The 111,183-nt window shown below is 38.5% G+C and overlaps 1 protein-coding gene across 3 annotated transcripts; it reads left to right on the forward strand.

The window, feature by feature from the left end:
• Positions 1–2,601: 2,601 nt before the first annotated feature.
• Positions 2,602–91,375, forward strand: LOC121865478 (CCR4-NOT transcription complex subunit 7-like). 3 transcript variants are annotated; one of them, XM_042364952.1, is made up of 7 exons: positions 2,602–2,751; positions 4,860–5,119; positions 6,162–6,355; positions 18,644–18,805; positions 19,784–19,898; positions 51,595–51,735; positions 85,672–91,375. In XM_042364952.1, exons 2-7 carry the CDS (start codon positions 4,880–4,882, stop codon positions 85,810–85,812), a joined length of 993 nt encoding a protein of 330 aa, XP_042220886.1. In that variant the 5' UTR covers positions 2,602–2,751; positions 4,860–4,879; the 3' UTR covers positions 85,813–91,375. The 3 variants fall into 3 exon arrangements, with proteins under 3 accessions (XP_042220886.1, XP_042220884.1, XP_042220887.1); XM_042364950.1 differs by having other exon boundaries at positions 2,605–3,059; XM_042364953.1 differs by lacking the exon at positions 85,672–91,375 and adding an exon at positions 42,259–42,362 and having other exon boundaries at positions 2,605–3,059; positions 51,595–51,733.
• Positions 91,376–111,183: the final 19,808 nt, after the last annotated feature.

The raw sequence follows: 111,183 nt of genomic DNA on the forward strand, positions 1-111,183 counted from the left end.
AGTCCTCACCCTGGGAATTAGGCCCGAACTCCCTCGCGGTGTGTCTGACTACAACCGACCTTAACAGCGCTCTTCGTTTGTTGTGGTGACACCAGTATGACACCCTGGGGCACTCCTTACAGTTATATGGGCCAAAGTATCATAGCTGTATATGATTGGGGATAATTAGCAGAAATATAGTTATCCCAAGTTGAGTAGTGAACCCATAAATTTTGATAGTATCAGTAATAACGTGTTGTGGGTACATTATTCATATGTATTACCAACTGAGTGAAAAGTGCCATGCTGTTCATTCCGAAACAACATGATGTTATAAAAAATGTTAATTTGGGATATTGTCAAGTTTGTCATATAACCATCTGTATTGCCAGTGTAGTAATATAATGATTGTTTAACGTTGTAAGCAAGAATTGAAGATCTATTTTGCTACTTGTCAGAAATAATATAACAGTTGTTTAATGATGTAATAAGTAATTGAAGATCTATTTTATGAATTGTAAAGTAAGACCTAAGGCAGGGGTGGGCAATTATTTTTGATGGAGGGCCACTTCATGAATGGTGGCACACTTCGCGGGCCACCCACTTAATGTAGATGCAAATGTATTATATTAACACAAAGTTAAGGCTTGTATTTGTAAATACAAATGCAGTGGCGGGCCACAAAAATAATTTGGCGGGCCAAATGTGGCCCGCGGGCCGTACTTTGCCCACCCCTGACCTAAGGGGTCCTGTCTTGTCTGAGTGTACTTAATTAACATCCTGTTCACTCCTTATGTTAATAAATATTGAATTAGTAAACTACGGGTATCACCGCTCTATTCCTTCTACCAATTGATTCTCAGAAAATAACTTTTGTAACTCACGTGCCTAGAAGCTCACTAACACGCTACCTAACAGTTCAATATGTTCAATATGGGATATGTTATATTCTAATAAAAGTCTGGGTGGTGGCAGGCTACTGTTGTAAGTATAATAAGTGTTATAGTAAGAATGACATGGTTTCCCAGACAGTAGGGAGTCAACGTCTTCTTCTGTCAGGCAGAGGGCGATGAATGAATCCTTGGCTGGCTGGCGAATGTGTCTGTGTGTGTCTGTGAAAAGATGGTCTCCCTGGCCAGGCATGGCCGTATTTATACAATTTACGAGGATCAGGATTTGGGGTGAGCGTAGCGAGAGGGCCAATCACAGCGGCTTAAGCGTAAGGTGTGAAACGCTCTGATCCTGAGCTGGAGGTTGAAGGTCGAGACTAGGTCGGCGATCGTACCTCTACGTCCACTGCATAGACCTAGTCTCTCGGCGTAACTGGCTGTACGCTGATTGGCTGGTAGGCGCGCGGCCGGAGCTCAGTTGGAAGTTGTAGGGGAGAGGAGCCACTACAACCCCACAACAGGAAGGTCCAGGAGGGGCCTCAAGCGTTCCAGGTCAGGCTTGATTCTGTTCACTAATTGTGTAACCAAGCAAGTCAACAGACGTCAGATAGAAGTTGCATTTGTCATCATTCAACGTTAGGTTATACCTTTTGACCACATCTAAAAACCATTTGAGGTTGGCATCATGTTCTGCCTTGTCGCAACCACACACTGTCACGTTGTCGATGTAAACGAAAGTGTCATCTAGCTTCTCCTTTGTCACAATGTCATCAATTATGCGTTGGAAACTGGCAACACCGTTAGTAACACCAAAAGGTATTCTACAAAATTGGTAAAGACGTCCACCAGCCTCAAATGCAGTGTATGGTCTATCTTTCTGTTTGATAGCCACTTGATGATATGCACTGCATAGATCTAGCATACTAAAAACTGTATCTAGGTAATCCAGGAATTTCAGATTTAACTTCTCAACAAGGTCATTAGAAGTAAAACAATGATTCCAGTGCACATTCTCATTATATTTTGCTTGGTTATATTACTACTGGATATTTTGTTCACCAAAACATGGATATTCATGAAATATTCACTTACTACGTTAAGCCGCAATGGAAAAGTCCCTCTCGTACGAAAATCTTTTGAGTCAAGTTAGAAAAGACAAGTTTTGGACAGGCAAAGCAATTGGCAGAAGAGCGACTGAAGTCGCATGAAAGTCAGTCTTAATTTTGCCTTCCTTTAATCTTTAGCAGGATATCAGCCATTATAAATATATCTGAATGTAACGATATAATTATATTATGTAAAAATTATGTAATTTATGTAACCTAAGCGAAAATATATGTAGTTATCAGTTATCACGAACATTTCAGCAGCTGACCATAGATTGACTGAGATCATTTAACTTTCTCCGAGCAATGAATTAGTAATCATTAATTGCCTATTGAACATATAGTCCATATGATATTAGCTTATTTCAATATAAAACCCTTAATTAAATTAAAAAGCTTAAATTATACTGCATAATTAAAGTTAGAGTATCAAGTATAAGTCCTATGGAAGTTTACATTTCAACAATAACAGGGAGATTCATTCCCTTCCACACTATAAAATCTGCATTTACAGTAGTTTGCACATGGAATATTAAATCAACAAATAAACTTACACTAAAATATCTCTAAATATCCCCAAACATACAAAGCTTCCCTATCAGGTTTTTCGTAGTACAAAAATATTTCCCATTTTCTTATGTGGTAAATGACGTCACTGTCAGCTGTGCTTGTGGACACAGGAACCACTCGAATTTGTTTGAATGTTTACTACTCTCCATATATAAACTTCCGTTTTACTTTATATAGTCCACAAGCATCTTGAAATTCACCCCAAAGTAAGTGATGCGTCAGAAAGCCAACGGGATCCACCCATATGTTAAAACCCAGTGTAGTATTTTCATTTTGATGGACCGTGAATGGTGAAGATGCTGATAAGGCGGCTGTCGAATGCCCTTTTCTTTTTGTAACCTGTAGTTAACGTATGGCCCGCCCAGCTTAGTGATACTAAAGAGTGCTCTTATACGGTTTACTTCAAAAGAAAGTGGTTGTAGATATCTAAGTTGTGAGAAAGCTTGAAAATTACAGGTGAAATCAGTAAGGGTGGAGATTGTGCAGCCTGGCAATGTTTACATTTTAGAGTAAGGTAAGATGTGAACTATTATTGAATTTAGAATATAGAATCCCATTTACTATTGTTACTACAGTCAACGGTACCTCAGAGTATAACCTAGCCAATTCTTTTTAATTAAGATTTTGAAATATTTCCTATATGGATATGCAGTAACTTTAGTAGGAGCCGAAATCAGAACCATACTTTTGGGTTCCTGGCATTACTGTATTATTGTATTTTCACGTATTTTTTGTTGAAAGGTGCCCTGTGTGGCTTGTGAAATCATCTCTCAATCTTTATTAGCTAAAATATTGTTTTTAGTTGCAATAAATGAGTCAAAAGTCTTCACATTGTTGGTTACCACATGGGTGGTTGGGTTAGGTTATCCTGTGCAGCATACCATAACAGTAGCCTTCCTCTGTACTGTAGATATTTTGCCTTTAATCAAACTCGTTTAGGACAAATGCTAATGAAAATAAAGAACATTTGGATACATAGCAGGGCATGACATAAGGGTACTCATGTTCTTAGCAAGAGAAATCCAAATCTATAGTATTATTGTGAGTTTAAAACTGGAATGGAAAAAATTGTGTTAATGTATGATTAAAGCCCATTTTAGCAATTAAGAAATCAACCTTATGGAAAGACTGGGAAAAATACCATGCATTACCAAGTGCTTGAAATTTTGTGCACATGGATATTAACTAGCGTTGTTGTGGAATTATATATACGTTATAAAATACTGGGTTACTTTTACCAGGTCTGTTGCGCCAAGTTGGTCATCAAGTTAATTAAGATCAAGGCGGTTCTGATTCAGACAATCATCATCGAGTACTAAAAATTCTTTTCTCTAGCCTATTTCAGTTGTGTCTTGACTCTCCTGAAATATGGTTGTGTGTGGCAGTTGTAATTATTCATTCTTGGACCTTGTGAAATTAATACAACTCAAACAGAGATGATGTATAAAACAGACATTTTTCTGAAGGATGGCATTCTTAGGAAAATTTCAACCTGCGGACAGTGCGATAATCCTTGAATCACTAGGCAAGAGAGAGATAGTTATCATGTGGTAAGATATTTTAGGTTTGGTTAGGTTTAGTTTGGTTTGGTTACATTTTCATTTTTGAAAATGTAGAAATACTGTAAGGTTAGGTTAGATTATTTTTTGTAATTTCTGAAACATTTGCACAAGAAGTGAAGGTCAGAAATTAATAAAGCATGCAAAATTATATTAGAAAAAAAGAGTGATTAAACAAAAATAGCTGAAATGGGTTTTAATTATATATTTACAACAAAATTAGGTAAAGTTTTAGTTTCGGTCGTCTGGGGAATCTTAGGTATTTAATTACTGGAATCAGCAGTTTAGACAATTCTATGATGTTTCCCTTGCAAATGACCTGACCTAACCTTCTAACTGGGGGGGCTTTGCTTCCCCACCTCCTTAGCATATGTAAGTCGTTTGCGAGGGAAACGTCATAGAAGAAAGGTGTCTTAGAATTGTCTAAACTACTGATGCCAATAGTTAAATACCTAAGATTCCCCAGATGATTGAAACTAAAATGATACCAAAAATTACTATAAAAGGTTGAAAGAAAATGTTTGAGTGACAGAATCACATACCTGTACTGTATTTCATTCAGAATCACTGCATTATTATATGTTTATTTTCATGTACAGGTATAGTGTATGCTGTAATGGTCAGAAAGAATATTCTGTACTGTTTTCATATGTAAATGTAATTGTTATACAGTACTGTATACATGTAATTATGTATTTATTATTTAGCCAAACATGGCCCACGAATATCTAATTTTCTTATGGTACCCATTCCAGAGTTTTGTAACCGTTTTTGAATGGTTCAAAGTGTGATGCCGAGTATAACTGGGCCGTTCGTGTTGGGCGGTGGAAGTAGTGGGACAGGGGAGAGAGAGAACAGTGACGGTGGTGGTAATCGTGGGGGAGGGAGGAACAGTGGAGTGACACGGCCGATGTCCAATGAGGATTGTGGGATACGAGAAGTATGGGCACACAACATGGAAGAGGAGTTTCATCACATCCGCTGCATTGTGCACCAGTTCCCCTATGTTGCCATGGTATGTAATGGCAGTTATTTAGGTGTCTGTAAACAAATTTTGTTTGCAGTATTTTATTATAGTTATCAAATCCTCCTTTAATACGTCCCAGTATTATGTTCACGCCATTCTCCAATTAGTAACTATACAGTACTTTAGTTACCATATGTTTTGCAGATTTTAGAAGTTCCAAATTAAAACAATTTCTTAGCTGTTAAGCTGTTACAGTTACCATAATGAAATTTGTGCTTATTACCACTTTTGACCTTGCTTAACAAAAGAGAACCATATAAAACTATGTGTGAGTGTTTAATAAATACAGAGGAGCCTTGGTAAAGAATGTGTTTAAGTTCCATAAAATCTTGTTCTTGAATGAAATAGAGATATCTTCATGGACCCTAGAAGTTCATTGGTATCCCCTATATATAATAATTTTTTTTACAAGGAAATGAAAGCGATTAAAGATCATAAATGATTATTCTACGCTTTTACAATCCACACAAACTGTCTTTGACATTCTAAAACCCCCAGCATCAATCTTCATATTATTTTTATAGTGTTTCTTGTAGTGGTTAATAAAGCTGTTCTTTTGCTGCTTAGAAAAATATTATTTTCTTGGCTGACATTGTTCTACATCCATTACTTTCCCTTACATGCTTACTATTTTTCTTTGACCAGTGATTTTTCTATACAAACCCTTCACTACTGATTCAGATTATTGTTTAAACAGCAAATCTCCATCAGAACCCTTCATTGCACTCAAAATTATGGTCTAATTTAGTGGCTGACACACTTTATCACAGTGTTCTATATAAGGTTGTTATTTATTTATTTATTTATTGAGGGTCTTTTGTGTTTGCATTGTGTACACATGTACCTGTTACTAATTAAAGTTTTACTTATTAAGATTACATATACATACTGTACTATACTGTATTTTTAATTATCTAATACAGTACTTGCAAGTATATCCTCATTCTAAGTTGCGCTTCCTGAATTTATTTTGATTAACTACACTACTACTTTTCTTATTAACTGCACTCACTTTTTTTACACTCCCCAGGACACAGAGTTTCCTGGTGTGGTTGCACGACCAATTGGTGAGTTCCGAAGTAATGCAGATTACCAGTACCAGCTGCTAAGATGCAATGTGGACCTCCTCAAAATCATCCAGCTGGGTCTCACATTTCTTGATGAACATGGCAAGACACCTCAGGGGTTTAGTACTTGGCAGTTTAATTTCAAGTTTAATCTCACGTAAGTTTTGAAGTGGATGGATCTTACTATGATTTCTCAAAAATATTGAATTTGCAAGATGTCTGTCTAATATATATATATATATATATATATATATATATATATATATATATATATATATATATATATATATATATATATATATATATTATATTTATATATATATTTATGGGATATCTTTTATTTATATATATATATATTATATATATATATATATATATATATATATATATATATATATATATATATATATATATATATATATATATATATATATATATATATATATATATATATATATATATAAGAACAGCCCAGTCCCAACCATTGTAAAAATTATCAATAACTTGTAATAAACCATATTTACTCCCAGTAAATCCTACTTCTTGCACTGTCACTATGTTGAAATGCCCTGTAGTTTGAGCTTTCCTCCATCTAGTTATTATATATCTTATTTGTATCACATATGTTACTTGTATATTATTTGTAAATCGAAACCCATTCCCCAATGTAACTGTATATTTTCAGCCTTCTGGCTGCTATGCTCTTTCAATAAACCGTTAATTATTATTATTATTATTATTATTATTACATACATACATACACATGCATAAATACATACATACATACATACATGCATAAATACATACATACATACATACTGTACATACAGGTTGACAATCCCTTATCCGAAATCCTTGGGACCAGTTGCATTTCGGTTTTTGGATTTTTTCGGTTTTCAGAATGGTTAATTAGTTTTTTTTTTTGGGGGATCTAGCCCACCACAGGTCACTGACCCACATTGGGGCCTGGGGGCTAAAATATAATAATAATAATATTTATAATAATATTAATAATAACAATAATAATTCATAGGTCTAGGTCGTGTTTTGCACTTTTGATCTTTTTTCCATTCTTGTATTTCTTTATTATTATTATTATTATTATTATTATTATTATTATTATTATTATTATTATTACAGTATTATTGTTATTATTATTATTGTTATCATTCTTATTTTATTTTTGTGTATTATTTATAAAATTTTTTATTAACTATGAATAATTATTATTATTACTGTATTATCATTGTTATTATAATTATTATTACTATTACATTTTATTACATTTTAAAATTTTTTATTAACTATGAATAATTATTATTATTACTGTATTATCATTGTTATTATAATTATTATTATTATTACATTTTCACCCCAGGCCTGATGTGGGTCAGTGACCTGTGCCTGGTGGGCTAACTACAAAAAAAAAAAAAAAAAAAAAATTGCTCCACAAAAAAAACTCGGTTTCAGAGCCTTTTAGGTTTAGATTTAGGATAAGAGGTCAGTAACCTGTACATACATACATACATAAATAAATAAATACATACATACATACATACATACATACATACATACATACATACATACATACATACATACATACATACATACATACATACATACATACATACATACATACATACATACATACATACATACACACATACATACATACATACATACACATACATACATACACATACATACATACATACATACATATATATATATATATATATATATATATATATATATATATATATATATATATATATATATATATATATATATATATATATATATATATATATATTTCATTAGCCAGATTTGGTAAAACGTTACTCTGACCACCTACGTGATACGGGTAGTCCCCATTAGAGGTTCACGGCGCCATAAGCTCGTTGAACAGGCTTTGTGTGAAATATAACAAAGTCTAGGACTGCTTTTAGCATCCTGGTGGTCCAGCGGTTAGCGTTCCCCGGTCTCAGTCATGGGCCGTGGGTTCGAATCCTGGCGGGTTGAAGTGTTGATTGTGTGTGTGTATATATATATATATAATATATATATATATATATATATATATATATATATATATATATATATATATATATATATATATATATATATATATATATATATATATATATATATATATATACTGTATTTCAGTCTTCTTCTATGGTTTAAAAGCAAAAGGTACCCCGGTAATTATTTTTTAAGGAAAAAATTAATCCTGAAAACAAAACAAAAATCCTTCAAAGATATTGTTTCTATTCTCTAATTCAAAGAAGTTTGGGGAGTGTAGTACTGTACTGTAATGATGATAATAATAATAATAATAATACATTAATTTCTTTTTACTCTTATTTTTTTGCCCCTAGGGCCCATTGTGGTTGATGACCTGTGCCCAGGAGGCAGAGCATGCATTTTGGTATGGTACGATTGATTTATCATAATTTTACAAAAGGAAAAATACCATACCGTAATTTCATACCATACCTCAGATATACTTTCATACCGTATTAGTACTATAAAATATCATACCGTAATTCCATACCTGATTTCATATCCCCAAAACAAAATGTATCCCAATTTCAGGTGTAGCAAAACAAGAATTATTGTATTATTAACTTTAGTATTTTGTTCTTAACATAATAATAATTAATATTCTAACATATTAATGCTAAATTACACATTTTACTTAATTTTCTGTCCTTAACCCACAAAAACTACATATTATGTGTTGCAACGCAACATCATTATAGCATCAATAATGTCTGCCTTGAGTCCCAGCCGACGTTCTTGCAATATACTGTATATCACAAGGCGAAAAAGGTTCGTTCGACACTAGCTTGTGTGACTGGCAGCCCGATGAGAATATGTCATTATGTGTGTGTGTGTCAGCTGGCAGGTGCATCTTCCCTGGGACAATGTAATTTTGTGGGGCTCACTAAGTGTGGCCGGATCTGACCTGACTTGACCTGACCTCATGGCTTCACCTGACCTGACCTGAAGGCTGGAGCACACCTGCATTGCCCCAAGCTATTGTCTTGGCCAGTCAACATTTCAAGGAAGTGGCTTTGTTCGAAAAGGTGCAATAGAAGTACAAAAAATTAATTGTACTTTCATACCGTACCGAACTTTGGAAAAAATATCGAACCGTAATATCAAACCGAACTTTTATCACCCTCATGACCTTACCGTACCATACTGCATGCTCTGCCGAGAGGGCTATCCCCAAAAAAAAATCTATCAACTGAATAGTATGGGTCAAAGAGGCTTCCCTAAAGTGATTAATTGCATAAAGTTGATACTCTCACGAGCATCTGTCCAAGGAAAGCTTGTACCATAATATATGACACTGCTTTTGTCAGTTTGGTTATGCAGGCAGTCTCCCATTTACAAAAATCTGAAGTTACAAAAGAAATTTTCCCTCCTGTTCTTTCACCTATGTTTATACTACACTCTTTCTGTCAGTCTCTCACATTCAATTCTCTCAACATGTTCGTACCACCTGAGCAGATCCTGATCCACTCTGAGCCTGACACTTCTTTCACTTCCACATAAAGGAAAGACCCTGCTTACCTGATGAATTAAGCCACAGTGATGTCATTACTGAGATGGAATTTGCTATATGCAAGACATCCATATCAGCAGGGAGGCACAACTGTTCAAAACAACAGCCAACATATTACACTAAATCAGATTGGCTTACTTAAACTCATTATAGATTATAGTAAAATAATCATAGCTACTTGTGATAGTATAATTAAAGGAAATTTTTTTTAAGGAATAATTGATACAGTACGTATAGGTAAAGTTCTCGATTCTAGTTACTTTTTTTTTTTTTAGATTGTCCCGGAGGGGCTAGTTTATTGGGTACCCCCTTACGTCCTGTGCATGGTGAAGCGCAGAAGCTTTTACAGTGCCCATCTGGGAAGCATGCGGAGTTTATGCTTGCCTTTATGACTCATGCATTAAGGGCGTAAAAGCCTGAAGGGTCATGGGTTTTGTCAGCAAGTTACATAAAGTGACAGAATGATTTGTGTGGGGGGAAAATTTCCCGGTACAATTTATCTATTTATGGCAAAGCGTGGCTTGTCCCTAATAATGTCCAGTGCCAAGCCATAGCCATCGGCATTGACAATATTGAGGGACATAACTTTTAGTGTGATTGTGATGACGTGTACGTCGGTAGTGTCGTCTTCAAGGGGGATGTCGAGAGGTTGGTAGGGGACATCCTTCTTGGTGTAGATACGTAGTCCACTAGCATGTTCGCATGGTGGTCAATTGATGTGAAGAACTGGAGTGGATGGCCCCCAGGTGCTGGCATGCTGGTGGAGGACGGGGAGCCATGGGTGGTGTCCTTGGGACCATGAGCGTGTGGTGGGTGGACGGGGGCAGCCGGGCACGGGGCAGGCTTTGTGTGGACGCCAGCAGTGGTGCCAGGCAGCGGTGGAGTAGGCCGTGAGCATGAGGGGCACACTGGGGGGCTACCAGGTTGTGTCAAACCATAAGAGGGGGTGACTGGGTAGCTGCTGGAGGCAGGGGTAGTCTGTGTAGGTTGGAGATGGCGGTACAGAGTGTATCAAAGAGTCTTTCAATACGGTTGGTAAATTCGTGTAAGAGGGATATGATCTGTGTCGTGTCACCGGAGAGGGGTTGTGGGGGGGCACCGGTGGGGGCACAAGGTCTGACAGTGTCTGAGTGGAGACGGGGAGGAGGCCCAGTTGTAATTGAGTTAGGAGATGGCCGGGAATGCTGTGTTGCAGCCAGATGAGGCCAGGCAGGGGCTGGTGTTGTTAAAGAAGGCTCGGTAGGCTGGGGGAGAGGTTGAGATTGACGCAGCCTTCGGGGAGGCTTTTCTCCTGGGACAGACGGACGTTTGGGGCATTGTCGTGAGTCAGCATTGTGCCAGCCACCTTAATTACAACACCTGGGGTCAACAACATAGCCCACACAATCCCCATTGAGGTGGCCTTTGATTTTTTGGGCACAGACGGAGGAGTGATGGTTACGTGAACAGAGGCGACATCTGGGACGATCACTTCGACAGCAGGCAGTGAAGGTGTGACCCCAATGGGAGCAGATGACACAAAAAGCAGGCCTAGTTACTTTCAGAGGCATGTATGGCCTTGTGCAGTGTGATTTAAAGTGGTTGATGTGGATGTATACAGTACAGTCGGCCCTTAACATACGCGGGGGTTAGGTAACAGAGATACTCGTGAATGTTAAAAATCCGTGTACTTTTGCTGCCCCTCCCCCCCCCTAAATACCTAAAAAAAAACCTGGCCCCCCATGTCCTTATTTACCGTATATACCTGTGTGTAGCTCGAGTTTTTAAGACCAAATTATTTGGCAAAAAATTGGGGGTCGACCTCTAAACGGGCAATAGTTTCGTTAGGTTGAAAAATATTTACCAGTAACTACCAGTAAACAATGGAAACGACGCACCAACGCACTACCAGCTGTGAGTGTCGGTACAGTTGCCAGGGCAGATCTCTTGTGTCATCATAGCAAGCCCAAGGTAGCCAAATGCATGGTATGGTATGCACAGGACGATGTAAAACATAAAGTGTTCATTTTTTAAAGTTTATTTGTAGATACTGTACATAAAGTTTTGTTCATTACATTTGAAACATCAATCTTTGTTAATTAAATTTGAAACAAAAGAAAACTACAATACCATATTTCTAAATACCTGGTATTTTCATTAAAATATTACATCACAAGTATATTTTACCTTAACTGTGACTGAATGAATATATTCTCAGAAATAAGTATGGAAATGTAATATTTTTGCTGAAATGACTTACGTATTACAGTGGAAAGTGGGATAAAATCATGACGAAAACAATGACTTTCGCTTTCTTTCGTTGTTCAAAAGATTTTACCGTGGAACAAACCTGTACTGTACATGTACTAAATGATTACGGTACTTAAATTGTTATGTCTATTGCAAATATAGATTGTTTATACAGGTATTCAAATAAATCACTATCTTACAAGAATCCCAGCAATGTAAGTTATATTCACCCAGGTTGTTTTGGTGGCAAATTATGAGAAGAGCTTAGTCACTCTTAAGTAATGATAAATAAACACACAGGCCTTCAGCGCCAACTGTCAAATCTTATCTCAAATAAATAAACAAACAAACGCCAGACACACTGTCACCTCACCTCACCTCCCCCCCCCCTGTTCTCCCCCCTCATCCCACGCTCGGCTGGCTACCTCCCTCCTTGTGTTCCCAGACAAAAGATTGATGATTTCTTTATGTTTATTTTATATAATATCTCAGACTAAAGTTAGGATAATATAATTTGCATTGCTGAAATCCTTGCAAGACAGAGATAAATTTAAATACAGGCGTCATATATTTTGCTCAAGATATAAAAAATGTACTGTAGTACATTAGTGTACAATACTGTAGTACATTTTATAAAAAAATTTCCAACTGTATTTTTGGGTAGATTTACATTAATTTCTTCATTTATTTTCATCCATTTACATGCACACACCATACTAAAAGAAACGTAAAAGAGATAAATGACCTTAGTGCAAAGCTGGAGTGCACATGTACTAATTTGATTACGGTACTAAAATTGTTAGGTCTAGTGCGAATTACAGCATGTTTATATTCAAATAAATCAGTATCTTACAAGAATCCCAGCTATGTTAATTATATTCTCCTAGGTCATTTCACTGGCATTTTAAAATGAGAGAAGCTTAGTAGGACTGTTAAATAAACACACAGAGACCTTCGGCTCAAATTGTCAAATATATCACCTCAACCCCCCCACCCCTCGCTGGCTGGCTGGCTGGCTCCATCCCTCTCCCCCAGCCAGGGTTTTAGGCTTACAGTTTTTATCTTATATAATATCTCTGACTAAAGTTAGGAGATAATAATTTGCATTGCTGGAATCCTTGCAAGACAGCCAATATTTTGAATATAAAGTCATATATTTTGTTCAAGAGATAAAAATTGTTGCACATTAGTGTACAGTACTGGTTTTCAGTTAAAAAACTGTTGTATTACAATAATATTCCCTCCTAATTGACTAGAATAAATACTTGAATGGAAATATACAATATTTTTGTTGAAACTAACCGCGTTTCAGTGAAAAGTGTCGTAATAATAAATGGTAAACAATTTGCCTTCGGTACTCTGCGTTTCAGGCACGGCGAGCCTCAGTTTATAGGATGTAGAGCGTTTTTACTGAAGGTTTTGTTGTTCCAATACCCTCAAAAATTTGGGTGGACCTATAAACAAGGAATATCATAAATTAACGATTTTTTGGTAAAAAAATCAGGGTCGACCTACAATGCTGATGTCAACACGTGGTTACAGCGAGACTGACTGAGTGAGGGAGCGCAGGGTGGTGGCGGGCGGTGTGCGGTGCCGTGCACGATTTGAATGGCGCGTGATTTGAATGTATTTCAATTACTTCAATGTACAGAATATTCCTCCGGTGGGGCAATCCACGTATTTGCGAATCCATGTATGCTAAACCCGCGTATGTGAAGGGCTGACTGTACCTGTATACCATATAAAAGTAGAATGTCGATATAACACGAGATAGGTTCCAAGAGAGGTCGCTTTAAACCCAATTTGCACGAAATTGAAGTGTTGTTTCAATGGAATAATTTAGTTTGGTACTTGAGAGAAACACAAAATACTAAAAAGACAAAGTCTACCTAGATGCACCTCAGCCCCATCTCCTAAAATAAACAAAACATTGTTTTTTATTGTATTTTGTAGTATTATGTTAAAACAAACACTCATAAATCAACACAGCTAAAATTAAGGGATGTTTAAATGGTCTGTTTACTGGAGGGGGGGAGGTGAGGTGATATGTTTGACAGTTGATGCCAAGGTCTAGTGCTTATTTATTTATCTGTCCTTAAGAGTGACTAAGTTTTTCTCTTATATAATGTCACTGAACTGACATGGGAGAATATAATTAACATTGCTGGAATTCTTATAAGATAGTGATTAATTTGAATATAAACATGCAAAAGCTTGCATTAGACATACAAATTTTAGTTCTAATTCAAGAATTTTATTGTAGATAGCAAAATTTTTTATCTTTTGTGTAAAATATATGACGTTTATATTCAATTATTCGCTGTCTTGCAAGGTTTCCAGCAATACAAATTATATCCTCCTAACTTTAGTCTGTGATATTATTTAAGATAAAGACTTTAAGCCTAAAACACCAAACCCTGGCTGGGAAGATGGAGGGGGGGGGGGTTGACAGTGACATGTTTGACAGTTGGCGCCGAAGGTCTGGTGAAGTACAGTATTTATTTGTTTATTTGTGTCCTTTAGCTTGAGTTTATGTTTTTTGCCTATAAAATGACACAGAAGTAACTGGGGAGAATATAATTTACATTGCTGGAATTCTTATAAGACAGTGATTAATTTGAATATAAACATGCTTTAAACGCCTTGGGAATAAGGACGTTCAGGTGACGGGCAATTCAAAGGGAATGATTGAAACCCGCCTGTTGACGCATTCAATATTTATTGATGTGGTCAAAACCTGCAGAGAACAAGGTGTTCATTAGTATTACATGGTGATCTATCTGATACATAATTAGTTAGTCTCACACAATTTGTCTTAATTATAATTGATTATTGATCATAGTGACATGATACAAAGTTCATAACTCTATTAATCTTAGCTTTGCTTCATTCTGCATTGTCTTATTACTCCAAGTTAGGCAGAAACGAGTAGACGTAATTAGTCAACAATATTTCAGTACCGAGGGGTATGTCTTCACTTATGCTGTTCTTACAAGTGCAGGTCAATGCAGATCAGTATGGTGTTCCAAGAGACAACAGTACTGTGTAAATTGTCTCAGCACAAATTCTTGGACAGGATTGTGTGGTGTTTATCAGTGCGAGCAGGAGGCTGCTCATTACAGCATCACTCGAGGGCTGGTCCTCACAGCATCACTCGAGTAAGCGATCTCCTGAAGTCCAGGCAGCCACGCTACCCTTTTAAGCCATTCATTTAGCGGAATCAGGACCTCTTCTCCGTAAACACCGCCCACCCCCCAATCTTTGTTCGTGTAGGGCAGCAAACGCCAGCATTCACACGCCAATACTCACTCGTCAGTACTGACACCAGCGGTGATAACACTCCCGGTGTGCCAGGCGTCAACACTGCTTGGCGCATCTGGCGAGGTCACAGGTCGCTTGGGAGGGGGAGCATCACTTGAGAGGGCGATCTGTGTCATGAGAGCCACGCCACCCTTTACATTCAGCAGAATCAGGAACTCTTTATCCGCAAACACCGCCCCCCCCTCCCCCAGCCGCCACATCTCACGAGGCAACAGGCCGTGTGGGTGGTGGTGGGGGGTGAGAGATCCAATGATTGTTCGAGGTGGGCAGCGATCGTCAACAACTGACACCAGCATTTATAAGCCAGCGGCGATAACACATGCTATAGTTTACACGAGACAAAAATTTTAGTAATCATTTAGTACATTATTTTGAGTACATGTACAGTACAGCTTTGCCCTTAGGACAGTGTAGCGTGCCCAGAGAAACATTAGGCGCAAATTTTTAAATATGATGCGTCAGATTGACTCGCTCAAAATAGGAAAGATTCGCTTTAAATTAAAACATTGTCCTTAATTGTGGGTGTCGCTTTAAATCAATAATCTTAAATTGAATCGCTTTAAATCGACGTTCTACTGTAGTATAATTTCAGGAAATTCATTTTTTTAAGTTATAATTGTTGCAGGATAGGTTAAGTTCTTGATTCTAGTTACTTTCAGAGGCATGGATGGCCTTGTGCAGTGTGAATTAAAGTGGTTGATGTGAATGTATACAGTACCTGTATACCATATAAACTTGAGTACAATTCTAGTATTATGATCAAATTTTTATGCAAAAAATAAGGGGTCAAACTATACATTATACCCATATTATTTTGGGGGTTAAAATTAATTAATTTTCCTGTACTTGCGGTAAGCTCCTTCATCCTGGGGTTGCGTACCATACCCCTAGATTCTTTCTTTATGTTGATGCCTGAAGAGCAGAACTTCATTCACATTCTATGCTGCTTTAAATCTACAAATACCTGATACAAATGAAGATTGACAGATAATAATCTTTTCATTTGTGGCATTGTAGATATATGTAACTTTCTTCATCTTTTTTACTCAGTTATATGCACACACAATCCTACATACATATTGTGAAAAAAAAAATATAATTACCATAAAGTCAGAGACGTAAAGGGAATAAACATTTCTTTGCACATGTGAGCAGTGGACGGGGAGAAGGGAGCAGAGAAGGGGGTGGTACGCAGAAGCAGCGTCCATGCAAATGGCAGTTGTGTTAAACTTTCATTTAGGTTTTCCGAAATGGTTTTAGCTGTATTTTTTAGTCTAGATTGTATATAGATGTTGTTTGAAGTAGCACAATTGTTAATAACAGAATGGTTGGTGGTATGGTTTATAAATGCTGGAAAAGGAGGTAGAGAGAGAGTTGTGAGTTTGCTTCAGCCTTAATTTGACTTACTGTGTAGGCCGTTACTTTATGTTTGTGATAATATTTAAAAAAAATGTTGCTATAGGTTTACTTGTTTTTCAGTATTTTATATAAGTTTTGTGCAGTACTGTATTTGTAATACTAACACCAGACTAATCACTATAGCCATTTCCCCCCCTAGCACTCCAGGCCAAGCTGTCATATACTGTATGTTATAGTTATTTTTAAACTTGTAATTTTGGGTAGATATATTTAATTTTCTTCATATTTCACTGTTAAATGCACACAATATTACATACAGAATATGTAAAACAAATTAATTATCGTTAGGTCAAAAACATAAAAGGGAATAAACTTTTTTTGTGTGTTAAGAGTTCATGCTGTGCTGGGGAGTGGTGGATCTCAACTGTTCTGAGCTGCTCTTGTGTGTAGTGAAGGGAAAGACAAATTTCAATGTCCAGTAGCCAAGTGGCAATATTGTACAGTATTTTTTATTTATTGGTATAATTTTACCTGACATTCATTGGTTATTATTATTTTATCTCATTTCTCATAGAATTTGGTAACTGGAGGGAATTAGTCTCAGAGATGGTAACATGTTTGTAGTGTCGGCTGCTGTGGTGGTCACTGCTGAGAATCGTTGGTTTTGTCTTGCTACACATTATGTCTAGTATTATACAATACATAGTATTTATAAAAAGCTATGGTCGATTTATAGGTTTATATAACAATGAGTAAAAGGGAATAGGTTCCACTCCTTTTTTATTTTGTATTGTTGTATTGCGGGCTGGGCTGGCAGGACCATATAGTCCCAGCCCTATCGCTCCACAACAATAACAATGACCCACAAATTACCAAGATATGTTTATGGATTTTAAATAATATTCTCAAGATTTGTGTTGTTATTCGGACGTGTCATTACTCAGGTGTCCGGTACTCTGGGTGTTTACTGTATCTTCCATATTTCTGCATTTTGTTTTCTCTGCATCCCATCTAACTCACATTATGCCTCATTCTTATTCCTTTTTTTATCACTTTAATTTTTTCCTTTGAATTGCATTGAGTCTATGTTTCACACCCATGTATTAATGTGAACTCAGTTTTTATTTCTCCTGTACCTCTGTCTTAACCACCTTTGCTTTGGTTTTAACTGTCCATATATTTCTCAATCCTTAAATTACAGTACGGTACTTTCTTGCCTTCCCCTACTCAGTGATGTAATTCATCACTCATTGTTCCATTTGCTGACACATCCACTAAGAGATAGTTGAAACACCCATTTGCTCCACACTATCTCCAATCAAGATAATATTTCTTTCTCCATGTCCTTCACTTTTGTATTTATTTTTATAACTTTATTTTTGTTAATAGTCACTATCAACATACTTGTAGTATACAGAACACTATCTTCCAAGCTATTTAGTCATGCATGTAACTTTACTTTTGAAATGTTCACTAGTATATTGTCATTTGTAGACAGCATCTGGGACATGTTGAAATTACAAATTTTTTATGTAATCCTCCTTTGTTGGTACCCAGTTTGCCACTTCCTGACAAACTCATACACAAACTGATTGCTCCCCCAAAAAACTGAATACGTCAATCAGCAATTTTCCATATACTCCTTCAGTGTTTCCTCCAGGGGGGGGATAAGATGGTAATCAGTTTCCCCCTCCAAGTGACTGCAAAAGGATTGGAGACATGTCCTCCCTGCACACTTATGAGAGAGTTTTAAAAAATTATGCTTAGCATATTTTACCCAAAGAAAATGTTGAAACGAATTGCTTGACTAAATATCAAAATGTATGAGAGATTTTGCATGCACTACAGTGAGGAGGAAAAAGTAGACATCCCAGTTATAGATTAATTGTAAAGCAACATTGAATTAATTTTTTAACTATGATGATGCTTCAGATCTCTTATGCACAAGTTTTTCTTCAGGGAGGATATGTATGCACAAGACAGTATAGACCTACTGCAAAATTCTGGACTACAGTTCAAAAAACACGAAGAAGATGGAATAGAACCTGTTAACTTTGCTGAGCTTCTAATGACATCTGGCATTGTATTATTTGATAATATCAAGATGCTCTCCTTCCACAGGTAATTAGGTTTAATGAAAATATTACCTATGTAGCACAAGTTATCAAGAGCAACTTTCAGATGCCTATTAAATATGGAGTTGCACTTCCAAATTTTCTGGTCATCTCTAATTAACTTAAATTCTTTTAAAATTTATTTCAGAAATTTGTTTAATTATATTTTTGTTACCTGTTTTCACCTCTTTATGTAAAGAAATTAAGACAGATTAAACAATAGGTAGAGTTCTCTAATATACACAGTATATGCTACTGTACTAATTTTACATAAATATCTTACCAGAAGAGATGGGAGATATTTTTTTTCAATCAGTGTACTTTGGTAATAAATAATTTGTTATATTGAAATGGGAAAGTACTGTATATTAAGTTGGTAGAAATACAGTCAGACCCCATTTATTGAAGCCTCATCTGATGTATAACAGACATGGGAAGGTACTAATTTAATAAATTTACTGTACAGTAATAGTACAGTACTGTAATTGTCATTAGAAAGTAAAAAAATAAGAAAAATCCATCAAATGTAAAAGAACCAATTAATATTTTTGCTGCCATCTTTATTTATAGTATGGGCACCATGTTATACTGACTTCTTTTAACACTCCCTAAGAATGTATCTTGTTCATTATAAGAGGTCTGATTTTATATTGATTTACTGTATATGAGTGAATGTGTGCCAGTATGTAGGGCAAGTTTTTAAAACAGTTGAAATTAATGTCGATAGATGATAAGAGATGGTTATATTATTAATTGGTTGTTTGAATCAGGATTGGTCTATTATTTGAATAGGAGGGTTGTACTGTAACTTTAATTGGTTAATTGATTAGGTGATGTTCATAGTATACTATAATCTATATTTTACCTAAGGTAGTTTAAGCTTCATTGACTGTTGGAGAAGGGCTTCATATGGGACATGACTCTTAATAAAATGTTGTGGTAGAGAATACATGTTAATTTGGTTTGGTTTTCTTTTATTCTACAGTGGGTATGACTTCGGCTACCTGTTAAAATTGCTAACAGATCAGAACCTACCGCCAGAGGAAAGTGATTTTTTTGATCTTCTAAGACTCTACTTCCCTTCTATTTATGATGTAAAGGTAAGGAAAAAATAAAAAAAATTAATGCACTCTGTATTGTGTCAAGCTTTCAATTTTCTGATTATCAGCCTGTATTCTACTCACATTAAGGTGGGGGATGTAACAGTTACATTAAACATCATAAGAATGTGAAAATGATTAATTTACTGAAAAAAGGTTATAGAAATGTTAATGAACTTAAAAAAACCCATAAAACCATTTATCCTCAGCCCATGTTGGTACTGTATAACTTGAATGTTGAAAATAATTAATTGTACTTTGGACACTTCATATATTCCCCTATTTGTACTTTATTTCTGTTATTTAAAATCTCAGGTTGGTTTTGATACCAATACTGCACACTGTATACATGACACTGTTAGACTACAACAGCTTGGTTACTTATTCAGTCCATCTTTTGCACTGTCTCCCTCTTTATTTATATTACCATGGCCATACCATGTTGGAAACACCTCTTCTCCAATCAGCAAAGTTAAGCAATGTTGGGCCAGGGTAGTACATGGATGGGAGACCACTTGGGAACACCAGATGCTGTTGGTATGAGGACCCTATTGGAAATAAGCATCTCATGGCTTTGTTGGCTATCCTTGGTCAAATATACTAAATATCAGCTACTGTAATGTACATAATTATTATTATTATTAATATTAATATTATTAATATTAATATTATTAATATTAATATTATTAATATTAATATTATTAATATTATTATTAATTGTAAATCTCTTCTGTGAATTTACCTTTTATTATATGTAAACAATTTTATACCATCTAAATTTTCTGTATTTTCACCTATGCTTACTCCCCTGTAGGTTTTTTCACATCTTCATGTTTGTCAGTTCTGTTCATTTCATATTGCTGGATTGGCAAAGTTTATAATTTATTGAGATATCAGTATGCAGTATTATAGAAATTATGCAAATTGATGGGGTCAACAATGAATGCTGTGTAAGAGACATGTGTGGTTTCATGTGAAGAAGATCTTATAAAGATTTTTGTCATGGGTCTCCTCTATGCTGAATAGAATTGTCTGGCATTAGCCAAATAGAACGGTAAAAGTAACATCACCTGAGTGAATGAGATAAGGTGACATGGACATTTGGAAGACAGGATGGACAACTTGTAATTGGAGAAGGAATACAGTACAGGTATTCCCTGATTTACAAAAGGGTTCATTTCCTCCCCAAAAATTCATAAATTGATATTATGTACAGTATATTGGCTCACATTCTCCCACAGCATCCCATAATAAGAGCTGAGATATGTAGGTAAAAAAAAAATTTTTTAAGGAAAATCTTTGATGTACACCCACTAAAAAGTTATTCGGCACCTGTTTCATATTGTATCACGCTGTAAGGGTGTTGAATAATTTTTTAGTGGGTGTTCATGTATGTATCGTGCATGTGTGTGTGTGTGTGTACAAGAGGCATGTACACCCACAAAAAAAATATTTGACACCCTTACCGCGTGATGCAATATGACAAAGGTGCCGAATAATTTTTTTGTGGGTGTACCCTGATTATAAACCAATAATTACATAGCAAGTGAATAGATGCAATACAGTAATAATTTTATACCTGTACTTTTGAGAAACTGGGTGATATTTGAAAAAGTGAACAGTATGAAACACTAAGTCAATATCTAAAATAAATATGTTACTGTAGCAATATATCGATTTCCATTCTATAATTGGAGATATGTTCTCTACAAAAAATGCCATGCTAGGCCTGTGATGATGAGTTATTGTGTTATCCTGAATTCTTGATGCTTTGTTTACATGGCATAATACCCTGCCATCAGTCATCTGACACTACTGTACTACTACTACTACTTTGCTGTCACTTGGAATCGAGTATGATGATCATCCAGCTATGATAAATTGATACGAGTTATTAAGGATGTCACCTTCGTTGGTGAGCTCTGAGGTAACTAGAGAGGCCGATACGGGACCGGCAGGGTCGTCCACAGATGTTGCACGTGTGGAGGACTACATCTAGTATGGGAGGGGCAGCGTCTTTCCGGCGTTGGCTCTTGTCTGCCTCGGTATGTAGTCGGACTAACTCAAACGTATTGACACCTTCTTGTGCGGTGCTCCTCCAAGCATTACAATGTGGAGTAATTGTCTCCCAGGTGAGGGGGTCGATTTGACACTTTTTCAGGATTGTTTTATGACTATCCTTATACTCTTTCAATTGCCCGCCAGCATTACGCTTGCTATTTGTTAGGTGACTGTAAAGTATTTACTTTGGCAGTCTACATCTATGGGGGTAACATGGCCAGTCCAACTTGCGTTACGACCCTTGGGTAGATTGTTACATAAACACAAATCACTGAAGTCTTTCAAATACAGGGGGGTATATCAGTACTATTTATTATATTTTTAATCCCCAGTTCCCCCAACAAGGGTCAAATTAACAGGTCAAAACCTAAACAAGTCAATAAATATATGAACATTTAATAGCTTATTCCCACCACCACATATGTACACAAAATGAAATAAATAACAACAATAATAATATGATTTTTAGAAGTGGCTGAGTAAGGACTGAAGGTCCATCAGGATCACAAAAAATCAATATCAAGCAGTAACAAATCTCAGTAGTCAAAATGCCAACTCCAAAAACACCAGAGAGAGGGTATACTCAACTTAGACAGCTGTGCGGAGACTGACTACAGTGGACCAGCCTGCAACAGACGACACCTCTCTTCCACCATAGTACAGCTCCTCCCCGACTTACGACGGGGTTAGGGACCCAAATCCAGGTCGTAAGTCGAAAATGCTTAAATAATACATAGAAAATCTAAAATGGGTGTCTCTTTTTCTTCTCAGCACCACAAAACTCACTTTTAAGCTTGCCAGCCATTTTAAAGTGAATTACAAACAAAAATTTTGTCAGTACACAGCGCAATCACTGACATTGGGACTCAAAAGTACGTAATTTGACAATTTTGGTATGACTCGGGCGGTCGTATGTCGGGGAGGAGCTGTACTGACGTATCGTAGCTGGATTGGCCAATACTTAAGCTTTACCCAAATGACCCAACTGACATTAGTTCCACTGTCTTGCCTATATACAAACATATTATTATTAATATCACATGAGAGACAACTGTTACATCAATAAATATACACAAAGTGATAATGTAGTAAAATAAATTTAATACATGAACGAGGGCTCAGTCGGCGTGAGCGAGTAATGAGAGAAGCTGCCCGAGCCACTCACACACTATCCGAACCAATGTATTTTATACCCAGAACAGAAACTTATGGCGGACACTCGTAACACATAGTTGCACATGGATAATGGTAGCCTCGGTGCTCCTACAGTTGTTGTCAGTGAAAATACTGGCATTTGTTCTTGTGTCTTCCCAACGAACTCGGAGGATGGAACGTAGACTACGTTGGTGAAAGTTTTCAGGTGCCTTGAGGTGCCTCCTGTATGTGACCCTTGTCTTGCTGCCTTACAGCTCAATATACAGTATGTGACACTTTGTAGATAATTTCAGCGATCTACAGCTGAAGACACGGGAATGGAGTCTGCCAAAGGCTTGAGATGCAAATCTGATCTGATGTTGAATCTCTTCATTGATGTCTGTGGTGATGAACAGGTTGGAGCTGAGATACTGAAAGTGGGTAACATTAGAGAGGGTAGTATCGTTAAGCTGGATGGATGGTGGAGTTGTGGTTGAACCAGGGGCAGGCTGAAAGAGAATCTAAGTCTTACGTACATTCACCTCAAGGCCGAAGTGTGCATACGTGTTGCGTAAGTGTTCAGGATCTCCTGTAGATTGCGTTCAGTAATGGAAGTTGCCGACACCTTTGTTCCTGCCTGGAGTTGTCTTTTGTTGAAAAGACCCTTCATCCAGTACTGGATGTCCACCCTGCCTGCTACATTTGCACTGGCATGTGTAAGGAAGGCAGCCAAGAAAATGAGAAAGAGAGTTGATGCCAGTACACATCCTTGTTTTACCCCTGTTTGAATGGGGGAAGAACTCAGACTGGGTGCCATTGTGCAGGACACTGCTGTTCATGCCATCCTGGAGTTCCCCCCCTGCTGGCAATGAATTTTGGTGGGCAGCCAAAATGGCTGAGGGTCTGCCAGAGGGCTTCCCTGTTCACCGAGTTGAAGGCCTTGGTTAGGTCAATAAAGGCCATGTACAGGTCACGACTGGGGGCTGTTCTGCCAGTCAGTTAAAGTAGCCCATTTATCATTGATGAGTACATTGATTTCTGGGTCGTTTTCATCAAACCGGTGCGGTTGTCCAGTCAGGTTGGTTCTTTAGGCAGGCTATGTTTAGGCCACCTTTTCTGGTCCCCTGCCCATGTGAGATGAGCAGAGTGTCTCTTCAAAAGGGCTGCTCAGTCGCACAGATGGGACCGGATTGCCCTGCTGCCTAGATCCCAGTGCATAAACGACCATCTTATCTATGCAGCCCATATGCAAAGTTGTGATTAGAGACTCCTGGCATCATCTCTGCCTGTCCCCGTCACCACTCGTCCGTGGTAGAGGGGTTTTGATGATAAGAAGTATGATTAGCTAGATGATGGCTACATGTGAATTGCTTTATGTGGCAAGGCAGGAGCACAGGCTGCAACCACACATCTTAGCTCTCCCTTTTCCTGATCCATTATTGCAAGTGTTGCAACGACTGGGAAGAGGGGGAGGTACAATGGACTGCCGATAGTTTGTTGGGTTTCGCCTTAGTAGCCTGTCCATCGTGCATTGCCTTTGTCTGCCAGTGTAGTCGTTGGGTTCCCATGGTGGTCACCTCTTCTGCCTATACTGCTGCTGGGGTCTTGTTGGAGTGCTGTAAGCATGTCTGCCTGATGTGGGGCTCCACCACAGATTTTTCGTTCGGGGTTTACCCCCGTAGTCTTATGCCTACCAAGGTTAATCCACAAGGCAGCGGGGCAGTGGTTAGTAGGCGCCAGGAGGTGTCTATATGCCAGTGGGCCTATGCGCTATCCCTCTGGGGGCCCACTGCTGCCCCGAGATCCCTTGCTGGTCTAGCCTGGGCCCAAGAGGAGGCACAGCTGGAATCTTGATGATGAAGAGGCTGTGTACTGGCAGGGGAGGACTTATGCATGTTGCTTCCCTGTTTGCCACGAAGGCTAGCCAGCGGTGGTAGCTGAAAGCGAGAGGAAGCAAGCAGTGCTTGTGCCTTAATATTAACATAATGCTGCCACACTACCTAGTAGACGCATTACACCACCCTATCAGCAATATTCACACCTCCAGACTTTTGTTCACTTCCAAATTCACACTTTCTCATACAGCTCTACACCTTTATTATATACAGTATAATTAACATATGAATTTTAAGAATAAATATTTATTTTCTTTTATTTAAATTGCCACATGTTACATAATAGTAAATGAGGAAAATTGGACAAACAGGAAACTGACTCGAGTGACTGTGCTGGTCTACGAGTCTATTTGTGAGTTTGAGGAGCAAGTTATATGATTATATCAGGAAAATGATGCCTCATTGAAAGCTTGTTTGTAGACTTAATAACATTACAAGTACAGTATTAGAGAATAATGGAGTAAGTTTGTGAAATGAGTAAGCATATTTGTAGTAAAACAAAAACAGTATTATTTTACCATACAATATTTTCATTATTACTTTTGAAAAACATTAAATATTTTTTGGGGGGTAACACTTAATTTTTTCATAACTTCAGATTTTTTTTAAGCCAAACATTCATAAATTGGGGACTGCTGTACCTGTATTTGGTAATACAGTACAGTGGTCCCTCGGTTAACAAACACAATTCGTTCCAGAAGGTCGTTCGTTAACCGAAACCATTGTTTCAATGGGATTTTGGGTAATTGGTTCCAGCTCACCGAAAATTACATACATACTAAAAATAAATACAGTAAAGTACACTTACTTTGAGGTGTGCATGTAGAAGGCTCCTGGTTGATGATGATGATGGGAATTAGAAGTGGGGGTGGAGGAGAAGGGAGAAGAGAAGGCAGTGGGGTGGAAGAGAAGTCACCCCATACTGTACTTCATGCTGCCATTTCACCCATAAAATTTTAAGTTCACTTGGTGTAATTCAAGATTATTTTCTTTAAATCAACACAGTACTGCATTAAATATTGTCAATATGTAAAATAAATTTCGGAATGACCAATAATTGTACAGTGGTCCCTCGGTTAACGAGTTACCTCCCATAAGATTTTTAACTTCGGTTAACGAGCAATCCCTCGGTTAGCGAGTTTCTTACGAGCCGACCTCAACAAGTTTTGGCTTGCACTTGGCGGTCAACCAGCTTTAGTATTAGTCAGTCAATACATTAATTGGTTCTAGGGCTTAAATTCCTTACTATTTTAGTAAATATCAAGAAGTTTATACTATTCAATAATTTTAAAAGTTTAATATTAAATTTTTTTGTCATTTTAACAATTATTGAACATAATTGAAGGTAAAGTGACTAGTTTAATGCGTGGCATCCAGCCCCTTAACACAGCAAACAAGCGTTAGTCTCTCTCTGTTTTCACTGGAGGTAACATCTTGCTTGAGACTCTCTTCAACTTAACGCTTTTTTTCTGTGTTTCCAAGCAAATTATTGGTCATTTTGAAATTTATTTTACATATTGACAATATATAGCGCAGTTCAGTGTTATTTTAAAGAAAATATTCTTTATTTACAACAAGTTTAACTTTAAAAAACACGTGTTGACATTGTTTGAATCCAGCATGGGGCCTAAGAGATCAAGAAAAGCGATTTCAATCCAAACCAAGCAGGAAATCATAAAAAACATGAACAAGGCATTAGAACAAATGCGCTATGCAAAGAATATGGCATGTCGACATCAACTGTGTCGACAATTCTTGCACAGAAAGACAAATTTAAAGACGTGAAAGTGAGAGACAAATCTACCAGAGTGTTTAAAAGTAGATCCCTAATTGCAGAAACTGAGAGGTCACTTCTCATCTGTATTAGGGAAAAACAGATGAAAGGTGATTCAGTTTCTACTGAATTCATTTGTGAAAGAGCCAGGGAGATTTACTAACATTTAAAGACAGATCAACCTGGTTCTTCAGGCACAGAATTTGAAGATTTTCGGGCCAGCAAAGGCTGGTACGAAAAATTTAAGAAAAGAAGTGACATTTTCAGTGTTGTTAGGCATGGTGAAGCTGCTACTGCTGATAAGGAAGGGGCAGCAAAGTTTTTATTTGAATTTAAAGAACTGATGGAAGAAGAAAATTATCTTCCACAGCAAGTGTTCAATGTGGACAAACCTGGGCTGTTCTGGAAAAAGATGCCCAAAAGAACATTCATCACCAGAGATGAAGCCTCTTTACCTGGGCATAAACCCATGAAAGACCGTCTCGCTCTATTGCTTGGTTCCAATGCTTCAGGGGATTTCTGACTGAAGCCTATGCTTGTCTACCACTCTGAAAACCCCAGGGTGTTCAAGCAAAACAAAGCTTGGAGTTTATTGGAAGTCCAACCGTAAGGTATGGGTGACAAGACAGCTCTTTAATGAATGGGCTGTTGATGTGTTTTGCCCTTCTGTCAAGAGCTACCTAACTACCAATAAACTCCCTTTAAAGGGTCTTCTCCTCATGGATAATGCTCCTGGTCATGACCCTGAACTTACCAGAAATTTGGAGTATCAATTTGACTTTGTGAAAGTGTTGTTTTTGCCTCCAAACACTACATCAATCATACAGCCAATGGACCAGAATGTGATCAGCAACTTCAAAAAGTTGTACGTGAACTAACACTGAAACAGTTCTGGAAGACACAATTCAACATCCTGGAGGCTGTAAATTGATTGTGTCATCATGGCAAGAAGTCTCCCCTAGATCCCTCAATTCTTCATGGAAAGCACTGTGGCCATCAGTAGTCCATGATTTTGAGGGTTTTGAGGAAGAAACAGAGTTGGACCAGGAGATTGTGTCCATTGGTCAGTCATTGGGCCTTGAAGTGGAGGAGGAGGATGTGGAAGAGCTTGTGATGTCTCATGAGGAGGAACTTACTCCTGATGACTTGAAGCAACTGGATGAGATGTTACAGGTAGAGGCTGACAGTGGTGACCATATGTCAGCTAAACAGTTGAAAGATGTGATTTATACTGGGAGAAGTTCAGGGAACTGGCTTCAAAGTACCCAGATGTGGAAGAAACTGAACTAACTTTGTGTCATGTTGAGGACTCAGTGGTCTCCTTCTTTAAACATAAGTTAATGGTGAGGAGGACAGATGCCCCACAGACCACAATTGACACTTTCTTCAGTAAAAGGCAGAGGGAACAAGATGCTATCCCTCAGTCTTCCACTTCAAGAAGGAGAGAGGATGTTCATGGTGGAGAATCTGTCAGTCCAGAGGTTATGGACATTTTCATGGAAGGTGACTCACCTTCCAAGAAGCAGTAAAATGCTTCTTCTCCACCTCCACTTCCTTCTCTTCTCCCTTCTCCTCCTCCACCTCCCACTTCAAATTCACATCATCATCATCATCATCCAGGAGCCTTCTACATACACACCTCAAAGTAAGTGAACTTTTCTACCTTTTTTGTTGAATTTAGGCAATTTTCGGTGAGCTGGAACCAATTACCCAAAAACCCATTGAAACAATGGTTTCGGTTAACGAGATTTTCGGTTAACGAGCGACCTACTGGAACAGATTGTGCTCGTTAACCGAGGGACCACTGTACTGTAAAAACGTAAAAATAGTTTATGTTCAAGCGAGTCTCAAGCAAGATGCTTCCTCCACTGAGCAGAGACAGAAACTGACGCCATTCTGGGTGAGTCAAGTGGCTGTTTGGCGCGCTAAAAACTACAGTAGTTCCCTGTACTTCAATTATTTTAAGTAATTGTTAAAATGACTAAAAATTTTAATATAAGACTTGGAAAATTATTGAATAGTGCAACCTTCTTGATATTTACTCAAATGGTAACGAATTTAAGCCCTAAAACCGATTACTGTATTGGCGGACTAATACTACTGCTGGTGAGCAGGCTAAAACATGTTGGGAAAAATTTGTAAGGAATTCGTTAACCGAATTGAATATTCTTATGGAAGGTAATTCGTTAACCGAAATTTCATTAACCGAGGGATCACTGTACAGTCAGTTCTGCTATAACGCGATAGTTGTGTTCTTGTAAAACATCGTGTTATAGAAATTCGTGTAATAGAAATAACAGGGCTTATGGAGAAAATAGAGTTAGGTGCAGATTACTCCAAATCAAAAAAAAATTTCGTAGTTAGCCTAACACAAAGGATAGCACAGTCTAAATAAATGTTACATTCATATCTAATAATGAAATCATACAGTAAATGTCACACTTTACCTTGAAAAAATATGAATATAACTTGATGTGGGAGAAGGTTGATGTTGAGGCTGAGGAGTCATGAAACATCAAGCTTTTCTTCAAGTGTTATAGCCTTTCTTTTACGATCACCACCGGAAATGCGATCACCAGAACGCTTCCCGGAGATATTCTTCTTTTCCATAGTCACAAAATTGAAGAAACAGTAATCAGAATTCCCTGAGGATGCTTAAAAACTTCACACGTGTTTCAAATTGAAAGTGTGGAGTAAACAGAGTGCGCGGGTCTAAAATGCTATGTATTTTGTTTTTCTCTCTTATTTAAAATTTTACAATTTACATATACTGTACAGGTATACTGTATACATAAATATTACATAAATTATTTCTGCAATTGTTCACAAACAAAACACAAAAATCAATTGAACATGTGATGCCGAACGTGAACTGTAAACACTGCATAACCCAGCGTCAAGCCACAACACTGTACAGTACACTTTAAACGCTACATATTTAGTTTCTTTTATTTAAATTTTTACAATTTACATATATATATATAAGTAAATTGTAATTTACATATTATTCATATTATGCTACACCGCCCACAAAACATAAGAAACGTTTGAGTCCCCCAGTAGAGATGTCCGTTCTCTATCCACTTCCGGATGTCTTAGTCCTCCGTTTTCTTTTTGTGTACTCGCTCAGGGACTCGAGTATTTCTGTATATAACACAGGATGATAAGGGAATTTGAAATTATGAGTGAATGAATTTATTATACAGTGATCAATTAACATAGTTTTGATGTGTTTAAATAGTATTCAGGCGCCTTCAGCCTAGTAATGTTACGACATTCGTATCACTCACTGTAAACCAGGAATTCCACCCATACACAGAGAGAGAGAGAGGCCAAGCGCACTGTTTACATCACACACACATAAATATTATATACCGTATATCTCGACCTATTTTATAATCACAGTCATGTACTGAATATTTTATGTAAAAAATATAAATTTTAAATGAATTATTTATAGTGCGGTCGACTTCCTTGTGTACTCGCTCAGGGACTCGAGTATTTCTGTATATAACACAGGATGATAAGGGAATTTGAAATTATGAGTGAATGAATTTATTATACAGTGATCAATTAACATAGTTTTGATGTGTTTAAATAGTATTCAGGCGCCTTCAGCCTAGTAATGTTACGACATTCGTATCACTCACTGTAAACCAGGAATTCCACCCATACACAGAGAGAGAGAGAGGCCAAGCGCACTGTTTACATCACACACACATAAATATTATATACCGTATATCTCGACCTATTTTATAATCACAGTCATGTACTGAATATTTTATGTAAAAAATATAAATTTTAAATGAATTATTTATAGTGCGGTCGACTTCCTACACAAAGACAGGCTATAAATAGCCTTCTTATCTCCTCTCCATCTATTACCCTCTGTTCTCAGAGAGAAGGTCTTGGTAAATAACTTTTGTTTGTTTATTTTCATTGTTTGTCTAATTTATCATGTTGTATCAAAGTAATATTACTAAAAGTTTTAGGCAGCTACCAAACAGGGAGATTCTACTGCCTGGGAAGATATTGGAAGCATAATGTACAGTATTGTCTAATGGTAGACCCTACTTCCATATGGCATCACGAAAATTGTGACCAAGTCTTAGGTTGCTGATTTATCTTTTTGCCTCATTTACACACAATTGCAGAGTTTCAATTGTTTCTCTTCCTTTGACAACACAACATACATACAATATAATTTTTCTCACCTTTGATCTTTTTTCCTTTTTGCATTTATTTATGGTTAGTTATTTAAAATAAGGCCAATTCACTTAAAGTATTGGCATCACATTTTACCGGCTGGTGTACACTAGTGACTCACTTAAGCGTCAGTTATTTAACTGGAACTAATGTCGGTGTGAGTAAAATATTTCCATTTACTTGAAATAGATTTACCGATTTATTTGTTTATTTATTTATTTATTTATAATATACTGTAATATATTAAATATACTGCAAGTATTTTCTTTAATTTATATACTTGTTTCGTGAAAAAGGGAGGCTACCATTATACCTGGGAGGTGAAGTTGACCAGACATTTATGGTGATCATTAAGGACCAAACTCCGAATCCATGACGTGACTTCTGTTCATCATTTATATCCTAAATTTACCACTGTCGGTAGTTTCAAGAATTAACTCAGTCATTTACTGAATATTCTTCGTAAAAAAATATATTTTAAATTAATTATTTATAGGAGATAAATATTATCATCAGTAAATATACAGATACTGTATGCATTACTGACCACCTCCGAACACAAGGACGGCTAAAAATAGCCACAGGCGGTCACAGTCAAGGTCACTTTCCCTTTCTTGTCACTGGCAAATGGGAGGGTGGTGATGATAGCAGCTGTGTTTATTACCGGGGTATACAGTATTACCCCGCTTTACACGGTTTCACTTTCCGCGATTTCTCATTTACGCGGTACCTTGCCAGAACCGGACTTTCACTTTCTGCGGTGCATCTACTCATATACGCGTGAAGTATAATTTGTTTTTTTTTAATTTAGCTCATAAAATTCATACAAATTACCCGGCCAGAATATAATTTACATTGCTGGAATTCTTACAATATGATGATCATTTTGAATATAAACATGGATTTGGCATTAGACATACAAATTTTAGATCTAATTTAATAATTTGGTTTACACAAAGCAAGTATTTAATCTTTTGTGCAAAATATATGAAGTTTACATTCAAAATATTCCCTGACCTGCAAGGAATCCAGAAATGTCAATTATATTATCCTAACTTTAGTCTGAGGTATTATTTATTACGAAACGTTAAAATCTAGTGTTTCACCCAATCATTTCTCAGAGAGGTAGGGGCCAGTGAGCTGGGAAGAGGAGGGGGGGGATTTGAGTCCATTATTTGAATGGACATTAACCTGGCGACTGTATTTCTCTTAAATATTAATTGTGTGAGCATACCATCATAAAATTTAGATGTTATTTTTACTACAACATAGGTATTGTGTCGGAAAAAGTGGAGTTTGGGGGTCGGGCCAGTCTTTATTGGAATTGATCCCATATGTTCTGTTGTTTACTTTACGCGGTTTTCACTTTCCGCGGTACCCTGTGGGTTCAATTGACCGCGTACATCGGGGTACTACTGTATTGTTCTTTTACGGCATGTTAGACAGGTTTATAATACATTTTTATTATTTTAATATACCGGTAATCATATTTTTAATCCAGCTTCCCAAATGGTAATCTTCATTTTAATCCAGCTTCCCAAACGTAAGTTTCAGTATAAAATATTTAGTGGTAGGACCTTGTGAGTGGTTTACTGTATACATAAATATTACATAAATTATTTCTGCAATTCTTCACAAATAAAACACATAACTCAATTGAACATGTGATGTCCAACGTGAACTGTAAACACTGCATAACTCTGCGCCAAGCCATAACAACATAAGTGTTCGAGTGGAATCGCGTTAGAGCAAACGAGTTCGCGTTTTACAAATATTGTTCCTCTATTCATCAATCGCGTTAGAGCCAATTCGCGTTGTCAAAACACGCATTATAGCAGAACTCACTGTACAGTAAAATTTCCGTGCGCTGGTATCCCTTTTTACCGGAACTCTCCTATTGCCGGAATTGAAGTTTTCTCGTAAAATTGTTCCCAAAGCTGGAATTTTCTGTAAAATTCTGGCTTTTGGAAAAAAATTTCCGAGGGGCACATTTTCTGGAAAATTACGGGGATGGGGAGTTGAGGGAGAAATATCGGGCGCATTTTACGGAAATTCTGAGAATTTTTTCCCAATACCCAGAAAATTTGGGGATGAAGGATATTTTTCTGGGTTCAAGAGATGATGTAAAGCACAATTTCTGGAACTTCCGAGAAAATTTTTCCATTACTGTACACGGAAAATTCCGGGGATGAGGGATTTTTTTCTGGCTTTGAGAGGGTTGTCTCATTACCCGGAAATCTCTCATTCTCAGAAGTGCTCTGCACCAATTATTCCATCTAAGAGAGATAACTCTGTACAGTGAAAAATAAAATAGGGAATATAGACACACTTCTGACTGGTGATGTTAGGTTGTGTGAAGCAACTGGGGAAAACTAAATACCATTTAGTACCTTGTTGTGGTATGCATCTTTTAATCAATAATAATGAATGAATTAAATCATATGAAGGGCTAATCTGTGTGTATGTGTTTTCTTCTGATTTGAGTAGCCCTGTAGTATAGTGGGAAAGACAAAGATTTTTTTTTTTTTCCCCCAAAAAAATGCAGTATACCGGGTGGGACTAGGGAATGCTACCGACCAACCCACAAGGACACTAAAAGCAGTCCTAGGCTCTGTTATATTTCACACAAAGCCTGTTCATCGAGCTGATGGCGCCGTGAACTTCATTGGGAACTGCCCGTGCCACATATGTGATGTCAGTAGCATTTTACCGAATCCAGCTGGTATGACGAGGGTTCGAATCCTGGCTGGTGAGGTCGTTGATTATATGTTCAAAGTCCGCGTGTTATATAGACTAAAAATGAAGTATATATATATATATATATATATATATATATATATATATATATATATATATATATATATATATATATATATATATATATATATATATATATATATATATATATATATATATATTTCATGTAAATCCACAATGAAAACGTGGATAAGATAAATCTTGATAAAATCACACGGGAAAATGGAAACAACGGAGTACCTTAGCTTTCGTCTTTATTCAAGACATCTTCAGAGGCAACTGGATTACATGGACAGAGAGAGGCTTAAATATACAGGGTGACCTAAAAACATGAGGTCAGGTCAAAATGATGACATCCACTAATCCCCACACCAACACACACGTAGAGGAGCTTAAGAGAAGGGTGGTGACGTGACTAGCCAAGTCAGGTCAGAAAAAAGGGACCCACAAAATAACTATCATACATCTAGATCAAGGTTTTCAAAGCATTTTTTAACCTTGGCGGCAGGAACTTAGTACTCTTCTGCTCCTTGTGGTTATCTAGCATATATATATATATATATATATATATATATATATATATATATATATATATATCTATGTATGTATATATATATATATATATATATATATATATATATATATATATATATATATATATATATATATATATATATATATATATATATATATATATATATATATATGTATATATATATATATATATATATATATATATATATATATATATATATATATATATATATATATATATATATATATATATATATATATATATATGCTGATAACCACAAGGAAAGAAGAAAACCCGAAGTTCCCAAGCGCTTTCGTGTAATTCACATCTTCAGGGGTGAGTACAGACTAGAGAGAGAGTAATACAAATCAAGGTGTATATATGCAGAGGAGGGTGAGACCAGGTCCACAATGGTCAGGTATTAGGTAATGACCCTACTAATCTTTAAATAGCACACAACGGTTGGTGGTCAGGTCAGATGGTCAAGTGACCCGGCCTTCTCACCTGATCTAAATCTTCTTAATTACAAAATTGTCAAAACATTGCATGCACGTTACTCAAATTCATGTTGAATGCTTGATGCATGTTTAATAAGACTATTCTGCTTAGTGTTCCTGCTGTCAGATGACTTACATGTGTATTGAGGCTATCCCAGTCAATGCAATGCTTGTTATCCTCAATGTGAACAAACAGAGCATTGGATTCACAACCTGTCCTACTGTATTTGTGTTTGTTTAGTCTAGTTGCAAGATCTTTACCTGTCTGGCCCTAGTAAAACATATTACATTCCTTGCAAGGAACTTTATAAATGCAACCAATTGTGTTGTTGGGGGAGTTCTTGATTAACATTTGTTTAACAGTGCATGAGTTTTTAAATGCCACATTGACGTTCCAGGTTTTTAGCTGTGCAGGAATGTGTGAGAAATTTTTGTGAAATGGTAATATTAAGATATTCTTATAGTCATGGGTGGGCTTGGGGTCAGTTCTATAAAAAGTTTTCTTAGTAATGTTTAAGCATTTGTCTATGAAAGATCTAGGGTATTTAAGGTTTGAGCCAATATTATATATATATTTGTATTCCTCATCGATGAATTCCGGACTGCAAATTCTCAAGACACGTAAAAACATTGTTGAAAATACTGACTGTTTGACTTTATTATGGTGGGCAGAATAATAATGAATGTATGAACACACATTAGTTGGTTTTCTATAAATACTGAACTTAAAAGTGTTACCTATTCTGTGTATCAGACAGTCTAGGAATGGCAATTTACAGTCTTGCTCTAATTCCACAGTGAATTTGATCGAGGGGGCTAAGTTGTTAAGTTGTGGCAGGAAAGCTTTTAGGTCCTCATTACATGGCCAGAGACATAATACATCATCAACATATCTAAACCAGACTGCTGAGGGTGGTAAAATATTACTTAGGCCAGACAGGTAAAGATCTTGCAACTAGAATTAAACAACACAAATACAGTGTTAGGACAGGCCAGGAATCCAATGCTCTGTTTGTTCATTTGAGGGATAACAAGCATTGCATTGACTGGGATAATGCCTCCTCAATATTACCATGTAAGTCAATTGACAGTAGGAACATCATAGAATCTAGTCTTATTAAACATACCGAAGCATTCAACATGAATTTGAGTAACAGCATGTACAAGCTGGACAATTTTGTAATTAAGAAGATTTGTGATCAGGTGAGAAGGCCGGGTCACTTGACCATCTGACCTGACCACCAACCGTTGTGTGCTATTTAAAGATTAGTAGGGTCATTACCTAATACCTGACCATTGTGGACCTGGTCTCACCCTCTGTATATATACACCTTGATTTGTATTACTCTCTCTAGTCTGTACTCACTGAAGATGTAGTTACACAGCGCTTGAGACTTCGTGTTTTCTTCTTCCTTGTGGTTATCAACATATATATATATATATATATATATATATATATATATATATATATATATATATATATATATATATATATATATATATATATATATATATATATATATATATATATATATATATATATATATATATATATATATATATATATATATATATATATATATATATATATATATATATATATATATATATATATATATATATATATATATATATATATATATATACCTAGATCTGCCTTTTACTACAGTGATTTACTTGCGCTATATATATATATATATATATATATATTTATATATATATATATATACACACATATATATATATATATACAGTCAACCCTCACTTTACGCGGTCCCACATTCCGCGTTTCCACGGTCCCACGGTCCCACATCCGCGTTTCCACGTTTACACGGTGCCCTGCCAGAACCCAGGATGCTCACATTCCGCGGTGGGTGTACCCCTTTACGCGGGTGAAGTATAATTTTTTTATTTAGCTCATAAAATTCATACAAATTATCCGGCCAGAATATAATTTACATTGCTGGAATTCTTATAATTTGATGATCATTTTGAATATAAGCATCATAGATTTTGCATTGACATACAAATTTTAGATATAATGTTTACTCTGAGTAAATATGTTATCTTTTGTGCAAAATATATGACATTTATATTCAAAATATTCCTGGTCTTACAAGGAATCCAGCAATGTCAATTATATTATCCTAACTTTAGTCTGATTTATTATTTATTACTAAAAAGGTAAACAGTCTGGTATTCCCACACATTCATCTGGTAGGGAGGGTTGGTGGGGGGTGGGAGGGAGGGAGGGACCAGCGACCGACCACCTGGCACGGGTGAAGAATATTTTTTTTTTATTAACTGAAGATATTTGTTTTAGCTCATAAAATTCATACAAATTACCCGGCCAGAATATAATTTACACTGCTGGAATTCTTACAATTTGATGATCATTTTGTATATAAATATCATATATTTTGCATTAGATATACAAATTTTAGATATAATGTTTACTCTGAGTAAATATGTTATCTTATGTGCAAAATATATGATATTTATATTCAAAATGTTACTGGTTTTACAAGGAATCCAGCAATGTCAATTATATTATCCTAACTTTAATCTGAGGTATTATTTAATACTAAATGTTAAAATCTAGTATTTTCACCCAACCTTTCTCTTGAAGGGAGGGTTGGGACAGACCGACCATCTGGCCGGTTGGAAGAGGGGGGGAGGCAAGGTGGGGTACTTTGATTGACAGATAGTGTGGTGAAGAATATTTTGTTTTTTATTAACTGAAGATATTTGTTTTAGCTCATAAAATTCATACAAATTACCCGGCCAGAATATTATTTACATTCCTGGAATTCTTACAATTTGATGATCATTTTGAATATAAACATCATAGATTTTGCATTAGATATACAAATTTTAGATATAATGTTTACTCTGAGTAAATATGTTATCTTTTGTGCAAAATATATGACATTTATATTCAAAATATTCCTGGTCTTACAAGGAATCCAGCAATGTCAATTATATTATCCTAACTTAAGTGTTTAATTTTCTTTGTTTAAAGGACTGTACAGGTACTCATTTTCTGTTAAACTTATACAGCAAATATAACCATCAGTTTTCCGGCTTTTTCGAAAATCCGGCACTCCTCAGGTCCCGAGGTTGCCGGATTTTTGATAGTCAACCTGTATATATATATATATATATATATATATATATATATATATATATATATATATATATATATATATATATATATATATATATATATATATATATATATATAGACTGACTTCATACATGGACTTCGTCCATTGTTACTTCGACCTGCTTTGACGTCCTTTGACCGTCGTCCATACGAGGACATCTTGACTAGAACTTCGTCGTGTAAAATTTTTTTTTCAAATAATGACGCATTTTTTATACTCTGGCTATTTCGTCGAGGCGAGGAAGGAGGGTGTCTTGGAGTGTCTCGTGAATTTTACTCTACACTCAGTGGAGGCGCATTGTTTGTGTTTGCAGCTATAAGTATCCTATACTGGTCGCTGTGAACTTTTCGTTATTATAGTATTTAATTGACTTTATAATGACTGGAAAGTAAGCGAGAGTGCTGGTGGTGCTCAAGGAGAAGGAAAGGCAATTACTTTTGAGATGAAACTGAAGGAATAATAACACAGTATGAGAATGGAAAAACAGTAGCAACAATCTCTCACGGGACCCTGGGTTTCTCACTAGGCTATATCCACTATTCTGAAGGACAAGGAGCGTGTTAGGTAGTAGTAGAAGAACAACACCTATAAAGGGAACTATAATATCAAAAGAAAAAGACAAGGTCTATCGATATGGAAAAAATTATTGGTGATATGGATAGAAGACCAGATGCGGCGTGTACCCTTAAGCGTTCTAACCGCCACAGGCTAAAAGCAAGCCTGTTCCAAAGCCCTGAAGAGCAGGCAGAGATGAATGTGATCAAGCCTTTACAGGAAGTCATGGGTGGTTGATAGATTTAAACGCTACAGTCTACACAATGTGCAAGGTGGTGGAGGCAGCTAGTGCCGATGTTGGTGCCTGCTGACTTTTAGGAGAGTTAGATGAGTATGATTGGAAGGAATTATTTGCCTGAGCAAATATTCAATGTGGATGAGACTGGATTATTGTGAAACGCATGCCTGGCGGACGCCCATCACTGGTAAAAACAATGCCACAGTTCAAGGCATTCAAGGACAGAATTACACTTTTCTTGGGGGAATGTTGCTGGTTTCAGCTAAAGCCCTTCATGATATATCATTCAGAAAGAACCCAGGGCTTTTAAACATGTCAGCAACACACACTGCCGTGTTTTATCGCCAATATTTCAGAAACCCGAACAAGCCCTAGTACTGTTGAGGATTGGTTCATGGCTTGTTTCATTCCAAGGTATTGTCTGCAACAAAAGGATTCCATTCAATTTTTACTGATTTTGGATAATGCTCCGGGACACCCACCACACCTGGACGACATGCCCTGATGTTAGGTAATGTACATTCCACCTAACACTACATCTATCATCCAACCCATGGATCAAAAGGTACTATTGCTGCCTTTAAGCGTATTGTTTATACGACCATTTCAGGCTGTTGCTGCTGCACTACTGAAGGTGAAAGCAGCTCCAGACAGTTTTGGAAGGAGTACAACATTTTGTCATATATAAAAGAACATTAGTACAGCATGAGATCAGGTTACAAGCATTGCATGAATGGAATATGGAAGAAAAATCCTGAAAAGATATGTGCACAGTTTCAAAAGGATTTAATAGTAAAAGTTATTTTGGATATTAGTAACAAGATAGTGGAGTTAGGTAAACAGCTGGGTTAGAAATTGATACTGAAGATGTTGGACAGTTGAAAGTTTGAAGATGTAGCAGAAGAGCTCGATAGCAGGGATCTTATTGAACTAAATGCAGAAAGTACAGAGGAAGGAAAGAGACAAAATGTAGAAGAAGAGCCTGCACCCCAAAAAGGTTTTCAGTGAAACATAGCGAAGCAATTGCTACAATTAATAAAAGATACCAAATGTTTGATGACATGGATCGATATGAAGCGTTATGCCAAAAGTTGACAGAATGATCCAAGATGCACTTACTTGCTACAGAGAAATTTATAATGAAAGAAAAAGCAAACTGTGCAGTCTAAATTGGTATCCTATTTCAAAAGTACCCCAGTGCTGTCTCACGCCCCCACCAGTGCCTCTTCACTCCCTCAAAGATGATCCAATACAGCCTTCCCAACCAGCAAGTTACCCTGTACATAAACTACCTGTCTGAAAAGCGGCATTATTGACCCACCCAGCCCTGTCTCCTCTTCTGCTTCTTCCCAATTAATATAGTCTCATGTATCCTATGAAAGAAAATAAAAATTATAGGGAGCCCTGTGCATTCAGCTGACCACATTTTAAGGTAAGTGCTCAGTCACTGTATCCATTCCTCATTATTTATTACTTTTACTGTACTGTATTTCATTGTAGATTTTTTTAATTTTTTTGAAAAAAAAAATTTGAATTTTGTTTTTGAAAAAAAATTTTTTATTTTTTATCTATGTCGGACTTATGACCATGTCGGACTTACGACCTGGATTTGGGTCCCTAACCCGTCATAAGTCGGTCTGGCTAGCTATATATATATATATATATATATATATATATATATATATATATATATATATATATATATATATATATATATATATATATATATATATATATATATATATATATATATATATATATATTTCATGTAAATCACAATGGCGTGGATAAGATAAATCTTGATAAAATCACGGAAAATGGAAACAGCGATTACCTTAGCTTTGTCTTTATTCAAGACATCTTCAGAGCAACTGGATTACATGGACAGAGGGCTAAATATACAGGGTGACCTAAAAACATGAGGTCAGGTCATAATGACATCCACTAATCCCACACCAACACACCGTAGAGAGGAGCTTAAGAAGGGTGGTGGCGTGACTAGCCAGGTCAGATGTATGATAGTTATTTTGTGGGTCCTTTTTCTGACCTGACCTGGCTAGTCACGCACCCTTCTCTTAGCTCCTCTACGTGTGTGTTGGTGTGGATTAGTGGATGTCATCATATGACCTGACCTCATGTTTTAGGTCACCTGTATATTTAACCTCTTTGTCCATGTAATCCAGTTGCCTCTGAAGATGTCTTGAATAAGATGAAAGCTAGGTACTGTTGTTTTTTTCCGTGTGATTTTAATATATATATATATATATATATATATATATATATATATATATATATATATATATATATATATATATATATATATATATATATATATATGTATGTATGTATGTATGTATGTATGTATGTATGTATGTATGTATGTATGTATGTATGTATGTATGTATGTATGTATGTATGTATGTATGTATGTATGTATGTATGTATGTATGTATGTATATATATATATATATATATATATATATATATATATATATATATATATATATATATATATATATATATATATATATATATATATATATATATATATATATATATATATGTATATATATATATATATATATTTGTGTAATAAATGTATGTAATAAGTATGTACAGTAATCTTTTTCACTCAAATCCTAATGAAACACTATTGAATTAGAATACTGTAGCTGGTTGAAGCAAGCTTATAAATTAAAGAAAATACTTGCAGTGTGTTTAATATATTACAGTATGTTATAAATAAATAAATAAACAAATAAATCGGTAAATCCATTTCAAGTAAATGAAACAATTGTATTCTACACCGACATTAGTTCACAGTTAGTTCAAGTTAAATAACAGACTTTTAAGTGAGTCACTAGTGTTTACACTACACCAACCGGTAACATTTGATGCCATTACTTGAAGTGAATTGGCTTTATTTTAAAAAACCAAGGATGTGTAAACAGCACTGGTCAATGGGATGGTTGGTAAAGGACTACTGGGTCAGTAAGCTCCCAATGGTAAGTGTCACATTTGGGGTACTGGTCTTGTACAGCGAATAGGGCTCAAAAGCTACTTTTTAAATGGAAATTTTGGGGGCCGTCTTATACACCCCGTCGCCTTGTAGGCCGAGATATACGGTGACTGAACACCAACTGGGGAAAGAATTCAAACTAATCAGCGCCATTTTTGTGGTAGTTGCTGGCAACTGGGGAGGTGAGCGGCATTCCAACTGCCTTGTGGCTACCACTGAGAATCCACGGGAATTTTTTTTTAAATTTTGGTAAAAAAAAATTTAATTGCGAATTAAAAAACAATTAAAATTACCTAAATTCTGTAAGGGCGATTATGTTTTTCGTAGCCCGAAATTTAGGTCATAATTTAAAAATTCCGTAACCAGGGATTCCGCAACACGGGATGCCTGTATTTGTATTCATTTTTTTTTATGTGTTACATGCACCCACAATTATTAACACAGAATGTGGAAAAAAATTATCATAAGTCAAAAACATAAAGAGAATAAAAATTTCTTATGTCTGTGGGAGTAAATGTGCAGATTGTGGGAGAGGCAGAGGGAGGTGCAGTGCTGGGATATCATCCTTCCGCTACTGGGCCAAGCTGTGAGCTGCGTTACTGTTATTTTTCAACTTGTAATTTCAGGTATATGTACAGTATATATATGTAATTTTATTTTTTATTTTTATTTTTTTTACTGTTATATGCCTACACAATCGTTCATACAGAATTTGGCAAAAAAATAAATATAAGGTCAAAAACATAAATGGAGTAAATATTTCTTTCATGCGTGCTAATTAGCCCATAGATTATGGGAGGAGGGAACGAGGGAGTAGTGTTGGAGATCTCAGCTGCTCCAGTCTCCCATATGTAAAGAAACTATTGCCAACTAGCAATTTTTTTATTTATTCCTCATGTTTCCTGGTACTTTACTACAGTATACATGCGGCCCTGGTCCCTAACAGCCTCAGATAATGAGTATATATAAAAATAATTGGTGAAAGTAGCCAGCTGGGACCCCCCCCCCATTTTACATTAATTATTGTGGGGAAAATTGACCCATACTTGCAAAGACTTTTAGGAATGCGTCCATTATGATAACCAGGTTATTCCTGTACAGAAAATAAGAATAAAAGTACAGTATACTGTACTGTGCTAAGATACGGATCCTTAAGTGTTGCCCATTTTGATGGATATAGAATATTCTTTAACGTTTGTCTTGGCCAATCAGTGTGCAGAAAGGCTATGAGCAATGCATTGCCATTTTTGTTGTGTAAATTGTGGTATAATTTTTTTTTCCTCAATTGTTTTAGTTTATAAAAATTAATTTCATTATAAACATGTATTGAGTGAATTTATACATAATATGTATGTTCAAAGGAAATCAAGTGATGATGGTCATAGAGCAACTAAATTATCAAGGCAAGTCATCACATTAGAGAAGAATATATTTTACAGTTCAATATGATTCTTTTATTTATACTGTATTACTGTTTTTAATTTTAAAACTGTATGGTATAAAATATATTATTATTTCAATAACAATTATCTCTTTTATTATATAAATGGTATATCATAAAGTGTTCATAGTATGAAATGATAAGTTACCAAGTCTGGGAATGCAGCCATATACAGTAATACCCCGATTTACGCGGTCAATTGAACCCGCAGAGGTCCGCGTAAAACGAGAAACTCGTAAATGGAATAACAGAACATATGGGATTAATTGAAATAGAGACTGGGCCGACTCCCAAACTCCACTTTTTCCGACACAATACCTATGTTGTAGTAAAAATAACATCTTAATTTTATGATGGTATGCGCACACAATTAATATTTAAGAGAAATACAGTCACCAGGTTAATGTCCATTCAAATAATGGACTCAACTCCCCTGCCCCCCCCCTCTTCCCGCACTCGCTGGCTCCTCCCTCTCTGGGAAATGTTTGGGTGGAAACAACTAGATTTTAAGGTATAGTAATAAATAATACCTCAAACTAAAGTTAGGATAGTATAATTGACATTGCTGGATTCCTTGCAAGACCAGGAATATTTTGAATATACACGTCATATATTTTGCACAAAATATAACATATTTGCTCTGAGTAAACAAAATTCTTACATTAGATCTAAAATTTGTATGTCTAATGCAAAATCTATGATGTTTATTTTCAAAATGATCATCATATTGTAAAAATTCCAGTAATGTAAATTATATTCTGGCCGGGTAATTTGTATGAATTTTATGAGCTAAATAAAAAAATTATACTTCACCTGCGTATATGAGTAGATGCACCGCGTAAAATGGGAATTCCGGTTCTGGCAGGGTACAGTACCGCGTAAATGTAGAAACTCGTAAACGAGAACCGCGTAAAGCGGGGTATTACTGTACTGTAATGTATTACTATTATACAGTGTTAGTTATTTGATATACAGTACTGTATAAAATTTCAACAACCTCCAAACAAAACTCCAAGAAGAGCTGCACTAAAGGTGGTCCTCATTGTAAGTGGTTAATAGGGAACAGAAAAAAGCCACTGACAATGAAACCACTTACAAAGGGAATTAAGTCCCATAAGAATTACTAGGAATAGGATCTAATCGGGACCATCACATTGTAAGTGACACTCATAAAGTTTAATTTGGTATCTTTTAACATTTATAGATTCAGTGCTCCCCCAAAGTACGCATATTTTAACCGTGTGAAACCCAACTACACTCATCAATGCCATGCAACCCAAATTCCAAAGTACATGGGGGTCCCAAGTATGCAGGCATAAATTTCCATGCGGTACGGCTAAGTGAGGGAGGAGAGACAGAGGGGAAGTGAGCAGAGGAGCTGGCTGTTGATTGGCTGAGTGGCCACTACCAACCAATAAGAGAAAAGGACGTCACTTCCTGGCTGTAACGTCACCAATGACGTGGACGCCAGTACCAGTCTTCCTCTCCTTACGACATTACAGCAGCTTGCTTTTTCCTTTATTTTTGAGGTGTATTTGACTGCGACAGCTACCATGGCTACACCACCCACAGTAAGTCCTCACTTAACATCGAGGTTATTTTCCTGAAAACACGACGTTATACGAAACAGCGTGGAGCGGATCAATTTTCCCCATAAGAAATAGATAAAATACGGGAGTTACGTTCCTGAGCCTCCCTTTACCCCTTGAAGTACATTACATATATAGTGGTCCCTTGGTTAACGAACACAATTCGTTCCACAGAGTCGTTTGTTAACCGAAAATTTTGTTAACCGAATCCATTGTTTCAATGGGATATTGGTAACTGGTTCCAGCTCACAGAAAAGTACATACAAAGTAAAAAAAATGCAGTAAAGTACACTTACTTTGAGGTATGTATGTAGAAGGTTCCTGGTTGATGATGATGATTGGAATTAGAAGTGGGGGTGGGGGTGAAGGGAGAAGAGAAGGAAGTGGTGATGGAGGAAAAATCACCTTTCAGGGGACCCATGCTTGATGCAGTAATTTCACCAATAAAATTTTGAACTACTTACTGCATATATTATCAATATGTTAACTAAATTTTAAAATAACTAATAATTTTGATATAAAAAATGCAAAAAATATTAAAGAGCACAACTTTCTTGATATTCACTCCACTGGAAACGAATGTGAACATAGAACAGATTACTGAATTGGCAGACTAGCCCATCAGCTGATCAGCTGATGTTCACAACAAAACGCGTTTGTCGTAAGGATTTCGTTAATCAAAGCTTTGTTCGTTAGACGAATTGAAGATCCTTATGGGAGGTAATTCGTTAACCGAAATTTTGTTAATCGAACCGTTCGTTAACAGAGGGACCACTGTACAGAAATTCAATGACATTTTTCGAGAAAAGAGTATATATAAAACTAATAAGTTTGTATTGGTACTCACCGATGGGCGAAGGTGGTGGAGCAAGAGTGTGGTGGGTAGTGAAGTGGAGGAGGCGGATGGCGGGAGGGGAGGAGGAGGAGGGCGGGAGCAGAGGAGGGTGATGAGTCACTGAGACTGGCATGGCGTCGCTTTGGGACGCTGTGACGTTCTGCTAGTGAGAGGTAGTGCGGCCAGACGAGAGTGGGTGATGCGCCATAAAAAGTAATCTGTGACGATGCAAAAATGACGTTAAATTGAGTCGTCGGGACGTTAAACGAATTATTGGTATCTAAAGAGTAGCGACGTAGTACCGAAACAGCGTAAGCGGAGCGACGTTATACGAGGACTTACTGTTTTGCTGTTGGGACTCAGCACCAGCCCAGCCAGGCAGAAGAGTGAAGTCGATGACCCTGGCACGCAAGATGGAGATAATAGACTGGCTGGACAATGGCAAGAAAGTGTTTATTCCCATTATTTAAGGGCTTATTTCTGTTTTATTATTCACCTTATATAACTAAGATACACATATTTAACTAAGGGTAACTTTCATAAAGGTTATGTGCAGAAAAATTGCTTTAAAAGACCTGTTTTGGGTTCATGGTGTGTATCTGGAGGGGGTCTCGGAACCATTTTTTTTACCATTAGCTTATACAGTCGGCCCTTAACATACGCGGGGGTTACGTAACAGAAATACCCGTGGATGTTAAAAATCCGCGTATATGTGCTACCCCCCCCCCCCACCAAAAAACTTGGTCCTCCCCCATGTCCTTATTTACCGTATATACCTGTGTGTAGTTCAAGTTTTTAAGACCAAATTATTTGGCAAAAAATTGGGGGTCGACCTCTAAACAGGTAATAGTTTCGTTAGGTTGAAAAATATTTACCAGTAACTACCAGTAAACAATGGAAACGATGCACCAACGCACCACCAGCTGTGAGTGTCGGTACAGTTGCCAGGGCAGATCTCTTGCGTCATCATAGCAAGCCAAAGTAGCCAAATCCGTGGTATGGTAGCACAGGACGATGTAAAACAAAGTATTCGTTTATTAAAGTTTATTTATAGATACTGTACATAAATTTTTGTTCATTACATTTGAAACATCAATCTTTGTTAATTAAATTTGAAACAAAAGAAAACTACGATACCATATTTTCTTTAAAATATTACATCACAAGTATATTTTACCTTAACTGTGACTGAATGAATATAGATATTCTCAGAAATAAATATAGAAATATAATATTTTTGCTGGAATGACGTACATATTACAGTGGAAAGTGGGATAAAATCATGAAAACAATGAGTTTCGCTTTCTTTCGTTATTCAAAAGATTTTACCGTAATCGCTTTTCGAATGGTTTTCAGTTAAAAAACTGTTGTACTTATACTGTATTACAATAATACTCTATCCTATCATTAGCCTTATAATCCCACAACTGAAAACCATTCGAAAAGCGATTACGGTAACATCTTTTGAACGAAAGAAAGAGAAAGTCATTGCTTTCGTCACAATTTTATCCCACATTTTCCACTGTAATACGTACATCATTTCAGCAAAAATATTACATTTCCATGTTCTCAGAAATAAATGGTAGTTTTGCTGAAACGTAATGTACAATATTTAATATTAAAATGCAAAAATAGCAATAAAAACGATTAATACACCCGTAATGTACTGGCTGGCATCTCCACTCGTCCCTGCTCCCGCGTCCAAGGCCACCACTCCTCCCAACTCGCTCCCTCCGCTCCCTCCTTTACCTCCTCCACCTCCTCTGCCTCCTCTGCCTCCTCCACCCCCTCTGCCGCCTCCACCTCCTCACCGTCACTACTGCCGACAACGAACACAAATGTTTTGTGAATAACTGCACCTCCACTTCCTATGTACAGTACTGAACTGTACTGTGCTGTGCATTTTTACAAACAAAAAACATGGCAAGAAAAGCTATTAAAAAAAAAAGAGATAAAAATTTCACTTTACTGTACAGTACCTATCCTCGGCGACAGGACGGGGGTCATTGGGCTCATCGTCACTCAATTCCATAACGGGTGGTGAAGTGGGGGCGACGGTGGATTCAGCTGCTTCCTCACTGCCGCCAGTGATTGATGGTGTTAAATCTCTCCTTCAGTGATCAAAGAACATGGTGATGGGGAGTTGTCGTCTCTTTCTTTCATTTCTTCCATGATGTTTTTGTATGGAGCGAAAACGTCATCCATCCCTCGCATGAATTTCAGGGCACGCACCATGGAGGGGTCCATACTATAGGCCAGGTTTTTCAGTGCCTCAATATTCCTGGTCATCTCCCCCAACTTCTCCAACGTTATTTCTTGGTGCTCTTCCTCATCCTCTTTCCCTTTCGCTTCCTCTTCCTTGCCTGAGTCTACTAACTCCTGTAGATCCTCCTCGGTCAGCTCAGTGTCGTGCTCTTCAATTAGCTCCCTAATCTCGTCCTCTGCCATGTCCCGGAAGCCTTCAGCAGCCACTTTCCTTGACAGTGCCAGGGTCTTTCTGAATATTTTCATTAAAATCCATCAAAATCATTTTCCTTGTCATCGTCTTAAGCACCAAACAGCTCCTCCCAGTCTTCTCCTTGAACAGGGCTAGAGGGTACGTGTTTTTCGAATCGTTTTCAATTAAAAAAATGTTACAGCACATGTATATTTTACCTAAACTGTGCCTGAATGAATATATTCTCAGAAATAAATAGTAGTTTTGCTGAAACGTGATGTATTTCAATGTAAAATAGGATAAAATACATGACGAAAACAAAAGACTTTACCTAACCTTCCAATGTTCAAGAGATGTTACTCGTTTTTTTAATAGTTTTCGGTTAAAATACTGTTATATTACAATGATATTATATTCATACTGTGCTTGATATACCACATTCACGGAAATGTAATATTTTTGCTGAAATGACGCACGTATTAGTGGAAAGTGGGATAAAATCGTGACGAAAACAATGACTTTCGCTTTCTTTTGTTCAAAAGATGTTACCGTAATCGCTTTTCGAATGGTTTTCAGTTAAAAACTGTTGCATCACAAGTGAATTAGGATAGAATATTATTGTAATACAACAGTTTTTTAACTGAAAACCATTCGAAAAGCGATTACGGTAACATCTTTTGAACGAAAGAAAGCGAGTCATTGCTTTCGTCACTTTCCACTGTAATACATACGTCATTTCAGCAAAATATTACATTTCCATATTCTCAGAAATACATAGTAGTTTTGCTGAAACGTAATGCATTTCAATGTAAATTAGGATAACTACATGAAAACAAAAGACTTTACCTAACCTTCCGATGTTCAAGATATGTTACTCGTTTTTTTAGTAGTTTTCGGTTAAAATACTCTTATATTAGTGATATTCTATTCAAACTGTGCTTGATATAATACATTCACGGAAATGTAATATTTTTGCAACTACAATGCTGATGTCAACACAAGCGTGGTTACAGCAAGACTGACTGAGTGAGGGAGAGCTATGCGTGTGTGTGTGAGGTTGCGGGAGCGGGCGGTGTTCGGTGCCGCGCGCGAGTTGAATGGCGCGCGATTTGAATGTACTTCAATTACTTCAATGTACAGAATATTCCTCCGGCGGGGCAATCCGCGTATTTGCAAATCCGTGTATTATAAACCCGCGTATGTTAAGGGCCAACTGTAGTACCCAAGTTCACGGTTCCCAAGTACGCGTCACTCCGTTGGCATCAATTATCCACATAATTTTGGAGATCACTGTATACTTATGAAACATTTGTTAAAAATTTGATTTCACCTTATTTATGAAATTATTTAACCTTACAAATTATTTAAGGTTACTTAAAGTCATTTGGGGTTGGTGTATTGATGAGGTGCAAGCTACCTTACCACACACTTGCTCACTCATTTCAGTGAAAGTGGTTTATTGAGACGTGCTCACCACTTTTCTTACGACGTAACTTTTAATTTCACGTCCATCCCATAGCTACTACGCTTCCTTTTAGCCACTACACCACCTTGCTTTGGCTACAAAAATAGTCCACCAATGTCACCAAAGACACAGCAAAGTTGATAGTTATAGTTCTTGGAGCCTTTCAAATAATGCTTGTGGACACAGGCGACTAGTACTGAGCATGCGTAGTGTGGGTGAGAAGGATTACCTTTAAGAGAATGGGAGATGGGCGGGAATTTCAATCGCTCAAACACTTACCGGTATGCTCCCAAAGATTGACGGATTTCAGCCATGGAATCCTCTTAACTGCAGGGACTTTTTACGTGTATATCCCCAGTTATTTGACCACATAACTGTGAAACCATTTATAATGAAGACACTGGTAACGAGGATCCCCTGTTTATCTTTAATTCTTTGGCTCAATATTGCGACACAGCCAATTTATTTTTTGTGTGAAACCAACTACATTCTGCGTAAAATTGGTTGTTCTTTAACTTAAATAAAAATTGAAAGGGGGAGAAAGAAGGCATATTTTCAAGGAAGTTAAGTTATGCATTATAGTTTTCAACAAAAACAACTTGTATTTTACCCAACAAAAAATTAGTAAACACAATAAATGTTATACAGTATAGTCTGGATTTACTTGGTTTTTGTTTACGCGTTTGGTCATTTACAAGGTGCCTTGCCAGAATGAAATGTTTTAATTACGTGGTAAATTTCATCATTTATGTGGGAAGCGGCGCGGGCAGGGTGCGCACAAGGTCGCCCAGTCATCAAAACATTACCGAGTTCTTCACCCGCCACCCACCACAGCCGGCCCAAGTCAGTGATAGTGAGGATATGGTTTGACAAAAAGGCCCTGCAAGCCTCTGTGGTGGATAGTGATACAATTGATACAAGTGATACAGGTGAGGGCCAATAAGTTGCCCTCTGCCTCGGAACCAACCCCCCATCCCCGTGTGCCCAGCCATCTTTTCTACTAACGTAAGTGTTAAAAAACCTAATATTATTGATATTTCTCTTATATATTTATTGTGTGTGCATACCATCATAAAATTAAGATGTTTTTTTACTATAACGTACGTATTGTGTAGGAAAAAGTGGAGTTTGGGAGTCGGCCCAGTCTCTTATTTCAATTAATCCCATATGTTCTGTTATTTCGTTTACGCGTTTCTCGTTTTATGCAGACCCCCACGGGTTCAATTGACCGCGTAAATGCAGACTGTACTGCACAACAAAAAAGCAGAAATTTTTAAGCTTTACATTGGTGAAATAAAATTTGGATAATAATAATAATAATAATAATAATAATAATAATAATAATAATAATAATAATAATAAAGCTGATAAATTGAAGAAAAATGGAATTATGGGAATTGTTTCCCAAATTACTTACTGTACTTTTTTAGTTCAAGCCATTAATTTTATAATTTGTTTGTGTTATTCCATTGGTTATTATAAGTCTAGGTATGTTATAGTGGTTTTAGAATTTTGCTAGCATATACAGTTTGGCCTTCAATTAAAGGGCTCTAGCAAGCTATCTTTCCCATCTGGTGATGGCAGGTGAGAGCTGGATTTATCACTGGACCTTGGAATGAAAGATAGAATTATGGAAGTATAGTAGCCAAACTGTCCTACCCCCAAGTTTAGAAGTCAGCCCTCTGCTGGTACGGTTTTGAGGAATGCTGACTAGAGGTATGCTCCTGCCTGCTACTTGTCATTACGTACTGTACTCTGATCCATGAATCCATGTGATTTCAAGCAACACTTCCTACAGCCTAGATCTGGTCACGAGCAACTATTATCTATTTTAAAACTTGAGTCCCACCTCCAAGGGAGCCTCATTCAGGATGCTGGGGAGCTGAAGGAGGCTTGAGTGTAGGTGTACTGTAGTTGGAAAACTTCTATAAAATTGTCATGATTAGGTTGAGGACACGAAGTCAATGGAGACATTATTGAAATAAGAGTTGTAATTCTGCCTGTGTATTATAAACCTGGTTTGCAAATTTTTTGGCCACCCCTTGTATGTTTATATGTGATATTTAAAGATAAAAGAGTGTTGTTTTACAGTACCTGATGAAATCCTGCAAGAACCTGAAAGGAGGACTGCAGGAAGTTGCAGAACAACTAGAACTGGAGCGTGTGGGCCCTCAGCATCAAGCTGGGTCAGATTCACTTCTTACAGGTGCAGCCTTCTTCAAAATGAAAGAGGTGTGTGTGTGTAAATGATTGAAAATTTCTTATAAAAATAATTTCTCTGTGCTTTCATGTACTGCTGTAATATAGAGTTTATTCTTCACTTCATAAAAATTTCTTAATATGTCCAGTAAAATATATAATATACAGTACTGCTGCACTACCAAGTTTAGTCTATATGCCTTCTTTTTGCTGGATTGATTGTAATAAATATATTGCATGTGTGTCCAAAGTTAGTTTGATGTTTATTTGGAAAAGAAAGGCAGCTTCCTTGTGGTTGTACTTATTGGGTAATGGGCATGCTTCAGTGTTATTTTTCCATATTTCTAAACTGTGACTGAACCTCAAAAATCCATTATTGTACTGTATTTTCTGTTTTTGGTTAGAGGCTTGTTGTAATGAAATGTCTGTTGATGATTAAAGCTGGTAAATGCATGATATTTTTGTGCAGTATATTAATGCCAGGGGAGCCATATTGCTTTGGGAATGCCCTAAAGGTTGTCTCGACTGCATGTTTGTAAATACAGGTAGTAAAGGAAGAAGTTCTTATATTAAAAGTTTAAAGCTAAAGCTCTCTTCTGGTGGAACCACAGGCTTAATGTAGTCTGATTTAAGTTTGATTTGGCTCAACGTTATCATATTACAATTGAAGTGAATAACATTCTGTCATCATAATCACTGGAAATTTGAATTACTTTTTGGGGTGATAGAATTTTAAGATCATATTTTTTTTACATTTGAATTTACATTATTTCCATTTTCATCATAGGTCTGTAGGAACGTAACCCTGTGAATTGGGCTGGAACTGTTGTATTGACCTATTGAATGTTTAGGAGAATCTTATATACTTCCATAGTGTCACCTATACTAAAACTGGGAATTCCTCTGGGGGATTGCAAGTAACAAAATTAATTGAGTTTATCTTGTTTTCTTGACTGTCTAAATAGGTGTCACTAGTTGTGATAGTTTCCCACAAGCCTGAATTAATGCCCTTATCCTCCTGTATTGGTGAACCATTTCACTTGATTTTGTTATTTTTACTTTGTTCCTCAGGGATTTATAAGAACTTAATAACATTAGGTTCATTATATTCAAATGGTTCTCTGTCTAGTGTCATTAGGTATTCTTTCACTTGCACCATGAATATGTATTTTATAATATATGACATAAAGTGTATGACTTTTACATTCAAAGACTTTTATTTGTACTGTATTTTGAAACATTGAGGGACTCTTTAATTCTTTCCAGGTGGTTGTTATTGATAAAGTTGTATAGTTTTCTTTCACGTTGTGCCTTTCACAATGTTTTCTCTTTTGATTGTTGTGATTGTTAGTATGACCGTTGGGAAGCCTTTTACTATCTTAAACATATCTTGTTGGGGAAATTTACAGGACTTCACAGACTTGGTATTGGTAATCAAACCACAACTTGTGGAATTGAATGGATTGTTTAATAGAAATCCGTAAAAACTGAAAGAATATAAAATTTCTCTTAGAATATAAAATTTGATGACTTATCAGTTTCTACTTAGACAGAGTGTTGCTTTATAAATACTGTACTACTGTATTCTACATCTAAATTGATGAATATTCTTATTTCTGATACATTACCTTTACTATGCATATGAAGCTATGCAGACCACAACTACGCTAAAACCACCACAGCCAAAACCGTTGTCTTTATCCCATTGTCTTCCCACACATATTGCATTTTGTGTTCGATGCCAGGAAGCATGAAACAATACTACTGTAGTTTGTAGGGTTGAACAAATTATTTATGTAAAAGATTGTCAACCGAAAGTTCGTGGTGATGGCAGACAAGGCAAAGTTCCTCCTCGAAATTGGTCGACATTGTCAAAGACCTCACAAAACCACTAGATACAGGTGGTCACAGGCGATGATGATGACAGCGAGGAACTCATGGATTACGTGTCTGCAGTGTAGTGACTCCCACCATGTGACAGAGATAGTGATACGTGATTATTGTGCCTTACTAATCCTGTGTGTTCCCACACGACAACCACCGTGCCACACCCACCATGCACACCACCCAAAGAGTTATGTGTATGCATTTATGCCTGAATGTAATCCTGTGTGTGTGTATATATATATTATTTTACATTTGTTTGTACAGGTATCCACCACCTTACAGAAACTCAGGTTGCAGAAATTTATTTACCCATTATGAAATTTGTAAATTATGACCACGAAATTCAGGATACGGCCAATAAATTCAACCTTACGGAAATGGGTTAAATTTTAACGCTAAAATCGCGAAATAGAAAAAAAAATTCAGACATATAGTAATTTTTATGCTGTGGATTTCTTGGTGTTTGCTACCAACAAGTATGGGGACGCAGCACACCCACGCCGCTGGAATTAGTTATTTTATATCTCCCAGCATGTATGCTTGATCTCTCTTGGTGGCCATCAAGTGCAAGTGAAAGCAATGGTGCTAAAAGATCCTATAAAGGAATTTCGTTGGATGTAAAACTTGATGTTTTATGGAGTTTGATGTGGAAGAAAAAATTAGCCAGATTGCAAAACATTAGGGCTTGCTACATCTCCCAGTAATTTCCATTGTATCACCTAACCTCACGCAGCACTCATCATCGTTTGTGGTGAGTTAAATTCACGTGTTTTGTGTATTTATCATATTACAGTAATATCTCTGTTAGCCAGATTCCCTGCGAGATGTGTCATTTAGACTCGTGGAAAGTACCACACTGTCTTGTCTGTAACACACAGCTCCATTCACACCCATGTCATATAGATCGTTTTTCTTTTCTTTTTAATATATTAAATCAAACTTTTAGATAAAGTATTCAGGATTGTTTTGTTGAAAAAATGGTGTGTCTAACTTAAATAGAACTGACTTTATTAAACTCTGATATCAACATTTCTTACTTTTTATAAAAGAATGGAATTCCCATCATTATATCATATCAAAATATTTTGTTTAAGGATATCTTTTTGGAAACTTCTCATAGAGAATATGTTGAGGATCATTATGTTATCAAATTCATCTCCCTATCACAATTAGCAGATGCTTGAGTGAGGTAGGAGGAAAGTCAGCCTAAAGAAAACTGACAGTGCTACCCTCTCCCCACACTCCAAAAAGGCTCGCTTCCCACCTGCCCCAGCCTCCCTTCAACACCACCCACACACCCCGACATCACACACACACACACACACACCAATTGAAAATTTTTCCAGAATTTTTTTTTCAAATTTCAATTCCGGCTATTGGAGAGTTACCGTTAAGAGGGATTCCGGCTCACAGAGATATTTCTGTATTACTATACCTTTATTTCCAACACATGTATTACCATATCTTTACAACATGCTCTTAAAATCCGCGAGGGTTTGGGTCTCAAAATGGCCACGAATTGCCAAATCCACGAATATCATTTGCTTAACCGGGGGGGGGGGATGGGTTATATTTTTCGTATGTACGTAATTTTTATTTTTATATATATATTTATTTATTTTTATTTTGTTAACATTATTTTAAGTACAGGTACCTCGCATTTTACACTCATTTGATTTAAGCGTTTTTTGAATACAGTAGAACGTCGATTTAAAGCTATTCAATTTAAGATTATTGATATAAAGCAACACCCACAATTGGGGACAATGTTTTAATTTAAAACAAATCTTTCTCATTTTGCGCGAGTCAATCTGGTGCATCATATTTTAAAATTCGCGCCTAAAATTTCTCTGGGCACTCTACACTGTCCTAAGGCCAAAGCTGTACTGTACATGTACTCAAAATAATGTACTAAATGATTACTAAAATTTTTGTCTAGTGCAAGCTATAGCATGATTATATTCAAATTAATCACTCTCTTATAAGAATTCCAGCAATGTAAATTATGTTCTCTCCGGTCACTTCTGTGACATTTTATAAACTAAAAACAAAACCTCAATCTAAAGGACATAAATAAACAAATATATACTTCACTAGACCTTCGGCGCAACTGTCAAACATGTCACTGTCACTTCCCTCCCTCCCTCCCTCCTTCCCTCCCTTTCTCCCTCCCTCCCTGGTTTAAGTGAGAGCACTGTTTGTACCCTGTACGGTATATGATGGTTCCCCTAACCTGTACCATTTACATGTACTAAATATTCTTATGGGAAAATTATGTTTAATTTACGCGTTTTTTAATTAAGCGGTGATTTTCAAGAATGTAACCCACGCGTAAAATGAGACATGGGTGTACAGTGAACCCTCGAAGATCCTAACTAAACGGAGGGACCACCTGTTTGAAAAAGCTGATTGTCCTTATCTTCCAGCAAATGTACTAAATGTATGAAAATGATAAATAATGATGTAAAAAACATAAAAAATACAGTACCATATTTTATGGCTTATAAGATGCATGGCCATATAAGACAGCCCCCATCTTAGCATTGAGTATTTAGGAGAAATTTTTTTTGTGTGTATTTTCCTCCTGTAGCCACAGTTTTCTTAAAATAATATACAGTCTCTCCTCGACTTACGACATATTTGGCTTACGACAACCCGGACATACAATGGCCATGGTCGTATAAAATATTTTTCACAATACGTATTTTCGAGTCCCGACGTTAGTGATCGCACTGTGTACTGACATAATTTTCGTTTGTAATTCCCTTTAAAATGGCTAGCAAGCATAAAAGTGAGAGTTCTTGTGGTGCTGAGAAGAAAAAGAGACACCCATTTTAGAATTTCTATGTATTATTTTCGCCTTTTCGACTTACGACCTGGTCGTCGGGATGGAACCCCGTCGTAAGTAGAGGAGAGACTGTATACAGTACCAGTAAATGTGAGGAATAAATAAAAGTAATACCAGTAAATAAGTTACAACAAAACTACTGCATTGCCAAACCAGTAAATAAAAGCCAAATGAGAGTTTCACGCAGTTGCCATTTGCATATACTCCCTGCTTCGCCATAGCAACAAAACCAGCGAGGACGCTTTCTCCACTAATTCCCTAACAATGCTCCCCCCATCCACACGCCTCACCACCTCCCCTCCCACACTAAGCCAACTGACTTATGTGCCCTTAGGACAGTTATTTCTTTTACTTTTTTTTCACAATATAAGAATGGAGGAAACTGCAGTGGGCCTATTGGCCCATACTGGGCAGTCCCATTTACACCCAACCCCAATTGCTCATATGAGCATCCAACCTATGTTTGAAGCTATCCAGCGTATTCGAGTTAATGATGATATTTGGTAACTTGTTCTATTCATCCACTACTCTGTTACCAAACCAGTGTTTACCTATTTCGCGCCTAAATCTAAATTTGTCTAATTTAAAACCATTGTTACGAGTTCACTCCTGGTTGGATAGTTTGAGTACCTTTGTAATGTCCCCTTTGTTCAGCCCTGACTTCCATTTATACACCTCTATCATATTGCCTCTCACTCTACGTCTCTCAAGGGAGTGCAAATTAAGATGCTTTAACCTGTCTCAGTACTCAAGGTTCCTAATGCCCGGGATTAGCCTTGTCATTCTCCTCTGAATTCTTTCCAAGGATTCTATATCCATGCTGTAATAAGGTGACCAGAATTGAACTGCGTAATCCAAGTGAGGTCTCACAAGCGCAATATATAGTTTTAGGATGACCTCGCTAGTCTTGTAACTAACACTCCTTTGTATGAACCCAGTACTTTATTAGCCTTGTTTCGAGCAAATACACATTGTTTACTTGGCTTAAGGTTCCTACTTATCATTGCTCCTAAATCTCTCTCGCAGTCGGATTTCTCAATGGCATCGTTGTTCATATGGTAACTGGTTTCCCTGTTTACATCTCCTATACTGAGTACTTTACATTTGTCCATGTTGAATTTCATCTGCCATTTTTCAGACCATTCGAAAATTTTTTTTAGATTTTCCTGTAGTTTTGTGGAGTCCTCGTCAGATTTAATAACACTTCCTATTTTGGTGTCATCAGCAAATATACTTATGTTGCTGTCTATGCCGATATCTATGTCGTTTATGTATACAGTTGTACCCCACTTAACGCGGTCAATAGAACCCAGAGGGTCCCGCATTAAGTGAAATCCGCGTTAAGTGAACAACAGAACATATGGGATTAATTCCAATAGAAACCAGCCCGACCCCCAAACTCCACTTTTTGAAGACACATAACTATGTTGTAGTAAAAATAACATCTTAATTTTATGATGGTACATGCACACAATTAATACTTAAGAGAAATAGAGAAATACAGTCGCCAATTTAATGTCCATTCAAATAATGGACTCAACTCCCTCCCCCTCTTCTCACACTACACTGCTGGCTCTTCCCTCTCTGAGAAATTTTTGGGGGAAGACCACTAAATTTTAATAAATAATACCTCAAACTAAAGTTAGGATAATACAATTGACATTGCTGGATTCCTTGTAAGACCAGGAATATTTTGAATAGAAATGTCATATATTTTGCACAAAAGATAACATATTTACTCAGAGAAAACATTTTATCTAAAATTTGTATGTCTAATGCAAAATATATGATGTTTATATTCAAAATGATCACCAAATTATAAGAATTCCAGCAATGTAAATTATATTCTGGCCGGGTAAATAATTTTATGAGCAAAACAGGCAGGTGGCGGGTGGGGAATCTAAAAATAGCGTCTCGGCCGAATCACCGCCGAAAATGAAAAACAGTGAAAGTTCAGCTCTGGCGAGGCACCGCGTATATGAAAAAACGCGTTAAGTGAAACCGCGTTAGGCGGGGTAATACTGTATAATAAATAATAATGATCCAAGTACTGAGCCTTGGGAAACTCCACTAGTGACGTTGCTCCAATGGGATTTAGTGCCGTTAATGCTCACTCGCTGTTTCCTGTCCTGCAACCACGCCCTAATCCATTTAAGGATATTACCTTTGATGCCATGTGCTTCTACCTTTCTAATTAGTCTTTCGTGGGGGACTCTGTCGAAGGTTTTGCTAAAGTCGAGATATACCACATCATAATTGTGCTCCTCGTCCACCGATTCGAAAACTGATGAAAAGAATGTTAATAGATTAGTTAGACAAGAACTCCCGCTTGTGAAGCCATGCTGGGAATCATTGATCAATCGGTGCTTCTCCATGTGATTTCGAATAGAGTTTGAAATGATTGCTTCCAGTAATTTGCCTACTATTGATGTTAGACTGATTGGGCGGTAGTTAGAGGATAGTGATCTATTCCCCTTCTTGAAAATCGGTATTACATTCGCTATCCTCCAGGATTCTGGTACTACACCTGTTTTTAAGGACATGTTAAACAACTTTGCTAAGGGCATACTAAGCTTTTCCTTACATTCCTTTAATACTCTGGCAAATATCTCATCGGGACCAGGTGACTTATTAGGCTTTAGTTTGTCTACAGTGGTGCCTCGGTTAACGAGCACAATTCGTTCCAGAAGGTTGCTCGTTAACTGAAACCATTGTTTCAATGGGTTTTTGGGTAATTGGTTCCAGCTCACCGAAAATTGCCAAAAATCAACAAAAAAGGTAGTAAAGTACACTTACTTTGAGGTGTGTATGTAGAAGGCTCCTGGATGATGATGATGATGATGATGATGATGGGAATTAGAATGGGGGTGGAGGAGAAGGGAGAAGAGAAGGCATTGGGGTGGAAGAGAAGTCACCCCATGGTGCCATTTCACCCATAAAATTTCAGTTCACTAGATGTAATTCAAGAATATTTTCTTTAAATCAACTCTGCACTGCGCTATATATTATCAATATGTAAATTATATTTCAAAATGACCAATAATTTGACTGGAAACACAGAAAAATTAGCATTTATGTTGAAGAGAGTCTGAAGCAAAATGTTACCTCCACTGAAAAGACACAGAGACTGACGCCTGTATGGGGTGTTGACAGGCTGTTTGGCACGCAAAAAACTAGTTTCCCTGTACTTAAATTATGTTAAATAATTGTTAAAATGACTAAAAAATTTAATATAAGACTTTTAAAATTATTGAATAGTACACTTAAATTATGTTAAATAATTGTTAAAATGACTAAAAAATTTAATATAAGACTTTAAAAATTATTGAATAGTACAAACTTCTTGATATTTACTAAAATAATAAGGAATTTAAGCCCTAGAACTGATTACTGTATTGGCGGACTAATATGACAGCTAGTGTGCAAGCGAAAATATGTGGAGGGGTGCTTGTTAAAAACTCGTTAATCGAGGGATTGCTCGTTAACCGAAGTTAAGAATGTTATGGAAGGTAATTCGTTAACCTAGGCGCTCGTTAACCGAGGGATCGGTGTATTTGCTTACTAACATCGTTACTAGTCACTACTATCTCGCTTAATTTGTTTTCTTCACTATCTCTGAATAGAGTCGGTGCCTTGGGTATCATGTTTAAATTTTCGGTGGTGAAAACTGTTGAAAAATATTTATTCAGATTATTGCTCATTTCTCCGTCGTTATCAGTTAGCTCGCCGGTATCTGACCGTATTGGTTCAATCTTTTCTCGTGTTTTAGTTTGATACATTTGGTAGAATCCTTTGGGGTTTGTCTTCGCCTCCCTTGCTATCCTTACCTCATTATTCCTCTTGGCTTTCCTTATCTCGGTTTTAACCCTACTTGCCAATACCTTATAATAATCCCGGAGGTAAATTTCGCCACGATTTATCTCTCTACCTATAGCCTTCCTTTGGCCAATAATGTTCTTTAAATAATTATTTATCCATTTAGGGTCATTGTTGTCTGATGTGAGTTTTTTGTATGGTATGTTCTGCCTTTGTGCATTAAGTAACTCATTATTTAAATTGTCGTGGAACTCGGCAATCTCAGATCTCGTTATCAGGTCGGTGTCAACCGTCAGGTTCGCGGGTGGGGTGAGGTCGGTGTGAGTCACCCCCAGGCGTGATACCCCTTCCCTCAACTGCTTCTTCAAACTATCAAAGTTTGCCCTTCTGAAATCTGGGACTTTAGTGGAATTTTCCTTTCGTCCGCCCTGAAAATCTAACTGGAATCTCATTTCTTTGTGATCGCTGTTTGCAAGTTCGTTCCCTACCTCGACATTGCTAGTGAGGTTTTCTCTGTTCGACAGAACTAAATCGAGTATATTATTACCCCGGGTGGGTTCGGTTATATGTTGACTTAGGAAACAGTCCTGGATCGTTTCGAGAAAATCCTCTGATTCTGAGTTACCCATAAGGTCAGTCCAATCTATTTGGCCAAGGTTAAAGTCGCCTACTATACAGACTTTGTTGTGTAAGGAAGCCCTGCGCATTTCATCCCAGATAAGTCGCTCATTAACTCTATCAAGATTGGGAGGTCTATATATTACTCCTGTGATTAATTTTTCCCTACCGTCGATTAATTCTATCCAAATTGTTTCTGTATTTTGCTCAGTTTTTATTTCCTTGTTTATTTCACACTTCAGGTTATCCCTGACATAGACTGCTACTCCGCCTCCTTTCCTGGTCTGCCTGTCGGTATGGAACAATTTGTAACCTGCAATTTGGTATTCGACAGGTAACTCACGTGAGTCTAGGTTGATCCATGTTTCAGTGAATACTATTATATGGATTTTTTCGGTACATACCAAGGCCCTAATATCATCCATTTTGTTTCTCATACTTCTACTGTTCGCGTAGTAGACATTTAGGTTAGTCGTGTTCTGAGTCCTCCCTTTACCGCGTTTAGGTCTTAACTCGCTGTCTAATTTGGCTTTGTCATCATTCCTAACACTGTTTCCCGGTAACCTTTTACTTTGTTTGCCCGCTTCCACTGCGGTCTCCTCCACCCCTGTGCCCATATGTTCCCCTAGTTGTTTAAAGACTTCGATATCTTTTGAACTGCCCCCTCTAGAGACCCCACCAGGGTTGCCACCCCATCCCGAGACAGGTGCACCCCATCCCTAGCATAAAGGTCCCTTCTGTCGTAGAAGTTGTCCCAGTTGTCAATGAATGGGACTGATATTGACTTGCAATATCTGTCAAGACGGTCATTGACACCAACCGCCCTTGACAACCATTCACTGCCAACTCTCCTTCTAGGCAGGACACCACATATGATAGGGATCCCTCCCTTGGCCCTAATACGATCTATAGCTGCCTTGAACTTATCAAGAAGCTCCTCGCTCCTACACCGGCCAATATCATTGCCTCCTGCATTGAGGCAGGTAATGGGTTTGTTCCCATTACCAGACAAGATATTGTCCATCATGTCAATTACATCCGCCACCCCAGCTCCTGGCAAACACACCCTCATCCTATTTTTGTTTTTACCACAAAAAGCCCTGTCCAAGTACCTTACCTGTGAGTCACCAACAATTAAAGTTTTATACCTTCCTTGTCAGCTCTGTTCTTGACTGTACTAACTTCCAATTCGTCTATCAAGGGACTGAACGAGTTGGTACACTTAGCTGTTGATTTCATTGTTGATGTATCCTTGATGTATTTTTTCATCACCAGTTTGGTCTTCCCTCTCCTCACAACCTTCCACTCGCCTGAGTTTTCGTCAGACTCAGGCTTTCCTTGTCTCGCCTCTTCCTTCATCCTCGCCACCTCTTCCTTTAATTTCAGGTTCTCCAACGTGGCCCTCTCTAATTCTTCCTTGGCCCTCTCCAGCTTGGCCAACAAACTCGCACACCCCAGACCACACATAGCACTGGCCATATCTGATAATTATCCCTCGGGAGCTAACCCTGCCGTGACCTTTCCCCTAGTGAGGTCAGAACACAACTGGAAATTTTTTCAAGATTTTTTAAAGATGTTCAGAGTGTTTTTGGGTCACATATAGCATGAGGAATATCTCACCTTCCTGTAGCTACCTGGATATCGACAGACATTCCAGAATTAAAGAGATACAAAAGAAATAAGAACGCTCTTCAAACAAGTTCTCGGCTAGCCTTATGTGTTATTTTATCAGAACTCTAGGAAATCTATAATACTTGATGTGCTCTTTGCTTGGAATTTGAGCATTGCTGGTGCACCCGTATATTGCACAAATGATATGTACCGTATATCTCGGCCTACAAGACAGAATTTGAACAAAAAAAATCTGCCCAAAATTAGGGGGTTGTCTTAAGCACCAGAGATAAAATTCTTACCTCTTAAATATTGCGGTTTAGCATGTCAAGAGTGGTGATGGAAACATGGTAAACCACTCACAAGGTCCTACCACTAATTATTTTATACTGAAACTTACGTTTGGGAAGCTGGATTAAAATGAAGATTACCGGTATACAGTATTGAAATAATAAAAATGTATTATAAACCAGTTTAACATACCGTAAAAGAACAATATACCCCGGTAATAAACACAGCTGCTATCATCATCCCCCCCCACCCCCATTTGCCAGTGACAAGAAAGGGAAAGTGATCTTGACTGTGACCGCCTGTGGCTATTTTTAGCCGTCCTTGTGTTCGGAGGTGGTCAGTAATGCATATCTGTATATTTACTGATCTTAATACTTATCTCCTATAAATAATTAATTTAAATTGTATTTTTTTTCAAAGAATATTCAGTAAATGACTGCGTTAATTCTTGAAACTACCGACAGTGGTAAATTTAGGATGAGAATGATGAACAGAAGTCACGTCATGGATTCGGAGTTTGGTCTTTAATGATCACCATAAATTTTTCGCAAAACAAGTATATAAATTAAAGAAAATACTTGCAGTGTATTTAATGTATTACAGTATATTATAAATAAATAAATAAATACAGTAGAAGTCCAAAAATCCGGACTGCTTGGGGATTGGGTAGGTCCGGATTTTCGGATTTTCCGGATTCTCAGGCAGTACTTTTAAAGTTAAAATTTAAGGAGGAATAAAGAACAGATGAACAGGTACATTTTGATGGTTTATTCATTAGCAAATAAAGCATGCTTCATTTATCAAAACGAGCAGTTTTAAAGAAACAAAGTCAACACTAGACAAAAATGTAAACAAACTGTCTAATACCATGACGAGTCTTGAAATTCCTAAGCCATTCATCACTAAATGCGCACTCTGATTCGATGTTCATTTGCTCCTTAAAAGACTTTGCTTTGGCAATAAGTATCGGCCCAGAAATTGCCATACCTTCTGATCGTTTTAACAAAAACCATTCGCGCAACACTTTATCAAGATTTTATAATTTGGGCCAATGTAAACTTTTTCTTTCAGCAATTTTAATGTAAGGCTGAGAAGAAGCTGTGAATTCTAGAATTTTATTCTTTGCCTTTTTTATGTCATAAATTGTAGACTTTCCAATGTCGTATGTTTCCATTAGAACAGTATTGCTCACACCACGTTCTAGTTTCTTAATTATTTCAAGTTTGTCACTCAATTTCAATGTGTTCTTTCTCTTCACACATTGAAGTTTATCTACTTTAGGGGCCATTATTATGGGCCTGTACTCTGTACATGGAAAGAGTAGGACTCAAAATTACATACGTTGTCACAGTTTGATTGCTTGTTTTAAAGTGGCGATTGCGTGGTCGTTTGTTGTCGCTGTGCAACTGTGGCATTCACTCATGCACACCTACACACAAAAGATTTATAGTGCCTCAAATTTTACATTTCAGTTCAAGCTAATTACAAACTAACAAAATTAGCTACCTGTAATTTACAATTACTTATATTATTAGAATTATGTAAATTAATTTTTTAAAGCAACTCCATTCATTCACGTAACCCACAAAAGACCGCTAAATTTAAAAAGTTTGAGTTTTCGAAAAGTCCGGATTCTTGGGTGGTCCGGATTCCTGGCATCCGGATTTTTGGACTTTTACTGTAAACAAATAAATCGGCAAATCTATTTCAAGTAAATGGAAATATTTTACTCACACCAACATTAGTTTCAGTTAAATAACTGACGCTTAAGTGAGTCACTAGTGTACACCAGCCGGTAAAATTTGATGCCAATACTTGAAGTGAATTGGCATTATTTTAAATAACCAACCATAAATAAATGGAAAAAAGATCAGAGGTGAGAAACATCATATTGTATGTATGTTGTGTTGTCAAAGGAAGAGAAACAATTGAAACTCTGCAATTGTGTGTAAATGAGGCAGAAAGATAAATCAGCAACCTAAGACTTGGTCACAATTTTTGTGATGCCATATGGTAGTAGGGTTTACCCTTAGACAATACAGTACTATACATTGTGCTTCCAATATCTTCCCAGGCAGTAGAATCTCCCTGTTTGGTAGCTGCCTAAAACTTTTAGTAATATTACTTTGATACAACATGATAAATTAGACAAACAATGAAAATAAACAAACAAAAGTTATTTACCAAGACCTCTCTGAGAACAGAGGGATGGAGGGGGAGGGAAGGAGGTGGAGATAAGACGGCTATTTATAGCCTGTCTTTGTGTAGGAAGTCGACCACACTAGAAATAATTCATTTAAAATTTATATTTTTTACATAGAATATTCAGTACATAACTGTGATTATAAAATATTGTGAATATATATACAGTGACCCCTCATTTAACGAATACCTCGGTTAACGTAATTTCGATTAACGAACTGCCTTCCATAAGGATCTTCAATTCGGTTAACGAAAAAAAATTCGGTTAACGAAGTTCTTACGAACCGACCTCAACATGTTTTCGCTTGCACTGACCGGGCAACCAGCTTTAGTATCAGTCCGCCAATACATTAATCGGTTGTAGTGCTTAAATTCCTTACTATTTTAGTAAATATCAAGAAGTTTATACTATTCAATAATTTTAAAAGTTTAATAATAAATTTTTAGTCATTTTTAACAATTATTGAACATAATTGAAAAGGTAAAGTGAGCTAGTTTAATGCGCGGCATCCAGCCTCTTAACACAGCAAACAGGAGTTAGTCTCTCTCTGTTTTCACTGGAGGTAACATCTTGCTTGAGACTCTCTTCAACTAAACGCTTTTTTTCTGTGTTTCCAAGCATATTATTGGTCATTTTGAAATATATTTTACATATTGACAATATATAATGCAGTGCAGTGTTGATTTAAAGAAAATAATCTTGAATTACACAAAGAGAGCTAAAATTTTATGGGTGAAATGACGCCATGGGGTGACTTCTCTTCCACCCCAATGCCTTCTCTTCTTCCTTCTCCTCCACCCCCATTCTAAATCTCATCATCATCATCATCATCATCCAGGAGCCTTCTACATACACACCTCAAAGTAAGTGAACTTTTCTACCATTTTTGTTGAATTTAGGAAATTTTCGGTGAGCTGGAACCAATAACCCAAAAACCCATTGAAACAATGGTTTCGGTTAACGAACGACCTTCTGGAACGGATTGAGTTCGTTAACGGAGGGGTCACTGTATTAATAATACGTGGAATATTAGAGGAGACGAGACGGCTGCCACCATTGTTTATGTTAAAGCTTACGAAACCAGTGACTGATTGGTTCTACATATAAAACTGAAGAAAATAAGACCCTGAGTTTAGCTGTAGTAAAATTAATGTAAAAAAATGAATATGGTTGCTTGAAGTACCTGTAATATTATTTAATGTTAATAAATAGAACAATATAAGTAGCTAACCATTAATGGTAAAAAAAAAAGTGAGACTGCTCGTATGTAAGTGCGCACAGGTGAAAATATATCGTCATTACTCTACATAAGAATATGAAAGCAACACTTATTTACTGCTCATATATATTGAAGGGTTAAATGTTGTACTCTGTATAGACAAGCAGAGAGAGAGAGCGCAGCCGAACTGCCGGATGTAAACAAACCTTAATTTCCCGCGGCTTTGTTGGTTATTTTTTACGGGGATTAGCCCGCCCGGGCATAGGTCACTGACCCACATTGGGGCCTGAGGGGCAAAAATTTAATACTCCTGTAATAATAATAAAAATTCAGATAAAAAAAAAAAAAAGAAAAAAGCTGCCTATCTACCTATTGGACAAACTAAAATCGTTCTGGACCACGGGAGTTTCCGGACCACAGAATGCCGGACTAGAGAGGTACAACCTGTATATATATAATATATATATATATATATATATATATATATATATATATATATATATATATATATATATATATATATATATATATATATATATATATATATATATATATATATATATAAGGCAGCTTTTTTTTTTTGCTTTATATATATATATATGCTCATTCATGGTGGGTGTACCCTTGAAATTTTTTATTTGAAGCTCACCGAAATTCATACAAATTATCCGACCAGAATATAATTTACATTGCTGGAATTCTTACAATTTGATGATCATTTTGAATATAAACATCATAGATTTTGCATTAGACATACAAATTTTAGATATAATGTTTACTCTTGAGTAAATATGTTATCTTTTGTGCAAAATATATGATATTTATATTCAAAATATTCCTGGTCTTACAAGGAATCCAGCAATGTCAATTATATTATCCTAACTTTAGTCTGATTTATTATTTATTACTAAAAAGGTAAACAGTCTGGTATTCCCAGTCTGGTAGGGAGGGTTGGTGGGGGGTGGGAGGGAGGGAGGGACCGGCGACCGACCACCTGGCACCATGGTGTGAACAATATATTTTTTTTTTTATTAACTGAAGATATTTGTTTTAGCTCATAAAATTCATACAAATTACCCGGCCAGAATATAATTTACATTGCTGGAATTCTTACAATTTGATGATCATTTTGAATGTAAACATCATATATTTTGCATTAGACATACAAATTTTAGATATAATGTTTACTCTGAGTAAATATGTTATCTTTTGTGCAAAATATATGACATTTATATACAAAATATTCCTGGTTTCATAAGGAATCCAGCAATGTCAATTATATTATCTTAACTTTAATCTGAGGTATTATTTAATACTAAATGTTAAAGTCTAGTTTTTTCACCCAACCTTTCTCTTGAAGGGAGGATTGGTGGGGGGTGGGGGGAGGGTTGGGGCAGACCGACCATCTGGCCGGGTTGGCAGAGGGGGGGAGGCAAGGTGGGGTACTTTGATTGACAGATAGTGTCGTGAAGAATATTTTTTTTTTTATTAACTGAAGATATTTGTTTTAGCTCATAAAATTCATACAAATTACCCGGCCAGAATATAATTTACATTGCTGGAATTCTTACAATTTGATGATCATTTTGAATATAAACATCATAGATTTTGCATTAGACATGCAAATTTTAGATATAATGTTTACTCTGAGTAAATATGTTTTTTGTGCAAAATATATGACATTTGTATTCAAAATATTCCTGGTCTTACAAGGAATCCAGCGATGTCAATTATATTATCCTACCTTTAGTTTGAGGTATTATTTATAACTATACCTGGTTTTCCCCAAAAAATTTCTCAGAGAGGGAAAAGCCAGGAGTTTAGTGTGAGAAGAGGGGGAGGGAGTTGAGTCCATTATGTGAATGGACATTAACTTGGCGACTGTATTTCTCTATTTCTCTTAAGTATTAATTGTGTGCATGTACCATCATAAAATTAAGATGTTATTTTTTCTAGAACATAGGTATTGTGTTGGAAAAAGTGGAGTTTGGGGGTCAGCTGGTCTCTATTTCATTTAATCCCATATGTTATGTTATTCACTTTACGTGTTTCTCACTTTCCGCGGTACGCTGTGGGTTACATTAACCGCGTAAAGTTTGGGTTGACTGTATATCTACTCAAAATTAAGAGTTGAACAATAATATAGCTCACAGCTCAGCCCCACCTTTTCTGAGTGCAATTACATGCCTGCTCCATGGATATTATTCCCTGTTATCCCTCAATTAGTGATCATTTTGCTTAACAATTATTTTTTTTAGGAGTGCATCCCAATTGTTAAAAGAGGGATACCTGTATGTATTGTTTGAATACTCATTCATGCTTAAAAGGTTACAGATGTAGAACTATCAACTGTTCAGAAACAGGTCGGATCACGTTGACCCCCATGGCTAATGATACCTTTTTGGGGACTTTACATGAAAAGGGAAACACCAGAGCACCTTAGCTTTTGTCTTTAACAGAAGACCCACTAATCCTACCCACCCCACTTCCACAGCAAATGAAAAGAGCTTATATACAATGGGTGACCTGACATTGAACCAGGTCAGGTCAGTAATATGAGAGACCCACTAATCTCCTACCCCACCTCCATCACAAGTGTTAAGACATAAATAGTGATTACAGTAATGAAACTGTATTGTACATTCAGGGAAGTGGACAGTGATTGCCTACTGTAGGCTTAAGATGACAGCATCTGCTGGTGAGTACAGTGCTATACAGTATACACACTACAGTCAATGTTGTACGCGTCAACGAAAAAAAGTGGCGCCGCCAGCGTCAGTGTAAACGGCCAAGACATTTGATGCCGTCAGCGTCGGCTTAAACGATTTCATAAATTGACTCTGTTAGTGTCAGCGTCAACTCCTAGCATCAACGAGTTTTCAGTGACGTACAAATGCAGCCCCGAAACGCATATTCTCCTGTGTATGGGAGTAACATATGCAAAATAAAAAATTATTAATTCATTTTTAATCATTTATTATGATTTATATAATATCATTTTAATTATTCATTTGTTCCCCCACAAGAATACTAGCATCTAAAAATGCTTCTCGTTTATTCTGCTGTGCTTGGGCCTCAAGACATCATTGCCCATGGAGAACATGCACTCCACGGCAGCACTAGAGGAGATGGGGGTGTTGTATTTAATGAACAGCTCCCTCATGGCCTTGTTGGGGAAGGTGTCCTTGTCGAAAGTTATTTTTCAAAGGTTTCTCCCCCAGGAAACGCTTGAAAAGGTCACTGTCTTTTTCATTCCTGCGGGGGGTCTCGTACAGGGCCTGGAACAATTCATCCTCCACGTCATGGTCTTTGTCGTCTCCCTCACTGCTGCTCTCAGTCTCGTGCACGGACTTCTCCACCAACCTGGACAGCTGGTTGGTGGCCTTTGTCCTGACTTGAAAATTCAAATATGTAGAAAGCTTCGTGGGCGGCTGGCATGGCAAAATTTTTCCCGGTCTTTATAACAAGATAATTGAAATTGAACTTGCAAAAATATAAATTTTTAGAAGTTGACGAACAAATTGATGCTTGACGCTCCGCTTGGGTGAAAAGTTGACTGCGTCACCTGTAGCGTCACCTGCCCAAAAAACTTATGGCGTCAGCGTTAACAAAAAGTTGCCGCCGTCCATTGACGGCGTTAAATTAATGGCGTCAACGTACGACACTGACTACAGTAGTAGCCGGAACAATTGGTGCAGGGCACTTCCGGGAATGAGTGATTTCCCGTAACGAGACGACTCTCAAAGCCGGAAAAAAGTCCCTCATCCCCGAAATTTCCCGGGTAACGGAAAAATTTTCTCCGAAGTTCCAGAACTTGCCCCTTACATCATCTCTCGAACCCGGAAAAATATCCCTCGACCCTGGAATTTTCCAGGTAACGGAAAAATTTTCTTGGAATTTCCAGAAAATGCGCCTGATTGTCATCTCTCAAACCCAGAAAAAATTCCCCCATCCCCGGCATTTTCTGGGTATCGGGAAAATTTTTTCATAATTTTCCGGAAAATGTGCCCCTCGAAAAATCATTCCCAAAGCCGGAATTTTCCGGAAAATTCCGGCTTTGGAAACGCTTTTCCGAGAATATTTCAATTCCGGTTATCAGAGAGTTCCGGGTTTGAAGGATTCTGGCTACCGGAGATATTGTATACTGTACAGTACATTATTTTATTTATTTACAATACAGTATATTGTATGTGTACAGTGATGTTTGCGTAAATAGATACAGCTCTTATATCTGTCAGTACGAGATGCATAGTTTAGACTCAGCAAAATTTTCCCCAATACAGCGTAGAAAATTCCAGTCTTGACTGTGACACAACGCTCCATTCGTGCCTCGCAAGCCCGTATCTTATAGATTTTTTTCATGCATATTTATATGAACAACTTTTAGGTAAACTACAGCACAGGTGTACCCTGATAACTGACATATAGGGACCGGGAAAAGTCGTTGGTTAGTGAATCAACGGTTATCGAAGCATTTAATCCCATGAGAACATAACAAATTCAGGGGGTTAGGGACCGGCCACCCTCCAAAGACTTCTATCTATCCTTGATATTTCGTTGTCGTGCACATTGTCAAGCAAGAATATGAAGAAGACATAAAGCAAGCATAATAAGCCTAAAATAAGCATTGTTATTTACCTGTGTTGCGGATGGTAGAGATGGTCTAGGATGGCAAGTTTAAGTCTCTACCACTCTTTGCTGGTCCATCACCACTCTAGCACAAGAAAAACTATCACTGGGGCATTTAGGCATGATTGAGTAACACACTAAGTTGGACATAGCAAAAAAAACACGAGTAAGTGTAAACGAGCAAAGATGGCAGTAATGAGTCAGGGCAGTGCCCAGACCCCTCTCATGGGTAAAATTCACACCATGCCATCGCCCACCAAATTCAAAACAACTCTGCCACTCCTCTCATGATTGTTGGATCTCCGGGGTATCAAAGAAACTTGTGGGGTATTTCCCCTTTATGTAATCGTCAGTTTTGCGAACCGGCAGTTAGCGGGGCATCGGTTTTTGAGGAACGCCTGTATTTAGGATTACAGTAAGACCTCCTATGTCGGACTATATAGGGCGTAAGGCTGTCCAACTTATTTAGAATTCCAACTTATGCATAACCTCCCATCTGGGTGCTTTCAACCATCAGTTTACTACAAAAAAACCTTCCAAAAATAATAATAAATTTAACAGTATACATTTACACAGCACTTACTTTTATTGTAGCAGATGAATCTTGAGGTGGAGGACAATGGGGAGCTGCATTCACGTACAATATGTATACGTATTCTTATTATATTTATTTACGCTTCTATTTATTTACATTTCTATTTAGTATGCACTTAAATCTGGCTGATGTCATAAAAAGTTCTCCACTTCAGCCCAAACTCTTCAGAGATATCATTCATGGATACCTCAGCATTGGTTGTCTCATATCTTCAGGTTTTCTTCAGTTAATAGTTATCTAAGCTCCATTCCTTTTCTCCCAATGATGCTCAGTGGTTTTGTTTTGCCTCTTACTTGCTTTAGAGGCCATAATAATAACCACGGAAGCACTAAAAGCAATAAAAAAATATGTGTGTAATGGAGCAGTGGTCACAGCAACAAACATGTAGCAATTGAATCCTCTTCCAACTGCCACCCCACAGAACCCCCATAAGTCAGTGCTTCTAACTTAATTAGAACTGATTTTATACTCTGGCATAAACATTTCCTGCATTTTTTCATAAAATAATTGAGTCCCCATCAGTATATTATGTCAGAATGTTTTGTTTAAGGATCTTTTGTTGAAACAGTCTTGTAGAGAATTTATTCAGGATTATTATGGTGCCAAATTCATCTCTTTAACACATTTAGAACAGATGCTGTAAATAAAAGTTTATACACTTTTTTGCTAACCTTAAATATTTTTGCTTGTGACCATGGCCTAAATGTAATGGGAGAGTGTTTGTCCGTGCTAGATGCGTAGTTTAGACGTTTAGACTCGGAATAATTTTTCAAGCATCTATGTTTACTTTAGAGTCTCAGACAACTTTCTTCAGCTGCAAAAACATTCTGGGAAAGTACGAGAGTTGTCCGTGTGAGATGCATAGTTTAGACTCTCAGAAAACTTTCCCCAGTACAGTATACTCTTGATTTAACACAATCTGATATAGTGAACTCTCGATTTAGCGGAAGGAATTTTTTCTGTTAATTTTCACTCGATTTAGTGAATTAGTTTGCTAAATTAGGATTAATTCCGTTAATACGCTCACACCTATGGAGACACCTCAGACACATGATATGTACATAGTAACATTAGAAACATTATTCATGGCTTACCTTAAACTAGGGGGTTCAGTGCTTGGTTTAAATTTTTTTCTATAATTTCCAAACTTTATTCCCAATTGATGGCCACATTCTTTGGACTTTCTCCCCCACACCACTTCCTTTCTGCAACTTCTGAGACTCTCAGCATGATGTCTAAGAACAGTAGTAAGTTGACCAAGATGTAGACCGAGAGTTAGCAGAGAACAACACAAGGGGTGACAGGACACAGACTGAGCAGATGTAAACAAACCCCATGCATCAAACGGTGCATTTGACGTGGAATATAACAGAATCAAACAAAATTAACAAAAAATTTGACTTAGCGAAAAATTTTATTTAACGGAAGGGGGTGACTTGAATGAGTTCGTTAAATCGATTTTTGCACCAATTATTCCGGTTAACAGGGATATCACTTGCTGTACAGTACTTAATATACAGACTTTAATCCATCATCTACACAGAATTGATATCTAACAAAATCTGCTGCTTCACTTCCCTACTTATCTTATTAGTTTGTTGTACTAGGGTATGAGGTTGCACCAAAGAGATGCATTGTTAATCTATATTCAGTCAGATTATACTGGGTTGCCATTCCTCCACCATAAGAAGCAGAGAAAGATGCAGTGGTCATTGTTTACCTTGACTTGATGAAACATTCCTTGTATGTATGTCACATACAAAAGCAGCTGTTTCTTGACAAAATCTGCACAACACTCCAGCAAAGTTGTTAGTGAGGTCTGGACCCCGAAGAATACATTGATTTTGTGAGTTTCCCTTGTGGTTAGCATTACCATTAAAGACTACTCTTATTTTCCCTGGTTTCTTTGTGTGATAAACACACTGTGATGGGGAATATGCTAGCCATGGCCATCATCTAGAGAAATTTCATTACTTGGGACCATCTCTGCATATCCCTCATCAATAATACTTTTCATAAACTCAATCTAATACTGATAGTGGTATGTGTTGCACTGTATTCTCTTCTTCAATTTTGTGACTCAGTGTTAAGCCAACTCCTTATTGTTTGGTAGCTGAATATCTCTGTCCTTAGGGGAAAGTGGCATTTCATAATGCCCATTAGATAATTGGTAAATCTCCTTGCTCATTAGTTTTATGAACTTCGTGTCTTCATAGGAGAGAGACTGACCATCATTCTTCCCAGCATTGAAATCAACCTCAACCATTTTGACATCCTGTGCTGGTTTAAACATCTCCTTAATTTGTGCCATAAGGGATTGTCATCTTCAGTTCTTCAGCTTCTTGGTTGATCTGGTTTATGATACCCCAGCTGAGCACTGTCTTAGCATATGGGCCCTCTTCTGATCCTCTGATAAATGCCTGTGGTCTGAGTGCATTTATACAGTTGACACCAATTAGCAGACTTATTTTCACTTTGGCATTATAAGGCATTAGTTTGTCATCAATTACTCTTATGTGAGGCCACTCTTGTGCACTTTCTGGTATTGAGATGTGATCCGTATTTGACAGGAATTTTTTCTTTGTGTACATGCATGGGGGTCGAAATACTTTTTGCTCATAAAAACTCCTTACAACAAGACCTCTAATCTTATTACATGTGATAACCTTCTCTCCCAGCACAGATGACAAATTATGTAAACACTGGGACCTCCTGTTCCTAACTTGTTCAAAGTAGAGTTCTCATTGAAGCAGGCATCTGATTGTTCATCCAATGAAGTGTACACCAAAACTTCATTCTCCACATTTCCTTTGTGCTGTAGCTACTCAGGCACTATTGGAGAATGAGTTCTGAACTTCCAGAGTTCTTGTTGGTGGCTTTAACAATGCAATGTGACACCACCTTATTTTGTGAATCTTTTTCTTGTCACCTACAGAACACAAATGTATCATCGTGCAGCATGGTCAGATGTTGTTTCCTGCAGTGTTGACAAGTTCTCCTGTTATGACACATCTTATTTATATAAACCCAGCCTCCACATAGTCTTCTGTTGTACATGAATTATCTTCTCTCCTTAACCCCTTCAGTCAGAGGATGTACCTTGTACATTTTAGAACGCCAAGCAGTGCACCAGAGGATGTACCTGGTATGTCCCTATGAAATACTGCACTGTGTCATTGGTGGAAAGCTCTGATAGCCCATTAGTCGTGTTACCATGATAATTTGATATCCCAATACAGTAGTCTTATTTCCACACTTTTTTCATGTGTGTTGGGGTGAGCATTGAGGTGGTGGTGGTGGTGGTGGTTTGTACTATGCTTCTTGTTGTGGTGATAGGGGTGAGTATTGAGGGAATTTGGGGGTGATTATGTTTGTGTGTAGGAGTGACTCTTGTAATAATGTGTTTGTAAGTTTGTGATTGAACATTCATGTGCCAAGAATTGAGGGAAATTATTTCACCAAAATTAAACATGGGGTGGCTGAAAGTATTTTTTCTCTAATTTCAATACACAAACAATTATTTCAGGAAAGGAACCAAGATTTTTTTTTTTTTTTTTAATACTGCATACTCTTATCAGCATTTTATCCCATTATAATCATAAGTATTGTAAATGATGTACTGTATACAGTGGAGTCTGCATTTACACGGTCAATTGAACTCATGGAGGCCCGCGTAAAACGAGAAAAGCGTAAATGAAATAACAGAACATATGGGATTAATTGAAATAGAGACTGGGCCAACCCCCAAACTCCACTTTTTCCGACACAATACCTACGTTGTAGTAAAAATAACATCTTAATTTTATGATGGTATGCACACAATTAATATTTAAGAGAAATACAGTCGCCCGGTTAATGTCCATTCAAATAATGGACTCAACTCCCCCCCCACTCTTCCCACGCTTGCTGGCTCCTACCTCTCTGAAAAATGTTTGGATGAAAACACTAGATTTTAAGGTATAGTAATAAATAATACCTCAGACTAAAGTTAGGATAATATAATTGACATTGCTGGATTCCTTGCAAGACAGGGAATATTTTGAATGTAAACGCCATATATTTTGCACAAAAGATAAAATGTTTGCTAATTTTCATCATCTCCTTACATTACATCTAAAATTTGTATGTCTAATGCAAATTTTAAGATGTTTATATTTAAAATGATCACCATCTTGTAAGAATTCCAGCAATGTAAATTATATTCTGGCCGGGTAATTTGTATGAATTTTATGAACTAAAAATAAATTTCTTCAGTAAATAAACAAATTATACTTCACCCAAACACTATCTGTCAATCAAAATACCCCACCTTCCCTCCCCCCCTCTTCCCACGCTCGCTGGGTCCCTCCCTCCCTCCCTACCCCCCACCCCCCACCTTCCTTCCCTACCAGAGAAATGTTTGGGTTAAAACAGTATATTTACATTTTTAGTAATAAATAATACCTCAGACTAAAGTTAGGATAATGTAATTGACATTGCTGGATTCCTTGCAGGACAGGGAATATTTTGAATGTAAACATCATATATTTTGCAGAAAAGATAAAAGGTTTGCTAATTTTTATCATCTTACATTACATCTAAAATTTGTACGTCTAATGCAAATGTTAAGATGTTTATATTTAAAATGATCACCATCTTGTGAGGATTCCAGTAATGTAAATTATATATTTTATGAGCTAAAAACATATACTACAGTAATACCCCGATTTACGGGGTTTCGCTTTACGGCTTTACGCGATTCTACATTTACGTGGTACCTAGCCAGAACCGGAATTTCATTTTACGCCGTGCAATTACTCATATACGCGGGTGAAGTAAAAAATTTTATTTAGCTCATAAAATTCATACAAATTACCCGGCCAGAATATAATTTACATTGCTGGAATCTTACAATATGATGATCATTTTGAATATAAACATCATGGATTTTGCATTAGACATACAAATTTTAGATCTAATGTAATAATTTGGTTTACACAAAGCAAATATTTTATCTTTTGTGCAAAATATATGAAGTTTACATTCAAAATATTCCCTGACCTGCAAGGAATCCAGAAATGTCAATTATATTATCCTAACTTTAGTCTGAGGTAATATTTATTACTATATGTTAAAATCTAGTGTTTTCACCCAAACATTTTTCAGAGAGGTAGGAGCCAGTGATCTGGGAAGAGGGGGGGGGGAGTTGAGTCCATTATTTGAATGGACATTAACCTAGCGACTGTATTTCTCTGAAATATTAATTGTGTGAGCATACCATCATAAAATTAAGATGTTATTTTTACTACAACATACGTATTGTGTCGGAAAAAGTGGAGTTTGGGGGTCGGGCCAGTCTCTATTGGAATTAATCCCATACGTTCTGTTGTTCACTTTACGTTGTTTTCACTTTTCCGTGGTACCCCGTGGGTTCAATTGACCGCGTAAAGCGAGGTACTACTGTATATCTTCAGTAAATAAACATATTGTACTTCACCCGCGTAAATGATGAAATTTACCTCGTAATTAAAACATTTCATTCTGGCAAGGTGCCGCGTAAATGACCAAACGCGTAAACAAAAGCCACGTAAATCCAGACTCAACTGTATATTGTAAATATTCACTGAGAAATAAGAAATATAAGGGACAACACAAGAGTAAACTTAATAGGATAATACTACTGTATTTTACGGCATATAAGTACTGCCATATAAGATGGCCCCCATTTTAGCAGGGATTAATTAGGAAAATCTTTTGTGTGGAGTTTCCTCCTGTAGCCATAGTTTTCTTAAATAGTTTTCTTAAAACAATATATACAGTATACCAGCAAATGTGAGGAATAAATAATAATGATACCAATAAATAAGTTGCAACAAAAAATACTGTAGTATTGCCAAACCAGTAAATAAAAGCCAAATGAAAGTTTAACACAGTCGGCATGTGCATATACTCCCTGCTTCACCATAGCAACGGCGATGCTACCTCTGCCGATTCCCTAGCAGCTCTTCCCCCTAAATCTCCCCCTCCCCCTCCCCCCCAGCAACTGCACATCTATCCTCCCACTCCCCCACTAAACCAGCTAACTCGTGTGCAAAGAAATGGATATTCATTTTGTGTTTACCCTGAGGACAATTATTTCTTTTACTTTTTCACAATATGTATGTAGGAGGGTGTGTGAATGTAACTGAGTAAAAATAAATGAAGAAAGTTATGCATATCTTCCTGAAAATACGAGATGAAAAACAACCATAACACCTCACAGCTTGGCCCAGTAGCCTAGTGGTTACACAGGCGAGTCTAACCTGGGTATAATGCTGCCAGCGATGTTAACAGATATAAATGTGGAAAAAAATTATCTGTAAATCTTCATTATTATCAGATATTTGTAGATTTACAAATAAATGTTGCAGGTATGGCGTTAATAGATTGTAATGCTTGTAAGAGTTCAGAAATGGTTACTGCTCAGCTATCTCTGAAGAGTTGGGTGTCTGCCGTGCGGAAGTTAATCGTCTCAGCTTATCGTCATCAGTACAGTACAGTACAGCACGGAAATTAATGCTCGCACACTTGGGACCCCCATGTGCGTTAGAATTTGGGTTGCATGGCATTGATGAGTGTAGTGGGTTCTGCACGGTTAAATCCGCGTACTTGGGGGAGCACTGTATAGTACAGTATTACAGTATTCTGCAACTAAATCTCTACTTTGACAGAGTTGCATTATAATAATTATTCTTTAACTAAATCAATTATATTCTTATTTCTGATACATGTACAGTAATAAGTAATTTCTCTGTTATCCGGAATTCCTCTAAACTGGAACTCTGATGACTGGAATTGAAATTTTCTCGGGATTTTCTGGAAAATTCTGGGTTTGGGAACGATTTTCCAAGGGGGATGGAGGATTTTTTTTCCGTGTTTGAGAGATGAAAATCAGGTGCATTTTCCAGAAATTTTGAGAAAATTTCCAGTGCCCTGAAAATTCTGAAAAATTACGGAAATGGGGGATTTTTCCCGGCTGTGAGAAATGAAGTACTGGTAATGCATCAAATTCCAAGAAAATTCCGGTACCCAGAAAAATTCCAGAGACTACGGAATTTTTTCCGGGTTCGAGAGCTGATGTAATGTACAATTTCCAGAAATTCCAAGAAAATTTTACAGGTACCCAGAAAATTCCAGGAATGGGGGATTTTTTCCGGCTTTGAAAGAATCATCTCATTGCCTGGAGATCTCTCATTTCCGGAAGTGCTCTGCACCAATTGTACCATCTAACGGGGATATCACTGTGAGCAATATTTATGTATACAGTCATGCGCCGGTTAATGTCCTAGATACGTTCTTGGAAAAATGACGTTAACCGAAATGGACGTTGTCCGATCATCACATAAACTTTTTATTTATACTTACGTGTATGTGGAATACTATATACGTACATATACACTTTTACTCTTAAATCACTACTGTAATGTGATACAGGTGATTAATTTTTATCTCTTGTGCAAAATACATGACGTTTATATTAAAATTATTCACTGTTTTACAAGGATTCCAGCAACGCCGAGCAGATGGCGGAGAGAGAGGGTGGGAGCAAGCGAGGGGGCGTGAGGGGAGGGGAGGTAGTACGTTTGACAGTTGGCACAGGCCCAGGTCTAACGCGTGTATATTTATCAGTTCTTAGGTGACTAAGCTTCTCTCTTATAAAAAGCCAGTGAAATGACCTGGGTGAATATAATTAACATAGCTGGGATTCTTGTAACATACTGATTAATTTGAATATAAACATGCTATAATTTGCACTAGACAAAACAATTTTAGTACTGTAATCAAATTAGTACATGTGCACTCCAGCTTTGCACTAAGGTCATTTATTTCTATTACGTTTCTTTTAGTATGGTGTGTGCATGTAAATGGATGAAAATAAATGAAGAAATCTCTGTAAATCTACCCAAAAATACAGTTGAAAAACTTTTTTATAAAATGTACTACAGTACTGTACACTAATGTACAGGTACAAAATTTTTTATCTCTTGAGAAAATATATGACGTTTTTATTCAAATTATTGGCTGTCTTGCAAGGATTCCAGCAATGCAAATTATAATCTCCTAACTTTAGTCTGAGATATTGTATAAGATAAAAACTGCAGCCTAAAAAGCTGGGGGGGGGGGAGAGGGAGGGACTGACGGAGCCAGTCAGTCAGCGAGGGGTTGGGGTTGAGGTGATAAGTTTGAGCCGAAGGTCTCTGTGTGTTATTTAACAGTCCTACTAAGCTTCTCTCATTTTAAAATGCCAGTGATATGACCTAGGAGAATATAATTAACATAGCTGGGATTCTTGTAAGATACTGATTTATTTGAATATAAACATGTTGTAATTCACACTAGACATAACAATTTTAGTACCGTAATCAAATTAGTACATGTGCACTCCAGCTTTGCACTAAGGTCATTTATTTCTTTTACGTTTCTTTTAGTATGGTGTGTGCATGTAAATGGATGAAAATAAATGAAGAAATTTATGTAAATCTACCTAAAAATACAGTTGAAAAACTTTTTATAAAATGTACTACAGTATTGTACACTAATGTTCTACATTTTTTATATCTTGAGCAAAATATATGACGCTTAAATTTAAATTAATCTCTGTCTTGAAAGGATTTCAGCAATGCAAATTATATTATCCTAACTTTAGTCTGAGATATTATATAAAATAAACATAAAGAAATCACCAATCTTTTGTCTAGGAACGCAGGGAGGGAGGTAGCCAGCCGAGCGTGAGGTGAGGTGACAGAGTGTCTTTATTTATTTGAGATAAGATTTGACAGTTGGCGCTGAAGGCCTGGGTGTTAAGTTATCAATACTTTAGAGTGACTAAGCTCTTCTCATAATTTGCCACCCAAACGACCTGGGTGAATATAACTTACATAGCTTGGATTCTTGTAAGATAGTAATTTATTTGAATACCTGTATAAACAAGCTATTTAGGTATTTGCAATAGACATAATTTTAGTACCGTAATCATTTAGTACATGTACAATACAGGTTTGCACTTAGGTACATTGTTAACTGAGGGACCACTGTATTGCAGTGAACATTTTACGACCATTTAGACCCACTAAATATATATATATAATGTTATGGTAAATATCATAAACACACATAGGCATGGCTAGGTTTATTACAAAGTGATGAAAAGGGTACTCTTAATACTGTAGTCCACAAAACATGTAGCTATGCTTTTTTTATTTGGTCCCACGTCATACGAGTCCGTTTTCTCTCACATCAGGACACCTGAATCTTCTGTTTTCTCTCTTAATCTTAGAGAGCACCAGAAACTTTACTATTTTTAGTAATGCCACAGAATTTGAAATTGCAACCCCAATTGCAACTGGGGTTGCAATTGTTGAGGCAACTAGATATGTCTGATTACAGCAAATGTGTTATTGTCAATTTGTAGGTGAAAGATTTTATCCTCAATAGATGTAGGTTAACATTTCACCTGTAGGCAAATGCTTAAAAAAAGCCTAAGTAAGGAAGCATATTCCTTTAACACATAATATCTGACCAGTATGGGGAGGATCATCGTGTCTCCGTCAGGGGGTCGTGGAGTGGTGGTCTAGCAGGCGTCACTTTTTTTTTTTTTTGGGGGTGGGGGCCACGGACGTATATGCGATCGGACGTTGTTCGGTCGGACGTTAACTGGCGCTTGACTGTATACTGTACAGGGTACTGTAGAGTAATCTCCCTGTTTGCCAGAATACGTAGTCCCTGTAACTCTCCAATAGTTGGGATTGAAATTGAGCTGGAAAAGTTCTGAGGATAAAAAACGGGGACATTTTTCGGAAAACTTTGGAGAAAATTCCGAGAATCTCTCCTTTATGGGCCTGGAAATAAATTTTCTAAGAGTTTCAAGAAATTGCATCATGCTCCGACACACTTCTCACATGCCAGGTGCATGGCTGGGCCAGCTGATTGGGTAACTTGCATGCTTAGTTCATATTCTGCTGTCATTGTACAGTAGAATCCCAGTTATCTGGCACCTACTGGGATTGAGAGATGCCAATCCCGCAATAAATCCTACAATGCACAGTGCTACAAGCTAACCTCGAAAATTCATGTTTCAGAAAAATGGATTTCTTTAACACTTACTCCATTCTATATAAATGATGTGGCTTAGAAATAAAGAAAATATAATATAAAAATATAAAATAAGGAAAATGAAGAGCATAGGTGTGCATGTGTGAGAAATGAATGTGTGTGGACGTGGTTATAGCCTAGGCCTTGGCTATAACTACGTTGCTGACTCACCAGCCCAGCTTCTTCGTATATTGTTACTTGTAATGAATCTATAAAAGTTATGGAAAAATCATTAAAATACTCTAATGTGGCTTAGAAATAGAGAAAATATAATATAAAACTATAAAATAAGAAAAGTGAAGAGCATATAAAATAAGAAAAGTGAAGAGCATAGATGTGTATGTGTGGGAAGTGAATATGTGTGGAGGCCGTGGGCTATAACTGCATGGCTGCGCCCCCTCCCAATGTGATGTCATGGTATACACACAGCCAGCGTGGGAGCCACACATATGTGAGTCAACTGGTTGACTGTCTGAATTGTGTTGCATTGCATTGTGCGGCTCCCATCTGTGAGTTGACTGTCTGAATTGTGTTGTATTGCATTGTGCGGTATTCAAATTTACAATACTAGCTGAGTTTAGAGGAATTTATTTTTAATTAGTATTTCATTGCAGTGTCTGTTAGTTGAATCGACCGGTTACCCGGATACTGGATAACTGATATTCCCTGTACAAGGCTGTTCCCTCACTAGCTACTGTTTTTGTGTACAATTTGTGTTGTGCATTACAGTACATTACTGTACCAGGACACAATCACCCAAGAACACAGTGTTAAAGCAGTGTTAAGATGTAAAAAGTGATTACAGTACAGTTATATATACTGTACTGTACATTCAGTAAGTGTGAAAGTACCATATGTAGTAAAAGGGAATCACTGGAGCACCTTAGCTTTTATCTTTATTCAAGACATCTTCATGTTATGAGACTCACTAATCCCCACCCCACCTCAAATGGGAAAAGAGCTTATACTGTATACAATGGGTGAAATGACATTGCATCAGGTCAGGTCAGTAACATGATACCCATTAATCTCCTACCCCACCTCCATCGCAAGTGTTAAGACAGAAAAGGTGATGACAATTATGTATATTATACTGTACATTTATCATAATGGACAGTATGCCTACTGCAGGCTAAAGATCACAGCATCTGCTGGTGAGTACAGTATACAGTACAGTACATGTAGTAGAATACATTGTTTTTTTATTTGCAATCTATTTTACGTTTACAGTCGTGCTTGCATAAATAAATACAGCTCTTGTGTCTGTCCGTGTGAGAAGTGCTGTTCAGATTCTCGGGAAAACTTTCCCCAGTACAAGGTGGAAATTTCCAGTCTTGGCTGTGACCCAGTGTGCCATTCATGCTTCGCATGTCCATATCATATAGATTTTTTGTTTTTTTATACGTATATATTTATTTGAACAAACTGTAAGATAAACTATTCAAGATTATTTTAGAAAAGATAATGTGGTTTCTAACTTAATTAGAACTGATTTATGGACTCCGGTTTAAATCTTAGATTTTTTCATAAAAGAATCGAGTCTCCATCATTATATCATGTCGAAATACTTTGTTTAAGGATCTTTTATTGAAAGAGTCTTGTAGAGAATTTGTTCGGGATCATTGTGGTACCAAATTCATCTCTTTAAGACAATTAGAACAGATGGCATGCAAAAAGCTTATTCACTTTTTTGTTAGCCATATATAGTTTTTGTTGATGCGTATGGCCTAATTGTAGTGGGAGTGTTTGTCCATGCGAGATGAGATGCGCAGTTTAGACTCTCTTTGACTCTCGGAAAACTTACCTCATCACCCAGAAACATTCTGGGGATGTACAATAGTGTCTGTCTGAGTGAGACGCATAGTTTAGATTTGGGAAAACTTTTCCCAGTGCAGGTGTTGACCGTTATATGTGATGGCTAAGATCAGTTTTACGATGGTCGCTACACGAATGTTTTTCCTGCATTGTCACTGCTATGTTATCGTTTTCAAATTAGACTACAAGTTATCTATTTCTCCCATACGTATTTCATTCGTACGCCTGGAAACAGGAGTGAGTGACCGCTAGTTAGAGCGTTGTCTGCTCTTGAAACTCTCCTTGTTCCCTGTTATATTTCACTGGATTTACCGTTATTATTAGTGTTTACTGATATAATATTACTTAACAGTGATTAATCATGGCATTGTAGCCACGTTAGACTCATCACTGTAATCAGCAGGCTATTGGGCCAAGCTGTGAGGTGTTATGATTGTTTTTCAACTCGTATTTTCTGGTAGATATACGTAACTTTCTTCATTTATTTTTACTCAGTTACATACATATTTTGTAAAAAAAGTAAAAGAAATAATTGTCCTAAGGGCAAACACGTAAAGGATTTCTTTGCACACGAATTAGGTGGCTCAGTGACGGAGGGGAGGACAGTGGCAGAGTGTAAGGGGGGGAGCTTTGCTAGGGAATCGACGTCCCAGCTGGTTTTCGTTACTATGGTGAAGCAGGGAGTATATGCAAATGACGATTGTGTCAAATTTTCATTTGGCTTTTATTTAATGATTTGGCAGTCCAGTATTTTTTGTTGTAGCTTATTTATTGATATTATTTATTTTTATTTATTCCTCATATTTTCTGGTACTTTATATATTACTTTCGGAAAACTGTGGCTACAGGAGGAAAATACATACGTGTCTTCCTAAATACTCCCTGTTAAAATGGGGGGGGTATCTAATGTGTCATAAAACACGGTACCTATCTTTTTTCTTTTCTTTTTATATCATTATTTATCGTTTTTATACATTTTGCACATTCGCCAGAAGATTTAGACAATTGGCTTTTCTGGACTGGTGGTCCCCCCCTTTTAGTATGGATCTTCAAGGGTTCACTGTACATCATAACCCGGCGACTATGAAATTGAGCCAGAAACTGGCTCATCACAACTTTCTTTGATGGCCAGTTACTGGCCCATCATAGCCATTGAGTTAAACAATACAGTACTGCAGTTGGGATTACAGATGTTGCATGTTCATAGTTTTTACTGATAAAAACCTTTCAATGTTTACAAACTTAAAATGCAATACAGTACAAAGAAAACATTATATCTACTGTATAGTTCATTACTGTACTACAGTTTCGGTATGACCTTTATATTCAAAGGCTTTTGTTTGTGTTTTGAAACACTGAGGGACTCTTCATTTCTTCCTAGGTGGTTCTTATTGATAAATGTTGTGTGGTTTCTCTTATGCTCACTTTTGAGCCTTTCAGAATGTTTTCTTTTCTGATTTTTTTTACTTAATATGTTGGGATATTATAAATTGTAGACTTACAGAGGCTTCCTGCTTACATTTTTGTTTATAAACTCTCATCTTCCAGAAGAATAGACACTTTAAACTTAAAATCACCATGGCTACCTTGTCTGATACATTCAAGATGGAACTAGAATCTAAATCTGTCTGTGAATGAACAAATGTGATTTAAACAGTACTTTTGACATGTACAGTATATTAACCTGCCTGCAGTTAAATTAGTTGGTGTAGTGTCATCCAGTCATCTAACTTTATAATGTTCGACCATCTGTTCTGACTTTGGTTGGTGATGAATTTCCTGATCAATGGGAATTACAGTAGTTACTTTTGCCTGCTAAACTAGGTAACTTAAAAGAGTCTTGAGGGCTATTGGTTTCAGATCCTTCTTACCTTCCTGAGAAATTGGACCAAGAAATTTGTTATCAATCAAAATTTATCAAAATTAAAGACTGGCACTGTTGTACATGATTTTAAACATATGATTCAAATTCAAGGAACTTATACTATTATGTGTACTGTATATCAACTGATTGTACTGATTAGACATGTAACATTTAATATACAAGTATTGCACAGGTTGCTTATATAATTTCAGAGAAGAAATTTGGTTTCATGATTGATATATTTTTTAATTTTTTTCAGCTAATTGTCCCTACTCCTTATCATCTGTACAAATAGTGCATGTTAAAATTGCAAACAGATTCACATTATAAGAATGAGATGCTTGTATTTTGGGGGAGAATTTTTTATTCTTAGGTGTAAAATATTATTTCTAACAGGTATTACAGTCAGTCATGAATTTGTCAGACTTTAATAATTAAATTAGTTTCTAATTTTTTTCCCAAGATGTTCTTTGAAGACAAGATTGACGATGCAAAATACTGTGGTCACTTATATGGTCTTGGGACTTCATTTGTGGTGAACGGCAATTCAACAGCTTCATACACGGACAATGGTCACACGTCAGACTCAACATCCAATTCATAGTGCATTGGAAGATCCCAGCACACCTGCCATGTGTACAGACTTTACATGTCATGCAGAAAACTTTGCAGACATGCTTAAATCCTAATGACACAACCAGCTGAATGAGTGAAGGGTAAAAATAATAATTTTGACAGATTACTATATGTTTATGAATAATATGGCTCCTCAGCTGAGATTCATGTTCTGGAGGTGCCATCTTATTACACCATTTTTATTTTCATTTCCATATATGTTTTAGATTTGTTATATGCTCACACTCTCACTCTGCTCCTGGTGAGTAAACAGTGAACAATGGGTTTAGAACCACAATTCGTGAAAATGCATATAACAAGTTTTCTCCGTAATATGTTTAGAAATTAAATGTCCAGCCAAATTTCAGATATTGTCAGAAAAAATAGCTAATGATTAAACAGTACAGTTTATGTTTTTATGTACCAGGGGGAAGTGGAAAAGTTCATCATTTTTAATCCAGTGCTTGAATGACTCAAATTGAAAGTGTGCTTTGGTAAAATATAATGCAAATCCTTCTTGTAACTTTATCATCTTGATGAAAGATGTTCTAGTAATTAGGTATAGCTAAGAGTAAAACTCGTCAGGAATTCATACTGTCAGAGATGTACAGACCTTCATGCAAGACCTCCAATCAGGACATTAGGAATTGGTACTGGTATTACTGAAGACAGAGGTCACTTAAAATCACATTGGTACAACTACATGAAAGTTATGGGGAGTTCAGTCAGGGATAAATCGTCCAATACAAATTTGGTGTTCGAGTGTAGGTCTGCAATGAGGAGGAATGTCATTAATTCAGTTTCTGCTAAATTTGTTCATATATTTGTGTTGAAGTTGAATCTTTATTGCATTAATATTTTTGGAAATATGGAAATAATGTATGTTAATGTTTCTCTGTTGAATATTTACTTTATGGAAAGTATCTTGTGTTAGGTAATGCAAAAGTATTTTGTTATGGAAATTTTAAAATTGTCTTAGTATGTACTGTATTTTCCTGGAAAATTTTTGTCTAGGATTTTTATAGTCCAATTTTGTGTAATATCAGCAATCAAGGAATAAAAATAGTGATGTGGATTTGCAGGAATATTGTAACTTTTATATATCTTAATGCTTGGGATGAGTTTGCCAACATTACTTTAAAAATTCCAATTTATGTTTCTATAAAGTATTTTAGGCTGCAAATTTATCATTAAGATATACAAGTTTTACCTTTGTTACTAGCATATAACACACTTCCAGTTTCAGCACATGCATGCAGCAATACCACTGAATAATTTCAAAATGTATTTCAAACATATTTGGGAAAAAATTTTAATATAATATTAGATTTATGAGTACTGTACATTAAGTATAAGTAAATTCTCCAAAGTTGCATTTTTTCTGCTATTAATGTATGTATCAATTTGCTTATTTAGGCTTTTTTGTATTTATTTTATTTTATTTTGTTTTTCCTTGGGGAAGTTCTAAGTACTTATCAATGTATGTTAAGGGATTGCTAATTATCAGTTTTCTCATGAAACATTCTTGAATAAGTAAGTTTCTGAACTGCAACTTGCATCTCGTATCAACGTCCATCACACCACCACTTAACAACTGCCACTCTTTTCACGTATTTCTAAACCCCCCCCTCAGCCCTAGTTCAAAATTCATGCTTGAGAAAAATTAGCTCATGAAAACTGTTACTTATTGATTTATTTTATTTATTTATTTTTTATTTTGGGTCATTAAGAGTGAAATTCCACTTACGTCCATTTGAACTCAAGTTTGTCTTCAGAGTTAGGGCCCGGTCGTCCATTGCTGTCATTTACGTCCAGTTTAGATGTAAAATCCAAGCTTGAAGTGACTGGAAGGGCAGGGTTCAGCTTCTTCGTAAATGTTTGGCAAGTGTTTCATGCCTTGATCCTCAAGCAGTATACAATATACCAAGTACTTGTGTGGTGTTATTCTTCACATAATAGAGAGATTTTAAAAGCTCTCAATCCGGATTTGGGCTGCTAGATGTTTAAGGCCAATAATCATTATAATGAATGAAACCACTCAGGTGTTTAGGAGAATAGACTATTGTTTTGGGATTGAAGCATTAGTATTAGGTAGATTTTATAAGGAATTTTATTGTATGCTGTTAGTATCAAGCATTTTTGTCATGTGTAATGTTCAGTCATTCAAACATTTTGGTATACTTATGAGAACTGAACACAAACAAGAAAACTGGATTTCTTGATTAAATGGAAGTAAACACTGCCCAATATTCCTTTCTGTGATGGAAATAAGAGAAGGAATTGATGCCTGTGGCACAGTTTCTCTTACTTGTTGTTTAATCACCAAAGTGATTATTTCATGCTTACACCAGAAAGTTATTTACAATAGTTGTTAATTAATTTATTTAAAGTTGTTACTGATATATTTCAAATTTATCAGTAAACTGGAAAAATCTGTATCAGTAGAACTGATTTCTAATTGTGTAATATCCTTGGCCTTTACATTGTCATTTGAAGTTAACCAGTTCGTTGTAATCTCTTGCAAAATTTCATCTTCTGAAAATTGTGTATTACTGTCAGTTTGAATCGAGCACCTATGTAACTTAACTTTTTATATGATCTTTGGGAAGCTGACAAGTCAATATAGTCCCACCAACATCGAATGTGCACTAATTTTAAAGATGTTTATGACACTGAAAAACTTGTAGTTGATTATGATTGTCTTGTTATATCTCAAAAACATTGGTGAAAATGGGCAATTTTTCAGAAAAAATCTCCATGCATCTTTCATTTTCATAAAATTTTAATATGGTAGGGTTTAGATGCCCTTTTGAGTACAACCGAAGTAAAAATATTTAAAGTAATTGGAACCTTTATTGTCTGCAGCATTATTAAAGGGTAATGCACATCCCAGGTTATGCAACTCCTCCAGAATTGTCATTATTAGGAACATCAGACATGGGTGTGTTAATGTGTACAATTGCTGGTGATAAAATCAACAGTTCATAAAATTAATGTAGGTCACGCATCTTCATAAAGATCTGATGTCCGGAATAATCATAAATCTGGTTGATTGTGTACTGGATACTTAATATATTGCTGCATTCATCATTGTAAAATAATGTATGTATTCTTTTGTAACTGAGGTGTGGCTATTGGGGCAAGGAGCTCCTGATAGGTATAATATTTTGAATGAAAAACGATTTCTACTTACCTAAGAACCCTTACCTGTAGGGAATTTATTGGGAGTGTATCAGTGAGCCCATCACTCTCCAGTGGGAATTAAGGGAACAAATGTTTTTGCTGGTGTGAGTTGTGGATTGAAGTACATGTGGACTTGGCAGGATGAAAATCACTGGTTTGTCTAAACTAAACAGTAATGGTGTTTGGCCAGTGATGAAATCTGAAAGTTATAAACGTTTATATGGTTGTGTTGGGATAATTCCAGTCTTCAACATAAATGTGAGCCATGAATCACTATTTTTGGAAATTAAAAGATTTATTGAGAAAAGTGGAAAGGACAATCTGTGCTTCAAGAAGGTGTTAGACTCGGCAAATTAATCAAGAATGTACAATTTCGTCTACAGATTGTGGAAGTGGATACAGATTGGAGTCTTTTTAGTAATTCCATACAAAGGTGAATAAGAAGATTTATGTGAAGTAGCAGAATATAGGCAGATAATGGAGAGACGATTGTATGGACAAGGATAATAAGGAGCGACATCAGCAAGTTTGCAAGCTGCGCTATTTTGACTGTGGAGTCACGTGCTTCTGAATCCTATTAATTTTTGACTTCAACATGTGCTTCAAAGTCATAGACAGTAGGATGACATGTGATGCCTTGGTATGGCCTAGTTAATGAGTTGTTTCTTAGGAAAATGCTTAGTTTTGTTTTTAACAAAAAACAAAAAAGAACAACACAAATTTTGAAACCTTTAGAGTTTTGGGGTTTATATACAGTATGCCATTCAGTTTTGATACTTACCATCAATAAAGATATATTTGGGGAAAATGTATATCAAATGAAATCTTAGTTTTGTATAATGTCAACATGAAAACAATACCTATGATAATGGTATAATTCTTCAGTATTTTTTTCTTTTAGAATACTTAACAAAAGTGAAATTATCTTTAGCACTTTATTTCACAATCGTGAAATGTTTTATGTATGTGGAATGATTTCATATACTGTATTGTCAGTGAATGCTGAATAAAACTTGTGGATAAAATTATTCCAAATTGTGAGGTTGAAATAGTGTTTTTCAGTGATTAATTACTGTTTTTCTTGAACTCTCTACATTTAATAGTAAGCAAAAGATCTACTAAATTGGCATAATAGACAATAAAATGATTATGTAAATTTAAAAAGGCTATTTCTTGTTGAATATTGCTCATGAAATATGAATGGTGAGGCCACTAATTGTGATGTCTCAATAGTCTTTTGATTAGACAATATACACCTCTAGAAATCGGATTTTGTGTCGATTTCAAACTATTTTGTTGAGATATTTTAGGCTGTAGCAATTATTTACTTTGTACTCAGAATCACTGGTGGCATTTATTTTAATCAATAGTTGGGATAACCACAAGATAGATTGCAAGAGAACATGTTTTGCAGTCAACAAAAGTAGATGACCTACCAAAGAAAACCTGTGATAAAATTTTTTGAACAACTGTTTTTACCAACATGATATTTTCTGATTGTATTATACTGCCATGTTTATTACACGATTTTGCTATTATGTGGACTATCTGTAAAAAATTGGATTTCCAACCATATGGATTGTTTGCAAAAGTTTTGCCAGCCAGTTTTATATTTTTTAAATGGATATCAGATACCTGAATCCTGTTTGTATTGATATGTTCATTTAATGATGTAGAAGGTGGGATATTATCTCTACAGCTGGAAAAATTCTATGAAATATTAGTATGGATTTGCCAGTTCCATTTAGTATTTAATTTAGATATCATTTGTGCTAGCAGTATATTTTCAAGGACACACTCATCCTGCTAAGTTGTATTAGTAAAGCATACTGTACAAATTTTTGTTGTGAGTGAATATTCCTTAGCTGTACAGTATTTTTCTTACCATAAACAATATTGTTTGAAGCCAAATATCACTTTTAAAAATATTTTATTCCAGTTTTAATCTTCCCAAAGAACAGTAATATATCTTTGCAGCTTTGTAAGCATTCCATGAGGTTGAACCAGAATTGTCTAGTCAGATGAGTTTTTAACACAAGCAAAAGAATAGGTTGTAATATTTATATTTTGTTATCTGAGGAAAGTATGTCTATTATGGTTTTTAGTATATCTTTTGTTATATTTTACATTATTACCAATATTTTGTTTTATTCAGTAAATATCAGTTTTTATCTACAAGTGTAATGATAGAAAGAAACATTTCGCCATCTGTTCATTCCTAGGAATCATAACCTCCACTAAATTTACCTCTTCTTCTTAATTGTTCATTTGGTATGTACATAATTTTAATCATATTTTAGCAGCTTGCAAACCTGTTGTTAATGTATTGAAGGAAATGAAAGAATAGATCTTGTTTTGTAACAAAGATGCCCACTTGTTTTATTCCTTCCTGAACAGTTGGAATGCTCCATTTTTTATTGAACTGTATTTTGGAACTTTTAATTTCACAAACTATACTTTAGGGTTAGAATAAGGAACTGATGGATGAAGAAAATTATCTTCCACAGCAAGTGTTCAATGTGGATGAAACCGGGCTGTTCTGGAAGAAAATGCCCAGAAGGACATTCATCACCAGAGATGAAGCTTCTTTACTGGGGCATAAACCCATGAAGGACCGTCTCACTATTGCTTGGTGCCAATGTTTCAGGGGATTTCCGACTGAAGCCTATGCTTGTCTACCACTCTGAAAACCCCAGGGTGTTCAAGCAACAAAAGGTGGTAAGAGGACAACTTGGAGTTTATTGGAAGTCCAACCGTAAGGCAAGGGTAACAAGACAATTCTTTAATGAATGGGCTGTTGAGGTGTTTTGCTCTTCTGTGAAGAGTTACTTAACCACCAATAAACTTCCTTTAAAGGCTCTTCTCCTTCTGGATAATGCCCCTGGTCATGACCTTGAACTTGCCAGCACTTTGGAGGCTACATTTGACTTTGTCAAAGTGTTGTTTTTGCCTCCCAACACTACTTCAATCATACAGCCAATGGACCAGAATGTAATCAGCAACTTCAAGAAGCTGTACATGAAGAAAATGTTCAGAAGGTGTCATCAGACAAGTTCCACTGATCCTGATCTAACACTGGCACAGTTCTGGAAGACGCAATATAACATCCTGGAGGATGTAAAATTGATTGTGTCATCATGGCAAAAAGTCTCCATTCGATCCCTGAATTCTGCATGGAAAGCACTGTGGCCAACAGCAGCCCATGATTTTGAGGGATTTGAGGAAGAAACGGAGTTGGACAAGGAGATTGTGTCCATTGGTCAGTAAATGGGACTCGAAGTGGAGGATGATGTTGAAGAGCATGTGATGTCTCACGAGCAGGAACTTATTCCTGAAGATTTGAAGCAACTGGATGAGATGCTAGAAACAGACCGTGGTGAGGAGGAAAGGGAAAGTGATGACCATATGTCTTCTTCAGATTTAAAAGATGTTGTTCACAACTGGAAGATGTTCAGGAAACTGGCTTCAAGGCACCCTGATGTTGAAACAACAGAACCTATTTTGTGTACTGTTGAGGACAAAGTGCTCTCCTTCAAAAACCAGTTAATGATCAGGAGGAGAAATGCCCCACAACCAAAAATTGACAGTTTCTTCTTTAAAAGGCAGCGGGAGAAAGATGCTACCACTCAGCCTTCCACTTCATAAAGGAGAGAGGAGTTTCCTGTTGGAGAATCTGCTAGTCCAGAGGTTCCTGACATAATTATGGAAGGTGACTCGCCTTCCAAGAAGCAGTAAAATGCTTCTCCTCCACCCCAACTTCCTTCTCTTCTCTCTTCTCCTCCTCCATCTCCACCTCCCACTTCAAATTCACATCAGCATCATCAACCAGGAGCCTTCTACATACACACCTCAAAGTAAGTGTACTTTACTGCATTTTTTTTCTACTTTCTATGTACTTTTCGGTGAGCTGGAACCAATTACCCAAAATCCCATTGAAACAATGGATTCGGTTAACGAACGACCTTCTGGAACGAATTGTGTTTGTTAACCAAGGGACCACTGTATATATGTGTGTGTGTGCGTGCATGCGCACGTGCATACATACATACATGCATACATGTATATATATATACATATATATATATATATATATATATATATATATATATATATATATATATATATATATATATATATATATATATATATATATATATATATATATATATATATATATATATATATATATATATATATATATATATATATATATATAAAGGTATATGCAAGTAAATCATTGTAGGTGTGCATGATCCAAGTATATTTTACTTCTACTTTTATTCTCTTTGCCACTGATCGGCTTGTTAGCCCTTTGGGTGATCGGTCACGTCTCTGATTACTTTTCCTTTTCATTTATCTTTTTCACCAAAAAATTGGCTCGCTAGCCACCCGGGAAATCAGTCACATCTCTGTCACGCACTGTTGGCAAATACTGGGCATGCACCGGCTCCTGAATGTACCTGAACCCGCTCCAGTGTTGGTCAAGTCTGGTCTTGAAAGAGCTCACACTCGGTGCCGTCACAACACTCTGGTAGATTGTTCCAAGAGTTTACAACCCTCACTCCGAAAAAGTTTGCCTTCACAGTTTTCTGGACTTGCGGCTTCTTCAATCTTGAGCTGTGACCCCTTGTGGGGGGAGCTGATAACCACAAGGAAACAAGAAAACACGAAGTTCCCAAGCACTTTCATGTACAGGGTAATTCATATCTTCAGGAGTGAGTACAGACTAAGGAGAAATACTTGACAAGGCTAATATATACAGTAGAGGAGAGTGAGATCAAGTCCCTAGGGGACCGTAGGTGTCCACAATGGTCCGGTCATAAGGCAGTGACCCTGTAGTGGATCCTCTCCCCTATAACTCCCAACTGAGCGCCGGCCGCGCGCCTACCAGCCAATCAGCGTACAGCCAGCTACGCCGAGAGACTAGGTCTATGCAGTGGACATAGGGGTACGATCGCCGACCTAGTCTCAACCTTCAACTTCCAGCTCAGGAACAGAGCGTTTCACACCTTAAGCTCCCGCTCCTGTGATTGGCCCTCGCGCTACGAGCACCTCATATCCTGAGTTTCCTAAATAACATAAATACGGCCCCGGCTGACCGGGGAACTCATTCTACACTCGGCTACCGGACCAGCAACATCTCTCAACAGCTCCTCACCACCCAGCTTCCTCAGAAACCTCCTCGCCCTACAGGACCTCTGAGCAAGCTACTCCTCACCTAGTCACTCCTAAGCACTGCACTGTACAACAATATATATACAGAAAGCACATTGTGAGTTTCTATTCTACCTCATTCCTGAGTGTGAGATATCTACATGTACGTACATTTGTGTGCCCATACAAAGAGAAAATAGACAACTAAAGAGAATTGACAACTGCCCACATACAGTACGCTACAATTGGTGACCCCTGGCTCCGTGAATACCACACTCCTTTCTGCTGCCTTACTCCCGGAGCTGAGAAGATCGTCCTGCCTGCTGCCAGCCTAGGCCAACCGCCTTACCTGCATCACTCGCTACCCCACTACTCCACAACGACACCATCTCACGACCGTAAGGTTTATAACGCATTAGTCTGTTCTCCCCACTGGCGGTGTGAGTGACCCACTTCACAGCTGGAGAGCAACTATTGTGCGATATTCCAAACGTGGTTTGAGCTCTTTGGCCTATTCTCCTATTTTTCTTTTGTTTTTTTTAGTTCTGGCCTAAGGACCTGCACCCTAAAAACTGCATTCGTCCCGAAGTCCCCCCTGCAACTGTTCACCTCCCTCCCAGGAGATTGTGAACACGGAAGGGGGTCGGAACAAGCACCCATCCCTCATCCTTCCCTAACAGGTGTGACACACTCCCGCAAGAATGGACGGACGGATCTCTCTACCGACCTTCAACCACAACGTAGAGGACTGGTTAGTTCATGTGGAAGCAACCCTCATCAGCTCTACGGCTACAGATGAGCAAAAGTACGGCGCCCTGCTCTGTTCCTTGCCCACTGAAGTCGCCACACAAGTCTCACAGACCATCTCCAACCCTCCAGCGAACAACAAATTCGCCACCCTGCGGGATGCCTTAAAAACGCATTACCAACGGACCCGCCCCAGTCTCCTGCAGAACCTATCTTCTATCTCCCTTGGAAACTCAACTCCGGGACTTCTCTGGGAGGAGATGTGCAGGTTGAACACCGGCAGACAGGCAGACTTCCTGACTCTATCCTGCGCCAGCTTCACGCACAAAAGCTACCCACACAAGTACGCACCATTAGGGTGTGTCATACGGAGGGGAATTTTTTTTTTTGAGTTTGAAAAATCGGCCCATGGTATTAATGATGTAGTTCTATGTGCAGAATCATGTGATATCTTCAGATTTGAAAAGTTTTCATTTTTTGCTAGGTAAATTTTAACTTGAAATCTTATGAAAATTCAGTATTCCCACCCTTTACCAACAATTCACTAAATAGCTTATTTAAAGTAAAGTAAATGTATCAGGTTAATTTATTAGATGAAAAATGATCCAGAATAGTGAAACGAATGATCTTGACACATTTATTAAATTTAATATTCCTTTAGAAAACAAAATCATCAAATACAAAAACCGGTTTTACTACTACGACCCGGTGTTGCTGCACACCATAGAGAACATGTCTTTCTTGCTTCTGTTTCTACTCATCACCTCCCTGCTGACCACCTGAGCTCGGATGTAGCCTTCCCTCCTCTCCTGGCTGTACACGTGACTGCTGGCCTCGCTCACTTGCTGTACACAACGCTCTATACTCTGGGTGTGCGAGGGCCAGGCAGGGACATGCATGGGGTTGTCCAGGAAAGCTCTAACTTGAACATTGGTGAGGCTGCAGGTAAGAGGGGGCTCACTGCCAGCCTGGATGTTATCCAGATCTATGAGATCAGTGAGGGTCGTGGCACCTAGATTGACTTCAGGAGTCTTCCTGACCCTGAAGGAATCGTCACCAACTGATTCGTCATGCCCAGATCCTCTCATAAGTCTCATATCCAAGATCTTTTTGACTGCCACTCTTCTCTCCTCCTCATCCTTACTGCAGAGCATTGTCTGCAGAACTGCCTCGGGATGAGCATACCAGGAAGATCTCCTCACAGTCTGCTCCACAATCTGAACAACCTTCCTTGGCTGACTCCTCAGGAGCTCATGCTGGAAGAGAACATGCCCCGGACCTTCGGAGAACGATGACTTGACCTTGGTGTTGAACCAATTTGGCAAGTAGACACTCACGATGAATTGGACAATAAGTCTCAGGTTGTGAAGTTGGTTCCCTTTCAGTTTATGATGAGCGACCCAAATTCTGCAGAACCTGAGAGCCGTTGTGAGCCACCTAGAATGTGAGACTGGACCTATCTGCAGGTAAGCAGGTCTATCAGGCATGACCCCAGTTTTGATGGCACTGCAAATCATGTAACCATAGTACTGGTCAGTACTCATAGGTCGTCAATGACAGTATGCAAGCTCAACGAGCAGAGGCCAACTGTGATTTTTTCAATGGATTTATTTCAACTCAGTGGCAGAGTCCAGCATCTTGCCAAGAGTGACCAGACCATCTGTTGTTTGAAAGAGTCTTGCCATCCAGCTCCTGGATCAGATGTCTGGAGTGGCAACTCGTTGGTGTGGAGGCTCACAAACAATCCAGACCAGCTTCCCTCCTTAATCTTCCCGCTCTATCCACTGTATGACCCCCCCTTGCCACCCTGTGTTCGTGTTGGTGCTGTCCCCTCCAATGGCCTGCAGGGTCTGGTCTACGCTCCTCTCTCTGAGCCAGTTCACAATGTTATCTGTCACTATCTCAGCTGGTTTCCTGATGTCATCTTTCTCTGGAGTGAAATGCCACAAATACTTCCCTCCTGGTTCACTGCAGCAGGAGTAGTGTTCCTCCTTCACCATGGCAGGGAACAACTTGCCAGAATCTCCAACTTTCATGAACACTTTTGTGTCATCCCTTCTCCCATCAAAGAACAAACAATTGATTCCATTTTCTCAACTCCTCACAAACCTCTAGGTTACTGACAAGTTTCCTGAGCTCTCCTTACTTTGTTATGATCTATCACCAGGTGAACATCATCAAGTGTTATCAAACCACCGTCAATCCAGGCAGCTGTTGCTATCTCTGCAGTTTCTCTGAGACCAGTGTGGTGACGCATGCTGGCCAGAGCTATGCTCGGGATATCTTTCCTATTTCGAATCTTATGCCTGGAAGGTTTGGGATCATTATTTTCTGGGTTAGGGACAAAGTCACCATTCTCCTGGTCAGCACTCGGATCAGCCATGGGGAAGTCATTAAACTCTGAATCAGCTTGACTCCAATCATCGGCCTTTTTTACCTCACCCTGGGCCTTCTCAAGTCTCTTTTCCTCGGCAACTCTTCTCCTCTTCTGTCTCTTCAGCCTCCTGTCTCTTGGACCTGAATACCTTTGGCTAGAAATCATGAGAGCCCTATACTGCCAGTCTCTCTGTGCTTTGACAAATGCCAGTTCGATCACAGGAATCTTCAGTTCACGCTTGCAAATACAGGAGATGTGGGCCTCGGATTTACAGTCTGATCGCATCCAAACTCAGGACAGAGAACAATTGGGCACTTGCAAGTAATTATGTCAAATAACTGGTCCAGTTGTTTGGCAAAGCTGTCCTAACTGCAAGTTTTCCTCTCCCAAGAGAGATATCTCTTGCCTTTTCCCAACTGGCTAGCAGTCTCTCACTAATCTTCTTCTGACTTGTTATGACTGGAGGCTTGAACTGAGCGTTAGCCAGAATGTACTGTGCCAAGACAGCTTTGGTCATATCACTGGCAATGTCTTTGTTTGTGTTAGTTCTTTGGTTCTTTTCACTGATTTGCCTGATTAAAACACCGTATCTCAAAGCATCTCTCAATGTAGGCAACTCCGACTTCAGGAGCTCTCTCCCAGACCCAAGATAGTGACTGAGATGGCTGGATTTTTGGTTCCTCGTCCTGACACAAGCAGCCATCGCAAATATTATCAACTTATAAATGCATCAGAATCTGAAACAGAAAAATATATTGTTAGTTGGGTTGTTAAAGAATGAAGTCAGAAAGCAATGTTCACTATTTAATTGTAATGCATTAGTGCAGCTGTACGTTAGATTTTCGATAAATTTCACGCTAAAATTTACCTAGCAAAAGGTTGCAAAATATTGAAACTGAAATTATTTTCTGTTTATATACACTAAAATCTACCAAAAAAGTGATGGGCCATTAGTTTTAGCTGATCTTCCCTCCTATGACACACCCTAACGCACCATTCTGTCTGCAGTAGATTACTCTACGGCACCAGAGCTATATGCAACCGCGGCAGACAGAATTTTCAACGAGTGCGCTGCTGCGCGCCTTGCCGCCACAGACAACCCCACAGTCACATCAGTACCTACCTCCAAACTTGTAAGCCGGGTCAACACCCCTCAGCCGAGCAATACCTCGCAAGACATCAGGGACCTGTTGCAAACTTTGAACCGCAGGATGGACACCATTGAGCAGTTCTGCTCCTCCATACCCGCTGCTGGGCCAGTTCCTGACTCACGCACCACACCCTACATGTCCCGACGCACAGCAGCCAGCCCCCAGCACAACAAATATACCCTCTGCTGGTATCACCGGACTTTCGGCCCCAATGCTCAAAACTGTGAGTCCCACTGCACCTACTCGGGAAATGGCAACAACGGAGGCTGGTAGACGCCTCAGCCCCCGTCCCTTCTGGCGTCTCATTACTGCACGTCACCGAACGCACCTCCGGCAAGAAGTTCCTCGTCGACACAGGTTCATCGGTCAGCATCATCCCTCCCTCACTACAAGACACGTTAAAGCAGCCCTCTTATGACCTGTTCGCTGCCAACGGTACCCCCATCGCCTCCTACGGAGTACGCACCCTCGCCTTAGACCTCGGTCTGCCCAAGACTCTGCGTTGGTTATTCGTGATTGCAGACGTGTCTCAACCCATCCTTGGTTTCGACTTCCTCACCTTCCACAAGCTCGGCGTCGACCCAAGCCATCTATGCCTCATCCATGAACCTACAGCATGCAAGATCCAGGGTTCTCGTGCCAGACACACCGACACTATCACCTGTCTTGCGCCTTCCAACGAGTTCTCCTCTCTGCTCGACGAATTCAAGGAGCTTTTCTCACCCCGAGTCTCTCTACCCCCACCACCTACGTCGGGAATTTTCCATCACATCGAAACCGAAGGACCACCAGTCTTCTCACGCCCTCGCCGCCTGCGCCCTGAGCCCCTGAACACAGCCAAAGCAGAATTCAACAAACTACTGCAAAACGGCATCATCCGTCCTTTAAAGAGTCCATGGGCATCGCCTCTTCACATGGTTCCTAAGCAAACACCCGGCGACTGGAGGGTGTGTGGAGACTACAGAGCCCTGAACCTCGTCACCAAACCTGACAGGTACCCTATTCCGCATGGCCAGGACTTCCACCACAAACTTCATGGCAAGACTATCTTCTCAAAGATCGACTTGGAGCATGCCTTCCACCAGATCCCTGTAGCACCTGCAGATACCCAGAAGACAGCCATCACCACTCCGTTCGGACTCTTCGAGTATGCTTTCATGAGTTTCGGCCTGCGCAATGCAGCACAGACTTTCCAGAGGTACATGGACCATATGCTTCGCGACCTCGATTTTGTCACCATCTACATTGACGACATCCTCGTCGCATCTTCGACGCCTGCTGAGCACCAGCACCACCTACAACTCCTCCTCCAACGCCTGCAGTACAGCAACATGAAAGTTGAACCTGCTAAGTGCGTCTTCGGAGCCTCCTCCATCGACTTCCTCGGTCACAGAGTCTCGCCTAGTGACATACAACCCCGACCACAGAAGATAACTGCCATTAGGGAGTTCCCCAAACCTGAAACGGCGAAGAAACTCCGAGAATTCCTGGGTTTAGTCAACTACTACCACTGTTTCATCGACAACGCTGCCACCGTCCTAGTCCCCCTCTACGACCTTCTCAAGGGACTTCCAAAGAAGTCTCACAAGCCTCTCGTGTGGACTCAGGAGGCTGTTACGGCATTCACCACTACCAAACAGCACATTACACGCCTCACCCTCCTGGCCCACCCCGCACCTAACGCCCGGACCACTATCACAACAGACGCTTCTTCAACTGCAGTGGGCGCCGTCTTACAGCAGGAGATCAACGGAATTCTCACGCCCGTTGCTTTCTTCTCACAACGGCCTCAACCACCACACCTCAAGTACAGTGCCTTTGATCGAGAACTCCTGGCCATATACCTGGCTATCAAACATTTCCAGCACTTCCTCGAAGCCCGTCAGTTCACCATCTTCACTGATCACAAGCCCTTTGGCCACGCCTTCACTTCAGCTTCCCAGTCACATACACCTCGTGTCCTGCGCCACTTGGCTTACATCTCGGAGTTCTCCAGCGACGTCCAACACATTAAAGGCAGCCACAACGAGATCGCCGACGCCCTCTCTCGTTGTATATCCAACATTCTTCCCTCATCTCCACCCATTGATTATGGGCAGCTCGCCGCGGCTCAAGAGAACGACGAAGACCTGGCAGCATACAAGACATCCCCCTCAGGCCTCACACTCCAAGAACTCCCTGTTCCTGGCACGAACATAAAATTGTGGTGCGACGTATCCTGTGGGCAGCCTAGACCTTTCGTGCCTCACGTCCACTGCCGCACTGTTTTCAACCGCATCCATGGTCTCAGCCACCCGGGTGTGTGGGCCTCTCAGCGCCTCCTCACTCAACGTGTCGTCTGGCCCGGCATCAAGTCTGATACTAAGAAATGGGCTGCCCAGTGCCTGGCCTGCCAGTCCTCCAAAATACATCGTCACATACGGGCCCCCTTAGAAACCTTCCCTATTCCCAAAGGAAGTTTTCAAGTAGTACACCTCGACATCGTGGGACCTCTTCCATCATCCTACGGTAGCACCTACATCTTCACCTGCATCAACCGTTTCACCAGGTGGACAGAAGCCATTCCCATGCCCAATGCTACGGCAGAGACTACCATCCGCGTCTTCATGTCCGGTTGGGTTTCCCGTTTCAGCTCCCCCGCAACCGTCATCACTGACCGAGGAGCCCAGTTTGAGTCACAACTCTGGCAGGACCTCCTACAGTTCCTCGGCACGTCTAGGCAACGCACTACCGCATACCACCCTCAAGTCAACGGCATGGTAAAGCGGTTTCACCGGCAGCTGAAGGACGCACTCAAGGCACAGCACGACCCTTACAGCTGGACTGATGCGCTTCCCTTAGTGCTCCTCGGCATCCGTGCGTCACACAAGGAGGATATGGACTGTAGCCCAGCAGATCTCACCCCAGGCGAGCCCCTTCGCCTACCTGGGGATTTCTCACTCCCTCCTGACCTCCACCAAACCACTCTTGCCGTTCATCACGACTTACTCCAAAAGCTACGACAAGCAGTTTCTGCATTCAAAGCTACTGCTCCACGCCAGCCTCCTCGGCGCCCTGAACACATCCCTCCTGACTACTAACAGCCGAGTATGTTTTCGTCAGGCATGATGCTCACCGCAACCCACTACAACGCCCCTACGATGGACCCTTCCAGGTGGTTACCCGTTAAGCAAAGTTCCTGACGATTATCCGGAATGGCAGACATGACACCGTCAGCATATTCCGAGTCAAACCAGCCACCTTACCTGTTGGGCCCCCAGCCCAGCAGCACCACCAACAAACTACGCCTGCACCAGTCTAGCCGCAGTTACCACCGGCAGCAACACCACGCCCACGACATTTCTGGGCACCCTCTTTTCACCCTCAGGTACCCCCTGCTCCTGTCCTGGACCCTGCTGCTGTTGTAAAACCTGCTCCTATCATAGTCCCTCCTCCCGTCATAGAACCTGCTCCTGCCATGGACCCTCCTCCTGTCATAGAACCTGCATCTGTCATGGACCCTCCTCCTGACGTAGACCCTCCTCCTGTCATAGAACCTGCTCCTGCCATGGACCCTCCTCCTGACGTCGCCCCTGACCCGGTCATCCCAGCTAGAGACCATGAGGATGCAGCCCCTGCAGCAACAGGAGCACAACAACCATTGCTTGTACAACCTCCTCTAATCCGAAACCCTCTTTCTCCCCCTAATTCAACCACAGGTTTTGTGTCACTAGACGGAGTTGTTACACGTAGCGGCCGAGTCGTACGTACACCTGCCCGGTATGTGTCATGTGTGGGACGCAACCCGGACAACATCCAGCTTCCCGCCGCACCGGGAGGGGAGGGGGAGTATTGTAGTGGCTCCTCTCCCCTACAACTCCCAACTGAGCTCCGGCCGCGCGCCTACCAGCCAATCAGCGTACAGCCAGCTACGCTGACAGACTAGGTCTATGCAGTGGACGTAGGGGTACGATCGCCGACCTAGTCTCGACCTTCAACTTCCAGCTCAGGATCAGAGCGTTTCACACCTTAAGCTCCTGCTACGAGCACCTCATATCCTGAGTTTCCTAAATCACATAAATACGGCCCCGGCTGACCGGGGAACTCATTCTACACTCGGCTACCGGACCAGCAACATCTCTCAACAGCTCCTCACCACCCAGCTTCCTCAGAAACCTCCTCGCCCTACAGGACCTCTGAGCAAGCTACTCCTCACCTAGTCACTCCTAAGCACTGCACTGTACAACAATATATATACAGAAAGCGCATTGTGAGTTTCTATTCTACCTCATTCCTGAGTGTGAGATATCTACATGTATGTATGTTTGTGTGCCCATACAAAGAGAAAATAGACAACTAAAGAGAATTGACAACTGACCACATACAGTACGCTACAACCCTACCAATCTTCATAAGCACAACAGCTGTCCGTAGTCACTTCATAGGATAAGATGACCCAACCTTCTCACCTGGTTATAAATCTTCTTAATTACAAAATTATCCAGTTTGTACATACCATTACTCAAATTCATGTTGACGAATTTGATATGTTTAATGAGACTGGATTCTATAATGTTCCTACTGACAATTGAATTACAAGGTAATATTGAGGAGGCATTATCCCAGTCAATGCAATGCTTATTATCTCTCATATGAACGAACAGAGCATTGGATTCCTGGCCTGTCCTAACACTATATTCATGCTGTCTAAGTCTAGTTACAAGATCTTTACCTGTCTGGCCTAAGTAGAACATATTACATTCCTTGCAAGGAACCTTGTAAATGTAGCCGCCTGCCTTGTTGGGGGAGTTCTTGATTAACATTTGTTTTACAGTGCATGAGTTTTTAAATGCCACATTAACGTTTCAGGTTTTCAGTTGTAAAGGAATTTGAGATAAATTTTTGTGAGAGTCCTTACTCTGCCGCCATTGTAGTAGTGAGAAAGAAGGATGGAACGCTGAGGTTATGCATTGACTATCGTAACCTCAATAAGGTCACAGTACGCAATGCATTTCCTCTGCAAGGATAAATGAAACTCTAGAATCTCTGACGGGGGCCCAGTTTTTCTCAACTTTCGATATGACGGCTGGATACCGCCAGACCTTTAGACCGTCCAAAGACTGCTTTCAGCACAAGCTTCGGACACTTTGAGTACAGGCGATTGCCAATGGGATTGTCAGATAGTCCGGGAACCTTTCAGAGGGGATAGGGGATAAAATCATCTCCTCGTTGCTTGTATACCTTGATGGCGTGATGGTGTCTTCGACTTCAAGTACAATAGATCAGCATGTAGTCAGATTGAGAGAATTGTTTTGCAGGATGAGGGAGAATAATCTAAGATTTAAACCTAAGAAGTGTGAAATAATGGCATCCAAAGTAAACTATTTAGGATATCAGGTGTCCGCTGAAGACGTCACAGCTGATCCAGAGAAAATTAGGGTAGTGAAAGATTGGCTAGTCCCTCAGACGGTAAAAGACGTGCAGTCCTTTGTAGGATCCGCATCATTTTATAGGAAGTTTGTTAAAGGATATGCCCAAATAGCTGCCCCACTGCATGCATTGATGCATGGGAAATCTAGAGATCGAGTAGATAGTGAGTGGGGAGAGGGGCAGCAACAGGCTTTCGAGAAGCTGAAAGACAAGGTGATTTCACTCAGGAATTTATATTAGAGACAGATGCAAGTTTTAGTGGGCTAGGTGCTGTGCTGTCCCAGAGGAAGGACGGCAAGCTGCATCCGGTGTGCTATGCAAGCCGGGGCCTGAGGAAATCAGAAAGAAATGTGACAAACTATAGCTCCCGTAAGTTAGAGATGTTAGCACTCAAATGGGCAGTAGTAGACAAGTTCAGGGATTATTTGACGGGGAAACATTTCACGGTTTATACAGATAACAACCCACTTAGTCACAGAGAAAATGCTACGCTAGGCGCCATGGAAAGTAGGTGGAATGCTGATCTACAGCAGTTTGATTTCACTATCAAGTACAAGCCGGGAAAGAGCAACATGGTGGTAGATACTCTATCTAGGATCTCGACGGAACAGGGGGAAGATAGTGAGGAAGAGTACACAGCTATGCAGGTCGTAGAGAAGAATGGGGCAGGAATGAATGGACTGTGGACGGTAGATGGGCTGCATAGGGAGCAGGAAGGCATGAAATGTGTTAGAGAGATGAGGAGATGGTTGGCAGGAGAGCTGCCGGAGGACGAGGTACAGGTAGAGCTCCAAAATGATGACTTCCGCAGGTTGTACCGAGCGAGGCAATCCCTGATTGTAAGAGAAGGGGTTGTCTGGCATAGGAGACCAGAAGGAAAGAATCTATGGGGGAGGTACCAGCGTTACCGCCAAAGTTGCAGGAGGCATTGATTAGGTGGAAATTTTGCTGGATATGACTAATTTACGAACCTTCTCAAGAAACTTGCAAGAGGGGTGTGGTTATCTATGCTAGGCAAGACCTTAGAGCCACCCAGGTGAGGGTACAGGGAGAGGATGTTTTTGAAGAGTCCAAGTGGTGTAAAATTAAATTAAGGGAGGGGACTTACTTATCGTCGGGTGTATCTACAGATCCCCAAACTGTGGCCCACTAAATAAAGGAACTTAAGAGCCTTAATAGACAAGGTGGCGATGCTCAACCCTAGCCACCTCCTTATCATGGGAGATTTTAACTATGGCGACATCGACTGGAGAAACGAGTTCACCCCAAATGACTTGAATAACCCTGCTACTCTTTTTGTAGAAACTCTGAGAGATAATTTTCTGTTCCAACATGTAAGAGACCCGACACATTACAGAGGGGAGCAAACTCCCAAGCCACTAGAACCTCATCATAACAAACGAGGAGGGTATGGTGGCCAAACTGGAACACCTTGCCCCAGTTGGCTACAGTCACCATATAGTGTTGTCATTCAGATTTAAGTGTTACCTAGTTCAAGATAAGGCCAGGCCAAGGTGCAAATATTACAAGGGAAACTACAACGGGACGTGGTTGGGTCAAACGATGAGCAGGACAGGAGGATGTATGCAAGAGCCAGAAACCAAGCAAAGGTAGAGTGTAGAATGGCTGAAAAGGAGTTCCAGACGCTGGTTGCAAGCGAGGTCAAGTCAAACCCAAAGGCGTTTTACCGCTATGCAAAGTCGAAATTAAAAACACGAGTAGGAGTATCTATCAGACCTGAGGCTTGAATATGGTAGTTAAACAGATTCTGACCAAGATAATGCTGAGGCATTGAACAGCTTCTTTTCCTCGGTGTTCACAAGAGAGGATGCGATTAACTTTCTGCGTTTGAGGACAGACGGTTTGACACAGCACTGACCCACATTGTGTTAACAAAAGAGGGTATTAGAAATAATCTGTCTTGGTGCACACCAGAGTGCTAAGAGAGCTGTGCAACAAGCTTGCCGAGCCCCTGAAGATCCTGTTTTGTAAATGGCTGGATGAACAAAAGGTCTCCAGTGATTGGAAAGTGGCTTATGTGAGCCCTATCTTCAAGAAGGGCGATCGTCACTCCACGAACAACTATAGACCGGTGAGCCTGACCAGCATAATATGTAAAGTACTTGAGAGTATTATAAGAGATACAGCGATGGAACATTTACTACGAAACAACCTTGTAAAGGATGGCCAACACGGTTTTATGCCAGGGAGCTCCTACTTAACACAATTGCTCAAGGTATTGGATATTTGGACCCATTTTCTGGAACGGGGTGGTAATATCGACAATATATACATAGATTTTGCCAAAGCTTTCAGCAATGTACCCCATGAAAGGATGAAAATCAAACTGGAAGGGTACGGAATTCGGGGAAATGTCCTCGCGTGGATGGAAGACTTTCTACATGACCGCAAGCAGTGTGTGGTGATTAATGGCACGAAATCATCACTTGTACCTGTCACAAGCGGGATACCACAGGGCAGTGTATTGGGCCCGCTGTTGTTTGTTTGTTTCATAAATGACATGCCTGACGTTGTACACTCCTCCATACAAATGTTTGCCGACGACGCCAAGTTATTTCGGGAAATCAAGATCCAAGCGGACTGTGAAGAGCTGCAGAAGGACCTCCGTGAGCTCCAAGAATGGTCGAAGAAATGGCTGCTGAGATTCAATGTCACGAAGTGTAAGAGGATGCACCTGGGGCGTACTAACGGTAAGGAGGCGTATCATATGTCCCAACGGGATGAAGAAACTGCACTATTTGAGACTGAATGTGAGAAGGACCTAAGTGTGTATGTGGAAAATTAGCTGAAGTTCTCGGGCCATTGAGAGAAGAAGATAAATCAGGCAAATAAATTATTGGGTCTTATGAGAAGATCGTTCAGATATCTAGACGGTCCGTCCCTCGTAACGATCTTCAAGAGTGAATTGCTTCCCCATCTGGAGTACTGTTACCCCGTCTGGTCCCCGAGATATGCTAGGGACTGTCAGTTGGTTGAAAATGTTCAAAAGAGGGCCACAAGACTGGTGCCTGCACTTCGGCACCTCAGCTACCCTGAGAGATTGGAGCGCCTGAACTTGCCTAGCTTATACTACTGACGGGCAAGGGGTGACCTAATTGAGGTGTATAAGCATCTCAAGGGGCACTACTCATTCGCATGTCCTTACTTGGAGCTGGTGGACGCTCGCCCCACAAGGGGTCACAGCTCAAGATTGAAGAAGCCGCAAGTCCAGAAAACTGTGAGGGCAAACTTTTCAGAGTGAGAGTTGTGAGCTTTTGGAACAATCTACCAGAAAGTGTTGTGACGGCACCGAGTGTGAGCTATTTCAAGACAAGACTTGACCAACACTGGAGCAGGTTCAGATACATTCAGGAGCCGGTGCATGCCCAGTACTTGCCAACAGTGCGTAACAGAGACGTGACCGGGCGCCCAAGCGGCTAACGAGCCGATCTTTTGGTGAAGAGGATAAAAGAAAAGGAAAAGTAATAAGATACGTGACCGATCGCCCAAGCGGCTTGTGGGGTTATGAGATATTGGTTCACACTCAGGATGGGATGGAGAAGGGAAACTCACAATGTGCTCTCTATACACATTATATTGGATGTACAATGCAGCTTGGTGGCTGGTGCTGGGAGGAGGCAGCGTGGTTACAAGCGTGAGTAGGGAGAGCTGGTTGGTGAGGGTGCTCAGAGGAGGACCAGCTTGTGGGTTGCCATGCTCGTCGGCGGGAGCGAGGGCCGCCAGACAGGAGCGGTGGAGGTGGTGCTACTTGAAGACTGGCTGTAGGTAGAAAGAGAGGTAGGTCACCACGAGGTGAGGTCTTATATAGCGGGGGTAGGCGTGGCTTAATAGTTGACCTCAGTCATTGTTAGGCGGCGCTGGTTGCCGACCTAGACGACGAGGCATACACTGGGGAATTCGAGGATCGGCTAGTCAGCGACAAACGGCGTTTGTTGGGGAGGAATCCACTACAATACTCCCCCTTCCCTCCAGGTGGTGTAGGAGATTTGTTGTCTGCAGCGTTGCATCCCACATGTGAGACATAACGGCGAGGGCGTGGATGAGCCGACCGCTAGGGGAGACAACTGTCTAGATACACGAGATCTGTGGGAGAAGAGAGGGAGAAGGAGGGTTGTGGAGGCTATGAATGTTGTGCTTCCCTCGCGGCAAGTACAGAGTCCTTAGATGCGCCTGCTCGGGTGTGTGGGTCTGGGTCAGTAGCAGGGGCTGCGTCAGTAAGAGGGTCCATGACAGCAGCAGGGTGCATGACAGCAGCAGGGTCCACGACAGCAGCAGGGCGAAGGACAGTAGCAGGGAGTACCTTAGGGAGAAAAAAAAGGGTGTGTGGGGCCGCTCAGGCGCATGGGCCGCGTCGGTAATAGGGGCTGCCAGGCAGGAGCGGAGGAGGGTCCAGGACAGTGGCAGGGGCTACTGCTGGGCCGGGGGCGGTGTCTGAGGAAGGACGGTGTGTTGGGGTAGGTAGGACGTGGTGCTTGGGGCAGGAAGAGGAGCTGGTGTCTGCTTAGAGAAGCAGAGCTGCTCTAGGGTGTCTAACCTGCGGTGTAGAGACAGTAGCTGTAGAGCCGATGAGAGCTGCTTCTGGGTGGATAAGCCAGTCTTCCATGCTGCTTGAAGACTGGGAGCGTGATCAGTTTCTCCTCCATCCTGTGTGAGTGGTCACTCCGGGGGTCGCCATTTGTGGGGTACGAGATGTTGGTTCACACTCAGGATGGGATGGAGAAAGGAAACTCACAATGTGCTCTCTGTATACATATTATATTGGATGTACAATGCAGCTTGGTGACTGGTGCTGGGAGGAGGGAGCGTGGTTACAAGCGTGAGTAGGGAGAGCTGGTTGGTGAGGGTGCTCAGAGGAGGTGTTGCTTGCTGCGGCTGTAGCTAGAAGAAGGGGCAGGTCACGGCCAGGTGTGGTCTTATATAGCGGGGGAAGGCGTGGCTTGATTGTAGACCTCCGCTTTGTTTGAGGGCGCTGGTTACCTGACCTTGACCAAGAGGGATACACTGAGAGACTGCGGGGGTCGGCTAGTCAGCGACACACGGCGTTTGTAGGGGAGGAATCCACTACAGGCTAACGAGCCGATCAGTGGTGAAGAGGATAAAAAAAAATTAATAAATGGTGGCCTGAACTCGGAGGTCTGTTGGGTGATACAACTAACAACAAAAGTGTTATCACATCGTTTCTTCTAAGTAAACCAGCTCGCTCTGCTTCACGTTTCCGGACAACTCAACATATTTTGCTTGTTTCTTTGTAATGTGATATTTTTTAAATTAATCATAATTTTTATCAATATAACGAGGTGTCCTCTTTCGTGAATATGAATACTAAGTCATATTTTAAGAAATTGCCGAAGATGTGGAATAGAATGTCTGTAGCGTACTTTATTGTGGCCAGTAGTCAATTATCTTTAGATGTCTATTATCTCTTTGTATGGCCACACAACGTGCGTACATGTAGATATCTCACACTCAGGAATGAGGTAGAATAGAAACTCACGATGCGTTTTCTGTATATATATTGTTGTACAGAGTAGTGCTAAGGAGTAACTAAGTGAGGTGTAGTTTGCTCAGAGGTCCTGTAGGGCGAGGAGCTCTCTGAGGAAGCTGGGTGGTGAGGAGCTGGAGAGAGATCTTGCTGGTCCTGCAGGTCAGAGTAGAATGGTCTCCCGATGATGATGATGATAATGGAGATAAAATGTCAATGGCTTGCCATGGGAAGGGAGAGAAGAGGTAAGGTAGAAGGAAAGTTATGAAACGGGAAGTAAAGTACTAGAGAATAAGAGCAGGTGGGTTATGCACCAAGCAGAGACGATTTGATTGGCTGTGGTGGAGGCCGCACTAAGAGGTCGCCCGAGCTCGAGGGAACAGGGGGGGGGGGAGGAGGCTAAGCTAGCTAGCAAGGGGTTGTTAGTTATTGTGTTAGTTGGAGAGGTCTATTAGGTCCTTGCGTAACTAGTAGAAAACTCTCATCTTTTATCTTATCCCTGTCCAGGCATGGCCGTATTTATACAATTTACGAAGATCAGGATTTGGGGTGAGCGTAGCGAGAGGGCCAATCACAGAGGAGGAGGCCCGGCACCCTGGCCCTAGCGTTGCTGCGTGTACGTCCGCGCTGGAGAGTAGGTCTACCGGCACCGCTGGCTGTACGCTGATTGGCTGGTAGGCGCGCGGGGGCTCAGTTGTCCCTTGTAGGGGATGGAGTCCACTACATGTCTACAAATAAATGTATATGCATTGACAATTATGATATTTGTGAAACATGTTATAGAGGTTTAGAGGGGGTATTCACAATTCATGATAAAAATACAAATGCAGAATATATGTACAATTAAGCAAATGCACAGCGAACGAATGGAAAAAGCATTTGCCCCCTGTAATTGGGGAAGGCGGTTAAATGTCGAATACACTGTCGGTGTCGGCCTTTGTGTGCCACGATGGCTCGATACACAATAACTGGGCCACCATGTCTATGGGGCCCCTTTGTCGCGTGTTTCATTAATGTCATTGAACGAAATATCCATTTCTTTAATGATGTTAAGGAGCACAATTAATTTTTACTAGTATTTATAGGCCGTGACTATTTCGACAGTGACAAATATGCAATACATGGACTTTCTTTACAGCAACCTCCAACACCACTGTATGAACAGCATTTTCAGATGAAAAGTAATCCACAAAGTCCGAGACTGCCGCTTACCTGGTGGTGTTCACTGTCACTTGTAGTAAATTGACCTCACCAGTCACCACTCTTGGCCTTGTATATATATATATATATATATATATATATATATATATATATATATATATATATATATATATATATATATATAAAATCACTGTAAATTGATCCAGTATATGATAACCACAAAGGAAAAAGAAACACAAGTTCCCAAGCGCTTTCGTGCCAATTTCGCCTTCAATTGGCAGCATATATATATATATATATATATATATATATATATATATATATATATATATATATATATATATATTTATTTATTAATTTATTTATAATGTTTCAATAGCTATCAACTGTCAAGTGAAAACAGAGTATGGGCGTATGGAAGCCTTTAATTATACAGATTTATTTTAGTTTATTATTGCAAATAATTTGCGGATTCTCATTTGTAGACACAGACACACTACTTACTTATGTTAATATCTAATTTATACCTTAATTATATAAAACTGGAAGAAAAATATGAAAATTGTATTCTTACAGGTAATAAATAGTTTCTGATGCTGTATACTTGGCCCATTTTATCTGATGCAATCATAAACCGGGGTTTGAATATCCCGCTATAAGAGATGTTTACTAAAC

Source organism: Homarus americanus, unplaced genomic scaffold, assembly GCF_018991925.1.
Source record: "Homarus americanus isolate GMGI-L3 unplaced genomic scaffold, GMGI_Hamer_2.0 scaffold25483, whole genome shotgun sequence".
Classification (NCBI taxonomy): Eukaryota; Metazoa; Arthropoda; class Malacostraca; order Decapoda; family Nephropidae; genus Homarus; species Homarus americanus.

Bases quoted from the DNA above. Each gene is read 5' to 3' on its own strand.
- LOC121865478 (XM_042364952.1), top strand. From the start codon at position 4,880: ATGGTTCAAAGTGTGATGCCGAGTATAACTGGGCCGTTCGTGTTGGGC. The intron at 19,899-51,594 runs GTAAGGAAAAAA...GTTGTTTTACAG, and splicing joins CTTCTATTTATGATGTAAAG to TACCTGATGAAATCCTGCAA. The intron at 51,736-85,671 runs GTGTGTGTGTGT...TTTTTTCCCAAG, and splicing joins CCTTCTTCAAAATGAAAGAG to ATGTTCTTTGAAGACAAGAT.